Source organism: Ovis canadensis, chromosome 21 (assembly GCF_042477335.2).
Source record: "Ovis canadensis isolate MfBH-ARS-UI-01 breed Bighorn chromosome 21, ARS-UI_OviCan_v2, whole genome shotgun sequence".
Classification (NCBI taxonomy): Eukaryota; Metazoa; Chordata; class Mammalia; order Artiodactyla; family Bovidae; genus Ovis; species Ovis canadensis.
In genome coordinates, this window is record NC_091265.1 from 23274555 (window position 1) to 23418733 (window position 144179).

The 144179-nt window shown below is 42.2% G+C and overlaps 1 protein-coding gene across 1 annotated transcript; it reads left to right on the top strand.

The window, feature by feature from the left end:
* The first annotated feature begins 11830 nt into the window (after positions 1–11830).
* Positions 11831–77850, top strand: RAB38 (RAB38, member RAS oncogene family). Its single transcript, XM_069564785.1, has 3 exons — positions 11831–12349; positions 38037–38317; positions 76962–77850. Exons 1-3 carry the CDS (start codon positions 12148–12150, stop codon positions 77112–77114), a joined length of 636 nt encoding a protein of 211 aa, XP_069420886.1. The 5' UTR covers positions 11831–12147; the 3' UTR covers positions 77115–77850.
* The last annotated feature ends 66329 nt before the right edge of the window (positions 77851–144179 follow it).

The following is a 144179-nucleotide window of genomic DNA, read 5'->3' on the forward strand; positions in this document are numbered from 1 at the left end:
ACTAGGGAGAACTAGTTTTATCTCCGTTTTACAGGGAGTACACCCAAGCGCAGAGAGGTTACGTATCTGGCCCATGGTCACACAGCTAACAAATGACAGCAGCAGAATGGACCCAGGCAGTTTGGCTCCAGTGATTTCCCGTGATGATCAGGTAGAGAGTGATAGAGCCACAATTCAAACTCAGGTCTTCCTGATGCAAAAGCAGCATGGGTTTTAGACTTTCCGAGGGGCTGGGGAATCACTTTTAGTTGGCAGTGCTTAGTGATGCTTTCTTAGGGGAAGTTGAATTCTGCTTTTTAGATTTATATATGAGCTTTAGAGTTCTTTTAGCCCTACAGGATAAACCTCATAGCTAGTTCTACAGTGTTTAGTCTTATAGCAGAGCGCTTTTCCTCTTATAGTATGGGCAATAGGAAGAAGTAATAACTGACTTTTGTATAGTGATCTCTTCAATTTCCTAAACAGTTGTTTAGTCATTCATCGGATTTGAGTTTCACACCAGGGAGCATGATACTATTCATCACATTTTACTGCTAAAGAATCTGAGGCTCAGGGAGATCCAATGACGGTTCAAGGTCAAACTCCAAGTGAATTTTAGAGCTGAGACGTGACCCAGGAATTTATCCTTTTGGTGGAATTTGAAGAATCATGTATGCAAAATTAAGAGTTATTGTTGACCTCCATATTTAGTATGCCCCAAGGATCAGTCCATGGGGTTGCAAAGAGTCAGGCACGACTTAGTGGCTGAACAACAAGAGCAAGGATCTGTAATGTATGTTTCCTTTTCTCAGCCGAAAGGACCACTCCTTCCTTTGCTCCGACCTGTAATTATAACCCTTTTAATAATGCTTGTCAGCCCAGTGTTCCAAATCTTGTTTTTCCTCGTTCTGCTAACTTCTTGTATAATAAATACCAGGCAGCACTAGCTAATTAGCAAGCAGCAGACATTGCACACCGATACGTAACTCTTACTCTTCCACAGCCGCTATTTGCTGTGACTTGTGACCTCACCATGAACCCAGATGCAATAAAGCCACCACTGTGATTAGGCTTAGAATACATGTAATCTTCTTAGCCTTAGTTGAAACTGTGAAAATCCCTTTCATCTTCAATTTTATTTATTTGGCCCTTTTCTTCAGAGGTCAAGGGGCTGTCTAATCCCCCAGGCTGAGCCTCAGGAGTCTGTTTTAGCAGGAAAGAATGCCAGCTTTGCATACCAGGAGCTGGAAGACTGGGCGATGGAGCAGAGAGGCCATGACCCTGGTAGGGCTGGAGGTGGGGAAGCTTCAGGACCTTGCTTGTCTGATGGGTATTTTCCAAGGGAGCTGCTTGAAAAATGACCCGTGAAAAGTTCCTGGCTATGTAAAATTCTCCTATCTGGAAAAGAATTAACAAACTGTAAAACAACAACAATGATCCTTAAACTGAAGTGCTCACAGTGACTCAGGAGTCACTGGTTCAGAGGATTCAGCTGATTGAATTATTGCATTCCCAAAGGACCTCAAGTCCGCAAAGCCAAGGTGTGTGTGCCCACTGAAGATGCACAAACTTTATTTCAGAACAGCTGAGCATGTTGGAAGATGTGTTCATCAAGACCATATGCCCAGATTGAATCACCTTGGAGGAACTCGGCTTTAATGAGTCAATGGTAAAGGCTTGGCTGAAGAATTGTTTCATCAGATGGAGGAAGTAGCAGCAAGACAGCTGCCACCGCCGCAAACTTGTCTAACGGGGCCTGGAGCTTCAGCTTCACGTGATCCTGATCTTCCTGAGACTGCTGGAGGTCCTGGTACCATTTTGGGGGGAAATTGTTATGGGGTTACCAGCTTTAGGAAGTCTAATGGACAAGTCCGGGGGCATCCGACCCTCTCTGTACCATATGCCACGTTGCGCAATAGCATGCCTTCCCTGGGGAAGATGATCCCCGCTGTCAGGATAAGCATCTCTTCTCCAAGGTGCACTGACCGAAGGAGGCGGGCACCACTCAGCGTGGCTTCTGACTCAGGAACTCTGCTGCTGGCACAGATCTGGAACTGAAACCCTGATCGACAGAAAGGTATTCCAACACCTTTAGTGGGTAGACTTAGTCTATACAGACCAGAGCTGAGAGTTTGGTTCCCCCCTCCCCGCCCCTTTGGAAAGAACAATGATAAAAGCAAACTCCCCTCTCTGCTCATTGAGACGTTGTCTGTCTTTCCTTTTGGTTCTTCCTAAACCAACTTTCTGAAATAAAGATGGTCATTAGATGCAGAGAGGGTGGAGGGGCAGGTATTACTGGGGACAACAGAAACATGTCATTTTGTCCTGTCTCCCAGTTTGCCCCAAATTGAGTTCAGCTCAATGAAAGGGTCTTCAGTAATGCAGTTTAAGAATTCCTGTTTCCCACAGACCATCTATTATCTCTTTCACAAAACACCTAGGTTGTGGTTAAGGCTTGGGCGCGTTAGGACTTGAAAATCTATAGGCAACTTACAATTTCAGTGGTATTTAAGCACTTCCAGTGTGGTGCAGTAGGCGTTGAGAAGTGCTGGGTAGTAAATTTTCCAATAATTTTAAGGAAGCTGCTATGAGATTGTTATTAAAAAAATCAATTTGATTGATCAAGTTGTATAGTTATGTTTTAGGAAGCTATTACATTTCTTTAAAAAGTAAATAGATCTAAACATTTCTTGGAAATCAAGTAACTGCTAAGAAAATAATCAACTAATAAAACACTTTCAGTGGAAGACTTGGAAAAGTAAGCTGAGGAAATCTTCCAGAAAGTAGAATAATGAGACAAAAAGAATAAAACAGTAATTTTTTAAAGTCTTAATAATGCTGGTCTAGAGTTAGTTAGAAAAAGGTAGGAAAAAATTGTCTAAGAAATAATGCAACAATGCTTCTGGAAAATAAAGTGCATGAGTATCTGGGTGTCAAAAACTACTTAGTTACTTAAAAAAAGGTGTATTATGTAAAATCTCAAAATGGCAAAAGTAAATAAAAATAAATAGTAAATCCTGAGAGTTCCAAGATAATCACACATGAATTTTCAACACTTTTAAAGTCAATATATGTATATTATAGAGAATTTAGAAAAGTATGAAGATGAAAAATCACCAATAAGTCTATCATTCATGTTTTCTTCCAGCTATATGTATAACCACGCACATATGTTTGCAAAATAGGGTTGGGTATACATATGTATATATGTATATGTACACATTTATATTTCATATGTAATTTTATATCTTGCTTTTTCCAGAATAATATTGTATCCTAAACATTGCATGGCTCTAAATATTCTACATAATCATTATGTTTAATGGCTGTAAATATTAAATTTTATGGATATGACATTGTCTTTTTAACCAATTTTCTATTGATTGGTACTCAGACGGCTACTAAAAATAGTGCTGCATTAAATAGCTAGTGCATAAAGCCTGAAAGACTATCTGATTATTTCCTTAGGATGGATTCTTACAAGTGGAATAAATGTTTAAATGGCATTTACTCTCCGTTGGATGATTATGCCTGTGTTTAAGACTCTTAATGCACATGGCCAGATTATTGTTGAGAAAGTCTGGACAATTTGGTGAAGCCGTTCGAAGCGGGTTCCAGGTGTATGAGACGAAGTGGCCAGACTGTCTTGGGAGCTGGTAGCAGAGGCACAAATGGAACACAGTTCTTAAAACTTGCAGTGCAGCAGTCTTTGGACACCCTGCCCCTGCCCCCTTCGCATTGCTTTCTGCAGAAGCTGGTAGCAATGTTTAAGTTCCTTGTAGAAAAAAACAGGCAGTGCATAGCACCCAGGACTCTAAGTGATTCAGTTCAGTTCAGTTCAGTTCAGTTCAGTTCAGTTCGGTCGCTCAGTCATGTCCGGCTCTTTGTGGCCCCATGGACTGCAGCCCACCAGGCCTCCCTGTCCATCACCAACTCCCAGAGCTTGCTCAAACTCATGTCCATTGAGTTGGTGATGCCATCCAACCATCTCATCCTCTGTCGTCCCCTTCTCCTCCCACCTTCAATCTTTCCCAGCATCAGGGTCTTTTCTGGTGAGTCAGTTCTTCACATCAGGTGGCCAAAGTGGCCAAAGTGATTGGCAGTAATGTAAGACATGGTTTCATATCGCTCATGTTTTCCATCGTCATTAAAGCATTTACTATCTGTGCCAATCAGGGCATTTAATGTCCTGCCATAGCCCGAATGACAGAATGTCTTGAGCCCACAGTTGGAGCATGGCAGGGGCTATGCCAGGTGCTGGTAGGGTACAGAATTGGTAGGATATAGAGTGGGAAGAAATCTACAAAAAGAATGCCGATAGGACATGCTGAGACGGCATGTATATAAACTGCTGTTTTATAAGCGTGCTTGGGAGGGAGACGACCTTGTCCTGTCTTATTCAAGGAGACTTATCATTTGCAGTTTTCTTTGGCTGCATAGGACAGAAAACACAACTCAACAAAGGGTTAAATAGGATAGAATGTTTGCCTCTCACACATAAAATAAGTTCAGAGATTGTGAGTGGAAGAATCCCCTACTGAAGTCATTTATTTATTTACTTATATATATATATATTTTTTTTCTGGAGTATAATTGCCTTACGGTGTTGTTCTTTCTGCTCTCCAGCAAAGTGAATCAGCTCTGTGTATACACATATCCCCTCCCTCTTGGAGCTCCCTCCCATCCCCACCCATCCCACCCTTCCAGGTCATCACAGAGCACCAAGTTGAGCTTCCTGCGCTTTACAAAGAGGGTTGATCTGGGAATAGTGGCAGGTGCAAGCAGGGAAAATGGAGTCAGGGAGATAGCCTTAGAAAACCGCTACTTGGTGAGACGTCAAGAAGGGCTGAAGTGAAGAGGACGGGGTGAATGGGAGAGAGTCTGGAGGGGAGCATCAGAGAATCGGTGTCAGAGTGGAAAAGTGAAGTCGCTCAGTCGTGTCCAACTCTTTGCAACCCCATGGATTACACAGTCCATAGGATTCTCCAGGTCAGAATACTGGAGTGGGTAGCCACACCCAGGGGATCTTCCCAACCCAGGGATCGAATCCAGGTCTCCCGCACTGCAGGTGGATTCTTTACCAGCTGAGCCACCAGGGAAGCCCCAGAGTGGGAAAGTGGGGCACAAACAGGAAGGGGGCAGAATGACAACAAGGTTTGGGAGGCCGTTCCCCTGCGGGAAGACGTCAGTCTCCTTCCGGGCCTACACGGCTTGCAGGGAGGCTCCCGTCAGTGTCTGGCCTGCCAGCCCAGCTGCTGCAGCAGCAATCTCTCCAGGACAGCATGGGGACCTCGCTGCCCCGGAAACGGAGCTTTGGTTCTCTGGGAAAGGCACGCCTCTCAGCATTGATAAGATAAGTGGAATCAAGATGAGAAAAGGTTGGCTGCAAAATTACCGAAACTTAAACCGCTGATACTCTGTACTTCCTGGAGAGACCTAGAAAAAGTCATTGTGATGACTGCTGGGAATCCTCCTCTAAGATCCATTCAGTGTGCATTCATTTTTTTTTCTTAATTTTGTTTTCTTCTTTTGAAAACAATAATAATTCCTGTAAAAATAGAAACATAGAAAAGTAGAAAAATACATAATAAAGCAAAGCAGTAATTTTGTCATCTAGAAATATCTCTGATAACATGTCGGTATATGATTTTCTATATCTTTATGTGTGTTTGTCTTTATGTATAATGGAAATTATGTATTTTATGCCAAACTGGATTAGTTCAAATATAGTACAAATATAGAGATTATCAGCAGACACTTGATAGTTGAACAAACTGGGTATATATTTTGTAATTTTTTTCCAGTTTTAAAATACTGTGAAAAATATTGTGAATATCTTTCCAGATAATTCAATATTTTTCTTAAACATCATTTATAAAGGTTGTATGATATGTCATCACATATTTTAACATTGTAATATTTCACCTGATGCACATTTAGAAAATGCCAATTGTTTTCTATGATAAAAAACATTGTAATATGCATCCATGGAGTTAAATTTTTATAAACTTCTCCCTAATGATAGATGTTCATAAATTCCTACAAATAGAATTTCTAGGTAAAGAGGCCCATGCATTTTTAATGTTTTTGATACATATAACCCAATTTGTCTCCAACAGCTTTTTCTTAAATTATAATCCCACCGGGATCATGCTAACATCCATTCTTTGCATCCTCACTGGTATTAGATATTTTTAGTATTAAAACATATATGTCAGTTTCAAAAGTGAAAAATGGTTTCTTGTTATTGTTTTTCTATTCCTACTACTGTGAAAAATAATTTTTTACATTATTATTGACTTTTTGTGTGGTCAGTTGTCTTCATTTGTTTATTTGTATTCCTGTTCTTTATCTATTTGGATATATTAAAACAATTTACAAGAGCTCTTTATATATAAATTATAAAGTATTTTCCCTTTTTGCCTGCCTTAAGGCAGGCAAAAATCTTCCTTATTTTGCATTTGCAAAATGTTTTTCCTCTTATGATTTCTTCCTTTTGCATAATGCTTAAAAATCCTTTGACCACAATAACATTGACTAGGTCTTCACCTCTATGTTCCAACAGCACCTTTATGGACTAGAGGAAATGTACTGAGGGACCTGAGATAGAATCAGAGGACTCTGGCTGCTGGGATGTGTGGCAATAAAGAGGGAGGAGTTGAGTGTGGCTGTTTCCAGGCTTGGTAGGCTTTGGGGAGGGTGGAACCAGTGACTAAAACCAGGAATACAGGAAAAGGAACAAGTCTGTTGGGGTAGATAATGACTTCAGCTCTGCACATGTTGCATTTGAGATGTCTTCCAGAAAGCCTGGAAGAAATGCCCACAAGGCAGTTGGAACAAGGGTGCAGAAGGCAGGAATGGGGTTGGGGTTTTTAGCACAAATACAGAGATCATCTGCAGACACTTGATAGCTGAACAGCATTTTCAGCACATCTCCTGGGTCACACAATGAGCTGAGCATTTTACTGTATTATTTCCTTTAGGAGGTAGAAATTATTATCCTCGTTGTATTTAATTAATTTATTTCTTAAGTAAATGTTTATTTAATTTTTGACTGTGCAGGTCTTCAGTTGTAGCCCAAGGGCTATTCTCTCTGTGGCCCGTGGGCTTAATTGCCCCTTGGGTGTGTGGGATCTTAGTTCCCTCACCAGGGATTGAACCCATGTCCCCTGCTTTGGAAGGCAGATTATTAACCACTTAGTCTCCAGGGAAGTCCCTATCCTCATGTTATACATGGGGGGACAAGCCTGCAGAAGTTCGATGACCTTACTAAGGCACTCTGCCTGGTTAGCGGTAGACCTTGGCTGTAAAAGGGAAGAAGACAGTCTGATGGCTGAGTTTAATCTCTAGCCAGTTTTGCTCTTTTATCACGGGAGTGTCCTCAAGCAAGGAAAGTCCAGGTCCTGAGGGTGGAGAACTGCCCTCTGGAGTGGCGGGCAGCAGAGAAGGGGAGAAGCCAGCAAAGGGCTCTGAGAAGGAAGCAGAGGGCCGCGTGTGCGTGCCAACTGACACTCCAACCAGGATGCTCACAGTTTGATGACAGGGGCTTATGTTCTAAATATTCTCCTAGACACATGAGACCCAACTCTTCAACCTGACCCTCAAAAATTCTGTCACAGTGTTTTACACAAAAATATATCTTGATTTGACCCTGATGCTGTGTCAGCAACTTTATTGAGTTACCCTCTGAGTCAGACCCTCCCAGTCCCTGGGTCCCCACTTGTTATGAATGAGGGGCTCATTGCCTTTTTGCTTGAGTTGTTGAATGAGTATGAGTATGAGCATCCTTTTACCTTTGAAGCATACATTTTTTCCCTCTTTTATTAGATATTTCCCTGCATACTTAGGACTTTGTAAAATATGCAGTCAGCCCCTTTTCTTTGCAGTCTGAATGTCTAGTGCGTGCCTGCATAGTTGTATCTGACTCTATAACCCCATGGACCGTAGCCTGCAAGATTCCTCTGCCCATGGGTCTTTCCAGGAAGAAATACTGGAGTGGGCTGTCATTTCCTCCTCCACGGAATCTTCCCCATCCAGAGATCAAACCCATGTCTCTTGTGTCTCCTTTGCAGGTGGATTCTTTACCACTAGTGCCACCTGGGAAGCCCAAAGAGTGTGGCATATTTCTAGACAACTGCTGAACCCCTGAATCAATACTGGACATAACTCCCGTTGCAAGTTAACACAGGTTTTAGACCAGCCTAGTAGATTAAAAGCAAATTCTTTGAAGACAATAAAGAAATGAACTGCAGCATTAACTTGGCAAAACTATTTATTAAAATAGTGATTTAGGAGATTTTTTTTCGAATGCCACTCTTAGCTGTATATCTCTTTTGAGAACTCTAATCCTCTGCTTCAGGAATGAACTTTCTTTAGGACATCCCTGGCTTGTTCCTATGGTTTGGTATAATTATTAATAGTGACCCCTTTCACTCTCAAGAGTCCCAGTTTGGATGATAAAAATTTATGGTCTCCTCCAACAGGCCTTTTGGAATAAAGTCCATGTCTTTGAAGATTGTGTTAATCTAAGAAAAATCACTTTACCTGTCCTACAACAGAATATTTGGCACCCTACCTTACAGACATTTGCATATTTCTTCAGAGCAGCAATTAAACACCACATAAGCTAATGAATAACTCCTGTGGCTCTCTTATTGTTCAAAGCAAATAAAGTAACTTCATAGGGGCTCACCTAATATAGCAGGCCTGGGAGGGAATCGTGAGGGTTTCAAGTTTGTGTTTGCAAAGCCATCATTTAAATTAGTTTTTCCACTTAATATGTGCAATAATTTATTCCCACACTGGACAGCAAGGGAGCAGAGTTTTAGAGAAATCTGACTCTGTGCCGTGTACAGCACCATTCATCCTTGAATTCTGTGCTGTTTGTGGTTTCCTACACCTTTTACAGACTTGAGTCACCCGTTTTACTGTTTTTCAGGACAAGGTGTGCGGTGGTTTAGCAATCTGAGGGTAGTCAGATTGTCAAAACATCCCCAAAGATGCTCTGAGATTTACTGCAGAAAGCAGGTTTCATGGTGCCGGGCAGCTGCTGGGAGGAGGTGACTCACGGCATGGCAGCACACTCTCCTTTCTGGAGGGAGCACGGCTTGCCAGGATAAAGCTGGGCACCCTTGTGGACAGTCAGGCACATGGGGTCTCAGGAAGACTTGTGATCTGGGGGTAGTGGGAGGATGGGAGACAAGGATGGTCTGCCTGCTTGCTAAGACCCTTGCAATCTAAAGAAGCTCTAGCCTGACTCTAGTTTATATTCTATCCCCACTTACCCGGGTCCCTATTTGCAAACTACTTCTGAGCAAAGGAAATAAGTTCAAAGCAAAGCAAGGGAGCACAGATGCATTTGCCCTCCAAAAAAATGTGCTTGGAGAGTGCTTATCTTGGGGGAGAAATATAGAGCAGCTGAGCAGCTTACAGAGTCACAGCCAGGAAACTAGAAGAGAACCACGGCATAAGGTTCGGTTTGAAAATGCCTTTGCACAGCCTTTTTCCACCTCTCGGGTAATGGTGCCATGGCCGGGGGGCGGGGGGGAGGTGGGCGGTGGTTAGAAGGCTGGGCTGTCACTTGCCGGAATACATCCAGAAGACCCAGAAAACTATTTTAGAGTCAGCAGTGCTCTGCAGAGATCTCGCAACCCAACCTTGTCATTTTACACAAGGTCTTTCAGAATTCCAGCCTATGAAGTGCTAGACCGTGGTTCTCGTCAAGCCACTTTGAAAGTGAAAAGTGAAAGTCGCTCAGTTGTGTCCAACTCTTTGCGACCCCCATGGACTATACAGTCCAGGGAATTCTCCAGGCCAGAATACTGGAGTGGGTAGCCTTTCCCTTCTCCAGGGGATCTTCCCAACCCAGGAATCGAACCTAGGTCTCCTGCATTGCAGGTGGATTCTTTACCTACTGACCTATCAGGGAAGTCCTTCAAGCCACTTTAGTCTAAAAGATTTAAAAATTGTAAACTGAGAGTCATTTCTTCCCGCTGTGAAGAACTGTCATGAGACCTAACTGAGTGACTCTGGAAATAAGCTGCAGGACTTCCTGCCCAGCAGGGAGCTCGCTCACCGTGACCTGACCACTGTCTTTGCAGAGGCAGCGAAGCAAAGTCGAAACCTCAGGACCCAGTCCTCAATTTTGCATTCTCTGGTGTAAAGAGCCCTCTTCCCCTCAACTGTATAAACTCCAGGTCCTGAATCTTGGTCAGCCTGCTATACACAGTAAATGTCTGATGTTCCAACAGGCCCGGGTGAGAAAAGGAGATGAGGTGAGGATGATTCAGCCAGACCCAGCTGGGAGAACACGCTGGGGCCTGTGATGTTGGATCAGGCAGAGCGTTGACGGCTGGCTCACATGATGTCTCAGACAGCCACCCCCTCCTTGCTTCCACCACCATTAGCTTCTACTTCTTTTTTTAAATTTTAACTTGTGAAAACTTAATTGTTTTAAATTCATTTTTAAATGCAGACCCAATCTCTAATCCACATAGAGTGAATGATTTAGCTTTTCCATGTTTTAGGGGGGTCAATTTTGTTAATTGTGTTTTTCAAGGAGTTTGCCCATGTTGCTTAAATTTTTAAATTTATTCACATAGATCTGTTCACAATATATTTTCATTCATTTTTTTAAAAAATGTCTATAGGAACTCATACTGCCAATTTGTGTTTTCTCAAATTAGTACTGGAAGACTTAAGTTTGAATTTGGCTTTTTCATCACAAGCTGTTTGCCCCTACATACGTTACTTAAAATGTCTAGGCTCTTTACTGGATTAGAAATATATATTAGAGGCTAGGATACTATAATATGTTCCTTATTATTTAGTTAGCTTAAAGTGCCATGAGATATGAAAAAAGAGAGTAATCACTGTAGCCGATATTATTCTTGGAAGGTATCACAAGACACTGATACTTGACCTGAATATTTCAGGATATGTGAGCTAGCCTATAGGGCTGCGTGTGCACACCCAAAATGTCTAGGTCTTATTTTCCTCATTTCTTCAAAATGGGAAGAATAATCGTATGTATTTTTAGGACTGCTGGGATGATTAGATGACATGTTTATAAAACCTGGCACATACCAAGTGCTGGATCGATGCTTGCTCTTATTATCATGTAACATAATCTGACCAGTTGTCTAAATTGTCTTTTAATGCTGCTCGGACCTTTTAGTAGAGGAGAGGAGGAAACTAAGCCATGGATGCCCTCAGCACTTACAGCCCAACTATCTTCCTGGTCAGACCATTAATTGGGCTTCCCCTGTGGCTCAGCTGGTAAAGAATCCGCCTGCAACACAGGACACCTGGGTTCGATCCCTTGGTTGGGAAGATCCCCTGGAGAAGGGAAAGTCTACCCACTCCAGCATTCTGGCCTGGAGAATTCCATGGACTGTACCGTCCATGGGGTCGCATAGAGTCGGATACGACTAAGCGACTTTCACTTCATTTCAGACCATTAATAGTTGAATAGGTGTGAAGGCGCTCAGCGTTCACACTGTCAAGCTGATGCGTCAAAGGATTACCATTACCAGATCACGGAAGAAGAGGCTGGGGCAGTTCAGATGACTAGTGTGAGGTCACTCACCTCGAAAACCAGGCGTGCCGGACCCAAACCCAGCTGGTGGGCCTCCTGAAACTGTTTTACGCGTTGCCTCGCCTCCAAATTCTGTCTACCCCTCGAGGCGGAGGCGCAGCCCACGACCTCAAGAGTCCCGTGTTCGGCCAGACCGGTTACCTACCGTCTGTCTCCCCGCAGTTCACTTAACTTTTTAGACACTCTCACTTGCCAAACCTGAAAACTGAAACCCACGCCTCCAGCTTTGTGGCCAAGATTACAGGCGAGAAGAGCACTTCGGAAACTGTCAGGGGCTGTAACGAATAGCCTCTGCAAAAGGGCATCTGCGCGTGAGCCTCCCCAGTCCCTGGGGCCCAGGCATCGCTCGGGGCTCCCCCCGAGCCGCGCGGGCGGGGTGAGCAGGGGTGTCAGCCCGCGGGGCTCGGGGCTGGGCGTTTCTGCAGCGGCCGGGGAGGAGTTCCGCCCTCGCCCCCGTCCCGCCCCGCCGCCGCCTCGCGCCCGCACTCGCGCTCCCCGAGTCTGTCCGGCCCGGCCCCCGGCGGCGCTTCCCGGGTCCGCAGCAGGCACCGCGCGGCGGGCGGGCCGCCACCATGCAGGTCCCGCACAAGGAGCACCTGTACAAGCTACTGGTGATCGGCGACCTGGGCGTGGGCAAGACCAGCATCATCAAGCGCTACGTGCACCAGAACTTCTCCTCGCACTACCGGGCCACCATCGGCGTGGACTTCGCGCTCAAGGTGCTCCACTGGGACCCGGAGACCGTGGTGCGCCTGCAGCTCTGGGACATCGCGGGTGAGCCCCGGGGCCGGGGACTGGGGCGGGGGCACCTCGCAGACCGTCTCCTGTGCCAGGGCAGCGGCTCGCGGCCCCGCGGAGACCGGGTCTGCCTCCCGGGCGCTGCGCCGGTAGAGACTTTCCGGGGTGGACTGCAAACTTGGTTTCGAAGGAAACAAAAAAAGTTTCTCCCTAGCGCGCGGCAACTTCACGTGCGTCCCCTGGCGCTTTGCGGCGGCTGCTCTCTCTCCCTCCCACAGCCTCGCCTGGGATCTCTGGGCTCAGCGCGGGCCTCCCCGGGACCCAGAGGGAGACCCTCCGGCATTGCACTCGGTTCTTGATCCCAGCTCACTTTCCAGGCACCGGCAGTCCTTCGGGTGACGCCGCCCGGAGCGTCCCGCCCGCCCTTTCCAGCCGGGTGCCGGGACCCCCGAGGGGAAGCCCCTAGACCTGGTCACAGCGGGAACCCGGAGAGTTCCGGACTAGAGGCGTTGCCCAGTTCCTGTTCCTAACTGCTCCCTTTATTCCAACTTTCGACACCCCCTTTTCTACCATTCAGTCAAGAAAGCTGGAGGTTCTCTGCTTTGAGAAAGCCAAGGACCTTCCTGTGTCTGCTTTGGGGGTAAATCTCTCACTGTTTCTGTTTGTCCTTCTGTCTCTCTCGTCTATGAAAAGGAGATGGAGTATATATATTCCTGTTAGGGTCACTTTTGTTTAAGGGTCTATTCTTTGCGACCCCGTGGACTCTAGCCCACCGGGCTCTTCTGTACATGGAATTCTCCAGGCAAGAATACAGGGGCGGGTAATCATTCCCTTCTCCAGGGGATCTTCCCAACACAGTGATGGAAGCCAGGTCTCTTGCGTTGCAGGCGGATTTCTTACCGTGTGAGCCACCGGGGCAACCCCTTTCTATGACATTCGCCACAGATTTCTTGATTTGTTCCTAAAGTTTTCACTGAGAGGTCTGGAAAATGAGGAGCCTCTTACAATGTTTGAAATCAGAATTTTATTCCCAGGGTTTGTACCAGGAGTTGGGGCTTCAGGCTAAGGTGGAGGTGCAAAGAGTCCCTGGACCCAGATTCTCGGCGTGTCCAGCCCCTCCCTGCCGATCCCTGAGCTCACCATCCTGCTCCCCACAAACCCCTTCAGCTCAGCCGCTTCCCCATTAAGCTGGAAGTCAGTCAGACAATGACAACTTGGGGACCCTTCTGCTAAGAAATTTTCAGGTCCCCTGGGATTCCTTGTGAACCCCTTCAAACAATCAATCCACTTCACCTGGGTCTATTTCATAGTCTGTGGCTCTAGGAACCTTTACAAGTGTTGGACCCAAACCGGCCACTTCTCTTTCAGAAAATAGGTTCATTTTAGCAGGTGCATTTGACTGGAAACTTCATCATGGCTTGAAGTGAAAACATATGTGGGAAGTTTTCCAAAGGGCATTTCTCATTCTGGGGAGTCCAGTGCCTCTTTAATTGGGAGCTGCTAGGTCTTATGATAAAACTCGGCATGTGAACAGATTCATGCCTTTAGTGTCATTGTAACTGCTCTAGTAGCACAAGGATTAACAGAGACCAGAAGATGTCGTTGGCCACTGTCTGATTGGGCTCTATATCTAGAAAATCCTCTGTGAGTCTGGGCACTTTGCTGCTGCTGTTTTTAGTGTCTAACACCTCTGATGTTGCATCAACATCTCTAGGATCCAGGTGTAGAATTAGCTTACTCTTTGAACAGGGGTGTAGCTGTAATTTAGTTTTTTACGTGAAAATCAAATGAGGATGTGACCTCAGACATGTTACATAATGTCTGTGAGTCTCAGTGTCCTAAGTATACTAGGGTTTAGAGATGAAGAGCCTAAATCCCACTGGAAATGCTTCCATCAGAATCCCTGTTTCACCCCATATTTCTTGGGCAATTTTAAGTAAGTTTCCTAACTTCCTAGTCTCCGTTCCTTATCCGTAAATAGAATGCTTTCTCCCAACAAAGGAGAAAACGAGAGGAAAACTGACAAATGCTAACTGAACTCGTTAGTACTTACTCCCTAGGAGAACTGCAGGGATTGTTGCTAATACTAGCTTTGTTTGCTATTTGTTTTTTTGAATATGTGTAAATGCTAGGCAAGAAGGACATGATATAAGTGTGCTAATTAGATCTTATTAAACGATAATTCCTGATGAACGAATATAACCTGTTCTAAAACACCCAGCACCATTTTCCAGCTTTATCCATATTACAACATGCTGTCTTGAGCAATTTCATTTCCAAGCTTAGAAATACCTCCTTCAGTACTCAAGTTGCCGTGGAGGCTATAGCCACAGAAGTCTGTGTATATAAGAAATCCAAGGAGCCTTGGAAAAGTCAGCCCTATAGATATGGTGGTGTGCACCATCTCTGTAGGGAAGTTCATTTTTCCCAGAGCTTTGATGTTCAATGCTAACCTGTCATTTCAGCCTCCAGCCCAAAGAGCCCTGTGGGCTGGGTTTGAAGTTCTCGGTGGTGGTGGTGGTGTGGTCACTCAGTCGCGTCTGACTCTTTGCAACGCCATGGACTGTAGCCCATCAGGCGTATCTGTCCAGGGGATTTCCCAGGCAAGAATACTGGAGTAGGTAGCCATTTCCTTCTGCATGGGATCTTCCTGACCCAAGGATCAAACTGGGGCCCCCACACTGCAGGCAGACTCTTTAACCAACCGAGCTTCCCAGGAAGCCAGCTTAGAAGTTGGGCAGCAGGCAGAGCTGGTTGGGAAGGAGCTGGGCCGTTGTGGGGAAGGATGACTGGAGTGTACAGTGGACATATTTCAAGCTCCATAGCTAATTCTGTGAAGAGTAAGTGCATATGGAACCCAGCCTCAGCGGCCCAGTCAGACCCCCTCAGCTAAGTGTATCTTAGAGCGTCTTCAGATCTGCCTGTCGGTCCAGCCTTGGGGAATGCTTCCCGTCTCCTCGCTGCTCACTTCTGGCGTGTGTCTTATAGGCACGGGTAGTGACACTCGTTTTGAGCTTGCTAGGGGTGTTGATGAAGTAGAGGAAACTTGCCCTGTCCTGAGAGGATATCACATCCATCTGCTATCAAGGGAATCTTTTGCTCAATTAGAGTTTTAATATCCATTTGGTTCAGGGCCAAGTTGGGTCCTATTTGTTCAACTAATTCCCGTGATCTTTGTCTTGTGGTCACTTAGACTGGCCAGTCTGCTTCTGAAAAAGACTGCAGAAATTACCTTTTAGGAACTTGTGACGTAGACCTTGAAATCACTGAGATGAATCCCACAAACCCCATAGAAGACTCTGAATCCCCGTGATTCCACCATAGAAGAGCATCTGAGTTAGCTTTGGATTTGGAAACTCTTGATAGAGTCAGAGAAATTAAGTAATTTTGCCCAAGGCCACCCAACTAGTAAGTGGAAGAGCTGAATTTGACTCAGGTCTGTTTGATTTGGAATCAAGCCATGCTCTTTATAACCAGAGCCCTGTGAGGGCCTGGTGTACAGCTGACCCACTGGGGTTATACACAATTCCTCTTTAAGGGTGCTGCTTATTTGGTAGATAGATTATCTTTGCCTTCTTTCCCTTATTGATAATATGTTTTTGCATGGTACCACAGTGCAGAGAGTGGAAAGAAAAGGAACAGAAATATATTTCTGGGCTTCCCTGATGGGTCAATGGTAAAGAATCAGCCTGCAATCCTCCCGAGACATGGATTCGATCCCTGATCTGAGAAGATCCCACATGCTGTGGGGCTCAAGCCTGAGTGCTCAACTATTGAGCCTGTGCTTTGGAGCCCTCGTGCTCCAGATACTGAAGCCCACATGCCCTGGAGCCCAGGCTCTGCAACAAGAGAAGGCACCACAGTGAGAAGCCCTCACACCGCAACTAGAGAGGAGTCCCCGCTCACTAAAGCCAGCGAGAAGCCTGAGCCAAAACCAAGACAGAGCACAGTCATAAATACATAAATAAATACAAAATTTTTAAAAAAAGCACTCAAGAGTTTCCACCCAGTTACAAAAACACTAGTTTCAAAAAATAAAAGGAAAGAAAATCTTATTTCTGAAAATTTGATTCTTAGTTATAGGGTTTTTTCATTTTATAGAATAATCAAAAAAAAGAAAAAGTTCACACTTGAGACACTCTTTTACTACTCCTCTCCGAATCCTGATGCTTTGACTACTCCGTTAAGTAACTCGCACAAGTCACAAAGCTAGTAAGCAAAGTTGGAATAAGCTGCTCAGTACTAACGGCACAGAGGGACCACGTTAGAGCAGACGGAGGCTGCAAGAGGTACCATCGTATGAACACGTGACATCGCAGGGAAAGAAAACGATTGCCATTTGAAAGATGGGCAGCTGAAATCCAGCAAAGTTTCACGATTTGCCCAACGTCAAGTGTTACAGCTTTAGAATATCCATAATTCATAATCCATAATTAATATATTAGAATACATCTGAAGTATTCTATTGATTACTTTGATGACTCCATTAGCACTTTCAAAGAGAACAACCCAATTTTGTCTACAAATCTTGCTGTGCTTTGGGAACCAGGTACTGGAATTGGGACAGTGATAGTAATAATAGCTAACATCTTTAGACATTTATCCTTACAATTGTCTGTGCATACGTAATTTTTAATTTCCCAGTAAAATAGCTGGTTAAGTGGTAGTGCTGGAACTTAAAACTTGGTCATTGGATCTAGCACCCAGGTTCCCAATAGTTTTGCTCTACCTTCCGCAGTTCAAAAATAGAATACTTCAGATGTAGTCTAATAAATATAGACTATGGCTATTCGAAAACAGTAATGCTTGACATGGGGCAAGTCATGGAGCCTTGCTGGATCGAAGTCCCCATCTTTATTTTTATTTTTTTTTCCTTTTATTTTTATTTATTTATTTTTTTAATTTTAAAATCTTTAATTCTTACATGCGTTCCCAAACATGACCCCCTCTCCCACCTCCCTCCCCACAACATCTCTCTGGGTCATCCCCATGCACCAGCCCCAAGCATGCTGCACCCTACATCAGACATGGACTGGTGATTCAATTCTTACATGATAATATACATGTTAGAATTCCCATTCTCCCAAATCATCCCACCCTCTCCCTCTCCCTCTGAGTCCAAAGGTCCTTTATACACATCTGTGTCTTTTTCCCTGTCTTGCATACAGGGTCGTCATTGCCATCTTCCTAAATTCCATATATATGTGTTAGTATACTGTATTGGTGTTTTTCTTTCTGGCTTACTTCACTCTGTATAATTGGCTCCAGTTTTATCCATCTCATCAGAACTGATTCAAATGAATTCTTTTTAACGGCTGAGTAATACTCCATTGTGTATATGTACCACAGCTTTCTTATCCATTCATCTGCTGATGGACATCTAGGTTGTTTCCATGTCCTGGCTATTATAAACAGTGCTGCGATGTGCCCCATCTTTAAAATGACGATTGTTTTCCTGTGATGTCTCCTGCACGGTGTTCTCTCTTGCACTCGCTTTAGCTCTAATACGGTCTCACTGTGCCCAGTTGCTTCTCTGGTAGCTCAGCTGGTAAAGAATCCGCCTGCAATGCAGGAGACCCTGGTTCAATTCCTGAGTCAGGAAGATCCCCCGGAGCAGGGATAGGCTACCCACTCCAGTACTCATGGGCTTTCTTGGTGGCTCAGGTGGTAAGGAATCCACCTGCAATGAGAGAGACCTGGGTTCAATCCCTGGGTTTGATCCCTGGGTTGGGAAGTTTTCTTGGAGCAGGGCATGGCAACCCACTCCAGTATTAACATGCCCAGTTAGTATGTAACAGCTTATTCCAACTTTACTTACTAGCTTTGTGACTTGCGCAAGTTATTAATTTCTGTGCCTTTGTTTCCTGTCTAAAACCTGGGGATAATGGCAGACCCTGCATCTTAGAATTAAAAGAATGAGATGGGTTAATTCACGTAAAGCTGTGCCTGACTCATTCTGAATGTTAGCTATTACTCTTCTTTTTTTAACTGTTATCACAAACTTCTTTCACATACATTTTCCTGCTTGATCTTCTCAGAGTTGCTGAGGGTATAGACAGAGCAGGTGGTATCAAACCTATTTTATATTAGATCAAGAATCAGAGACCCAAGATCACAAGAGCTCTCATGTGGCAGAGGAGAGCAAGAAGAGGAGGTCTGTTTAACTCCATCTTTGATGCATATATTTGAGAAAAATGACCAGATCTGTGGGTCATCAGAAAACTCAATCCCAGATTTAACAAATACAGTAGAAAATACAGTTGGCAGGTGATGTAGAGAATCCTTCTCTCCCACATGAAAGTTTAGCGGCAAGACTCTCCTAAGTAGTACATTCCCCTAAATAGTTAAAATCCAACACGTAGGAAAAATATTTCCCCACAGGGCACATCTGTACTGACTTTCCCCACCTAAGCTGTGTGACGAAGCCCTGGAGGACATGAACTCTCCAACAGGCAGAGGGGCAGCGGGAGGCAGCCCGGGTCTAGAGTTACCCGCGTCTAGAGGCAGGAGCCCAGAGCACCAGTGGCCCCAAGAGTCATCTGGGAAACAGTGCTCCGTTGTTTTAGTGTCTGTGAAGTGCTTCCACATCGTAAAATTCAGCTGAGGTTTTGGACTTGACCTCTCTTCAATAGAGACTTCAACTGAAACTTCCCTGGTGGCTCAGACGGTAAAGCGTCTACCTACAATGCGGGAGACCTGGGTTCAGTCCCTGGGTCAGGACGATCTGCTAGAGAAGGAAATGGCAACCTGCTCTAGTATTCTTGCCTGGAAAATCCCATGGACGGAGGAGCCCGGTAGGCTATAGTCCACGGGGTTGCAAAGAGTCAGGAATGACTGGGTGACTTCACTTTCTCTTCAATATCTATTTCTTTGTTTAAAACTATTTATCGGCTTGCTGGGTCTTTGCTGCTGTGCGGCCTTTCGCTAGTTATGGTGAGCAGAGGCTGTGCTCTGCGTGCAGGGCATGGACCGCCGTGGGCCTCTCTCGTTGTGCAGCCAGGCTGCAGGGCGCAGGGTTTCCGTGCTTGTGGCTTCTGGGCCCTGGAGCACAGGCTCGATGGCTGTGGTCCCTGGGCCTAGTGGTCCTGTGGCACATGGGATCTTCCCGGATCAGGGATTGAACCCGTGTCTCCTACATTGGCAAGCGGATTCTTTACCACTGAGCCACCAGGGAAGCCCTTTTATATCTATTTCTAAAAGACAAATTCTCTGGGACGTTTTAGAAGCATCTGAAATATTAATGCAATGGATCTGAAAATGTAGAGAGTGCTAAATTTGGCAACCGCCGTGCCAGGCAAAAAAAATAAAAATGCATGGCAAGTCTGGGCCACGTTCAAGTGGGCAGTTATTGTCTAGTTTCTAGCCTGGCTAATTACAGAGTTTCTGAATACCATGTGGGTTAACGTGCCAGGTGCTTACAAGTAAATAATATGTATGCTGAAGGGAACAGTGAACTTTCGACACAAGGTAAGGGCTGGGTGGGGGACGCACCTCAGGGCTTCTTACAAGGAGGTCGTTAGACTCTCTGGGCATCACAGACACATGGGCATTAGGCCTGTGGGATAATCTAGGCTTTAGAGGACTGGTTCTGACAGGTGGGCACAGAGGAGCCTGACCAAGGGCTCTAAAATGCTTGAGAGGAGGGAATGTGGGGAGCAGCTCCTGTGTGTGTGTTTGATTTCTTCAGCAAACGCGTCTACTAAATGCCTGCTGCTTCCCTGGTGGCTCAGACAGTGAAGAATCTGCCTGCAATTGCTGGAGACCCGGGTTCCATCCCTGGGGTCAGGAAGATCCCCTGGAGAAGGGCATGGCAACCCGCTCCAGCTTTCTTGCCTGGAGAATTCCATGGACAGAGGAGCCTGGCGGGCTGCAGGCCATGGGGTCACACAGAGTCAGACACGACTGAGCGACTAACACACACAGACACACACACACACACACACACACGCATCTGTAAGGCACTATACGGTTGGGGAAACAAGAATGAAGACTTGAGCAAGACCTTAACAAGTTCATGGCTTAGTGGGCATGATAGCGTGAGAGCAAATACGCTGTAGTGGTGAGCAAATTGTGTTGCTGAACGTGACTCCAAAATTCTCTGGTGATACAGAAGGAGTCCTGTCCACACCACATCCTTCCATTCTCTGAGATTAAGCCTGATCAGACTAAACAAAGCCTCTGGCTAGGGTGATTTCCTGAGCTCTTTCCTAGCACCAGTGACTCCCTGGGAGGGACTTAAAGGCCACACACCTTGAGACAAAAGTTCATCCTCTGGCCCTTTTTAATTCTGTCTCCTTCTCCTGAGGAGCTCATGCATTCCTGTGGCTTTAAACTCTGTACTGGTGACTCCCAAACTGTGCTTATAACCTTGCCTTCTCATGAGGTTCAGACCTACAATTTCATCTTCTTACTGGACATTGCCTTTATGATATCTCAGATATATTGCAAGATCAATATGTCATAGCCAAGTTGCATGAAAAAGCAAGATTGCTTGTTTCCTCCAGCAATCAAGTAAAATATGCTCGATGTAGCAAATATGGAGCGTACAAACGAAAACAAAACCACGACACAATAGCAAAGAATACAGACGTGACTGCTAATGAAAGTAGTAAATGATGTCTTTGTAAATCTTAACCAGGTGTAGCTCTCCACATATTGATCTTCATAGTGTAGTGAGCTATACTGCTTTTTACCCAGTTGCTAAGACCTGGAACCTCTGCCATCTTTTCTCCTCCTCTTTTGATCTTCACGTGCTCTCTGTCTCCAGGTCAGATGGTGATTGCGCCTCTCCAGCGCCTGCCCTAAACCAGGCACAGCACTGTTATCCCCTGTCCTGCTATCATAACTGCCTGGCTAGTTCTAGTCTCCTCCTCCTCCGGTTCTTATGTGGACTAAGGTCATGTTTATCGTCCCAGAATATCGCTTTGGTGGTTCTTCATTGCCAACAGATTATAAACATCATGGCAAAAGGAATGAAAGTCCTTGGGATGAGATGATTGGAGAAACGATGGCTAGAAAGAGGACAGATTCTAAATTTTAGAGCCGTTGAGGGAGAAGTTCATGGGGTCCTAGATGGTCAGAAGTAAGCGGAGTCCTTGAGGCCTGAGCTGGTCCAAAGGAAATCTGGGATCTGTCTCATTGTGGGCTTGTCAGAACACAGTTAAAACCCTGTGTTTTGACCCTCTCATTGAGGGTCAAAATGATACTTAAGATTTTTTAAAAATGTGCTTAACTTAAAAAGTCACTTTACAATATGAGAATTTGAGAAGTGTAAGATCCTGCCTGGGAAAATTTGTTCATTCATTTGATAAGCACAAGGTTTTTAGGAGGGGATGAAGTAGGCATTGGTATGGAATCTGATATTCCACAGGGGACATAAAGTTATTTAAATATAATCATGGAAATGATTACTAACGGTTTTCATAAACCTCTGAAGATGTCAGATGCTAAAGAAAGTCAAATCGTGGCCTCTGCCATCGCCATGGTGTGGAGGAAAGGCCTGTGGGTAGGAGGAGGTGGAGAGAGGCAGCAGCCGACAAATTACAAAAGGGTGCATTTGCTCTGCCAGCGGTCAAGAGGGGTCATTGTGCACATTTATCAATTTATCAGACTAAATCTTTGCAGTTTAAACAGCACCATGATTCTGGCAAATAGGTCATTTTATTTCCAGATTATAAGTGAGGAGACTGGGCCAAGGGTAAGTAGAACGTGGTGTCTGGTACGCTGTAGTTGCTCCGTAAAAGTGGGTTTGGTGTTAAATGGCCAGTGGGGTTGATACTACAGTCATTGCTCAACTGAAACATTTTGAGGAGAGCTGTCTTATGGAATGTTTAGACTTGATTGCTCCCTCTTCTGAAAATTAACTTTGGAAAACCCTGCAAAGCTTTCAACCCACTGAGAATCTTTTTAACATTATATTATCTTTGCTTCTGGAATGGATCTTCCTGGATGGATATGGTGGCCCTGCTGCTCCTTGGGTGGAAATAGGTTTATTCTGTGAAGGGAAGAGCCTCAGCTTCTAGGTGGGTGTATTAGAGTAGTCTCTATCAACTTGACAAGGTCAAGTCTGAGACTCTAGCCTGGGATTCCAAATTATTGAGTTCCACTAACTTTTTCCAGTTGTTTGAGAGCTTGCTTGAGAAGTTATATGGTCTTAAAGTACTCTCTGAAAATATGTCAGGGTTTAAACTTCACCATTCCTCACTCCCTTTAGTTTTCTATTCTCAGGTATTAATCCTGTCCTATCTTTTCTATCTTAGAAAATAGCTCTCTCTTATCCCTCCTTTCAGTAGCCATGTCTTCCTCACAGCTCGTCTGAACTGCTGCAGCATTGCCCTAAAGCTCATCCCTTCCTCAAGCTTTCCCGCCCATCAGCTTGCAATCTGCAGAGGTGAAGCTTCGTAACGCAGTGTCTGTCTCCAGTTAGGTGTTCTCCAGTGTGGCAGCCTTCAGTGGATCCTCATCACTTTCAGAATGAGAGGCTAAGCATTTTAGCATGAAGTTCAAGGCCTTTCTTGATCTGGTCATTGTTACGCATCCTAGTCCCATCTCCTGTACCTGTGATTCTTGACCATTCTGGATATCTTAACTGTGGCTTCAGGTCAACTACCCTTCCCTTTATACTGTGGCTTGTACAGTTGTCCCTGGCTAACTGCACTTTCCCCTTTCTTTTCTTAAATAGCTCCTATAGGCCTTTTGTCACCACCCATCTCACTTCCTTCAGGAAGTCTCTTTTGAGTCCAGGTGACCGAGGAAGATACTGTTTATCTGCTCCCATAATATCCCATGCTTCCCCCAGATTAGAAGCCCTCTACCACTGCATTGAGATGCTTTTTCTTCCCAATTATAACCCTAGAACTTGGTTCTAGTCCATGTTTAGTGAGTTTTAGTCAGTAAAAAGCTTCAGTCAGCTATTTCATCATTGCTCTAAAAATTTCTTCAATAAACAAAAGAAACTTTTTGTTTACAAACAAAAGGTTATCATGCTTCAAAGACTTTGTAATTTTCTCAACACTAACAGAAAAATGCATGCCTTTTAAGATTGATAAATACAGCAATCATTTTTCTTAAGGTGGCATTCCATTTTATTTTTCACCATAAAAACTAGGGAGTGACCTTAAAGAGCATTCTTAAGAATGTGCTTCTTCATTTAACAAAATCTTCCTAATTCAAAGTGAAATGGCATTCATTTGGAGGTCAAATGACAAAGCTGTATTTTCCTTTTATGATTTTTGAATAGATGAAGTAATAAAGGTAATTTTCACAGAGTTGAAACCTGTAGGTCATCAAAACAAATCCTGCATTTTAAAGTTGAGGAAGCTGTGCTCCAAAAGGGGGTTCCTATTGATTTCTCAGGCTCAGAGAGCTAGTCAGAGATAGAACTGGAACAAGAATGCTGGCTTCTCTGGTTTATTAGGGATGAGATGTGAGGAATTAAAAAATTCTTTTTAAACACCAGGTGTTTTGGCATTGTCTTAGTCCTGGGACACACGAATAAATGAATTTAGTAGGTGCTCAGCTTTGAGAGTTCACAATAAAGCAATAAAGAAGAGAGAATGTTGGTATGGCATTGAGGTGAACCAAAGGCACCCACAGTTTGGATTCAAAAGACATGCCTGATTTAATTTCCCCAGTGCTCCATTACAGGCTCAATACGTGGCCCCTTGGACTTCCTCTCCCTTATTCACACTTCATATTTATCTCCTCCGCACCTCTGCTCCTGTGCTTCTTACTAATTCACGTGCCCTTCCCTTTATCTCCACATACCCAAACCCTATCTGATATTTAAGACCCGCCTGAAAGGGACCTCCTATGCAAAGACTTCCCTAATTCTCTCCTCCAGTGGTAACTCCTTCCTCCCTTGAATCAACACAGCTCCACTCCCTCCTGGCCTGTCTCCTTTTAGCAACTTATTAGACTTCTATTGTACTTCTCCAGATATCCTTTCCAGTTTTTAGCAGAGCTTGCTGCAATTGTTTGTCTCATGATTTAATGAAATGACTGTGGAGTTAGCCAAGATGTGGAGAAAGAGAGAGTACCATGGAGGAGAGTGAAGCAAAAGAGATTTTGGATGCAAAGGCAAGCGAGTTCAGGAAGAGGATCGTCAATCATTTCAAATGTCCGGGAGAAATCGGAATTATTACTTTTTGCTCTGAACCATTATGTTTTCTAGTCTGTGTTGTCCTGATTCATTATTTAATCTTTCTTCCTCATCAGCCTTGTGTAAATGTGCTCTATCGGGAAGGACAATGGACAACTTAGCTTCTTGTATACCACCTCAGCCTATTGGAGATCAAGAAAGTATCTATTGTGTGAGGGATTCAAACACATTTCAACCTAATTTGTAGGATGAAGTTCGACAGCAAATGATTTAAATTACTTTTTGACAGGCCTGTTTCCCCCTGTAATATAACGTGTTATTAATACCACCATTTATTGGGTGTCAGGCATGGTACTGTACATTGTTTACGCATCATTTTATTTACTGCTCACAAGGAGCTGATCTTATAGTTTCTGTTACTAACCTCATCATAGAGGTCTACGCTTACAAGGGCTAAAAAGCAGATAAACGCACAAAACGCTTCAAAAGGTGCCTAGAAGGTAAGAGGTAGCGCTGGGATATGAACTGAGATTTGCCTGGTTATAAAGTAGTAGCTATTTTCTAGCTGCTCCATCTACTATTGCCTGTGGGGGTAATATGACAGTGCGATAGTTTTCACATATCAAGGATTAAGTTGCATTTTGAAAATGCATAGTATTTATTTTAAAGGAATATTTATTATTATTTTTAACCCTTATGCTTTGGATAGAGCTAAGAATTGAATGAGCTGAATTCTTTGCATACATCATTGCTTAGATCATGTGGTTGGTTTGACTTAATAAGAAATATCTAACTATACTATATTTAGACAGGAAAACCACAGTACATAAGGGATATAGACTCTAGTTTGAAAATTAAAGATAAGAGTAGCTAAGATGTTTGATGGTATTGGAATAAAAATTAAAGTCTTGATGGTGGTTGAAGACGGGGTGTGTGTTTGTCTGTGCATTTTAAACTTAATAAAAGAATCCTCTAGACTAGACTCGAAAAGCTACAATAGAGTTTCTCAAACTCCTCAGTTCACAGAACCTTTAGTATCAAAGTACAAATAAGTTTTTCATGGTGTCTTTAGGCCAACAGAAGTAATTTAAAGCTCTGTTGTTTTTTAATTAAAATTTTTAAATATATATTCATCAATTTTTAATTTTTTATTATTTTTTGTAATATGTATTTTATTAAAGTATAGTTGACTTACAATGTTTCAGGTGCACAGCAAAGTGACTCAGTTATACATATACACATACATTATTTTTGAAATTATTTTCCATTAAACCTTATTTTAAGATATTGACTATAGTTTGTTAAGTAATTAGCACCAAACAATTTCATAAGTATTATAGCCTAATAATTTAATAGTCCTTTGGGAAAATGGGGAACATAAGTGAAAATGATTTTTATTTCATTTCTATGACTGTTTACTATAGGGACATGTATTGCTTTGGGCCATAGAACAGCATCTCAAAACAGTCCAAGTGGTCATCATCACCCTCATTTCCTGTTTCTTATTGATTTTCACATGATCTTGCTTTTTATCACACAAACTGCAAAAATGCCAGCTTCAAAAAGATATGAGCACATCAAAGGGAACGTCCACAATCTAATGTTAAAATTGTGAACTGCCTCTAGCTAGTAGCTCCTAAGGTGTCTGATTGATCTTGAGCAACACTGCTTGCCTTGAAATTTAAAATTATCCAGTTGCAATCCTGTGACTTCACTGAGGCACCCCAGAGCACCTTGGCACACATTTTGGGAATTGTACCTATGAAGGAATCTGTGAATTATTTAAAAGTGAAACCCTTAGATTCCAGGATCCCCGGACCCTGTGAGTTATTTATAAAAGTATCTTTAAAGAAACTGTGGTGAGGCGGTTCTGAACTGGGGACAGATTTTTTTCCAGAGTGGATTTTAAGAGTGAGCAGGAGTTTAGTAGTCATGGAAAGTCAATGAGTTGGATTAGAGATGTTGCTTTATTCAGTCCACTCCTCTCCCTGATGGGGCTCCCTCTCTCAATAAGAAATCATTATTCATTGTTATTTTATTGTGTGAAGAGTACTTACGTTACCAGCTCCATTCTGTTTCGCAAGTCCATTGTGAGCACAGACTAAGAGCTTCTCAAAGTACATGGGCGAGAGAGAGACTGTTGTCGTTAAGTCACTATGTCCAGCTCTTTGCAACCCCATGGACTGCAGCACGCCAGGCTTGCATGTCCTTCACTATCTCCCAGAGCTTGCTCAAACTCATGTCCATTGAGCCAGTGATGTCATCCAACCACCACATCCTCTGTCACCCCCTTTTCCTTCTGCCCTCAATCTTTCCCAGCTTCAGGGTCTTTTCCAGTGAGTTGGCTCTTCCCATCAGGTGGCCAAAGTATTGGAGTTTCAACTTCAGCCTCAGCCCTTCCAATGAATATTCAGGGTTGATTTCCTTTAAGATTGACTGGTTTGATCTCCTTGCTGGCCAAGGGACTCTCAGGAGTCTTCTTCAGCACCACAGTTCTAAAGCATCAATAGGGATCAGTATTAGAGGAATTCCGCAGCGGGCTTGAGGAGACCACAGTGTAACTGGGCACACGGTCTGCAGAGTTTGCGGCAGGTAGAAAGCGGTATGGGGCAGGGCCTGATTGGACGGGCGAGCCAGCGGCGCATTGTCAGCGCTGTCTGATATCCGGCAGGAACGAACTGAGCCTGGGGCCAGGTAGTCAGAAAAAGCTCCAAGGCAGTAGGATTTGGAGGTAGGATTTAGTTCGGCAGAGAGTCAGAGATGGTGTATGTTCCAGTGAGGATGGAACGGCCGTGGAATGGTGAATGAAAGCAAGAGGCAGAATTTAGTGAGCCCAGCAAGGTGCAGATTGCTGGATTGCACCCAGCAATCCACAGTCTGAGGATTAGCCTTTGACTTGTAGATCAAGCTGTGCAACCTTAAAAATACCACAGGAGCCCAAGGGGGGAAATAAATGAACTATTTTCTCTACCTGGCAATCACTTGTTCATCTTTCCCAAGGTCTTCTCTGAAAAAATCTGTTCTCACTTCTGGACCACTCACGCTTCTGCTCCCTGTTTCCCTAGGGATTGGGCGTGAAACTTCCCCTGAATCCTGGCTCCCATATTGTTTCTCTGCAAAATTTCATGTACAGCTGGATAGTTGTATAGAAATGAGGCTGAATGTATTGAAGAGTATTTTGAGGCAAAGAACCAACCATGGGATCCTACGTAAGCATGTATAAGAGACTTAAAAAAAAATGTGGATCAATAGCAATGATTTACTTTAAAATAAAATTATATAAATGTCATTGAATTCCAAATAGTTTGTTATAAGTATTTGAATAAAATGGATATAGATACATACATTTACATTTAAAGCAGTGTTATCTAACAATGAGAAAGGAATAGTATCTTAGCCACCTTTTTTTTTTTTTTTTTTGACTGTAAGTTTGAGTGCTTGTCTATGGAAGACAGTTTGGCAGTTGCTTACAAAACTAAGTATATGCGAACCATATAATCCAGCAATTGTGCCCCTTGGTATTTACGCAAAGGAGTTGAAAAATTATGTCCACACAAAAGCCACACACAGATGTTTATAGCAGCTGTATTCCTAACTGCAGAAAGTTGGCAGCCACAGAGATGTCCTTCAGTAGGTGAATGGTGGCGGCTCCCCTGGGGGCTGAGCTGTAAAGAATCTGCCTGCCAATGCAGGAGACTCGGGTTTGATCCCTGAATCAGGAAGATCCCCTGGAGAAGGAAATGGCAAGTCACTGCAGTATTCTTGCCTGATAAATCCCAGGGACAGAGGAGCCTGGTGGGCTGCAGTCCACAGGGTCACAGAAGAGTCAGATCACACACACGGGGGGATGGTTAAACGGATACATCCAGATAATGGAATATGATTCAGCACTAAAAAGAAGGGAGCTATGAAGCCATGAGAGGACATGGAGGGAACTGGAACGTATATTACTAAGGTGAAAGAACCCAACTTGAAGAGGCCATACAGTATGTGATTCCAACTCCATCCCATTCTGAGAAAGGCAACGCTGCGGAGACAGTGACAAGAACAGTGGTCGCCAGAGTTGGGGTGGGGAGAGGGGTGAAATAATGGAGCAAGAGGATATTCAGGGCGATGAAAGAACCCTGGGTGATACTGTAATGATGAATACATGTCCTTAAACGTTTGTCCGGTGCCATAGAATATACAACACTAAAAATTCACCCTAAGGTGCACCATGGGGTTTGAGGGGATTATAACATGTCAGTTTAGCTTCACCAATTATAACTGTTGGTGCATCACTCTGGTGGGCGATATTGCTAACAAGGGAAGCTATACATGTATCGGGGCAGAGAGTGTATGGGAAATCTCTATACCTTTCACTCAGTTTTGCTATGAACCTAAAACAGTTTTCAAAATTTTAAGTCTCAATAATGATAAAAAATAAACAGATGAAAAACACTGAGGGCTTGGTACTGATCAGCTCAAATGAACTTGACAGAGTAATTCATAAAATATTGACCCCAGATTTCTGCATATTCTGAATTTTCAAGACATTGCAATATTTGTATTTATCTTCTAATTTGCAGCTGTTGGGAAATTGTTCAAGTTGCTTTAAATCTTGTGTGGGTCACATAACATGTGAGCAGCCCAGTCTCCCATTTGGGCACTTGCTTTGGGCAGCAGTAGATTTAATTAAGCAAATTATAAAGTGACAACAGGGCTTAGGATGGTAAATCTGGCGGAGGTGTACAGAAATTAAAATGCCAGTAAATCTCCAGTCCTGACCACCTCAGCCCTGGAACTTCAGACCCACATGTCCAGCTGCCTACTCACCACGTCTGCATAACGGACATCTCAAAGTCCCAGTCAACTTCCATGAGATCTGTGCCTCCCCAAACCTGCTCCATTTCAGCTAATGGCAGCTCCACACTTTCAGTAATTCAGGTCAAAAGCTTGGTAGTCATGTCTGGTTCTCATAAGTTATAGTTCACCTATCTTCTCTGTCTCCAAATATACCTGGAAAGCAGCCAGCCTAGACCATCCTCAACAGCCTTTGGTCAGCATCAGTTTCTCTTGCCTGGACTGTTGTTTCCCCACTTCCAGCCTTGGCTCCTGCGTGTCATCCCTCAATGAAGCATCCACAGGGACCCATTTACTTCTATCCGTGCTTGTCTCTCATCTGGGCAGTCTTTCAGTACTTTCCTCTTTCATCCAGAATAGCAGGTAGCCTCAGGATGATGGGCTGAAACTGTCAACAGTCTGGGTCCTGTGATCCAGGATCATTGCACATTCTTCTCCTTGCTCAGCTCTCTCCAGCCAACAGTCTCCCCATGTCCTCCGCATGCCTGGCAGACACTTCTGAGCCTCAGTATCTTTGTACTTGCCACTCCTCCTGTCTGAAGCCCTTTTCTCCTAAACATCCTAATGGCTTGCTCCTTTATTTCTTTTTGGTCTTTACTCAAATGATACCTTCTCACTGAGCCTTCCTTATCCATCTTGCTTTTCTTTACCCTGGCCTCTTGTCGCTCAGCTGGTAAAGGATACGACTGCAATGCAGGAGACCTGGGTTAGATACCTGGGTTGGGAAGATCCCCTGGAGAAGGGAAAGGCTACGTACTCCAGTATTCTGGCCTGGAGAATTCCATGGACTCTATAGTCCACAGGGTTGCAAAGAGTCAGACACGACAGAGCAGCTTTCACTAGCATACTCATTTCTCCTCTGCTGCTTTATTTATTTAATAATATATATTTGGCTGCATTGGGTCTTAGTTGCAGAGTGCAGGCTAAGTAGTTGTAGTGCGTGGGCTTAGGTGACCTGTGGCGTGTGGGATCTTAGTTCCCTGACCAGGAATGGAACCCACATATGTCCTCTGCATTGCAAGGTGGATTCTTAACCACTGAACCACCAGGAAGTCCCTGCTTTTCTCCATAGCACTTTTCACCAGATAATGTAATATTATATGTATCTTACTGTTTTTGTTTACTGTGGATCTCCTTTTACTAGAATGTAAACTTCATCAGGGCTTCCCTGGTGGCTCAGTGGTAAAGAACCCACCTGCCAGAAAGGCAACAATTTTAATGGTTTGTTTGTTTTTTTTCCCCGCTTAGTTGCTGATTTTTTTTCATTGCATGTTTCTAGTGCCTGGAAGTTCATTAGCGTTGAGAATTTTTTGTTAAATGAATGAAAGAAGTAAAGTGGTAGGATATAATTTAAGTAAAGTGATTTCAGTGGGAGGGGAAAGAAAGTGATAATTGCCAGTGACATGACAGAGGATGATTCTTAAAGACTTGGTAAGCCTGAAAGTAATCGCTGGGAGGGAGGTTATTTATTCACTCAGCAAGGAGATCTTACTGACCACCTACTAGGTGCACAGTGTTTGTCATGGGGCTGCAGAAACTTGGCTCTGGGCAGGGAAAGAGGCTGGCAATTTTGTAGGGGATAATTACCCAAGGTTAATTCTAGTATAGAAGCCTAAGTGACTTGGAAAAATGGTGATTGATTGACACTGTTCTGTCACTGATTTGGTGGAGCAAAGAAGTGAGGAGAGATGATGAAAAAGTTCCAGAACCGCTGCCAGAGGGTCAGATGGGCTCTTGAAAAATGACGAGAACTGTGCTCTCCAGCAACAGCCTGACTGATCCTTGTCAGGGGGGTTCCCTGAGCCTTCAAAACCTGCTTATACCACAGGAGATTCAGTGGCCATTTAATCTTCGCAGCAACTGGCTAGTATTTTTTTTTTTTTCTCCAGATCCTTGCTCAAAGTTCATATTTACTTTTGGTTTTATCTACCTGCTTTTCATGCCATTTCTCTCTAGAAATAAAGAGCGTACCTTGGTGTGGTATACTTTTAATCCTACTGATTTTGCCATGACCCCCCAAATTTATATTTGGAATAAATTGATTCCAAGGGATTATTTCTTAAGATGAGAATTACTGTGAAAGCACAACATTCCAGTCTGAAATTCATTGCAAAGATATGCACGTAACCCTGTTGTAATAATGTTAATTTTCTCCATCAATGAACATTTATTGATTATTTACTGAAAACAAGAGTAGAATACAGAGTAAGTGTGTTAGTAGGTGGCGCTGGCTCATGAAAACAAGATAATGCTGTATTTTAGAGGAAGGATGAATTTTAATTTCAGTTTATTTCTGCCACAATACTTGGAACTCTTAACTATATCCAAACAGTAGAGGAATAAACTTCAGATATACAGTGTAAAATGTGACTAGCGTGCTCTCCAGGTTTTTGCAATGCCAAGTTGGAGACAGAAGCATGAAGACAGAGCATGGTAAGTGTGAATGGAACAGGATAAAGAAAATGCTGTGGGGTTGTGAAAAAGGGAGCCAGAGTTCCGGCTGGCGGGTTCTGTGAGGTTTCAGGGCACAGAAATAGGATCCACGGGATGTAATTGAAGGTGAGAGGAGAGATGTGGAAGGAATTCAGACTTTGGGAACAGAGCTGAAAAAAAAAAAAAAAAAAAGACCGGGAAAGCCAGAGAGTCATGAAGGATGTGTTCTGGTAAGGACAGGTCATCCGGTGTGGCTTGGTTGTGGGGCACTCGGAAGGACGGGACGGGAGAAGAGCTTGGAAGGCTGGTTGGAGACAGTCTCCAAATGTGTGGTCTTCATTCGAGTGTTTTTTTTTAAAGCATGGAAGAGTCACTGGAGGGCTACAATGGCAGAGAATAATGGTAATATTTGTATTTTGAAAGTGATTCTAATAGAAATAGAAGTTTTAAGACTTCAGCTAGGGAAGGCTTAAAAAAACAGTTTCCTAGGCCCCACACAAAAGCAGTACAGTAAGAATCTCTGAGGAGGATGTCCTGGGGACGGGTGTTCTGTAAATACTTTGGGTGATTTCTTTTGTCCCCCCAGCCCTACTGAGCTATGTGTTAGCCGCTCAGTTGTGTCTGACTCTGTGACCCTGTGGACTATAACCCGCCAGGCTCCTCTGTCCATGGAATTTTCCAGGCAAGAATACTGGAGTGAGTGGTTATTGCCTTTTCCAGGGGATCTTCCCTACCTAGGGATCGAATCAAGTCCCTTGCACTGCAGGCATTTTCTTTACTGTCTGAGCCACCAGGGAAGCCTCTGTTGAGATATAAGCTTACTCAGTTTATGTAAGTTTAAGGTGTACGACATGATGATTTCATATATGTGTATACTGTGAAATCATTACCACAGTGAGGTGAATAACATCTCCATCACCTGGGCCTCCCAGGTGGTTCAGTGGGTAAAGAATCTGCCTGCAATGCAGGAGATGCTGGAGTTCAATTCCTGGTTCGGGAATATCCCCTGGAGGAGAGCACGGCAACCCACTCTAGTATCCTTGCCTAGAGAATCCCATGGATGGAGGAGCCGGTCGGGCTACAGTCCATAGGTCGCAAAGAGTCGGACGTGACTGAAACGACAGAACACACACCTCGCCTAATGACCTTCTTGTGTTTGCTGAGAATATTAGAGACTTGCTCTTTTAGCAACTTTCCATTATGTGGTACAGTATTGTTGACTATAGTCACCGTGCTGTGCCTGAGATCTCCAGAATTTATTCATCTTATAACTGGAAATTCGGACCTTTAACCAACATCTCCCCAGTTCTCCCATCCCCTAGCCCCTGACAACCACCGTTTTGCTCTTTGTTTTTATGAATTTTGGGCTGTTATAGAGTTTTTAGTTTCTTCATATAAGTGAGATCAAATGGTATTTTTCTTCCTCTGTCTGACTTATTTCTCTAACATATTACTATTGTTATTGCAAAAGATAGGATTTCCTTCTTTTTTATGACTAATATTCTGTTGTACATGTATATAGTCGGTCCTCCGTATCTGCAAATTCCACATGCACAGATTATAAAGGACAGAGTGCATTTTATAAGGGACTTGAGCACCTGCGGATTTTCATATGTTTAGTGGGTCCTGGAACCAATGTTCTGCATATACTGAGGGAAGACCAACCACATTTTCTTTGTCCGTTGCTCTGTCAATGGACATGAGTGTGCCTGTTCAAGGTAGTGATTTCATTTCCTTTATATACACCCATCAGGTGATTTCTTGTGCTGCCAGAACAGCAACTGTCTGAAGACCTGTGTTAGTTATATTTATATTTATCTTAAGGGGAAATGGGGGTGATAAAAACTGAGATGCCAAGAACCTCAGGAGCTTTCAGAGGTCCAGATGAGGGCTTGAACTGGAGCAGAGAGACTGCTGATGGAGCAGAGGGGCAAAGTCAAGAGCCCCATTTGAACTAGAAGTGTTGGTGCGATGTGGGAGACCCTTTGTATGTGGCGATGAGGAAGGAGCTGGAAGATGACTTTAGGGACCACTCTGGTGGCGGTGTGGATGGTGTTTCTGGGAACCAGCACAGGGAACACAGGAAGAGGGGGAGGCGGATAACTGGGGAGTTATCATATGGGGGAGGCTGATCAAAAGGGGTTGGCCAGAGGCGATAATGAACTTAATGTAGGTGTGTAATTCAGTTCCTTGTTTTAACCAATGAGGTAACTGAGACTCTGAATGATGAAGTGACCCATTTGAGGTCACACAGCTAGTTGGTTATTAGAAAATCCTCTTGTTTTTATACCTGTCTAGAAGATTTACAGGCATAGGGAGCCTGGTGGGCTGCCATCACTGGGATCGCACAGAGTTGGACACAACTGAAGCAACTTAGCAGCAGCAGCAGAAGATTCACTGCTTGGTTATGTTGAGAGCATCTAGATAATACTATTAAATAATTACCAAGTGAAAAATATTATTAAATATACACTATAGCAGTGTTGCTGGTGTATGTTTTTAGCTGAATCCATGACAGCAAACAGGCCATTGTGGGCTGTTGGAAGAGAGAACCAGGTCTTGATTTCATGGTGTCATCATGGGGCTTTGTGCATGTGTGCTAAGCCTCTTCAGGCATATCTGACTCTGTGTTCCCAGGGACTGTAGCTGCCAGGCTCCTCTGTCCATGGGACTCTCCAGGCAAGAATACTGGAGTGGATTGCCATGCCTTCCTCCAGGGGATCTTCCTGACCCAGAGATCGAACCCGCATCTCTTACGTCTCCTGCATTGGCAGGGGGGTTCTTTACCACTAGCACTGCCTTGGAAGCCGACATAGAGCTGCTGCTGCTGCTGCTAAGTCACTTCAGTCATGTCTGACTCTGTGTGACCCCACAGACGGCAGCCCACCAGGCTCCCCTATCCCTGGGATTCTCCAGGCATGAAAATAGCAAGTGGACTTAGAGATTGGCCAGAACAAATTAATTTTACAGATGAGAAAACTGAGTCTCAGGGAGAGAAGTATAGTTGTATAAGGCTGCACAGGTAACAAGGGATTCAAATGAAGCCTCCCCGCCGCCCGTGCCCCACTCCCACCTGCCATCTTCTGACCCTTCGACTTAGTGATTTCTGTGGGAGGTTATCCAAACTATTGCCACAGCCATTGTACTAACCTCTGTGATTCAGCTGACTGCTTTATCATTTAACACCCCTTTAGACTGAAAACTGAATCATGAGCCACGTCTACATGGCTATGGAGTGTGTGTTTAGGTTCGACAAGTAATGGGGACCTACGTGGAGAACCAACTCATTTTCAATCTGGGCCTCTAGTATGACATTTCTTGGTTTAGAAGTTCCTTGAGGACAAAAATTCTGTATCTGCAGCACAAAGCACAGAACCTGGACCATACTGTCTATTCAATAAATGTGGGTCAAATGTGTGATTTGACCCCAGTGGCATTTTTTTGAATTATAGTCTTTGTTTAAAAAGTAAATCACCTGTGATGGATTCATCAGGTCTCTACTGGGCCCACATGTAGGCACTCGCTAAGCATCACATGGTTCTCATTCTTTTCTTAAGAAACAGCAGAGAGGGCTGTCAGCTGACAAAGGCGCGATAGAATGAGTGCTGGAAAGCCCTTGGTCTGAATGTGACCTCTTGCTGGAATGCCAAAAATACAAACTTGCCAAGTCTCCTGGCCCAGTGACCTCCATATACAAAGGTCTTTTCTTTCTAGAAACAAACCTTTTTCTTCTGGTTTCTGATCTGACACACATACCCTCACAAACTCACACACACACACACAATCCCTACAGAGGTGGAAGTCCACACGGTCTGTGTAGTATGTCTTTTTTTTTTTTTTTTTTTTGTCTGTATAGACACTTTGCCATATATTTGAAATGTAAAATCTTTCTTCTTAAAGGCTGCCTTATTGTACTATGAAAACCCCGGACAAGCAGATTATTGAATAACCCATGACTTTGCCCTTCATCTGATTATTTCTCTGAAAGGGATCATAAGACATCCTGAAAAAGCCCAGAGGCCTTCAGAGTTCCGAATGATCACAGAGGGCCTTTTTCCCCCGTCTTCCTGAAATGTCATGGCCACCCTGATCAGTATCAAAGGAAATCTCTGTATGCATAAGGATCTAAAACAACAAAAAACGGAAATAAAAGAAATTTAGAACTCATTTCGGAAAAATGAAAGTTCATCTGTGGGCTTTGGGTCATATGAGGAGTGTTATACCACTCTCTTTCATTGACTAGATGACTGTGGGGAATTTTTTTTAAATGCTGGTATAACCCAAGTAAGGGATATTTTAGGACGGTCATGTGGCTCTGACAAAGTGCTCTTCTTTCCAGGGATACGTGCTTGAGGACACAGGCTCACACACTAGGTGAGGAACCCTTGACCTTCATGTGTTTTCATTAAGTGCTTATGGATCAGTTCCTCTTACAATCCGCAGTACTAATGCCAGTGTGAACATGACCTACGAAAGAATTTGGTAACTTGAATTAAAACTCACTGTCACAAAACCTTGAATGCAAATGTTAAGTGTCCTTAGAGGTATATTGACCTACAGATACGTGCCAGTTTCAGCACTTTTTTTAAAAAGAGAAGTTGGCTTATTCAATACACACTTTGTTTTAATTTCTGAAACTTTATAAAACTCTGAACACAAAGAAGTTCCCAAGTCACAATAAAATAACTCTGCCTGGTCATACACTTCTGGAGTTTGGGGTTCAGAAAACATAAACCCAGTCTTCAGTATCTCCCATCTTCAGCAATTACTTGTGGACAGAGTTATAAGCAATAGGGTTTTTTCCATATTTGTTGATCAGCTCAAATTCCTGTAATGTTCTTTCATAAACTCTGGTCTAGAACTCTGATTTTACTATCTTTGTCATATTGTCTTTTATAATTTTTAACATGCTGGAGAAAGGGAGAGAAAGCTCAAGTACCAGCTAGTTGCAAGGGACTGCTGGGTGCTTTACATACATCAGTTCTTTTCATCCATGTAGCAGCCCTGTGAGGTACATATTATTACTTCTGTTTTGCAGATGAGGAAGGCTAAACTTACTGTGTTTAAGAAACTTGCTAATATTCATTTAGAAAATGAAGAATCAGAACAAAACTGATTCTAGCTGATTGGTCTAAATAAGACCAATCCATTTATTTATTTATGTATTTATGGGCTTCCCTTGTGGCTCAGCTGGTAAAGAATCTACCTGCAATGTGGGAGACCTGGGTTCATTGGGAAGATCCCCTGGAGAAGGGAAAGGCTACCCACTCCAGTATTCTGGCCTGGAAAATTCCACGGACTGTATAATCCATGGGATTGCAAAGAGTCGGACATGACTAAGCCACTTTCACAACAACAACAATGTATTTATATGTCGGAAGGCTTTCCTTATCCGATAGATTGCAGACTAGTTAAGGGTATAGGTCATCTAGTTCACTGTCGTATTCCTAGCATGTAGCTCAGAAACTGGCATCGATGGATAAACATGTGTTCTGTTCAGTTGAGTTGAATGGGACACTCCTGGTATGTAAACCCAGGGGAGAGATAGTACAAAGTCTATGGTTTAGTAACTGAGGGTATTCATTGTTGGTAAATGACTATGAGCTTTGGATTCAAAAAGCTCAACTTTGGATTGTAACTTCTTAAGCTTGCATCTATATAATTTGAAGAAGTTACTTAGCCTCTCTTGGTCTCACTTTAAAATGGGAATATTAGTTGTATCCTCATGATTATTTATGGAAATCATATTTCTGATGGTTAGTGAATGTCCTATTATCCTTAATAGGAGTTGACTGCGGATGCCTTTGTAACATGCTAATCTAATTAGTACTAATTGTCCCACTAAAATGTAAACTCCATGATGGGAGGTATTTTCTTGTTTTAATCATTGTATTCCAAATATTTAGGACAGTATTGTCCAATAGAGCATTCTATGATAATGAAAATGTTCTCTGTTGGTGTGTCTAATACTGTAGCCACAACCACATATGGTTATTGAACACTTGAAATGTGATTGAGGAACTGAATTTTAAATTTTATTTCATTTTAATTAAACCAAGGTAGGCATATGTGCTAGGGGTGTACTGAATTAGCACAGTCCTGGAGTGTTACATGGTCCAAGGATATTTCAATAATTACTTATTGCATGAATGAATCCCCTTGGGATTAAAAAAAAACCACCCTAAACAAGAGTATCCTGGTTGTGTATTTAGTGCATTTTTTAAATAGATAAGCAATGAAACACTTTACAGAGTGATCTGCTCATTCTGGAAGCCTTGTTAGGGTCCAATATATGATTCAGTTTACAACAGAAATGAATTTTTGATTTTTGTTTCTTTTTGGTGATAGGTCAAGAAAGATTTGGAAATATGACACGGGTCTATTACCGAGAAGCTATGGGTGCATTTATTGTCTTCGATGTCACCAGGCCAGCTACATTTGAAGCAGTGACAAAGTGGAAGAACGACTTGGACTCAAAGTTAAGTCTCCCTAACGGCAAACCAGTTTCAGTGGTTCTGTTGGCCAACAAATGTGACCAGGGGAAGGATGTGCTTCTGAACAATGGCCTCAAGATGGACCAGTTCTGCAAGGAGCATGGTTTCGTGGGATGGTTTGAAACATCGGCAAAGGTAATGTGACCTTAAAGGATAAACTTATTGTAGGCAGGATTCACAAAGAAAATGGCATATAATCATCATCATTATTACCATAATGATAGTATATGTTTGTTTAGCGATTTGTAGTTCTCAAACTGCTTTAAGCTCTTTCTCATTTCAAGGGGATGGGTGCAACTGTGACCCACAATTTAAGGTGTTTGTGGCTAACGCAGCAAAGCAACCTGTATGTGATCACACTGACAGTATTCAATAACTGTTCATGTATGGAGTGCTTATGATATGTCAGTGGGATGTTTGTGTGTTTTCTCATTTAGGCCTCACAATAGCCCTGGTAGGTAAGGATGATTTTAGTCAATGAAAGAAACAGGCTTCACCTTCAGTGTAAGTGCTTTACTCAAGTATTAGTTGACTCCATCAACACTTAATATGTTTCACTGGGTATCAGGAACTGTGTTTTGCCCTAGAAATGAAAAGATGGCCAAAGCACAGAACAAGCACATTGGGAATGTTGGAATAGTGGGCAAAGAGTGAGTGGATGGCAAATACGCCTGTAAGGAACATAGTGTGGCTTGGCACTGCTCACCCTCCTGGTGGCAGCGAGTAGCAGGAAGTGCGGGCAGAGTCAGGGCTGGAAGACACAGAATCCAGTGTGAGCTGGTGAGAGGCTGACACTCCCCTGTGCCCCATGCTGTTATCTAACGTATCAGGGGCACAGCTTTTACTCTGCTCCCTTTCTCTCTGTGTCAGTATCAGAGAGAAAAATAGCTTCATCATAGATTTTGAAAAAAATTTTAAAAATCATAAATTAAAAGTAAATGGTTTAATATGTTTTTCTGATATTCTCTATGTGCATACATATATGTTTTCTGCATAGTTGTAAATCACAATTTTTCTACTCATTTATTTGTGGAATACACATATTGTATACTTGAGCACAGGTACTGTGCTAATTGTTTGGGATTCATCTTTGAGTAAGATAGGCATTGTCTCTGCACTGAGGGAAGTTAACACCTAGGCCTTGCTGTGAACCTTTGAGCGCATGGTTTGGAACTACAGTTTGAATGGACATCATTTAAATAGGCTTAAAGAAAGAAAGTGAAGTCATTCAATTGTGTCCAACTCTTTGGGACCCCATGGATTGTAACCCACCAGGTTCCTCCGTCCATGGGGTTTTCCAGGCAAGAATACTGGAGTGGGTTGCCGCTTTTTTCTCCAGGGATCTTCCTGACCCAGGGATTGAACCCAGGTCTCCCGCAAGGCAGGCAGACACTTTACCGTCTGAGCCACTAGGAAACAGGCTGAGGAGGAGCTTCTGAAGGGTCTTGTACCAAAGGGTAGAGTGGTCAGATTTGTCCTTGGGGACTCTGGAAAGACAGATCGACATGGTAGTTACTGCATTCTTATGAGAAAACGACAAGGCCTTGAGCTAAAGTCATGGCTGTAGAGATTACAGAGAAAAACCTGATGTGAAACTATCACTACAGTGAAAACTTGAGCAGGAAGACTGAACTGCTCGGGGTGGGAGGCGCCGGAGCGGGAGGACGAGGCGGGGATGCCTCTTATCTGACCTCTTAGTTCAGGCTTTGGGGGCGGGTCTCAGTGCCCGCCCTCTCCCAGTGCTGCCTCTAAGCTGGCCTTATGTTTAGAAAGTTTTACTTCTTGAGGCCTCAGCATGCTTGTACGTGCTTCCCCCTTTTTCCTTTTAAAACCCTTTGTCTTCCTTATTATTTTTGAGGATTTTTCCCTTACATTTGGGACACTGTACCTGTTTTCTATTTCCTGGCTCCCATTGAACCTTGTCTGTTTGTTTGTTCCAAGAATTTACTGTTGTAAAGATACATAAGCCAAGTAGTGCTCGCGAATGTGATTAAGTGATGGACATTGAAGAAACACTACACCCCCCCCATCACCCCCCTCGCCACCCCCCCACCCCCCCGCCCACCATCCCCCACACCAAGTGGCGGTGGAATCTCGGTTCCCTGACCAGGGATCGAACCTGTGCCACATGCGCTGGAGACAGAGTCTTAACTGCTGCACCGCCAGGGAAGTCCCAGAAATAGGACATTTTTAATAGTCTGGTTATTGGGTGTTAGTCTGGCTTTTAAAAAAATTCCAAAATGTGGGTGAATGCATCCATTTACCCATTCCTTAGCCCCATACTCAACTTCATTCCACAGATCTTTGAATATTCATTCAAATTCCTTTCTTTTCCAAGAGTCTCCAGCCCAGAAGCCTCTAGGCACAGGGGTAAAAGACCAGAGTTTTGGAGAACTCCTTTTCTCAATTAATTACCTTACACCTGGAGGGCAGTCTATATTCAATGACTCATATAAGGATATATTTGGATCCATCATTCTCTCATTCAGCAAATGTTATGGAATGCCTGTTATATACCAGGCACTGGAAACAGAGAAATTTATGAAACAGGATCCTGACTTCATGTATAACAATAACAACAAAACCTAAGTAAAAATATATGGATATATCCAATATATATCGGACAGCCAATAAGTACCAACAGAAAAATTAGAGAAAAGGAAGGAAGAGGCCTGTGAATCTGTGGGGAGGGCTGAAATGCCTTGCGGGACAAGGGCTTTCTTTCCCTTCACGCTGACATTCCTTGCACAATGATTGCAGTGTCAAACTCTACTTAAGGGCACGATGTTAATTAACTTAAGGCCTGGCTGACCCACATGCACTTCAATGCTGGATTTCCAATCCTCCAAATCCCCGAAAGCGTAAACTTTGAAGAGAAGCTTTGTACAGAGAGAGGGCGGAGGGAGTTTCCCAAGGCTAAAGGGCATTGAACGGCTAATATGACCAGGAGGGTACAAGGCCTCACTGTGGAAGGCAGAGCCTACACCTCTCTTCCCTCCAAGCATACTGCTGTTGAAATTGTCCTTCCGGATGTCCAAAGAATGAAAATGGTTTCCCAGAGCCGGGCTGGTTTTCAAAGTGGACACCGAGGTGTGCAGAAACAATCCTGCAGCAGGAACAATGCTGCACCCTTGATTAGTCAAATTGTTCCCAAAGTCTTTTTATTTTTAAGATCTCTGATAAAGCTCTGCTTCCTTTCTGAGGACAGCATTTCAGCATTTACAAAACAGAGGCCCAGCTCAGACTGTCTGCCTGAAGCTAAGATGGCAGCATTTGGAGGCAGCCACCAATTCATTCTTTGATTACCTTTGGGACCGGGGAACATTTCCCATAAAGATCTTTGTCTTAGAAAAGTGTCTCTCCTAACAACTTGAGTCCTCTTGGGTCACATCATTATCAGTCTGGTGATAAACATCTGATTTTCTTTTTTTTAGTGTTTCCAAAACTTCTAATGAGCTAACGTCCACAGCCTCTGGCTTTGTTCTCCCGGCCGCCTCTTGCACAAATCCTGTGGGTATCATCAGCAGTTTGGCCATGCCCGAAGCTGAAACTAGCAGGATGTTAGAGGAGCTTGTTCTTTAGACAAGCCTCCTTTCTGCTGCTGACCCCACTGCCAAAGTAAATTTGACCTCTTGCTCTTTAATCTTCTCAAGAAACTTTCTGCAAGAATTTTCAGGCCGTGTGCTATTGCTGGAATAAGCATGGTACCCTCTGGCTGTGAATTAAGAGAGGGGAAAAAAAAAATTAAAAGTAAATGTTTGCTAGCATCTTTGGTTTTTCACATCATCTCTTCAAATACCAAAAGCAAAGGAAGGAAAAGAAAACCAGTCTCCAAAGTCAGGTTTTCTTTAGCTTTCAACCTTTACATTATCTTCTTTTCTTAGCCATGTTTAGTTGAATTCTGCCTGGGGATTCACTACAGCCAGGTAACATATAACTGAGGTGAGCATATGTCCCATTTTCTGGAACATTCCTGATTTATGCCTAGGATCCTAGCACAATTATTTTTAACAGCTCCGTTTCTGGTCTGTAATTTAATTTAATTGGTCAACCTGTAGGTCAGGAGCTCTGATGCATCGCACTGTCCGCATCATACCTTATCTCTAATAATGGCTCTTATGCATTTTTGTGTCCAAGCCTGGTATTTATAATATGCTTTGGTGAACGTGAACGTGAAGTCGCTCACGTGAAGTCGTGTCCGACTCTTTGCTATCCCATGGACTGTAGCCTACCAGGCTCCTCTGTCCGTGGGATTTTCCAGGCAATAGTACTGGAGTGGATTGCCATTTCCTTCTCCAAGGATTTGGTAGATTTGTCTATTTAGAATGAGGGCCCTGGCCTGCTCTTGCTAGAGCATTCCCAAGACTGAGAATCCTATCTTTTGGGCCCATATCAATGGCTGATGGAGCCCCCTGACCTTCTGCTCCATTTACCTGGCGCCTTCTTGATGCTTTCTGCCTGAATCTCCGAAGCGACTTCCTTTGGATTCACGCTATGGCCGGATCCAATTACCTTTCAGAGTTTCTATGAGATTAAGCGACCCAGGGGTCCCTGGATGTTTTATGTCTGATCTCACCGCACACACATCCCACCTTGTCTCAATCGCTTGTTCCCACAGCCCACCTGCCCATGTGGGTATCATCATCTGTAGCTGACTCTGATGCTCACAAAAGCGGCACTCAGAAGAAGGGTCTGTTTCTACATCTCAGTCCCTCCCAGGCTGTTCCATCTTACTTTTATGCTCTGGTGGTTCCCGTGAGGTTGTGTTCAGAAGCAGGACACCAGGAAAATGCCATGTAGATGGGAAATAATGGGGCGGGTGGGATCTACCCGAGTGGCCACAAGAACAATCTCAGAAAGAACGGCAGTGTCTTCTGTTCATGCAGCCTCCACGGCATGCTCTACTTCTGGCAGATTTCCTTGTCTGTTTCTATCCTATTTATGGTGACCTTTAGGCCCACCCTCGATCTCAGAATATTCTAAGATCAATGGGTACCCTAGAAGAAACTTTCTGACATTAAACTCTATTGAATTTTAGTCTCTTCCCTACAACTAAAAGGCAAGACGTTGATGTGTGGCCTGCTAAGGGAAGGAATATACCCAGCAGTATCCTCTATAAGACATTAGTAGCTTTTAGGGGGAGGAGAAGACTCCTGAGAGTCCCTTGGACTGAAGGGAGATCCAACCAGTCCATTCTAAAGGAGATCAGCCCTGGGTGTTCTTTGGAAGGACTGATGCTAAAGCTGAAACTCCAATACTTTGGCCACCTGATGCAAAGAGCCTACTTATTGGAAAAGACCCTGATATTGGGAAAGATTGAAGGTAGGAGGAGAAGGGGGCAACAGAGGATGAGCTGGTTGAATGGCATCACAAACCCAGTGGACATGAGTTTGAACAAACTCTGGGTAATGGTGAAGGACAGGGAAGCATGGCATTCTGCAGTTCATGGGGTCACAAAAAGTCGGACACAACTTAGGAACTGAACAACAAATAGGGGTTTCATGGTGCAGCGAAACACCTATTTTTCATGCATTTTGGGTTTCCAGTAACTGTTGAAAACACATTTGTTATCTTTAGGGAGCTTCTCGCCAGGGAAGGCTCACCTCCCCAGGGAGAGCCCATAAAACTTTCTTCTTTTCCTTTCTTTGCAGCTAGAAAACAGACATATGACCTAGATTCCACCTACAGACTGATTCATAAGTGAGCAAGTAGAGGATGGAGGTACAATGCAGAACCCGTTTTTTGCCCCCTCTGGGGAAGGTGGTGGCAGAACAGACTTCCATTCTTGGGAGAGAGTGTGGTTTGCTGAGTCCTATGCTGGATGCAGAATCAAGATCTGGTCCCAGGAACAACTGCATTCAAGCTGAGTTCCTCAGAGCTTTGCAGATTACCGGACCTAGTGTTCAGTGGTGGCTGGTAGCAGTGTTCTCATCACACTTGTTCTGTATGGCATCTGAGTTTCTGGAAGCTTAGGCTAAATCCGGTTTTTCTAGACTACTGTTTCTGTAGCCTACTAAGTAATTCTGCAAGCAATCTAACAAGCCTTGAATAAATGATTTCATGTTTAGCTAGCATTGGCTTCTGAGTCTTATGACTGAAAATTCAAATTAATATACGTGATCAAATGGATTTGAGAAAACCAACTTCACTGTCCCCTTTGCTGTTGGAATTTTCAGGCCTTTGATATCTAATGCACATGCTGAATCTCTAGTAATAACAATGTCTAGGTTCTTCCTGTTTGCTGAATGTTAACTTTGTGTAGAAATTTTTATGTGTATGAACTCATTCAATCCTGGCATGAGCCTATAGAGTAAGTATTAATGTTATTACAATTAAAAAAAAAACGTTGAGATGAGACCTAGGCAATTTCCCTAAAGCTATACAGTTATTACCTTACTTCTTTGATTCTAACAGACACTTTTTGTTCCTTCCTATATTAAGATCTCAAAATCAAGATATGTCTCTAGTTAGTGTGGATTTCTAAAACGATAGTGTGCCACACTGTAGTGGTATTTTTTTGTATTATCTCCTCCAAAAGGACACTCTCTCAGGCATCAGATAATTTGTAAATTATTTTTGGCCACATAGAACACTAACAAACTAATTGAACACTTTAAGGAAATGCTGTGAAAGGGAAAGACTGAAGGCAAAAGGAGAAGAGGGCAGCAGAGAATGAGGTGGTTGGATAGCATCACCGACTCAACGGACATGGATCTGAGCAAACTCCAGGAGATAGTGGGGGATGGCGGAGCCTAGCGTGCTGTGGTCCATGCGGTCGCAGAGTCAGACAAGGCTGAGCAACAACAGTAAGGAAATGCTGGCCTAGAATTCTCTTGTAAAGGGAGTGTTTTCTGTATTTCCTTGTATTTTTTAAAAACTTTTCTGAATTTGTTACAATATTGCTTCTGTTTCACCTTTTGGTTTTTTGACCTTGAGTCGTGTGGAATCTTAACTCCCTGACCAGGGATCAAAGCCTCACCTCCTGCACTGGAAGGCCAACTCATAACCACTGGACTGCCAGGGAAATCTCTGTATTTAATTGTTTAGTAAGCTTTTATTCATTATCATTATTATTTTTAAATTGCTCTGAAAGCTGAAATAAGCAGCAGTTAAGTGGCTCGTTTTCTAGAAACTGCTTGAAGGGTAGGATCACGCATCATTTATTTTCATAGGCTTTTAGAAAATATGTAATTAGAAATACAAGGCATTTATACAAACCGGAAATGCATTGCTGAGCTTGGGTATGGGTAGATGGTTATTCTAATTCATCTTTTAATGAATTGAGTATAGGACATTATTCTTAAAAAATCCTTTTATTTTTCAATCGAGTAGTAAGCCATCTCTGGCTTACTCCCAAATTTTAAATGTCAATCCATGAAAAAATTCTTAATAGTCACTGGTGCATTCATTGATTCAACACAATTTATATCAAATGACTGTTTAAGTCTGTGCTGTGAACAATGTGTATTAAACCTTTCCTGGGCTCAGAGCGTGCTTTTAGGTTCCTGTTCTTAAAATGTCAGAATTCCCTATGGGAAGTGGATATGCCGCATTTTAAGCTTCTGTCTCCAAAGACTTTATTTGGAGCTGTGGCTGTGGCTCCCCTGACTCGGTTGGGGTACAGCATGTTTACCCTGGCATTTTTAACCAATCTGCTTAAAGCTGGTTGTACTTAGGAACATAAAAGGGCAGGCCCAATCTGAAAATCCAAAACCAGAGCAAAGTTAGAAGGTATCATTTACAGGAAGCGGTGGCAATGGTTAAGAGTCATGATCAATTCATACAGTGACCACTAGTCTGTAGTACAACTATTTGAATCATTTCTGACAGATTCTTAATGCCCTGCATGATAAATGGAATCATTGCTTGAGACTGAGAGTAGCTTAAGTATGAGTCTCAAATTCAAGCAACTCATCTGTTTAGGAGTCAGTATAAATTAAGAATAACATTTTAATTTTTAACTTTAGCTAATTAATTCTCCAGAGGTTTTCTAGGTCTATGCTAATTATTTGCTAGGTAATATGGGAAGAAGCACAAGCTGGAATCAAGATTGCCGGGAGAAATATCAATATCTTCAGATACGCAGATAACACCACCCTTAAGGCAGAAAGTGAAGAGGAACTAAAAAGCCTCTTGAAAGTGAAAGAGGAGAGTGAAAAAGTTGGCTTAAAGCTCAACATTCAGAAAACGAAGATCATGGCATCTGGTCCTATCATTTCATGGCAAATAGATGGGGAAACAGTGGAAACAGTGGCTGACTTTATTTTTCTGGGCTCCAAAATCACTGCAGATGGTGATTGCAGCCATGAAATTAAAAGATGCTTACTCCTTGGAAGGAAACTTATGACCAACCTAGACAGCATATTCAAAAGCAGAGACATTACTTGGCCAACAAAGGTCCATCTAGTCAAGGCTATGGTTTTTCCAGTGGTCATGTATGGATGTGAGAGTTGGACTGTGAAGAAAGCTGAGCACCGAAGAATTGATGCTTTTGAACTCTGGTGTTGTAGAAGACTCTTGAGAGTCCCTTGGACTGCAAAGGAGATTAGTCCTGGTGTTCACTGGAAGGACTGATGCTGAAGCTGAAACTCTAATACTTTGGCCACCTGATGCAAAGAGTTGATTCATTGGAAAAGACCCTGATGCTGGGAGGGATTGGGGGCAGGAGGAGAAGGGGACGACAGAGGATGAGATGGTTGGATGGCATCACCGGCTCGATGAACATAAGTTTGGGTGAACTCCGGGAGTTGGTGATGGACAGGGAGGCCTGGCGTGCTGCAGTTCATGGGGTCGCAGAGTCGGACACGACTGAGCAACTGAACTGAACTGAACTGATGGCTCCGACTATGACTAAGCCATTGTAGGAAAATACAGACAGACCCTGGGAGGTTATTACCGCAGCTGGGTGAGCGGGAGGCGAGGAGCAGCGTTTGCCACCCTCTCCTGCAGGGTTCGCGTTTGTATCGCCCACAGTGGCAGCGTTTGCCACCCTCTCCTGCAGGGATCGCGTTCGTATCGCCCACAGTGGCAGCGTTTGCCACCCTCTCCTGCAGGGATCGCGTTTGTATCGCCCACAGTGCAGGTCCTTTCTGTCTCATGCCCGGACAGCTGTCACAGACTCCAGACCTGGCTTGAGGTAGGCTATACAGCAAGATGCGAAAAATTCAGCCTCTCCAAGGAATCACTCTGATGTTTTCATAGTCAAGTTCAAGAACCTTCTGTAGAGTGCTCTCCTTGATTCAAATTTAGACATCTGAAAGCAGAGGTCAGCGGCTATGACCTGCGGGCCAAATGTTGCTGCCCCTGTATAGTAAATGAAGGGTTAGCAGAGCGCAGCCATGCTCATTGGTGCACATGTTATCTGTGGCTGCTTTCCTACTACAACTGCAGAGCTGAGTAGTTGCAACTGCAGCCTTGTGGCTTTCAAAGCCTGAACTAGTTATCATCTGATCTGACCCTCTACTCATTATGTCTTACAGCAACTGCTTCTCTTTTGTGCTTCTGGCTTTACATGCAGTAGCTCATCCTTAAAAGATTCTTGTAAGTCCTTTCATTATTCTTGTTTAATGGATGAAGGGATTAAAGTTTAAATTGGAGAACATAAATGACTTGCTGAAGATCTCACAGTTGGTAGGTTGTAAAGTTGGGATTTCAAGCCAGATGTGCTAATTGTACACCCAGCCACCACCCTGCACTATCTTATAGCCTTTTCCAGTCTAGCCTTATTATATAGTAACTGTTTATGGAGCAACTGATACTTGGTTGGCTAGAGACTGGGACTGATCAATAAATATAGCATTGGCCAAGAAGTTCATTTGGGTTTCCCATCGTGTCTTACAGACATCCTAGAGTGCACACTACACACCCTCAAACACACTTCCCAAAAGAATGATTTGGCCCCAAATTTCAATAGTCCTGAGCCTGAGAAACCCCATAGATCATGCTTTATATTAGGGTTTTCTAAATCCTCTAAGGGAAAGGTACTAATTGAATACAAGTTCCTGTTGGTTGGCAGTTTTCTCTTAAGGAAAATCAAGTACGGTGGACTTTTGAGTTTTGTCTGTTTACCAGGTATGCAATTATATGAAAAAAGTTATAATTCTTGCCCAATGGTAACAGTTGTTAGATTGTGGGATCGTGGGTGATCTTGTTTTCATGTTTCTGGTTTTCATCTTTTAGTGTGATTATGTTGCTTTTACAATGACAAAGATAAATTTATAAATAAAGATATAATAAAATTTTAAAAAAGAAACTGCTGAGGCTTCTGTAGCCTTTTAAGGATTCTCTGCCTGAGGGGCTGATGCTAAGGGACGTAGTCTGACTCATGGCGGAGTTTTGCTTTCTCTGTTTGCCACCCGCCTACTACTTTAATATCTGAATTTTAGTATCCCCAGTATTCATCTCCATGCTTTTTCATGCAGCTGCTTCTACATCAGATATCCTTCTCCGGTCTTTGCCTTAGGTAGCTCCAGACTTCCCACATCATTGTTCTCTTCCTACCCACACCGTACAGCCTCTACAGATGTTTCCTTAAGGGACTCCGTCTCTGCCGCCTACGTGTCTGCCGCTGGGCGGTGGCCCTCTGCTGGGCCAGCTCACCCCGGGTGGCTCAGCCCTCCTTCCGGATGATGGGTGTTGCCTACAGGGCTGAGGCAGGCTACGAGTCTCTGAGAGACCATGTCTCTCTGAGCCCAGAAAATCCACCTTTTCCTCTGCTGGATCCAGGCTGTAGGATCACTGTGGATCTTTGAACCTGGGAAAAGACTCTGAGAAGCAGAGAGAGGCACTAAGGCAGAGTATGGTGAGTGTGGGCATGGAGGCCATGTAGATGGGAGTCAGGCTCTCGCCTTGGACCCAAAGTTATGTGGTTTTGGGCCAAACACTTAATCATGCTGAGCCTCTATTTCTCATATGAAAAATGGAGCTGTCATAAGAATCAATGATAGTAAGTACGAAATGCCTGGAAGATTAGTATGCAATAAATGGCTGGTCTCTCTCTTAAAAAAATACACATATGTACAAAAATTGCTCCCAGTTTCAGAGGCCTCCCAGGCAATCCTGTCCACTGAGTCACAGATGCTTGTTCTAGAAGCAGCCCATGGCACCTTCAATTGCTTAATTCCTTTCCAATTGTATCTTTAGAAAAATGTGTTAGGATTAGGGGACTCCTAGAGAAAAAGTTCTATTCAGCTGGGGCAAGAATTTTATGTTGGGGTAGAATATCAGATCCAGAAAGGGAACAGGGAGCCTTGTCAAACAAAACCCTCTCCTCGGATTTTTGCACAACCCCTCTGTCGATGGTTCGTTGCTGTCCACCCATCCCCTTTGAGGATCTCTGCGTGTACTGAGAGATGTTGCCCCTGGGAGTGTGTTGCCCTCCTTCGTGGTCTGGAAGCAGGACCTGGAAGCTGGCAGATGATGCGCTTAATTAGGAAGAGTGGAGGCTGAGGGAAGGACGTATCAGCTCTGTTCTAAAGGGCAGTAGAAGAGTTCAGAACAACTCGGTGGGTTTCCTGGTGCCAAGACAGGGCGCCAAAATCCGAGGCAGGGAAAATCTGAAATCTTTATAAGATTTCCATGTTTTCACTTTTAAAAATCGTATCCTATCTGTCCATCATAATGATTTCTGTAAAAATCTTTTAAAGGAAAAAGGCCCTTCTTTCAGGATTTCCAGGAGGAAGGATATTCCTGAGGTTCTATCCTGTCTGGAACTTAATCTGCAGCAGAGGTGAGGGGTATGGAAAAGTGTAGGTGAAGGAGGATGGGAAAAGCAAGTAGAATCCAGTGCCTTTGGGAATGAAAATGTTGCCTGGGTGCAGACCATGACAGATATGTCCTATTTGGTCTCTGATTTTCAGTAGTAAACCATGGCTGCCATTCCCAGACTCAAAGAATGATTAAATACCAGACTTAGCTTCTGGAATCAGCATTCTTCCTGCATCTCTACCTCCAGCATGGCTTCCTTCCAAACCTCAGACTTCCAGGTCCCTCTGGACTCTGCTTAGATCTCACCTCTACGACTCTTCAAATCCAACATGCTGGAAACGGAATTTATTAGCTCTTCTGCAAATTAGATCATCTTCATGGGAGACCTCACATCCACCCAAACATTTGATCCATACTCCCATAGAATAAGATCCATACTCCCATAAGTAACCAGGTTACTTATCCTTCAGAAAGCCCAAATTCCTGAGCAAAAAAAAAAAAACAACAACCAAAAAACAAACACCAAAACCCCATAGTGATGCTCTTCTCTGCCTCTCTGAGTCTATCCCTGGCTACTTCCTACCTGTTTATCCCCTAGTGATATTAAACTGCACCAAGTCACCTGTTCACATTTTGGAATTCCTGCTTCCTAGAACACGCTTCCTACAGTTAATTCACCTGTCCTCCACTCTCCCTTCAGGACTCAGCTCAAGCATCATCTGCCACTGACTCTCAGGTAGTCTGTCCTATCTCTTACCACATTATGTTACACTTCTTTCTCTATGGACATGTCTCCTGCATTGCACTTTGAAATCCTCCTGTTTACCCTTCCAAGTGAACACTGATCACTTGGTCAGTGATTATTTGGTCTGTTTATTGGCTGAAACAGAATTTTTTTGCTGCAGTGCTTTTCAAGCACTTATTCAGAAGATTCTTTTTTCTGTATTATTCTTTCTTCTGCCTGTTGTGGGGGTATTTCTGTCCTTAGAGAACTGTGAAGAAGAAGCAGAAAAATTAATTTACTGCTGTATTTCCCAGGAGCGTACCACATGATGTGACTCCTTTCATCCCGAAAGCTCCCTAGACACTGCACAGCAGGGAGGTTGCAGCGTCCCACAGCGTGAAGCGGGGGTAGAGACGAAAACTGGAGCCGAGGGAGACTGTCTCCCCTAGTGCCTTGGGCCCAAACTAGCAACTGCAGAGTGTTTAGCTTGGTGATTCCACTAACACTGGCCAAGAATCTACCATCAGCCTGTGGATGTCGTTAGCCAGCATATTCCTTCTTCATACCCCAGAACCAGCATCAAGAAGTTTCCTCCTCATTGAAGTTCTCATGTACCTCTCACTGGTTTCAGCTATTGTCATTTGAGCCACACACACTATGGTATTTGTCTTTTATTTTTTTAACTAAAACAGAGTTGCAGAGAGGTTTTTCAGCGATTTTCATTGAAGAAACGAAGCCTAGACAACAGATCTAGTCTAGAACTCTCTCCAGTGATGTGATTTCTCAATAGAGTCGTACATCAGGAATACCCGAGGAGCTTGCTGAGATACACGTCAGGTGCCTTGGCCCTAATCTCGGAAATATCCGGAGGGACAGAGGATGTATGTTTTTGGAAAACAGTCCTTTGGTGATTTTGATGTGCAAAAGCTGTTTTACACTTGCTCACTCACTGCTTCATTCATTTCTGATATATTCCTTGAAGACCTGTTGTATATCCAGGCACTTTTCTAGGCACTGAGGCCCTGGTGATGAAGGGTATAGTTTCTTCCCATTAAGACGTTCTCAGTCTCCTGGAAGAAAAATCATACAAATGAATAATTACAATATAGTAGGAAGTTCCATAAATACTAGTGGACTCTACAGGGCTGTGAGAGCACTTGGAGGAAAAGGTGTTACCTCTACCTGCGAATGAGGCAGCTTACTTGATATTTGTTCTGAGTTAGCAAGGCTAAGAGAGTCCCCAAAGGAAGATCCAAGGAGACTGCTGGGAGGAGCTTCTTTTTAACACGTCTGTGCAGAGGGGCATAAGGAAGCCACCTTTAGAAATCCCTGGGTGTTTCAAAAAGCAAGGAGAGTTTCTCATCTTTTAAAAAAATTTTGCTGTTGAAATATACTTGATTTACAACGTTGCACTATTTATAATAGCCAAGACGTGGAAGCAACCTAAAGTGTCCACTGACAGATGAATGGATAAAGATGTGGTGTTTATATACACAATGGAATATTAGTCATAAAAATAATGAAATCCCATTTGCAGCAACATAGATAGACCTAGCCATCATCATGCTAAGTGGAGTAAGTAAAGACAGAGAAAGACAAATATTATCTTTACCCTAAAATATCTAAGTAAGAATGTATCACTACTGCAGTTACCTAGCTTTATCAGCCATCAGAAAATTGTCAATAAGACCATGGAGACTTACTATTAAAAATAATAGTATGACATCCCCTATATGCAGAATCTAAAAAGAAATGATACCAATGAACTTATTTATAAAACGGACTCTTAGACTTAGAGAATGAACTTATGATGGCCAGGGAGAAGGGCAGGGAAGGGGTAGCTAGGGAGTTTGGGGTTGATATGTGCATACTGCTATATCCTCAATATATTGTCAAGTGAAAAAAAAAGCAGATTAAAAATTAGTCTGTTCCTGTGAATTCTTCTGTGTAAAAATAGAAATCTATATATACTTAGAAAATCTGGAAAGTTATACTGCACATTAAACTTTTAAAAATGGCAAGCTTTGGGAAGAATTTAAAATTTCCTATTTTAACTCTTCCGGATTAAAAATAAGCTTTTATAATCAAAAATGGATAACCAACAAGATCTTACTGTATAGCTCAAGGAACTCTTGATATTATGTAACAACCTAAGTGGGTAAAGAATTTAAGATGCACGTACGCGTGTATACCTGAATCACTTCGCTGCACACTTGGAACTATCGCCACATTGTTAATCAGCTTCACTCCGGTAGAAGGAAAAAGGTAAAGAACAACAGAGAAGTGTGGGAACTAAAGTCCAGCAGGATTTAAGACACTCACCCAGAAGAGTAGCAGAGCTAGGATTTAAGCTAGGGCTGGTTGATTCTGGGTCTACCTGGTGCTTTCTTTCCCTCCTTTCTACTCCTAAAAGCATGGGCAAAGGCCCTGGCTCCTCTCTCCACACCATTGTCAGACACTTCTGGAAGGGTTGCTTCCTTGTTTCATGAGGGGTTTATGGCGGAGACGTGTCTGCTTCCCTCCTCCGTGTGTCTGCCTGCTTTTCTTCAGTGTTGCTTTGGTCTCTCCCTGTTTTGTGGTCCTTTCCCCGTTGTGTGGTCCTTTCCCTCCTTCAGTGTGTCTTGTGTGCCATCCTTGGAGGACCCTTAGGTTTGTGAGCGGCAGCGTTGCCCTCCCACGGCCTTGTTTCATCTCTGCTTCGCTGACTAGTCAGGTATTGATTCCTTGGGAGAACCTGCTGGGACAGGGGATGGAGGCGGGGATCAATAGTCCATTAGGCAGAAGCGGGAAGCAACGGCAGCTGCTCCCCAGTCAGCCTGCTCACTGAGCCAACATGCAGGAGTGCTGTTCAAGGATGAGGTTAGCCAGCGGTGTCCACGGGTGATCTGAGGGATGAGATTGTTCCTGGAATAATGTAGCAAAGCCACGGACAGAAAGATTGAGAGCAGTAAATCCACGTCCTTGAACTAAATGAAGTGGAGCCATCTTTTGGGAATAAATTTGCCTGTCACAGGTTGCTTCAAGGGAAGGAAATTCTGTTGAGACCCTTTCTAATTCTTAGGTCACTTTGAATTCTCCAGTGTAAGCATGATCTTTGTGAATCGTGAGGCAAGTCATTTAGCTTTCATTTGGGGGCTCCCAAAATGAAAGAGAGGGGTGGCCGCAGTGGGTGCCTAGCAGTGCTTGTACAGTGTGTTTCTGAAACATTGCATGTAAATCCCGTTTTTACATGCTGCCTCAACGGGCTCATTGTGGCAGGTCTCCCAGGATGAGTCCCTTTGAAAAGGAAGAGTTTCTGGGAAAGAGAAGTATCATTGTCTGTTTCGTGTGGTTATAAATGTAGTTCCATGTTGCAGATTTTTGTAAAGAAGGACAGACATGGGCAGTAAATTTAAATTATCAAAGTCTCAAGAGGCCTTGTGTTACCACGGTAATAGAAACCCATACTCAGACCCCCATTCTCACCTCTTTGTGTCTTCTACCATTGCATGGAAACCCAGGAAAAACTAGATTTGGAGAGTACTTCAAAATCTTCTTGTCATCTAACTCCTTATTTTACGGTTTCCTTTCTTCATTCTTTAGAGAATCTGAGTACCTCTCCTCCACGTGACAGACACTGTGTTAGACTGTAGGATTGTGCCTGGGCGAAACAGATCAAGTCCTTGACTTCTGAGAGCCTGCATTGTAGTGTGGCTGCAGGTAATTAAAAGATAAATAAGTCTGTCCTGTAGAACAAAGTGCTAGGGGGTTCGTTTGTATAGGAAAGGAGCCTAGAGCTTGAGTACATGTATGCTTGGGGATTCAGAGAGGAAAGCAGTTTTAGACAGGTGACTAGGGAAGGTTTCACTCAGGTATTTTTTTTTTTTTAATTGAAGGTTTGGAAGAGGGCCAGCATTGAGTCGTTTAGATTCCCGGGAGGGGAATGATCATGGAAGAGGGTTTAGCATGGGCAGAGGTGCCTCTGGAACTGGTAGCTGGGCTTTGCTAGGATGACAGAGATGAAGAGGCGATGTGTCCAGTCTTTAAAGCATTATGACAACTTTGAGTTTTGCTCTCAGTGAGATGAGAAGACATCTGCTTTGATCAGTGCTATGATTTGATTTAGACAGTTGTTCTGGTGGTTATGTTGAGCTTGGATTATAGTAGGAAAGGTTGGAAGCAGGAAATCAGCTAGGACTCTGTTGTGTATCTAGGGAAGAAAAATTCTGAAAAATAATCAAACTCTATATGCTTTAAAAATTTTTATCTTTTAACTTTTCGGCCACACATGCAGGAACTTAGTTCCCTAACCAGGGATCAAACCCATGCCCCCTGCAGTGGAACTTTGAAGTCTTAACCACTGGATCGCCAAGGAAGTGCCGACATGTATTTTTGAACATACAGCAGACAGGATTAACTGACGATTTGGATGAAGGTTATGAGAGAAAGAGGATGTTTGGGGATGGCTCCACAGATTTTGTTCTGAGCAACTGGAGAAGTCGAGTTGCCACTGTCTGAGCTGGGGGTCCTGAGATGTGGATGGGCCTTAGGGAAAGCTATAAGGACTCAGTTCTGCGTATGTTAAAATCTAGGAGACATCTAAGAGGACCTGTCAAGTAGGTAGTTGTGTATGATTCTGGAGTTCAAGAGAAACATCTAGGCCGCGATAAGGGGACCAAGGACTGATCTCTGGGTACGCCCAACATTTTGACAAGAAAGTGAGGCCACCGAGAGAGGAAGGGGTAGAGGAACTGTGTATTTCACAGAAGAGCTAAGATTGGAAAACAGTGGACTCTTCTCAGTGCACAATAAGGTTACATTTAGGTGGCCTGGGTTTCCTGTGCTACTCCTCTCAGTAATACAGTGGGAAGATGTTCAACAAGAGAAAAACAAAAAGCAGAACCAGATTGCACAGCACTGGTGCTCTCTCTTTCTCTTTCTAAATCACCAACAATTAGATTTATTCACTGTGTCTCTGCTAGGTGGTGGGTCTGAAAATCAAAGCAGACAAGTAAGATGACTAAGTGATGGTCTCCCTCTATGCCAGCCTCCGTGCAGTTTCTTTTAAGTTGCCAGTAGTTCTAACACAGGTCAGAGGTGTCTAGGATATGATTGAAGCATGCCTTCTGCTAAGGTTTTGGCTGGCTGGAGATATTTAAATCTAACTTTAAGAGTAATTATGCAAATTTGTTTTAGATCTTGAAAGGGCCAAAATATTTAGAAACGTTGTAAATTACGTTCATCACGTAAATCGAAAGTCTGCTTTTGTTATTTGCCAAGAATATTCAAAATAATGATATTTAACATATGTATAGTCCTTTAAAATTTAGAATGCTCCCAGCATCTACTTATGTATTTGCTGCTGCTAAGTCACTTCAGTTGTGTCTGACTGTGCGACCCCATAGACAGCAGCCCACCAGGCTCCCCCGTCCCTGGGATTCTCCAGGCAAGAACACTGGAGTGGGTTGCCATTTCCTTCTCCGATGCATGAAAGTGAAAAGTGAAAGTGAAGTTGCTCAGTTGTGTGCAACCCTTAGCAACCTCATAGACTGCAGCCTACCAGGTTCCTCCATCCATGGGATTTTCCAGGCAAGAATACTGGAGTGGGTTGCCATTGCCTTCTCCAACTTATGTATTTGGCTGGCTACAAATCCTCGGCACAAAAATATTTTTTCATTCTTTTGTAAGACTTCTCTTTGTTAAAATCCTGCCTATAGACGATGTGAAATGGCTTTAAGAACCTTTACCATTCTGATTTCCCTACCTGGTTATTCTCTAATCTGTCCATATGCCTTTTTCCTTTTATTAATGTAGTGACCAGATCTGTTGTCAACATACCAGACGTAGAAGCATAGCATAATGAAAATTTAACTTACCTTGCCTAAGTCACATTTCTATTTTAGATAGTATTGTCCTGGGCTAAGACAGGGATGAAGACCATGGCAAAGAAATGGAAAAGAGCAAAATGGCTGTCTGGGGAGGCCTTACAAATAGCTGTGAAAAGAAGAGAAGCGAAAAGCAAAGGAGAAAAGGACAGATATAAGCATCTGAATGCAGAGTTCCAAAGAATAGCAAGAAGAGAGAAGAAAGCCTTCCTCAGCGATCAATGCAAAGAAATAGAGGAAAAGAACAGAATGGGAAAGACTAGAGATCCCTTCAAGAAAATTAGAGATACCAAGGGAAAATTTCATGCAAAGACGGGCTCGATAAAGGACAGAAATGGTCTGGACCTAACAGAAGCAGAAGATATTAAGAAGAGGTGGCAAGAATACACAGAAGAACTGTACAAAAAAGATCTTCATGACCTGGATAATCACGATGGTGTGATCACTCATCTAGAGCCAGACATCCTGGAATGTGAAGTCAAGTGGGCCTTAGAAAGCATCACTATGAACAAAGCTAGTGGAGGTGATGGAATTCCAGTGGAGCTATTTCAAATCCTGAAAGATGATGCTGTGAAAGTGCTGCACTCAATATGCCAGCAAATTTGGAAAACTCAGCAGTGGCCACAGGACTGGAAAAGGTCAGTTTTCCTTCCAATCCCAAAGAAAGGCAATCCCAAAGAATGCTCAAACTACTGAATAATTGCACTCATCTCACACGCTAGTAAAGTAATGCTCAAAATTCTCCAACCCAGGCTTCAGCAATATGTGAACCGTGAACTTCCTGATGTTCAAGCTGGTTTTAGAAAAGGCAGAGGAACCAGAGATCAAATTGCCAACATCCGCCGCATCATGGAAAAAGCAAGAGAGTTCCAGAAAAACATCTATTTCTGCTTTATTGACTATGCCAAAGCCTTTGACTGTGTGGATCACAATAAACTGTGGAAAATTCCAAAAGAGATGGGAATACCAGACCACCTGACCTGCCTCTTGAGGAATCTGTATGCAAGTCAGGAAGCAACAGTTAGAACTGGACATGGAACAACAGACTGGTTCCAAACAGGAAAAGGAGTACGTCAAGGCTGTATATTGTCACCCTGCTTATTTAACTTCTATGCAGAGTACATCATGAGAAACGCTAGACTGGAAGAAACACAAGCTGGAATGAAGATTGCCTGGAGAAATATCAATAACCTCAGATATGCAGATGACACCACCCTTATGGCAGAAAGTGAAAAGAAACTAAAAAGCCTCTTGATGAAAGTGAAAGTGGAGAGTGAAAAAGTCGGCTTAAAGCTCAACATTCAGAAAACTAAGATCATGGCCTCCGGTCCCATCACTTCATGGGAAATAGATGGGGAAACAGTGGAAACAGTGTCAGACGTTTTGTGGGGAGTGGCTCCAAAATCACTGCAGATGGTGACTGCAGCCATGAAATTAAAAGATGCTTACTCCTTGGAAGAAAAGTTATGACCAATGTAGACAGCATAGGAGATCCAACCAGTCCATTCTGAAGGAGATCAGCCCTGGGATTTCTTTGGAAGGAATGATGCTAAAGCTGAAACTCTAGTACTTTGGCCACCTCATGCCAAGAGTTGACTCATTGGAAAAGACTCTGATGCTGGGAGGGATTGAGGGCAGGAGGAGAAGGGGACGACCGAGGATGAGATGGCTGGATGGCATCACGGACTCGATGGACGTGAGTCTGAGTGAACTCCGGGAGATGATGTTGGACAGGGAGGCCTGGCGTGCTGTGATTCATGGGGTTGCAGAGTCGGACACGACTGAGTGACTGAACTGAACTGAGACAGCATATTCAAAAGCAGAGACATTACTTTGCCAACTAAGTTCCTTCTAGTCAAGGCTATGTATGGATGTGAGAGTTGGACTGTGAAGAAGGCTGAGTGCCAAAGAATTGATGCTTTTGAACTGTGGTGTTGGAGAGGACTCTTGAGAGTCCCTTGGACTGCAAGGAGATCCAACCAGTCCATTCTGAAGGAGATCAGCCCTGGAATTTCTTTGGAAGGAATGATGCTAAAACTGAAACTCCAGTACTTTTGTCACCTCATGCCAAGAGTTGACTCATTGGAAAAGACCCTGATGCTGGGAGGGATTGGGGGCAGGAGGAGAAGGGGACGACCGAGGATGAGATGGCTGGATGGCATCACTGACTCGATGGACATGAGTCTGAGTGAACTCCGGGAGTTGGTGATGGACAGCGAGGCCTGGCGTGCTGCGATTCATGGGATCGCAAAGAGTCGGACACGACTAAGCGACTGGACTGAGCTGAGCTGGATTTCTTGTAACAGCCGGATCAGACTGTCGACACATGCTGCACTCATGGTCATCTAAAAGTCCCCACCCTTTTTTTTTCTGCAAATAATAGACTATCAGATAAGGTCTTATGCTTTAAGCTATTGATAATTTGAACCAAAGTGTGGTATTTTAGCTATGGTGCTAAGTCGCTTCAGTCGTGTCCGACTCTGTGCAAACCCAGAGACAGCAGCCCAGCAGGCTCCCCCATCCCTGGGATTCTCCAGGTAAGAACACTGGAGTGGGTTGCCATTTCCTTCTCCATTTTAGCTATAGGATTTCCCTATAGGTCAGATGGTAAAGAATCTGCCTTCGATGCAGGAGAGCTAGGTTCAATCCTGGGTCAGGGAGATCCCCTGGAGAAGGAAATGGCAACCCAGTCCTGGAGAATCCAATGGACAGAGGAGTCTGGCCAGCTACAGTCCATGGGCTCACAAAGAGTCGGAGTGAGTAACACACACACCTGGTAGTATTTTATATTAATGTCTATTAAATCTTATTCTGAGGCTTCAATTTATGATTCCAGCTTCATTTTTAATCTACTACTTTGCTTATCAAAGAGATGTCAGTTTCCCTTAGGATCATGTCCATCTACCTTTGAAAGAGACTCTAAAATCAGTGACAGCTGACAGTTGGCCGTGGTTGCTCTTAGGTTCTAGAGGCTGACTTGGGTTCCCAGCCACAGCCTTCTCACAACACGGCGGAAGAAGAATTTCTTTCCAGTTGGCTATGACAGAGGCTTATATAAGGCAACATAACCAAAGGGGTGACTATTCCACCATGTTTACAGGTCCAGTCTACATTCAGTGGTCACGTGTCCCAGGAGGTAGAACTCTCATGGACAGCTCTGAGATTTCTGTGTGCCATAGTGGTTTCCAGGCAGAAACAAGTTTTCTGGAAAGTTGAAGAGCAAACGACATGTAGCAACTGAATGCCCTCTCCATCCTTTTTGACTGTCAAAAAACAAGTTTAACTGGAAGCCCCACCCAGTTGACTTCTGCTTATGTTTCATTACCCACAACTACCCTTAGCACAAGGAAACCAGGAAAATTAAGTTTTTGCTATCTACTTGTAATTAGGATTCTATTAGAAAGGAAGAGGAGATGTTGCATACTGCGTAAAGACAATAGCCAGTGCATGAATGGAAATGCCAAATGGAGAAAACAAATCTTGTCTAGTTTAGGACAAATGGAAGTTAATAATGAAAAAAATCACAAAAAAGCTCCCACACAGGATTAATCACTGTTAACATTGTCATATTTCTTAACTACATCGTATTATATGCAACTTAAATTATGAACATTTTTGTGATAAACTCTTTGCAAATATAGTTTAATAGCTGTATAATGTTCCATCATAAGGATACACCATAGTGAAAGTGAAGTTGCTCAGTCGTGTCCAACTCTTCGCGACCCCATGGACTATAGCCTACCAGGCTCCTCCCTCCATGATATTCTCCAGGCAAGAGTACTGGAGTGGGTTGCCATTTCCTTCTCCAAGGACACACCATAATATCTCATAATTAATTCTCATCAGTTCTTCAGTGCTCAGCTTTCTTACATCTGTACATTGGGTAGATTTCACTATTGTAAATAATGTCATGATGAGTACTTTTTATGTAAAATATTTTATATATTTAAGATTATTTTATTAGACTTTATTTTTAGTCTTGTTGTTCAGTTGCTCAGTCGTGTACAACTCTTCATGATCCCATGGACTGCAGCACGCCAGGCTTCCCTGTCAATCACCATCTTGTGGAGTTTGCTCAAACTCATGTCCATTGAATCAGTGATGTCATCCAACCATCTCATCCTCTGTCACCCCCTTCTTCTATTGCCCTCAATCTTTCCCAGCATCAGGATCTTTCCCAATGAGTCAGCTCTTTGTATCAGGTGGCCAAAGCATTGGAGCTCCAGCTTCAGCATCAGTCCTTCCAATGAATATTCAGGGTTGATTTCCTTTAGGATTTACTGGTTTGGTCTTGCAGTCCAAGGGACTCTCAAGAGTCTTCTCCAACACCACAGTTCGAAAGCATCAATTCTTTGGTGCTCAGCTTTCTTTATAGTACACCTCTCACATCTGTACATGACCACTGGAAAAACTGTAACTTTGACTATATGGACCTTTGTCAGTGAAGTAGAATTTAGTAGAATTACTGAATCAAAAAGAATGGACTTTTTATGGATCTTATTACCTAATTTCATACCTACTTTCCAAAATGATGAGCTAATTTATACTTGCCAACAATGGATAGATGTTTTTATATTTCTATGAAAACACTCTAAAATCCCAATTTTATCATGTCAGTCTGCTTTTTACCTTTGTATCTAAAAAAAATTGCTAAGTACGCCTTTTATGACTTCCTCAAAACTTCTAATAAAAAAAAGTGAGGTTAATTCTTTATAAGATCAGAGGTTTGAGCTTTGTGTCATCTACACGAAAAACTATTCTCGTTTAGTGTAATCAAATAATTGATAGTCCTCAAGCACCATTTGAGACAATCAAATTTACCAAGTTCACTTTGCCTCCAACCTACAGCCACCTAGTCCAGAGGACATTTTGGTGGGTGTTATACTAAACATAACGCAGAAAGCAGTCTTCTGAGCATTCAATCTGAAATCTTAATTACAGGAAAAAACAGAGTTAGTTTTTTTGTGTTAGCCTTCTCTGTGTCATCTATTTGTCCCATACCATATTCTTTAAGCATTAGCCTGCCCCTTTGTGATACTACTTTGCTCTGAATAAACTCTAATTCTGTGTTTTTCTGGCTTTAGCACTTTCTCCAGGCATGTTTTTAGACTCGGTCTGAGCTTCCTGACCCAATCTGGATGAGTTCAGAGCACCCGTGAATCTGTTCCTGAGTTCACTTCCCTTCTTCTATCTTTTGTATGTGTTATTTTTAAACCTGATCTTACCTGAGATATTCCTGTAACCAAACTGGTCTGTTTTAAAGACCTCTTTCCTCTTTCTTCTTCCCTGGGTTACTTGTGACAGTATAGTTAGAATCCCTGTTTCTGAGCGTCCTGATCTTATTTTTTCTTATGGATAGTTTTCCATCTGTGGGGAAAACCTACATAACTTTCCATTCATTCTCATCTATTTCTGTTTTAAAGTTCATGAAATATTTATAGATGTACCCTTTCCTTCCTGCTGTATGGGATTCAGGGGGGAAATAGAGATATTAGGACTTCCTACACTATTCATGGTTCAAAATTAATCACTCGTATTTTCTTTGTGCTACACTTTTGAATGTCAGTGTTCAAAAATATATACTCTGTATGAAGAACTTAGAAAACAGCCAGAATTATGAAACAGAAGATAAAAATGATTTGTAATCAAACTACCAGTAGATTTCAGTGTTAAGATTTGGTCTGTTTCCTTTCTAATCAGAAATTTGTATATATTAAAAAGAATTTCAACCTATCCCTTTTAAGCAGTATTTATCCATAAAGTGTCAACCCATAGAATTGGCTTGTTAGATGCAGACTTATAGTTACATATATATAATACCAGCAGGAGGAGGAAGGAAAAAAGAAGTAAAAGGTACCCAGGATTAGCAAAAAAGAAAAACAAATTAAATGGTCTTCTGAACAATATTTTACGATGCAAGAAAGCATGTAATACATCTTAAGTGGTTCTCAGGAATAAAGTCAGTGTTTTTAAAGTTTACTTTTGAAACAGAAGCATCTTTTATCTGGAAAAGTTATTGTCCTTTTGAACCTATTTAATTCAGTAGATTTCTATCAAAAAAAGAAACAGAAAATCAGAACTGGGGTTGTTTTAAGCTCCAAGTAGCCTCTTTTGTTCTCTCTCTTTTATTTTGTTCCAGAAGAAAATATTCAGTAACTACTTTTGCCTTTCTGAAGAGGTATTTCTTGTCAGGTCGTTTATGTTTCAACTTCATTTTTCTCTTTTTTTTGGTGCAATATGGGAGCCTCAATTTCCCACTTATTCTGCATGTGTTGAAGTTATCAGATGCCACTAGATATGTATCTGACAGCATACAACCTTGTGGAAAAATAGTTTTCTATTTCTTTTACAAATTATACATTGCTTGCATCTGTTTAAAAAGTTCATGCATGTATCTGCACTGCTATAGATGATTGCAAATGTCCATAAAACAATATAGTGTTAATAAATACCACTGAAGGTTTCCTGATATTTGCAGAGATTCTTTCGTGGGCAGTTTTGTGCTTTTACCCCAGGCGTTCCCTTTCGGCTCTCCCTACAGGTTGTCCATAGGTAAGTCTCCATCTCCTATGTATTCCATCTCTGAAATCACAGTCTTGAGCCCAACGTGTTCACATGACCTAAATTGGGCTCACTCCTAATACCACTTCTCTCCTGGACAGAGTCGCTTTAGTCTCACGTGTGAATGCGAGACCGAAGCCAAACTCATCAGCGTTCTCCCCCAAGATTCCTCCAGCTGAGTTTGAGGGAAGGAGGCTTTTTCTCTTCAGTGACAAAGCTGCAAGGATATAAGCCCAGAGGCTGCTGGCATCTGTCCCCCTCTTTTTGTGTGTGTGTGTAGCTATGCTGGGTCTTAGTTAAGGTATGCAGGCTCCTCTAGCTGAGAAGGGTTGAGGGGAGGTTCATTGCCCTAAGGCTTGTGGGCGGTGGTTCCTGACTAGGGATCACACCCATTCCCCTGCATCTGCATTGAAGGGGGCTTCTTAATCACAGGACCTCGAGGGAACTCCTGTCTATCTCCCTCTTTATATGGAAAAAACAGCTGGACAGAGAAAAACAAGCTGACCTGCTGGTGTTTGAGAGCCTAAGGGCATTTTATAAGCGTCTTGGTGTGGACTGAATCTTTTACCAGTTCTGTTTCCCCTGGGAGCTAGCCTCCAGAGGACCTAGGCAATTCAATGAGTTTCTGATGTTTGCAAACCAAAAACTTCTGGCTAATCATGTAGATGGAACACACTCGTGCTAGTAATGATTGGTTAAATGAACGTCTCATACTTAAACTTTCAATTTGAGAAATGTTTCCCATTAAGGAAGCATTATTCTTAGGACTCTTACGAATTTAACTACACTAGTCAAACACTGGAGAAGGTCTCAGGAATCATCTTCAGTCCTGTTTGGAAAAAGGCAGAGTATAAATACTCTCCTCCTGTGCCTGATGAAACTGACGTCAGAGAGGAGGCTTGATCCTTTTATAATGTCTGAGCTAATTTGTAGCAGCATCAAGGCTAGGACCAGGGGCCCTTAATTCTCTTTTCTAAAGCTATCCCGAGTTTAAGGGGAGCTTCACTATAATAAATTTCAACATAGAGCAGCTCACAGTATTTTTTGTGATTTTTAATTGGTATCAGTCCATTTTTCTTTCCCTTCCCCTGGCCAGTCCATTCATAAGATGCTTGTTGAGCACATACATGCCAATAGGCCCTATGTAAGGTGCCGGTAACACTCCCAAGTGCATAAAGGGCCACTTTCTCTCTGAAGAATTTTACTATCTGGTGAGAAGGTAAATTTCTAAGAGTCATTGCAATTGTGCATGACTAGAATTTCAACAGGAAACTGCTATGGATGCACCTAAGAGAACTACCCAGCCCTGCCTTGCTCAGGGCGGGGTGAGGCGCTGGTCGGAGAAGACTCACCAGAGGGAATAATCTCAGGATCTCATCATTCCAAACCAGGCCTGTGGTTTACAATTTGGTTACGAGTGTGATCTCACCCTCCTCTGTTAAAGTCATGTTAAAACAAAAAGTAAAAACAAACAAACCAAAGAAAACACGTCAGAATTTCCATAATGGTCTATTGGCTAAGACGCCACACTCCAATGCAAGGAGCCTGGGTTCGATTCCTGGCCAGGGAACTGGATCCCACATGCGGCAAGTAAGGGTTTGCGTGCCACAATGAAAGATGCTGGAGTGTGGCAACTAAGAACTGGCCCAGTCAAATAAAAACAAATAACAAACAAACAAAAGCATGTGCTTCTTTTCAGGTGAGGCTCAGAAAAATGGAAAAAGGCAAAAATGGAGGTAACACTCCCTAGGAAAGGGTTAAAAAAGCCACCAGTATAACACAAAGTCAGGTAATAAGTGTCTCTACCCACCCAGCCCTGCAGAGCCACCACAGCCACTCCCATTTACTCTACCACTGCTCTCAATCAAAAGTTGCCAAAGTGTGCAAAGAGGAACACCAGCCCTGGGAGACAGAGCCTGAGATCAGTGCTCTGTGATCAGATAAGTTCACAGACTCCTGCACACTCATTCTCTGCTTGGAGATAGGAGGGGGGAAGGGGAACAGCTTGCTTCTTTCTAAGCGTCCCCTCCCAACCTGAATCTGCCTGAGGAATCCTGTGATAAAGAAACATTATGAGTTATTTTTAACTTAACATGTCTAAAATTATTTAACCACAGATGCTTATTTCCCCCTGTACCACCTTACAAAACTGCAAAACTGCTTTAAGATAGTTTACTCTGACAAAGAAATATGTTTGTCCCTTCAAACGTTCTCATATAAAACTTCCTATGCAATGTTGGATTATCTCCGAAGTGGTGTATTTTCTTCTCAGGGGCTCTTGCACGCCTAAACTATTGCTGCATTCTTTCAAATATCTCTCTCATCGTATACACATTCACAACAACCTTGCAGAACTGTCATTATTTTAATCACAGATTATAGGGAAAGTAATTGAGGCACAGAACGAGGAGAGTGGGGTTATGGTGGCTTCTCTGAGGTTACCGCGCTAGCACTGATGGAGCTAGTGCTGTTCTAAGTCTTCCTACCACACTGCTCCTCTTCAATAAATACATGCACAAGTAATACACATTGAAAATAACTAAAAGACTCTAAAACTGGGTAACGTACTTGAATTTCTTCCAAAAATTCAAAGCAGAACGCAATGGAATCCTTGTGAATCAAGTAGACACCAGCAGCTCTATTCTTCCAAATGAATCGTGTTTGGCAGATACAGATGGAATAAGAATAACCCAAGCAAAACACATGGAGGGAATGGCCTATGGCTTAGCTCAACTGGAACTTAGCCAAGTGAGGAGAACCAGAGGAGAGGAGACAGCAGAGTCAAGTCGTGGCTGAGCTGGCTGGCCCTCAAGAGTCAAGGGTCAAGTGTCAAGGGTCAAGTATCAGGGTCTGCACTGATTCTGAGCAGGCAATGGGAGCCAACTCAGGGTTTTTGAGCTGGGAATGGGATTGAGGCATGACCGTCAGTACACTTTAATGAGAGTGGTCAGGAGACAATCTGGCAGGAACACGGAGGACGCTTGCCGTGGGGAAAAAACCGAAAGCCTATGATCAGAGAAGAGAGGCGATTACACAGGGCTGACTCAAGCTGAAATGTCAGAATCTGATTGTGAGAAAGGAGCGTATCACCATCCTCATCTCAAAGCAGGGGCAGAAGAGGCCTGGGCTAATGAGATAGTCGCAGCCTGGCTGACTCTGTCGTGTAAGAAAGCACAGACTGTAGACTTTGATGAATAGTGCCTGGTCCCTGGAGAGTGCTCAATGATTATTTGCTGAAAAATGAATTATTTCGTTTAGTTACATGATCTTTCAATATTACATGATAGGAACTTCAAATTGATGTATCACCTCCTTTTTTTTTTTTTCCTATGACAAGTGTGTAGAAGGGAGAAAAGGATAATGTTATTCCACATCAGGAAGAGAAAAAATTATATAGCACATGCAACGTACTGCCTCAGCGAGGTTGCCCAGGCTAAGAATGACTTGATATCTGACTGAGGAATTTAGGAGCTGGACATCAGGTGTTAGTGGCAAAGAGTAGACATCGATTCTAGGGTTGGGGCCACAGTGCTGGTAGCTAGCTAGCATCATGACCTTCCTAATATAAAAACGGGATGGAAAGATGGATTTGTTTAGTTTTATCCACACATTCACTATTACTCATAGTCCTTTCCTCTAAATGTTTTCACCCAAGAGAGTATTATTCTAAACAGAGGATATTTAAAAGCTCCTCTGTGCCCCCCTGGAGGAGAGCATGGCAGCCCACTCCAGTATTCTTCCCTTGAGAATCTCATGGAGTAAGGAGCCTGGAGGGCTACAGTCCATAGGGTCACAAAGAGTCGGACAGGACTGAAGCGACTTAGCATACACACACTTGTTTCTGTATGTTTTCACTTGTTTCTGTATGTTTTCACGTGTTTCTGTATGTTTTCACTTGTTTCTGTATGTTTTCACTTGTTTCTGTATGTTTTCTATAAAAGAACATTATTTTAAACAAAGGATGTTGCAGCCATCAAACCATCACATTGCAGCCACCTGCATAGTGGACCCTGAGGGATCTCAGAGTAGAAACAGGATGCCCTCCATTTAGCAGTCAGCTACTGCAGCCACCTTTGAGGAGACTCGGGATGAAAAAGCCCAGGATACTGGCCCCAGACAGCTGATGTGCATATCAAAGGAATAATTTCATTGAGCCCAGACCCTTGCATTTTCCCATACATAGAAAAACACTGAGTTCCTTTACTTGTGATATCTGGTTTTCCTTCAGTTCAGTTCAGTCGCTCAGTCGTGTCCGACTCTTTGCGACCCCATGAATCGCAGTACGCCAGGACTCCCTGTCCATCATCAGCTCCTGGAGTTCACTCAGATTCACGTCCATCGAGTCAGTGATGCCATCCAGCCATCTCATCCTCTGTCTTCCCCTTCTCCTCCTGCCCCGAATCCCTCCCAGTATCAGGGTCTTTTCCCATGAGTCAACTCTTGGCATGAGGTGGCCAAAGTACTGGAGTTTCAGCTTCAGCATCATTCCCTCCAAAGAAATCCCAGGGTTGATCTCCTTCAGAATGGACTGGTTAGATCTCCTTGCAGTCCAAGGGACTCTCAAGAGTCTTCTCCAACACCACAGTTCAAAAGTGTCAATTCTTCGGCACTCAGCCTTCTTCACAGTCCAACTCTCACATCCATACATGACTACTGGAAAAACCATAGCCTTGACTAGACGGACCTTTGTTGGCAAAGTAATGTCTCTGCTTTTGAATATGCTGTCTAGGTTGGTCATAACTTGTAATTTTTTGACGTTCTGACTACCTGATTATAGTTGCAAAACCTCCTATATATCCATGCTTCTCCTTTCCGTCTTCAGAACAGTCGCTCAGAGCTATCAAGAGGCTACTGGGTTTACGTCCTCAGTTTGGCCTGCAAACACAGCATCATTCTCAACTTTACAACATTTCAGTTTTCTCAGCTCTCAACTTTTCATTCCAACAATACTTTCTAAAAAAGTAAAGATTTCAAACTCTCTACTAAAAAGTGAGTTAAGGGTTGGATAAAAGGAGCATATGTAAAGAAAAGATAAACTAAATAAATTCTTCAGCCAGAATTGACCTTCCATTCAGTTTCATAAAAGTTCTTAAGGGGAGATGATGATATTAAAATAATTTTGCATAATATAGAGTCATTAAAATACATAATGTTACCCACCTTCTACTTTTTGCCCCAAATAAGATATTTCTAATCATGCTAATTCTGTCAAGTGGGTGTTATTCTCTCTAAATTGTAGGTAGGATCCAGAAAAATTAAGTATTTTTCTAAGTTCACCTACTTATTAAATAGCATAGGTCACCTGAAATAGTTTTTGAAGCAACAAGATATGAAGAGTTATTTTTAAAAGAGAAAAGTCAGTACTCTGACATAGGTCCACTTGACTGCAAAGCCTTTAGCAGTTCAGCTCAATTTTTATAAACTGGTTCAGTCAGTCTTCCTTCATTTTACCTAAAAAGAATTGTGTCAAATCATAGCTGGAACACAAGATAAGAACAGGCAGTTTGACTTGTGAAGTAAATTCTGTTGTGCATATGTTTTCCTTTTTACCCCCTGCAGAAATAACTCACATCTGAAATTATCTTCAGGTTGAAACCTGAACTTGTTGCTGTTCTGAGGGCCTCCTTGATTAGGTCATGCATGCATTCATTCATTCACTTACCCAGTATCTCCCAAGTGCCTACTACTTGCAGGCACTGTGCTAGACACTAGGCTACAGCAGTAAGCCCCCAGGAGCCTCCTGTGCTGTGAAAATACAGACAAACAAGCCATCGTATTGACTAGCGATAGGTGCACACATAGAGGGGCACTTGTCTCAGCCTGGGGGAGTTAGAGGCAACTTCTTATGAAAAGTGATCACTGAAGAATGACCTAAAGGGAGAAGGTGAAGAGAGGCAGATTCAAAAACGGAGCATGTATTCATCTGAGGGCATATATGTGATGTCTAGGTGCTTCATCTGTGTGTATCATTTAATCTAACAGGTACCTTATCAACTATAGTTGTCATTAGCCTCATTTTACAGACTAAGCGAAGGAGGCTCAGGCTTTGGACTTTCCCTTGGCCCCACAGTAAATGGCAACCAAGTTTCCAAGTTTGACTCCAAGCCTCATTCTCTTTCCATTACTTCCTGGGACAGCAATGTTCTAGTCTCAGTCCTCTACTTGGCACATAGAGATGTCAGAATGGAAGCCTTTAATCATGGTAGAAATGTCTGACTCTTTGTGAGCCCATGGACTGCAACCTGCCAGAGTCCTCTGTCCATGGGATTCTCCAGGCAAGAATACCGGAGTGGGTTGCCATTTCCTTCTCCAGGGCATCTTCCTGCCCTAGGGATTGAACTCGTGTTTCCTGCTTGGCAGGCAAATTCTTTACTACTGTGCAAGCTAACAGCTTGGTTGCTCAGTCCTGTCTGACTCTATGCAACCCCGTGATCTGTAGCCGGCCCACCAGGCTCCTCTGCCCATGGAGTTTTCCAGGTAAGAATACTGGAGTGGGGTGCCATTTCCAGGAAATCTTCCCAATCCAGGGAACAAACCCATGTCTCTTATGTCTCTTGCATTGGCAGGTGGATTTTTCACCAGTGGCGCTGCTTGGGGAACTAAGAGGTAGCCTGTGTGACGCCGGGCACGACGCTTCCCTCCTCTGTTGCCTTAACTTCCTAATGCATCAAAGTCAGGCTGAATTAGTGCATCACCTGATTTAGTGATGTCTAATTTCCCTCTCTCTTTAATCTGGGGTGGTTTGCTATAAACTTGGAGATGCTCCATGGCTGGAGTGGGGCTCTAGGTGCTGGGAGAGGGATGATAAGGAGAAAGGGCTGCAAGGTAGGAGGCCCTGGGACAGTAGGAAAGTGGGGAGAAAGAGGGTGTGAGATGGACTTTTACATCTAGTGCGTGAGGGACAGGGGCTGAACTTGGGTGACGGTGGGGATAGGGGAGTTATTGTCAGAGGGACACGGTCTTTGGAGCTGATCTTATCTGTGAATGTTCTCTTCCTTCATATGTCCATGCTGACAATAGGACTCTATCCTGTGTTGAAATCAGTGACAATATGATTCCACCCGTCCTTCCCAGGGCCCATCAGTTAGACCAAAGTCTGCTGACTTTCAGATCTGTCTTCCTTTCATTGAGAGCATGTGGCAAAATGCAAAACTATGGGCTCTGGACTGAGGTAGACCCTCGCTTGGGCCCTTACAAACTGTCGGCCAGGAACTGTAAGACATCAATGAGGAGGAGAAGAGAAGATATAGAACCTTTGAGGATTGGATTGGAAGCCAGATTTTGCCCCTTACTGTCTCTGAGACCTTGACTATGTCACTTTAGCTGCTCTGAACTTGACTTTCCTGTTCTATCAAAAAACGTCAATACTTCCCATCTCGGCTTTGTCGTGAAGATTACGTGAAATTCCAGCTTCTGAGAACAAGGTCTGAGATGTAGGGCTCAGTTTAGAGGAGTCTCAGAAGCTCATGACTGCCAGTGGGAGGAAGTAGTTGCCCAAAGGAAGGGAGGAGTGATCTGGGAGGTGAGGGAAGAAAACGCGCTGTACAGACAAAAATACGGGTGTCAATTGCACTTGCCCCACATTAGACTGGACCTACGGTCAATGGGAGCTCGCAGAAGATTTGGCACTTATGCACTCCATAAACAAGTGCTGGATCTTCTTAGAGAAAGTATTTTCAAGGCACTTGTTCTGCGTAAGACTTCTTGCACTCGCATTATTATCTGGTGGGCCATCTGCTCTAATTAAAATTTCACGGAGCTGAGGAATTTAGTACCCTAACCTCAGAGTGCCTGGTACACTTGGTGTGTTGGAGGGTGATGTATTTGGAAAGATTAGAGGAGGATGAATTCTCTGCCAGCTTCTAACGAGGCAGAAGTGAAGGTTTTCTGCTAGGGTGTTTTTGTTCTCTGGCACCGGGGGGGTCAGAGATTAAATAATTTGCCACCAGACAGATGTTCTAAAGAGCTAATTAAAAAAACTGACACGTACCCAAGACCTCAGATAGTTAGATTTATATGCCTTTCTCTCTGGGAAGATCAAAATCACTGCAGCTTAAAAATCGCTGCACTAAATGCTATTTCTAGAGAGTTCACGATTGAAATGAAAGGAGCATCTTTAAAGACATTCTTAATGATATGATATGTGTCTCTTAATGATATGAGTGTGTCTGAAATCTGAAGGCACATTTCAAAGAAGTGGAAAATCTTAAAAACAAAAAAATACCCATGCTGGGCCTCATCCCAGACCAATGTCTGGAAGGAGGGCCCTGGCAACAAATTTTCTTGAACTCGCTGAATGAGTATGCAGCCGGGATTGCGTACTGCTGATTTAGAAATAAAACTGCTTTAATATCTGTTCTAATCTTGGAGATAAGGTCATGTCATATATAGAAGCAGGGTAGAAAATGGAGTTAGGCCTATTTGGTTAGAATGACAGATTGGCCAAGCTCTTACTCTGTTCTAGTTAGGTTACTTAACCTTGGTAAAGGTTAGAGTTTCCTTACCTTTAAAATATGGCTGTTAGTTCTTTAATGGATTTTTGTAAGGATTGGATGTGAACAGTGTGCCCATAAGTAAAGCACCTGCTATATGCCCAGCACAGAGTGGACACAATGGTACTATGGTAGTTACCACCATTTTTTTTTTTACTAAAATGCTTTGTTGGGCATTTTAAGCCTACTTCTCAGGCATCTTAAGCCTACTTAAGCTTAAGCTTATTGATATAAATGAAAAGATGCTGAGCAGAAATGTGAAGATGAGCACACATCTACCTAGAGTAGTCAGCACAGTAGACCACCTTGTCATACTGCAAATATGTAAAGAAATCACAGCCAGATTCAGTCTAAGTGTATGTGTCTTGGAAGGATGGATAAATTACCTTTACTGCGAAAGATCCCCCTAAAAGTGTTGTTAAAACTCTCTAGAAGAAATGTCAATAAAAACTCCACGTAGTATTTTGCACTTAAACCAACAGCTGATTCTCAACAGTCACCTAGAAAATGTGGGCCTGGCTGTGTCTACTTGGCTGCCAAGAAGCACAGTCAGTAATATCACAATCTAATTGCCCCAAAGGTCCAAACCTATAGTTTTATCAGGCAGGGTTTGATTGTTCATGCTCCTGTTTCACAGAAAAGGGAGAGGGAAGTTAGCTCTGTATTGCTCTCCCTTCTGCTAGTCTAGACTTTGGCTGTGACTTTAAGAGTGAACAGAAAGACAGAAGGACCAGCAGTACCGAGCAGTCTTGCCTGAGGCCCCGACTCCAACTTCTTACCCTTTTAAGGCTGGAAACGCATGCCCTGTTTATATTGTGCTCCTTTATTTATTTGGGGAGAATACCTGGGGGGACTTGAGATAAGGCTGTGCCCTAAACACTATACAGCTTGCCTTTTTGCAGTTAGCATATTATAGAGATCATGGCAAACGTTAGTGTTTACTGCTCTCCTTAGACTCACATCTGGCTCTGGGCCAGCCACCTCCCCCTTCTCAATCTCAGTTTCCTCAGCTGCAAAGTAAAGGAATAGAATACACACATTATCATGTTCTCCTGATGATTAAATGAGAGTATGTAGATAAATAGCTGAGAAAAGAAGAGAAGCTAAACGCAAAGGAGAAAAGGAAAGATATACCCATGTGAATTCACCTGCAATGCAGGAGACCTGGGTCCGATCCCTTGGTTGGGAAGATCCCCTGGAGAAGGGAAAGGCTACCCACTTCAGTATTCTGGCCTGGAGAATTCCATGGACTGTATAGTTCACGGGGTCACAAAGAGTCCCATAGGACTGAGCAACTTCACTTTCACTTTCACCCATCTGAATGCAGAGTTCCAAAGAATAGCAAGGAGAGATAAGGAAGCCTTCCTCAGTGATCAGTGCAAAGAAATAGAAGGAAACAATACAATGGGAAAGACTAGAGATCTCTTCAAGAAAATTAGAGATACCAAGGGAACATTTCATGCAAAGATGAGCACAATAAAGGACAGAAATGGTATGGACCTAACAGAAGCAGAAGTTATTTCGAGGAGGTGGCAAAAATACACAGAACTATACAAAAAAGATCTTCATGACCCAGATAACTACGATGGTGTGATAACCTACCTAGAGCCAGACATCCTAGAATGAGAAGTCAAGTGGGCCTTAGGAAGCATCACTACAAATAAAGCCAGTGGAGGTGATGGAATTCCAGTTGAGTTATTTCAAATCCTGAAAGATGAGCTGTGAAAGTGCTGCACTCAATATGCCAGCAAATTTGGAAAACTCAGCAGTGGCCACAGGACTGGAAAAGTTTGGTTTTGATTCCAATCCCAAAGAAAGGCCATGCCCAAGAATGTTCAAACTACTGCACAATTGTACTCATCTCACATGTTTGCAAAGTAATGCTCAAAATTCTCCAAGCTAGGCTTCAACAGTACGTGAACCGTGAACTTCTAGATGTTCTAGCTTATTTTAGAAAAGGCAGAGGAACAAGAGATCAAACTGCCAACATTTGCTGGATCATCGAAAAAGCAAGAGAATTCCAGAAAAACATCTACTTCTCCTTTATCAATTATGCCAAAGCCTTTCACTGTTTAGATCACAACAAACTGTGGAAAATTCTGAAAGAGATGGGAATACCAGACCACCTGACCTGCCTCCTGAGAAATCTGTATGCAGGTCAAGAAGCAACAGTTAGAACTAGACATAGAACAACAGATTGGTTCCAAATTGGAAAAGGAGTACGTGAAGGCTGTATATGGTCACCCTGCTTATTTAACTTATATGCAGAGTACATCATAAGAAATGCTGGGCTGGATGAAGCACAAGCTGGAATCAAGATTGCCGGGAGAAATATCAATCACCTCAGATATGCAGATGACACCACCCTTATGGCAGAAAGTGAAGAAGAACTAAAGAGCTTCTTGATGAAAGTGAAAGAGCAGAGTGAAAGAGTTGGCTTGAAACTCAACATTCAGAAAACTAAGATCATGGCAGCTGGTCCCATCACTTCATGGCAAATAGATGGGGAAACAGTGGAAACAGTGACAGGCTTTATTTATTTATTTATTTTGGCTCCACAATCACTGCAGATGGTGACTGCAGCCATAAAATAAAAAGACACTTGCTCCTTGGAAGAAAAGTTATGACCAGCCTAGACAGCATATTGAAAAGCAGAGACATTACTTCACCAACAAAGGGCCATCTAGTCAAAGCTATGGTTTTTCAAATAGTCATGTATGGATGTGAGAGTTGGACTATAAAGAAAGCTGAGCACTGAAGAACTGATGCTTTTGAACTGTGGTGTTGGAGAAGACTCTTGAGAGTTCTTTGGACTGCATGGAGATAAACCACTCCATCCTAAAGGAAATCAGTCCTGAATGTTCATTGGAAGGACTGATTCCAAACTAAAGTCCACCACCGACTTGATGGACATGAGTTTGAGTACGCTCTGGGAGTTGGTGATGGACAGGGAAGCCTGGTGTGCTGCAGTCCATGGGGTCACAACGAGCGGGACACGACTGAGTGACTGAACTGCGATGTAGATAACGTTTATTAAATGTATGCCATGTCCTCTTCACTGTTCTAAGTGTCTTGCATGTTGTAAGTATTAACATGTATTAACTTACAATCATCTGTAAAGTAGATTCCCTTTACAGATGAGGAAACTAAGGTGGGGAGTGGTTGAAACAGTTTTCCCAAGGTCACACCACCAGAAAGGGAGCTGCAATGTTTGGCTTCAGGCTTGTGCTATGCGTACTATATCCTGGGCGGTTTTGTAGAATGCATGTGGTCAGTATATTGCTTGCTCCTCTTCCTTGCTTCCTCTGATCGGTTCCAATCTGAAATAGATGTGCCCTGGCAACCGTGGTACACATAATAAGCATTTCCCAAGTACTCACTGATAAATTAAGTAATTAAAAAGAGTACTAAGGGTCCAGGGCTTCCCTGATGGCTTACCAGTAAGAAATCCACCTGCCAACGCGGGAGACATGGGTTTGATCCCTCAGTCAGGAAGATCCCCTGGAGAAGGAAATGATAACCCACTTCAGTATTCTTGTCTGGAGAATTCCATGGATATAGAAGCCTGATGGGCTGCAGTTAAAAGGGCTGCAAGAGTTGGACATGACTTGGTGACTAAACCACAACCACCCAAGTGTCCATATCGTTTTGTCTAGTAATGGATTTGTATTGAATTGTGTTTTTTGACACTTCACTTGCAAAGAAATCTCATGGCTCTATCTAGCCAAGTTCTCATTCAAGGCTCATAGTAGTCAGGTTCCAGACGCCCCTTCAACCTTATCATACCTCTGCTGTTTACCTTGCTAGAAGAAGTTCTCACAAGGACAGACTTTAGTGTTGTCTTTGTATGCCTCGTACTTAGAAGGAATCTAAAGAATTTATATTGAATGACTGTGAGTCATCATGAATTGCTGCCCTGTTCCCATGTACAATCTAAAAGCAGGCACAGCCACTCCTTGGCTCTGATGGCTTCCTTTGTTGAGAGCCCCATCCTCCATAATCTCACATCCTAGTCCTGACACCACCAGCTACTGTGTTAAAAGTCACAATGTCACTGGCATCATCTTTTACTAAAATGAGCCTGCTAGGCTGCCACTAATTTGGCTTAAGTTTTAGTTGTTTTTCTCATGAGGATGATGGATTTTCATTCATTTGTCCACACTTCACTCTCTTCATCAGTAGATTTTGCCAATTTATGCTTTAAAATGAAAGAACCCTATTTTACTGGCAAGTTAATAGAGGAATGGAGGTTTAAAAATACTACTGTCAAGTCTAACTTATATTACTTTTCCAGGAGGGCCCTTTTTAATGCTTAAAACTTGCTTTATGAAAGAGAAAGGATCTAAGATTTATTTTGCACCCACTGGTCCTAACATGGTAGTAAGAACTTTTGTTATTGCTCTTGATTTTGGAAAGTTGAAAAGGGAATAAAACTTGGTAAGAGCCAGGCTTTGATGTCAGCAACATCTGGTTGTGAATTCTGGCCCTCATACCCTTCTGCTGTATGATCTTGGGGCTGGGAGGAGTCTCTTAATCTCTCTAAATTTAAGCTGTCTTACCTGTGAGCAGATAGGATATCCCACATTTTATATTTGAGGCTGAGCACGCAGCACGTGCATTATCATCAAGACTGTCACACAGATGAGGAAAGGGAAGCCCAGGGACATGAGTTCTGGCTCTCCAGCTTCCAGTCCAATGGCAGGACTGCACTGCTCCAGCCGCTCTGGAGTTGGGCATGAACACATGACTTTCATGGGACAATGAAATGGGAGGATAAACGCTGTGTCTGCCTTTCACTTTTCTCCAGAAGCAATGAGAGCCAGTGCTCAATTCACCGTGTTCTTGTCTCCCTGCTTCTGCAAGCGTGGCAAGCACAGAGATGGAACTTCTCTTGGCCTAGGTTGATGGCAGAAAAGCCAGGTATCCTCTGATGCATGCGGGATGAGTGACAGTTATGACTTTGTTGCTTTAAGCCACTGATTTGGGGGTGTGAATGAATTCTGGCATAAAAACCAGTAAGACCAACAACAACATCACAAACAAACCAGAAAAACAACCAGAACTTCACCTTGTTTTAGATTTAGAAACCCTCAGAGGAATTTTTATTAAGGCTCTGTTAAATGGGAGAGGTTTGTTGTTTGTGAAACTTGAAAAGTTACCATAAGCTTTCATAGTAAGTAAACTCAGGGTTGAGCTTGAATGACCAAAAACGTGTTAATGAATATTTACAAAACTAATCTGTATATTTACTTTTGTGAAAGACTGAAATGTAAAGTTCTTAGAAGGAATAAACAGAGCGAGGGGAATAGAAAGAGGATGCATGGGACAGGGTTTAGAAAGAGATACTTAAATACTGCCCTTTGTTTCATATAAATCTCTGCTCTAGTGTTATTCTAGAATACTGAATACTGAAAGCTGTTTTCTCCCCTTAGGAAAATATCAACATCGATGAGGCCTCCAGATGCTTGGTGAAACACATACTTGCCAATGAGTGTGACCTGATGGAGTCCATTCAGCCTGACATCGTCAAGCCGCATCTCACATCGCCCAGGGTTTTCAGCTGCTCCAGCTGTTCCAAATCCTAGTAGGCTGCGGTGCTGGAGTATGGTGGGAAGAATCCATCATCTCATGAATTGTGTCTCAAATCCTACCATCTTGGATAAATGTCAGGATGGGGATACACCTGGGGCAAGCCAAAGATCTATTCCTGTAACTTTCTTTCCTCCAAGAGAAATACAAATGTTCCTTTTTATGTCCCGCCCCCCCCCCCCGCCCCCAGCATCAGCACAGTGTTTACAAGCTTTTAAAATATTTAGTCTGTTACAAAATTCTGCCTTGTAGCTGACTGTAATTCTGCAGAGTTGGCCTTATTATTTGCCTCTTTGGGTCAGCCAGGGCCTCAGGTCTAAAAGAGAAAGGGGACAAGAAGAGACTAGCTGTCAAGTTAAGCGCTGGTTTTCACTCTGCCCCTGGTGTCTTTGTCCAGACCTCAGCACATCCTCTGCTGCTCTGACAGGCCTATTAAGTAGAAGCTGTCCTTTCTCCAGAGATGACCTCCATTCCCTGCAGACCTGGAGTTGTCTCTGATTTAGCTCTTCAGAGTCTTGGACACAGGTTTCCTGTGCTTTTGTTGCTTTTATTGTCAACTGCCGTGCCCTGAATGTTGGTTTCTCTGAAAACTTTATGAAAAGACCTCCCCTGGTACGTGCCTTTCTGTTAGCTTTCTCTAACCCGAGCTGTGGGACTCTTCTGTATGTGTAATATATATTATATATATTTTCACAAGTGAAAAATAAAACATGAAAAGATGCTGTTTCCTTATTTCTGCAAGTGCTTCAAGTTTCTCAGTATTCTGAACTTTTTTTTTTTCCTTTTGACTGTGTGTCCATTGTTCTCTCGACCCATTTCTAAAATTTAATTTCAAAAAAGGGATGTGAGGGACGCATTTAAAGGAAGGGAACTGTTACAACTGAGATGAGTAGCGCATCTCATCGGTATCTACAGTTCATATTGGCATATAGGCCAAGAGTGCAAGCAGTGTTTGGTTAAGCAGACGAATATATTTTCATATATTCTGGTCAGGAAAGCTGCCAAACCAATAAACATACAGAGAAACAATTGAAACACGCATGCTGATATCTTGCTTTACACGATGGTTGTGGTGCAGGTACGCTGCAGGTAGCTACTACTCTTGAAGGGCATTAGTTTTCATTGATGTTGATAATATACTCATAGGAACTTGGTAACAGATTTTTTTTGGGTGTCCTACCCATATTATCTTGGCATTCATTGTCTCTATAAATACCAACCACACTGCTTCCTATTATTTGTGCTTGTGATCCTTTCCCTAAGGGCATTCTCTGGCCCCTGGAACTCTTGATCCATGAGGCAGGCAGGCCAGTGAGTTAATATCTCCAGAGCATCCCTCAACAAATGACAGCAAGGATTGGGGGATAAATACCTTAGGTTCTTTTTCTTTCAGAAAGACCAGTTCTGAGCATGCTCTCTGCAGTCTCTTAGACGCCCACAGTGGGATTAATAGCCCTTGGCTCCCATAGGGGAGACCTTTCCACCTGCCTCATCCTTTATGGTATTTATTTCATCCTTATTAGCTTCATTTCCTTCTTTCCTCACTGCCTCACTCTTCCACAAGTGCTTCCTGGGTCACATTCTAGATAAGCTACTTTCACTCAAATCCTTGTTTCAGGGTCTTATGGTAGAAACCAAAACTTGCCCAAGTTAGCTGGGACAGAAGTGGTTTAGGAAGCTGAGGCTTGACACCAGCTTTTGAACCAGATGACTCACTACCTAGGTGGTAGCAAGGACCCCCTTACTGGTGGATAATATGGGGGAACCAGTCCCTGGCCAGTTATAGCATCATAATTACTAACAGTCTCATCAGGGGGACTGAGATAGAATATAGTCAAAAGTAAATCTTATATTGCTCTTGTGTTGGAAAGACATGCAATTGCAGAGTCCATTAACTTCCATAAAACTCTACAAGGGAAAAAAAAAAAATTACAGGCTTGTGTCAGTCAACACTCGACTCGAGATTTGATGTAAAAATTTAAAGACTTCCAACCAGCAATCAAAGTGACCCTCACTTCCTTCAGCTCCAGGATAGACCATGCTGAAAATCAGGCCTAAGATTTGATTTTAGGAAAAGAAAAATATAAAGGAGGCCAAGTTCACAGAGCTAGCAAGACTTCTCCAATAAAATCAGGGTCTTTGTAGGGAAAGAGTTGGACGCTGAAACATGCGAGGAAACATTTGGGTAGATGCTCTTAAGAGGCTTGAACCCAGAGAGTCTTCTGAAACTCTGCTCCAGAAAAAGAGGCCCTTGCCCTCTCCCGTGGAGAACAGCCAGTTACCATGTTAAAACCCCACCTCAGCAGGATGTTTTATAAGGTGATGTTTGCTTGGCGTGCTGCGATTCATGGGGTCGCAAAGAGTCGGACATGACTGAGCAACTGAACTGAACTGAACTTCCCTTCCCTTCTCAAGCTCTGCTCCCACCTCCCTTCATTGCTTCTAGACAGATAACTAGGATCAAATCTCAGTATGACTTGAGTGGAAAAGAATGATCCATGTTTCAAGATGAGATGGATTATTAATCAAATGAACTATTGAACCTGGCTAATGATTGCTTCTAGGAATCAGGAGGATATTCTGAGGAACTGGTCTGGAGACACTGGATCAGAGAGGACAGAACGTAAGATCAGGTAACAATCTATTTGTTTGAGAGCACTCTTATGTGAGTTAATTTTTAACATTCTGGCAAGTATACCTGGAGCTGATCCCAACATGCTACTGGAATAGCCCTTAAAAGCTTGGAAATGATGTTGGCCTAAAATAAATGATGTGGTTATGCCAGAACCACCTTGGCAAAGCACTGGAGAAGACTTCCAAGGTCTCGGAGAGGTGGGCATGTTATAATGTATTTATTTTGTAAGGTCAAAAAAAACTACCAACTGATTATGTTCCCTGGGAGAGCCCACATGACAGTTGCTTCTCTAGAAGAATAAGGTTGTTTAGTCACTAAAGTGAAAGTGAAGTCACTCAGTCGTGTCTGACTCTTTGCGACCCCGTGGACTGTAGCCTACCAGGCTCCTCCCTCCATGGGATTCTCCAAGCAAGAGTACTGGAGTGGGGTGCCATTTCCTCCAGGGGATCTTCCCGACCCAGGGATCGAACCCGGGTCTCCCGCATTCCAGACAGATGCTTTAACCTCTATGCCACCAGGGAAAGTCATGCCCAAATCTTTGGTGACCTCATGGACTGTAGCCCACCAGGCTCCTCTGTCCATAGGATTTCCTAGCAAGAAGACTGGAGTGGGTTGCTGCTTCCTTCTTCAGGGGATCTCCCCTACCCAGGGATCAAACTCACATCTCCTGCATTGCAGGTGGGTTCTTTACCACTGAGCCACCAGGGAAGTCCCCCAAGACCAATAAGGCATATCCCCAAAAGAGGGATGCCAACTTCAGTGAGGAGGTCAGTGGTGCCTGTTCCCCGTAATCCAGTCTTGAGACTGCATGGTTCAAAATGTGGTTGTACTCTTAAGTGATACTGTATACGTACGTAGTGCTGAGTCCTAGATAGCTAGCATCAAAAGGGAGAGCAAAGCCTTCTGCTATCACTTTCAATAATCCACTTAAGAAAGTGGGCTTCCTGTCCTACTGTGTAGCCCAGGGAACTATATTCAATGTCCTGTGATTAGCCATAATGGAAAAGAGTATAAAAAAGAATGTATATATTTATAACTGAATCACTGTGCTGTATGGCAGAAATTAACACAACATTGGAAATCAACTATGCTCCAATAAAATAAATTGGGGAAAAAAAAGTAAAAGAATGTGGTCTTTCCCTTTGTATTACTTCAGGTTTTGCTGGGTTAGAACTCTTGATAGTGCCACCAGGGGACACAGGAAATCTACGATTTCGGCTGCAGCCTGATCGCTTTTGGCTCTTATGCCCAGTGGCCAGCAGTCAGAGAAGGCAGTTACTGTAAGGACAAGGGTGATTCATCCTGATTGTGACGAGGCCATGGAGTTGTTGCTAAATACAGGAGAATGTCTGGAAATCATGGGACTTGCTGGCCTGCGTCTTGATGCGTCCCTGGTGAGAAATGAGACGGCAATTGCAGCTACAACATCTTGATGAGGACAGGCAACCAGGGGCTCGTCCTCTAAGGGCTCAAAAACTGACTCACTGCACCACACAACAAACCAGACAAGAAGCAGCTTGGTCTACAGAATGGAAGCAATAAAGGAGGGAAACGATGAATATCACTTATGGCTTCAGGATTAACTACAGCAGGAGACTACAGGCTTCCTGTTTTAAGTTCTCTCTTTCTTGGTCTCTCTTTTGGAACTATAACAAGTGATCTAAAAAAAAAAAGAAAATCAATGAAAAGACAGAATGAACTTGACCTACAACATGAGTGAAGCTGGGTAATGCACGAAGTGGGCTATGGTCGACCATAGCAGAGGAAAGACTGATGGCAGGAGGTGAAGGGGGCGACAGAGGATGAGATGGTTGAATGGCCTCATGGGTTCAAAGGACTTGAGTTTGAGCAAACTCCGGGAGATAATGAAGGACAGGGAAGCCTGTGTGCCGCAGTCCATGGGGTTGCAGAGAGTCACACACGACTGAGCGACTGAATAGCAACAAGAGAAGCAGGGGAGGTGAACAATCCATCGCAGTCCCCCGACATCCCCGCGATTCTACCTTAAAATGGTCGTTAGGTGCATGAAGCATATTTGTCTCGCACGCTGGACAGATGGGAGTGCTACAGAGTTAACGCCTTTAGGAGCAGCCTCATCTGAGACTAACGTAAACTGGGGAGGGAGGTGGGAGGGGGGTTCATGTTTGGGAACACATGTAAGAATTAAAGATTTTAAAATTAAAAAAAAAATTAAAAAAAAAAACGTAAACTGGTAGATAAATACTTCAGCTTCCTCACCCCTCAGGGAGGATACACCTGAGCCTCGCTGTATTCACTCAGAGACCCTCAGCACTGCTGAGTCAAGTTTCACTCAGCAGCAACCTGCACATTAACACACTCTTTTTTTCCCTTTCCTTCCCAGGGAAGCTCCTCCATCAATGCTCCCAAAGATCACCTCCCAGTTCAGAGATTTTTCATGTCTGATTGAGTTATAGTTGCAGTGGCTCTTGAAATGTCTGAGCATCGAGACAATAGCCCTTATTCCATGCAATCGCTAGCCCATTGCTTTTGTATCTAAACATGCACTGAAATGTGATGTCTAAGATATGCATGGTGAGATCAGAACTAAGTATAATAACCCTCATCCGTCACAGAAAATTGTTATGTATACTGTGTGCAAAATGAATATTCATGGATTCCTTCTCTCCCTTGACGAATAGTCATTGAACAATGACTGTATCCCCACACTTGGCTGGGCACTGTTGTGGACATGTGAATAACTAAGTCATAGTCTCAGATCTTAAAGTGCTACGATCAGCTAGGAGACACAGACATGTAAATAATTCACCATGAGTCAAGAGAGAAGTCAGATGTCCAAACTAAGACATCTCTTCTGAAAACATGATTTGTTTCTAAATGCAGAGGCTGCAGCTACAAACGTATTTAAGGAAACAGAATATAAGGGCCTACATACATTCTTCCTGGGACACTGGGATCTAGCCACTTTAGACTACTCTGTTCAGCTAGCTCTTCCTGCTGTCTGCAATATTCTTTTCCTTTCTTTGTGTGGAAATCCTACCCATTCCTTAAAGATGAGCACTATGGCACAGACTTTTAGTCTCGCCTATCTCTGTGAGTGCATGGTAAGTCGAGTCAGTCGTGTCCAACGCTTTGTGACCCAGTGGACCATAGCCCACCAGGCTCCTGGGTTCAAGGGATTCTCCGGGCATGAATACTGGAGTGGGCTGCCATGCCCTCCTGCCATTCCCTACCCAAGGCTTGAACCTGGGTCTCACGTCTCCTGCATTGGTGGGTGGGTTCTTTACCGCTAGCGCCACCTGGGAAGCCTGTTTGTCTCTGTAAATGATGCCAATTTTCTTGCAGTTTGCACAGCTCTTGATTGATTCTGTCATCAACACTCATATACCGCTTTATAGTGCTGTATCAACTTTTATTTATAGAACACATACTATAGGACAATCACTGATGTGCAACTTTATTATGTCATTCAATTCCCATGGCAACGCTACACAAAAGTATTCATCTCCTCATTTTATATTGAAGTACACAGATATTGAGCAATTTGCCAAAGCTCACACAGAAACCAACCGGCAAAGCAAGGACTCCAACCCAGCAGCTTAATTCCATCATGCTTTAAATGGGTGAAATGTGTAGTATGCAAACACATAGGAATAAAACTGTGGCAAGAAAAAGAGTAGGGCCATAGGGAAAGCAGTATATTATTGTTTCCCCCGCAGCAATACATTAGTGACATTATGGAGCATAGTCCTGGCGTTTTTCAGCAGGAAGAAATCCTAGGAATCCTTTATACCACTATTGTCATCGACATATTTTTTCATCACTTCTCCATTCATGACTCACACTGGGATGTTGGAACTAGCATTATACATGGGTTTCAATTTAGATGCATCTCAGTTTTTTTCTGTCTGAAAAATATTCTTGGCTTTCTGGGATCCCCAAGCACCACACAACTCCCCAGTACTCATGAGAAATCCCAATAAACAGGTCAGAAGTGCTGATGAACTAGTCAAAGTAACTCTCAAAGATGAGGGCAAATGCCTCTGAGGAGCAAATGAACAGTATTTCGCTGCACTGATGAGTGAATTTTCCATCTCAACAAACCCACTTATTTTGTTCAATCTGATAGTTTCTCAAACTAAAAGATGCTTACTACTTGGAAGAAAAGTTATGACCAACCTAGACAGCATATTAAAAAACAGAGTCACTATTTTGCCAACAAAGATCTGTCTAGTCAAGGGTATGGTTTTTCCTGTGGTCATGTATGGATGTGAGAGTTGGACTATAAAGAAAGCTGAGAGCTGAAGAAGTGATGCTTTTGAACTGTGGTGTTGGAGAAGACTCTTGAGAGTCCCTTGGACTGCAAGGAGTTCCAACCAGTCCATCCTAAAGGAAATCAGTCCTGAATATTCATTGGAAAGACTGATGCTGAAGCTGAAGCTCCAACACTTTGGCCACATGATTCGAAGAACTGACTCATTTGAAAAGATCCTGATGCTGGGAAAGAGTGAAGGCAGGAGGAGAGGGGATGACAGAGGATGAGATGGTTGGATGGCATCACTGACTCAACAGACATGAGTTTGAGTAAACTCCGGGCATTGGTGATGCACAGGGAAGCCTGGCATGCTGCAGTCCCTGGGGTCGCAAAGAGTCGGACACAACTGAGCGACTGAACTAACTGATAGCCTCTCAGAATGTTAATATTCAGGCACAGGCTTTAGTATATACCTATTTCCCCAGTGGCTCAGTGGGTAAAGAATTCACCTGCAATTCAGGAGACATAGGAAACGCTGGTTGGATCCCTGGGCTAAGAAGATCCCCTGGAGGAGGAAATGGCAACCCACTCTAGTATTATTGCCTGGAAAATTCCACGGACAGAGGAGGAGCAAAGAGTCAGACGTGAACAAGCACACGGCATGCAGGTGTGATATCCTCACTGAAACTGCCATGGTAGACATAAAATCCTGAAATTCAAAGCTCCAGTTGGCCTAGCTTATGCTTTCTATTAGGACAAAATTTTGTTTCGAAAGAGCTTAGAGAAACCTGATGAAAGTTTTGTTTTAATGTGAAATATCAAAGAGTTGCTATTCCTTCTAATACAATACAATGTGTATGTTCCGTTTCATCTTCAGCTGAACTTTTAAGAAGCTACCTTATGCCAGATGTGTAACATCGATCAGTTTGCATTCATCGAACAAACAGTTATCATATGACTGCTTGAGCAAGTTGCCGCGCGTTTAAGTAGATCACATGTTACGGTCTCTACTAAAATGCAGAGTGCTTAATATATGTTGGTTTCTTTCCTTTCTCTGTGATAGTTGTTGTCATGGAAACATGAGGAATAAAAGTCATGGGTCCCTGCTCTTTAAATTTGCTCTTTCCTTGGGGAGAGTAATGAGACAGGCAAAAGATACCATTACAGTTCAAGACGTGAAGATGGTTTCTGCTTCCGCTACATAAAGAGTCCTCGTTTTTATTTCACTATTATAATAATTATTAATAGTCATCATTTATTGCTCAGTTCTGTACTGTAACTTTCAAACGGAATGTCATTTCATCATCACTACCACCCTACTGGGGGGAAGAGTGATTTCACATTTTATGGATAAGAAAAGAGAATGATAAAAAATAATATCCACATATATTACGTGATTCTGGCAGGATTTCTAGTCAACACATCTTCCTTTATGTCCTCCAAATCAAAGGCTCTCATCCCTCCTGGCTAAAGTAACAGATCTAGAGAGGAGCCTGGGATCCAACCGACCTGCAGAATCCTCTCCTGCACCTCCTGCCACTTTCCACCAGTGCTTTAGGAAAGGGGGCCCCAGGAAATTGCCATCATTTTCTCACCCCATGTGACATGCAACCGATGACACATGAGCCATAGTGGCTCAGATGGTAGAGAATCCGCCTGCAGTGCAGGAGACCTGGGTTCAGTCCCTGGGTCTGGAAGGTGCCCTGGAGAACGGCATGGTTACCCACTCCATTATTCTAGTACTCCTGCCTGGAGAATCCCATCGACAGAGGAACCTGGCAGGCTACAGTCCATGGGGACGCAAAAGTCAGACACGACTGAGCAACTCACACTTTCTTTCATTCCCTTACACAGAGAGACGAGGAGGCCAGCCTGAGAGAGAGGAGGGCGGCGAGAAGTAATAGGACTTGGCCCAGCTGTGTATGACCCCTGATTTAAACTTTAACTTGCCAGTTCGCACGAAGCAGTAAAATCCTCTTTGGTTTCTTTGTTCATCTGTTTGAGGCATTTTGAATTGCTCTTTTGCCACTTGAAACAGACTTTACTGAAAATACAACCACACAATTAAAAGTGGCTATGTAGTCACATATCTGTGTACCGGCCCATGTTTTTTTATTTAAACTAATTTTATTGGTTTATGACATTATATAAGTTTTATGAATAGAATATTATAGTTTTACTTCTACACGATAGCTTGCTCATTACCAAAAGTTTGGATTCCATTTGTCATCATACAGTTGATCCCCTTACCCATGCCATCCAGCTATCCCCCTTCTCCTCTGATAATTGCTATTCTGTTCTCTGTATCTATGTGTTTGTTGTGTTCCTTTATTTTAATTATTTTAAATTTCACAACTGAGTGAACTCATACTGTAGAATATAGTTAAGTTGCAGGATATAAAATCAACACACAGAAATCCCTTGCATTCCTATACACTAATAATGAGACAGTAGAAAAAGAAATTAAGGAAACAATTCCATTCACCATTGCAACGAAAAGAATAAAATACTTAGGAATATATCTACCTAAAGAAAAAAAGATCTTATTTCTCCACCTGATTTATTGCGCTTAATGTAATAACCTCAAGGTCTATCCATGCTGTTGCAAACGGCAAGATTTCTTCTTTTTTATGGATGATTCATATTATATTTTATACATATATATATATATGCCCACACACATACCACATCTTTATTCATTCACCCACTGATGAGCACTTAGGTAGTTCCTATATCTTACTTGCAGTAGATAATGTACTAATAAGCATAGGGGAGAAGACAACTTTTTAAATTACTGTTCTCACATTCTCTGGATAAATACCCAGAATCACATAGTAGTTCTATTCTTAATTTTTTGAGGAATCTTCATACTGTTTTCCATACTAGCTGCACCAATTTACATTCCCACAAAAAGCAGATGAGGATTCCTTCAGGTGTCCAAAGTTTACTTAAAATAATAGCTCTCACATAAAAAGGAGATTTTTATAAGCATTGGAGGCTTTACTTCAAATATTCTACTAGTAGGGAAATAGGTAGAGTCATGACTGATGGAAGAACAATGTTGTATGTTAATAGTAACTAAACAGTCAGTATCCCCAAAGTAAATAGGTAAATAGTGACAAGGGGCCTATAGATTAGAAATAAAGCACACAACTGTTTTTGGGGAATAGATGACATTGTGAAATTACTGTAGATGAGTTCTAATAGGCATCATATACCACTTGTAGTATTTAAATTAATATTTTGAAATTAATATAAGAACACTTTAAAAAAATTCTAATTTGAATTGGAATTTGGGATTAACAGATAGATGCTACTAACAAGGACACTAACAAGGACCTGCTGTATAACACAGTGAACTATATTCAATATGTTGAAATAATCTAAAATGGAAAAGAATCTCAAAAAGAATGTATATATATTTTATATTTATCATACATGTATATACATAACTGAATCACTTTGTTGTACACCTGAATCATTGTAAATCAACTATGTACACTTCAACAAAAAATTAAATTTAAAAATGCTTTAACCAGATGGTGTTTGCAAATCAGGAATCAGGAGACAGTTATTACTGAAATTCCATAATGCAAGTTCTGGGAATCTTTATTTTACAGAGAGAGAGAGAAAGAGAACATTGAGAGGAGTCCAAAAAAACATGGAAAATAAAAATCTTTTGAAAGTGCAAAATAGTGTGGGATCATGGACCCTCCCCAAAGGAGCATGAGAAGGAATTTGATAAATGACTCAAATTCTGGTTAACTTTAATAAAAGTGATATCCAGGTATCCCCTTTAAGGAAAAAAATGAGAGGACAAAGATTAAGTCACAATCAGAAATGCTTTGTTTGGACATAGCACACAAAGAACCATGGGGAGTTTACGGAGGAACACAATCACGTGACTATGACAAATAAATTAATGCTAAATCACAGGAACTGAAAAGCTACCATCAGTTCAGATCAGTTGCTCAGTCGTGTCTGACTCTTTGCGACCCCATGGACTGCAGCACACCAGGCTTCCCTGTCCATCACTAACTCCCAAAGCCTACTCAAACTCATGTTAGTGATGCCATCCAACTATCTAATCCTCTGTCGTCCCCTTCTCCCGCCTTCAATCTTTTCCAGCATCAGGGTCTTTTCAAATGAGTCGATTGTTCACATCAGGTGGTCAAAGTATTGGAGTTTCAGCTTCAGCATCAGTCCTTCCAGTGAATATTCAAGACTGATTTCCTTTAGGATGGACTGGTTGGATCTCCTTGCAGTCCAAGGGACTTTCAAGAGTCTTCTCCAACATCACAGTTCAAAAGCATCAGTTCTTCGGCACTCAGCTTTCTTTAGAGTCCAACTCTCACATCCATACATGAGTACTGGAAAAACCATAGCTTTGACTAGACAGACCTTTGTTGGTAAAGTAATGTCTCTTGTTTTTTAATATGCTGTCCAGGTTGGTCATAGCTTTTCTTCCAAGGAGCAAGCATCTTTTAATTTCATGGCTGCAGTCACCATCTGCAGTGATTTTGGAGCACCCCAAAAATAAATAAATAAAAAAGCTACTATAGTAAATTATTATTTAAAATGCTACTTATTTAGTAACTACACTGTGCCCACTACTGTATATATGCTACTTTATCTTCATAACAATGCCACAAGATCATTATTAACCCAATTTTACAAATGAGAGTCAACCCAACTTTAGAGGTTAGAGATATTTAAAAACTCTCCCCAAGTCACACAGTTAGCAAGTGATAGAGCCAACAGTCAAGCTTAAGACTGGCTGATGTGACTATATTTTCATACCACCATAGTTTAGATGGCACCAATTTTTAAATTGAATATTTATTTTGTGAATTTATCAGTTAAGGTTCAGCAAAGAGATGAGAATTCCATGGACAGAGGCTCTAATCCACGAGGTTGAAAAGTCAGACACAACTGAGCGACTGATACTTACTTATACAGTAACTTATACAGTTACTTATACAGTAACTGAACAGAGAATATCTAATATAAGGAATTATTAGTGAAACAGATTAATTAAAAAGAAATTAGAAAGAACCCCCCAAAATACTGGAGTTGAAGGTGCAGGGTAAAGCTTCCACTTTTAGGAAGAGCATCCAAAGAAGAAAAACACTTGGCAGTTTCCCCACTCCCTACCTCTCAACTCCAGCTGTGATTTAGACCTTGATGGAGAAGGTATTGCTGAGGCCTATAGGATGGTGATGTTCACTGAGGTGCCTCATGCCAGAGCTGGTGAACAAGAATCTGGTCTCTGGGAAGTTGCCTGCTGGGGTACCACTGAAACTCACCAGAGGGCATCCACTACTTGCTCTCCATCACTGCCAATGCTTTCTGGAAAAACAAACAAAAAAAAAAAAAAAAACAAAAAAGCCACTCTCTCTGCTGGTAAGGAAGGTGCCCTCTGGCAGTGCACCATACAAGCAAGAAGAAAAGCACTGATTCCAGGCACAGAATCCCATTCTTCCTCCAGCATTCCTCTAGCACCCTCCACTGACAAAGTCATATACTGTGCTGTCTGCAAAAAGGGGAGATGTTTACAGCATCCAGATCTAGAATCAAAAAGCCTGGGAAAGAGGGTGTATTTGGAGGACCAAGGCAATACGTTGAGAATGGGCACAGTGTATTAATTAGGGTCAGTCATGATAATTGTGAGAACAAAGAACTCTAAGTCAGGTTCACAATAATAATGATCATGACATTGAAATCATGATCAAGAGACTCTCCAAGGTTACTCTTCTATAAGCAGAAATTCAACCACAGTTCTTCCCTTGCGGAGCTCCATCTCCTGGAATTCTTTTGCTTCTGCAAATGGGAAGAAAAAAAACAGGCGACTGAGGACCATGCTTTCAAGCCAATCCTGTACATCATTATATCACATTTGCCTGCAGCTTCGCTGGTGGTGCAGAGGTTAAAGCGTCTGCCTGCAATGTGGGAGAGCTGGGTTCGATCCCTGGATCGGGAAGATCCCCTGGAGAAGGAAATGGCAACCCACTCCAGTATTCTTGCCTGGAGAATCCCATGGATAGAGGAGCACGGTGAGCTACAGTCCACGGGTCGCAAAGAGTCAGACACGACTGAGCGACTTCACTTTCACTTTCACAGTGGACTGACCGTAACTTAGAAGATGCCATCTATTTGTAAGAGCAGCTGGGAATGAACCAGAGAAAAAAACAATGGAGAGTGAACATTGGCTTGTCTCTGCTACATAAGATAACAAATGCTTGCTCTGTCTTATTAGCAGTAACCTTGTATAAGTTGTTATGCCTCTCAGAGTCTTAATGAACTTATGTATCATATAAGATAATGATATTTATCTAATAAGAATGCCATGGGATTTAAAGAAATATTATATAAAGCACTAAACAACATGATCAATGCAACTGAGATCCTGCCATTTAGTATTCAGTACATACTTAGATATTCAGTAAATATTAGATTGCCTAAATCAGTCATCATCAAGGATAGAAGAGAGAATGGGTAAGGCATTAAAACCTCAAAAAAGATGGTGATAATGGGAAAAATACTTCATCTAATTGTTTTATATTTGGAAAAATAAAATATCTAATATTTTTATAATAGGCATCTCAGAAGATTTAAAAATCCTCACGGGTTTGTGATGGTAAGGACTGGAAGATGGGAGTGATACACAGAAGGTAGAGAGGGTACCGGGAGAAGGATGTATCAGAATCTGATGTGTGTTTGTGAGACTAAAAGAAGGAAAGAGAAGAGAGGGATAATGTAACACTGACTGAACAGTCATGTGCTCAGGGAGGGGGAGAAATAGTGCCCTTAATGCTCATTAGGTGCCTACGTAAGGAGCATCATCACACCCATTTGGCTTAACCGGTACACTTGAAGTTCAAGACATGCTTTCTTCCCAAAATGATATTTGTTGTTCGGTCACTCAGTCATGTTTGACCCTTGTGATCCAATGAACTGCAGCCCGCCAGGCTTCCCTGTCCTTCACTAACTCCCGGAGTTTGCTCAAACTCATGTCCATTGAGTTGGTGATGCCATCCAACCAACTCATCCTCTGTTATCCCATTCTCCTTCTTCCCCTTCTCCCCGAAATGATATTACCTACATTCATATTCCAGCCTTATGACTCAATACTCATTGCTCTTGAAGAATCTACTTAACATCTCTGTGGCAGAAATGGCTAGTTGCCATCTGCTATTGTCTGAATGTCTGTGTCCATCACCAACTCAATGGACATGAGTTTAAGTAAACTCTGGGAGTTGGTGATGGACAGGGAGGCCTGGCAGGCTGCAGTCCATGGGGTCACAGAGTCGGACACGACTGAGCGACTGAACTGAAGTAAACTGAATATATGTATATATATATGAAATGTGTTTTTTTTTTTTTAACTAAACCATTAATACTGGACATCTAAGTTACTGTCAGTAGCTATGCCTTGGCACAAGCTGGAATCAAGATTGCCAGGGGAAATATTAACAACCTCAGATATGCAGATGACAGCACCATTATGACAGAAAGTGAAGAGGAACTAAAGAGTCTCTTGATGAAAGTGAAAGAAGAGAGTGAAAAGGCTGGCTTAAAACTCAACATTCAAAGAACTAAGATCATGGCATCTGGTCCCATCACTTCATGGCAAATAGATGGAGAAACAATGGAAACAGTGACAGACTTTATTTTCTTGGGCCCCAAATCACTGCAGATGGTGATTGCAGCCATGAAATTAAAAGACGCTTGCTCCTTGAAAGAAAAGCTATGACCAATCTAGATAGCATATTAAAAAGCAGAGACATTACTTTGCCAACAAAGGTCTGTCTATTCAAAGCTATGGCTTTTCAAGTAGTCATGTATGGATGTGAGAGTTGGACTGTGAAGAAGGCTGAGCACCGAAGAATTGATGCTTTTGAACTGTGGTGTTGGAGAAGACTCTTGAGAGTCCCTTGGACTGCAAGGAGATCCCACAGTCAATTCTAAAAGAAATCAACCTTGAATATTCATGGAAAGAACTGATGTTGAAGCTGAAGCTCCAGTACTTTGGCCACCTGAAAGACTCTGATGATGGGAAAGATTGAAAGAAGGAGTAGAAGGGGACGACAGAGGATGAGATGGTTGGATGGCATCACCAACTCAATGGATGTGAGTTTGAGCAAGCTCCAGGAGTTGGTGATGGACAGGGAAGCCTGGCATGCTGCAGTCCATGGGGTCACAGAGTTGGACAGGGCTGAGTGACTGAACTGACTGATGCCTTTAAATAGTGCTACAAAGATAAATTTTCATGCATACCCATGATCAATTCTTTAGAATGAATTCCTAGTAGTGAAATTGCTGAATCAAAAGTCAAGCAAAATTTTAAAGCAATCTTATAATTGCTTTTGGAAAGTGTGTACCAGTTTCTACTCTCATCAGTGATATTTTGAAATATCCAAAGAACACAGTAAGATATGATTATAGCTCCTATTTATATTCACAAGCACAGCAGATCCCCTGGAAAAGGTCTTTCAATGTGTTTGGGGGAAGGGTAGTAAATATATAAATAGAAGAGAAGGCTTTGCTGACACTGAAAACATGATGTCAGATTACAGCAATGTCACTTTCTGTTGGAGATCAGATTAAATTCAAATGTAAGTCTTTTCTCTCCCCCTCTCCTGCAATACCCTTGAGAAAGATCAGTTTGTTCTCTAACAGTCAAAGTATTATGGCAGTAAATAAAAATAAATTTAAGAGAAAACAGGGTTTACTAAGAAGTATTTTGTCTACTTAATAGGTGAAATCTGCAGGCTCTTGCAAAACCTGCTTGCCCATAATATTGCTAAAATTAATAAGTTGTCATTGTGTTTTATAGTCAGTATCATGGTACATCTATGGTACCAAAAGCACCATTACAATTTGGACTGCTGAATTATTTTAGTTTGTTCTAAATCCATAGCAATAAAATATACTTCCCCAAACTACTGGCAGAAAGTAAAGAAGAACTAAAGAGCCTTTTGATGAAAGTGAAAGAGGAGAGTGAAAAAGTTGGCTTAAAACTCAACATTCAGGAAACTAAGATCATGGCATCCGGTCCCAACTTCATGGCAAATAGATGGGGAGACAGTGGAAACAGTGGCTGATTTAATTTTGGGGGGGCTCCAAAATCACTGCAGATGGTGATTGCAGCCATGAAATTAAGATACTTACTCCTTGGAAATAAGGTTATGACCAACCTAGACAGCATATTAAAAAGCAGAAACATTACTTTGCCAACAAAGGTCCATCTAGTCAAAGCTATGATTTTTCCAGTGATCATGTATGGATGTGAGAGTTGGACTGTGAAGAAAGCTGAGTGCAGAAGAATTAATGCTTTTGAACTGTGGTGTTGGAGAAGACTCTTGAGAGTCCCTTGGACTGCAAAGAGGTCTGATCAGTTCATCCTAAAGGAGATCAGTCCTGAGTGTTCATTGGAAGGAATGATGCTAAAGCTGAAACTCCAGTACTTTGGCCACCTCATGCAAAGAGCTGACTCATTGGAAACGACCCTGATGCTGGGAAAGATTGAAAACAAAAGAGAAGGGAGCATGAGATGGCTGGATGGCATCACCAAATCAATGAACATGAGTTGGGTGGACTCCAGGAGCTGGTGATAGACCGGGAGGCCTGGTGTGCTGCAATCCATGGGGTCTCAAAGAGTTGGACACAACTGAACGACTGAACTGAACTGAAGTGAAACTACTGAGGTTGTTCATACATTAACTTAGCACAAACTAGAATTCTAAAAACAAGATATATACAGGCATGACAATTTTCCCTCAGTATATTCAGTCTTCTGTTTTAATTAAAAAGGGAACCAGGTTCTTTGATAGATTAGTGGAGCATAAATTATGAAACATCAAGGGTTAGTGGGGTATGCATTATAATTTTAACATGCCATTTTAAAGTATTTTCTTATGCTATCTCTTGTTCACCCCCGCCCCAGCTTATGCATCATCTCACCATCCCCTTTCGTTTCTTTGTTCCCTCAGAAGAATGCTTGTTGTGTTGTATTTAGTTGCTAAGTCGTGTCCAACCTTTCTGCGACCCCTTGGAATGTAGCCCGCCAGTCTCCTCTGTCCATGGGATTTCCCAGGCAAGAATACAGGAGTGGCCATTTCCTTCTCCGGGGGATATTCCAGACCCAGGGACTGAACCTGAGTCTCCTGAATTGGCAGGCAGATTCTTTACTGAGCCACTGCAGAAGCCCCAGAAGAACGCTGCTGCTGCTGCTGCTAAGTCGCTTCAGTCGTGTCGCTAGCCTCCTAGAAAACAGTCATTCCGTAAATGCCTCTCAATTTCAGTTCAGTTCAGTTCAGTCGCTCAGTCGTGTCTGACTCTCTGTGACCCCATGAATCGCAGCACGCCAGGCCTCCCTGTTCATCACCAACTCCCGGAGTTCACTCAGACTCACGTCCATCGAGTCCATGATGCCATCCAGCCATCTCATCCTCTGTCGTCCCCTTCTCCTCCTGCCCCCAATCCCTCCCAGCATCAGAGTCTTTTCCAATGAGTCAACTCTTGGCATGAGGTGGCCAAAGTACTGGAGTTTAAGCTTTAGTATCATTCCTTTCAAAGAAATCCCAGGGCTGATCTCCTTCAGAATGGACTGGTTGGATCTCCTTGCAGTCCAAGGGACTCTCAAGAGTCTTTTCCAACACCACAGTTCAAAAGCATCAATTCCTCAGTGCTCAGCCTTCTTCACAGTCCAACTCTCACATCCATACATGACCACAGGAAAAACCATAGCCTTGACTAGACGGACCTTAGTCGGCAAAGTAATGTCTCTGCTTTACTTTGACCTTAATTCAGAGTTTACAACATCTATGAGACTAAGCTATCCTCATTCTTGGGGATTTGAGATAGAGGGTGGGGTGAGTTCTTTTATTTGTGTCTGTGTGGAGAGGAGGGGACGTGTGTGATTTATCGTTAAGGGACACCATCAGAAGTTGCCAGGATTAAATACTTTCTAATAAAACAGCAAGAGTAAAATTCCTAATCACAGAGTTTCTGACTGGGTTGAATGAGAGAATTTACTTGAAACAGGTGTTCCCTGGTGACTCAGATGGTAAAGAATCTTCCCGCAATGTGGGAGACCTGGTTTCCATCTCTGGGTTGAGAAGATCCCCTGGAGGAGGGCATGGGAACCCCATTCTAGTATTCTTGCTTGGAATATCCTCATGGACAAAGGAGCCTGGAAGGCTACAGTCCATAGGGTCTCCAAGAGTTGGACATTACTAAGCACTAAGCATACACACACTTGAAGCAGAGTGTCTGAGATCTTAAACTAAGGACATGTTAGCTATTATTATTCTGATACAAATTAAAATTCAAGTTGTCACAAGGCAAAAGTCATAACTGGATACTGTGTTTAAGGGTCTCTTCTGTGGCAACCATGTATTTAGATTTAGAGAGATTAGAGCCCAGCACTCCTGTTCTGAGAGGATGTCAAGTGTTGCAAGTGCTGGAGGAGGCTCATTTGGCATACCTTGACATATGCTCCCATTCGGTAACCTCCTAGCTGGGAGCTCCGAGTTTGTGACGGGTGTGTGTGTGTGTGTGTGTGTGTGTGTGTGTATACATGCCCACATGTCCCTGTACTGAGTTTTAATTTAGCTATGCTTACACTTTGGCTTCGTTTCCTCTCCTTAGGCAATTCTAACTGAAGGCAATGGAATGTTAATATGATTTAAACAGAATTTCCTGTGTCAATTTGAAGTTCTCTTTCTCCTTCTCTTCATGTGATTTCTGAAATGTCACACACACACACAACAACTTGAGAGACTCAAGAGGGAATGAATCCTGTGAAAACTGAAAAGCAAAATAACATAACAAGGAAAAGGGTTCCCTTGAACTCTAGAGCATAAAAGTCATTGAATATTTAATAACAAACAAGATTTTGTTTTAATCCCAGTCTATTTTTCATTTTATAGCAATTTAATATATTACACATAATCAGTTTCCATAAGAGAAAATTACATAGACAAATTTCTTATTCTATTGAGATTGCATTTGATTTTTTAGATCAGCTATAATTCTATTTGGCTTTTAATAATCATTAAAACAAATAAAAATGATTAAAGAGCTTTATTTGAAACAAACAAGTAGGGAAGCATTTTCATTTCTATTGTTCCATTCTATGCTCAGTTAAAAGCAAAAACAATGAAAAGATTCAGGATAGAACTAGCTTCTCTACAAAAAATATATTTTATTACTTTTTTTTTTTTGGTTTCATGCCTATTAAGAAGACACAAGTTGAAGATGGACTGTTTTTACACAATGTAGGGGTCTGTTCTCTCTAGGACATGGTGGGGATGTCAGGAATAAACATAATACATAGGATATCCTTAGTCATTGACTGTTAAATCAGACTTCTAATAGGATCAGCCCACCGAGGTCAGCTGAAATGCGCATTAATAGCACTGGCCCTGGGTTTGACTCTTCTGTGCGTCCCAGAGGCGCTTTTGTAAGACATTAGCAAAAGCACAAAGTATAATTTTCTTTCTATACCATCCCCCAAAGCTAAGTTGCTTTAAACCATAGAGTGGCGATGTCTTTAGGGTTTTACCCAAGCCATTCATTTTACAAATGAAATTGAAGTTCAGGGAGGTCAGTGTCATATGTGAGGTCATGCAACAAGGTAAGATAGAGAATAATGGCTAAAAACTATATCTCCACCATTCCTCTAGTAATATTTCCTGCCACTGAGTGTCTACTGGGTACAGGCCATTCCACTCACATTAGTTTACTTAATTGTCATCACACATTTGCAATGCAGATTTAAATTTATGTTTGACAAATACAGGAAACAAGGCCGAGAGAGGCTAATACATTGCGTGAGGCCACACAAAAGTAAAAATGGGTTCAAATCCAGTTCTGACTCAGCAGGGTTTCTTTCTGGTACACGGCCCTATCTCCTTCACAACAGCCTCTCTAGTCCATCTTGCTCTCTCTAGCTGTTGAAGTATCTTTCATTGTGCTTCTGTCTGGTTTGTACCAAATTTCCAATAAGAAGTCAGGCAGGCACTGCAAATATGAGTATATGTGATACCTACATATTAAAAATACATACATATAAAACATACATTGTAGAGTGATGTGTATTACCTGCCTCTCTAACATTACTGGTCTGTACTGGCTCAGAGGGGCTCTGGGCAAATGCCAAAGGTGCTTAGCCATTCTCCTTGATACATCAAATAGAAAGGCAAGTTAATGGCTGTGTAGAGGGGCTGACTTCACAAAAGAGAGTCCTGAGCAGTGGAGTATTGCTACAGTGACACTGTGTTCAATGTTTTTGGATCTTCACTATATTCAGTGTTCACAAGCAAATATTTCTTTTTTACATAAATAACTCATTATTCATTTATTTACATAAATAGCACCAGAACCAATTTCAGCATAATAGTATTCAAAATATCGACATCTTAACATCTTAAAGTTGACAATCTTACCTATTATCATTTAGAAGGCTTAATAATGCTGTAACATTTAAATATTTTGGCTTTTTTTTTGGCAGTCTTATTGAGAAATAATTGACATATATCATTGTATAAGTTTAAGGGGTACAGCATAATGGTTTGTTTTAATATGCTGTGGAATGATGACCACAAAAGTTTAATTAACATCCAGCATCTTATATAGATACAATAAAAGAGAAAAAAAAACTTTCCCTGTGATGAGAAAAGTTAGGATCTACTCTCTTAACGACTTTCCTTTATATCCCATTACAGTATTAACTATAGTCCTCTACACTGTACATTATATCTCTAGCACTTGTTTATCTTATATCTGGAAGTTTGTATTTTTTTTTTTGGAAGTTTGTATTTTTGACTACTTTCCTCCTATTTTTCCTCCCCACCCCCTTCTATCTGGTAGCCATAAATTTGATCTCTTTTTCTATGAATTTGGTGAGGTTTTTTTGTTTGTTTGTTCTTGTTTTTTAGATTTCATCTATAAATGAGATTGTATGGTATTTGTCTTTCCCTGTTTGATATATTTAATTTTGCCTCAAAGGCCCATTCATGTTGTTGCAAGTAGTAGGATTAGTGTTGCAAATGGTAGGATTCAAGATTCATTTGTGTTGTTTCAAATGGTAGGATTCCCTTGTCTTTTGAATAGTTGAAAAATATTCTCTTTATTATATATATATATTATATATACATTATTTTATAGATATTTATATATATATTTCTGAGGCCAGGGGCGGCGACTGGGAGGAGCAACCTGACGTCCAAGGAGCGGTGGCTGCATGGGCACAGGAAGGCCTAGAGGAGCTATCCCATGTTGACACCACCCTTATGGCACAAAGTGAAGAGGAACTAAAAAGCCTCTTGATGAAAGTGAAAGCGGAGAGTGAAAAAGCTGGCTTAAAGCTCAACATTCAGAAAACGAAGATCATGGCATCCAGTCCCATCACTTCATGGAAAATAGATGGGAAAACAGTGGAAACAGTGTTAGACTTTGCGGGGCGGGGGGGGGGGCTCCAAAATCACTGTAGATGGTGACTGCAGCCATGAAATTAAAAGACGCTTACTCCTTGGAAGAAAAGTTATGACCAACTTCGATAGCATATTCAAAAGCAGAGATGTTACTTTGCCGACTAAGGTCCGTCTAGTCAAGGCTATGGTTTTTCCTGTGGTCATGTATGGATGTGAGAGTTGGACTGTGAAGAAGGCTGAGCACCGAAGAATTGATGCTTTTGAACTGTGGTGTTGGAGAAGACTCTTGAGAGTCCCTTGGACTGCAAGGAGATCCAAGCAGTCCATTCTGAAGGAGATCAACCCTGGGATTTCTTTGGAAGGAATGATGCTAAAGCGGAAACTCCAGTACCTTGGCCACCTCATTCAAAGAGTTGACTCATTGGAAAAGACCCTGATGCTGGGAGGGATTGCGGGCAGGAGGAGAAGGGGACGGCAGAGGATGAGATGGCTGGATGGCATCACGGACTCGATGGACGTGAGTCTGAGTGAAGAGTTGGTGATGGACAGGGAGGCCTGGCGTGCTGCTATTCATGGGGTCACAAAGAGTCAGACACAACTGAGTGACTGAACTGAACTGAATATATATATTTACATTAAATATATATATATATGAGGACCACAAGAGTTTAATTGACATCCAGCATCTTATATAGATACAATAAAAAAGAAAAAAATTTCCCTGTGATGAGAAAAGTTAGGATCTACCCTCTTAAGAACTTTCCTTTATATCACATTATAGTATTAACTATAGTCATCTATATCATACATTATATCTCTAGTACTTGCTTATCTTATATCTGGAAGTTTGTACTTTTGACTTCTTTCCAATATCTGGAAGTTTGTACTTTTGATTTCCTTCCATCAGTAATAATTATTATTATATAGTAATAATATATACTATATATGTATACCACAACCTCTTTATTCATTGATCCATCAGCAGACACTTAGATTGTTTCCATGTCTTGGCTGTTATGAATAATGTTGCTATGAAATGAAAGTGCAGATATCTTTTGCAGTTAGAGTTTCATTTCCTTAGGCTATATTCTAGGAAGTGGAATTGCTGAATTGTATGACAACCACTTATTTTACTGATAAGAAAACTGAGGCTCTGATATTTGAACATAATTAAGATATCAGTTATTCAGAAACATAATCAGAACTTACCCTCCACCTTCAGAAAGCTCGTCGGTCCTTTTCTAATTATCCAGGCTTCTCTTAGTGTAGGAATTTTTTCGGGTTTGGACATGGAGGTTGGCTATGAGAATGTGGAGCCAATGTGGAGATGAAAACATGAAGGAACCCCGAAGCTGTGTGTAGGATTTAATAAATTTGGTCCTGGGGCGTTCATCACCTCCCCGCCACGCCTTCACGAGAGACAGCGCTGAGGCCACCGTGCGGCCCCCAGCACTGTGAGGTCGCAGCAGCCCTAGCGCATCCTGGCTGTGCCTGCCGAGGCTCCTTCCCCACCGCTGGCCACTCGTTTCCCCGTGGTCCTGCAGAACAAGGCACATGCGTTACTCACAGTAAAAGACTGCTTTTCTTTCCAAATTCAGACTTGGCGTCATTCCCCCAAGCTGATGAGCTCTCTGGGGCACAGATGGAGTGGTGTGTTTCTCCCGTTCCCAGCTCACAACCAGAGAGGTGCTGAAGGTGCGCTGACTGTCTGAGTCTGCCCAAGCTGTGCGTCTGGAGCTGGACTGGAAACTCTCTGACCCCTCCAGAATGACAGCCACTTCATGGCCATGGGAAAAGGGATGGAAAGAAAAGTCTCCTTTATGTGTAAAACCAAGTCCGTCTTGACTTAGATTGTCCTGTGTTTGAGGTTTCTGTGTAGACAATGAATTTCTAAAATATGGGGATCCCGATTTCCTTTTTCTTTCTTGCATTTTATTCTTAAGAATTTTTTCTGTTTAAAAATTTTCACAGGTATAAATTCTGCTTCTCCTTTCAGAAAGACAAAATAACAGACAAAAGAATAGATGCCCTCCCCAACAAGCAAAATTAAAAACCATTTTCACCACATTCATACTACTGAAAGATACACTCTGGTGATATTTTAAGATACATCTATTTCTAGACTATTTTCTAGGTATACATGTTTTCTTTCAATTTAAAAAATTTTAAAATGTGGCATCAAGTTATTTTCAGAATGTTACCCTAAAGAAGATAATTTCTTCTCTGTACAGAACCTCTTAAAAAAAAACAAAACAAAACAGGTTTTAAAAGAAAATCTTGCTTCCTTCCTTCATTTTATCCTCACTTTCTTTCTTTACTTCATTATTGTTATTGTGATAGAATTCTTTCTTCAAGCGCAATTTATTTATTCAACAAGTTGCCAGCAGTTTTGAGTTGCTATGGATCGTGTTTTTTTCTTTTGTTCTCCAGAGGTTGCACCCTAATGGTTAATAGTGATCAACGTGCCGATAAATATACAAGATGTTCAGTGTTAATGAATTTCACAGAGAAAAATAAGGACATGTAAGAGGGAGAGAGGATGTTTTGTTGGGGTCCTGTTTGCATAAAATAGTCAAAGAACTCTTCTATGATGCAGCAACCTTTGAGCAGAGACTTAAGCAGGGTTTCAAAGCAAAACTAAGCCATGAAAATGTCTGAGAGAAGAAAATTCCAGATGGAAAGAATAGCAAATGCAGAAGCACTGAGATTTGCAAGTATTTGGAGTGTCCAAAAAAAAAAAAACTCAAAAAGGCCAGTGTGACTTGAGGATATTGAGCCAAAGGAGAAGAACAGCATAGGAGATAAGAAAGAACTGGGAAGGGAGAAGATGATAGTGTTTTTTCCCTTGACTTTTAACTGGAATAAGATAGGGAGTAATTAGACAATATTGAGAAGAAGAGTGGCATGATCTAATTAGATCTTAAGAAGACCTCTCTGAAGTCTGAATGGAGAAGAGGTTATAGAATCAGAGGCAACAGCAGAAAGAGCAGGTAGGAGATCACTGTGATGATAATCCAAGGGAGTGATGATGCTGGCTTCAGTCAGGGAGGCAGTGAAGGAAGGTTTGAGTAGAAATGAAAAGGTGTGAAATAGTCAAAGAAGGGAGGAGGATGACTTGAGTAAAAAAATATAATAGCCTGCCAGCACAAAGAACTCATTTGAGGTTGATGGTTGTGAATTTTAAATGAGGTCATCCAGTATTGTTTCCCAGGTGTATATGCCACACAGGTTCAGTGAGAGTAGGAAGAGATTTAGATTCAACCTGCATTGTAACTTAATGCGAAAGTGCGACTTAGGAAAAGAGGGACAATGGAAATCAGAGTGCATGTGAGAGTTCAGACAGTAATTAGCGATGGAGTTTCAGTGGGTAAGGGGGAAAGTGAAGACATGAGGAGCTGAGGCACAGTAAGGAGCGTGTATTAAAGGTATGCCTGCCTGTGTACGCATTCAGTCCTGTCCAGCTTTTTGCAACCCTACGGATGGTAGCCCGCCAGGCTCCTCTGTCCATAGGATTTTCCAGGGAAGAATACTGGAGCAGGTTGACATTTCCTTCTCCAGGGGATCCTCCTGACCCAGTGACTGAACCTGCATCTCTGAGTCCCCTGGGAAGACCCTAAAGAAGATGAAGTCCATGCTATTAAAAAAGCTATCTGTGTGTCTATTTAAATCACGAAGAGTATTATCACACAGGTGGAATTAGAAAGTCATGGCGAGTCACAGGATAAAATCTTTAAATAAAAAGGAAGAGTAGTTTTGGAAGTTTGTGTCTCTCTAGGAATGGGGGAGTGTTGGATAAACACTCAAGCTGGATTCGCTCATTCACTCATGCACTCAGTCTTCACTGTGCCAGGGATGGAGATGCAAACACATGTGAGAGAAAGAGTCTGCTTACCCGGGCTTCTGACCAGTGGAAGGGACGGAAAACAGATCATTAAAACTGTGTTCCATGTGATCAACCAGCCATGGAGTCAATAGCGAAAGAGTGGAGGGTGTTGGAGGAACCTTCTCAGACAAGGTAGCTGGGAGTCCTTTGAAGGACAAACACGTCTTTCAAGACAGATAAAGAGGTTAGGGCATCTGGCAGAGACAGAAAGTGTACCAAAATGAAATGAATTGTGAGGGGAGAGTTAACTGGCAGGGCACGCACTTACTGTGTAAATAGTATATTAGTAGAAGCTATTGTTGGAGAAGGCAATGGCACCCCGCTCCAGTACTCTTGCCTGGAAAATCCCATGGATGGAGGAGCCTGCTGGGCTGCAGTCCATGGGGTAGCTAAGAGTCGGACACGACTGAGCGACTTCACTTTCACTTTCATGCACTGGAGAAGGAAATGGCAACCCACTCCAGTGTTCTTGCCTGGAGAATCCCAGCGACGGAGCCTGGTGGGCAGCCGTCTATGGGGTCGCACAGAGTCGGACACGACTGAAGCGACTTAGCAGCAGCAGCAGCAGCAGAAGCAGCAGCAGCAGCAGCAGCAGCAGCAGCAGCAGCAGAAGCTATTGAGTTGGGTCTGAAACACAAGCTGAAGCCATGGTAAGGATGCCTCATGTTGTAGACAGTTGGATTCACCATTGGTTTTAAACAAAGGAGTGACCACCAGGTCTAGATTTTATAAAACTTCTGGCAGTTGTATGGAAGATGGGTTGAAATCAGCCCTGGAGGTGGAAAACAAATTAGGATGTTGTTATAATAACCCAAGTAAGAATTGGCAAAGGTCTCAGTCAGCAAGAAGGATGGCTGTAAGCGTATAAGGTTGCAGCTGATATTTTTTAAACCGTATCTTTAAATGTTTTTCAGTATATCCACAAAATCTTTTTTTTTTTTTTACTTTATTTTACTTTACAATACTGTATTTGTTTTGCCATACATTGACATGAATCCACCACGGGCGTATACGAGCTCCCAATCCTGAATCTCCCTCCCACCTCCCACCCCATATCATCTCTCTGGATCATCCCCCTGCACCAGCCCCAAGCATCCTGTATCCTGCATCGAACATAGACTGGCACTTCGTTTCTTACATGATAGTACACATGTTTCAATGCCATTCTCCCAAATCATCCCACCCTCTCCCTCTCCCTCAGAGTCCAAAAGTCCGTTCTATACATCTGTGTCTCTTTTGCTGTCTTGCATACAGTCTTTTGACAAAGACTACAATCAGCTTTAGAACATTATCATTACCCTTGAGAGAAACCCCATTACCATGAGCAGTTACTCTCAATTGATAACCCCCTCCCCGTTCCCTGCTGCTGCTGCTGCTAAGTCGCTTCAGTCGTGTTCTACTCTGTGCGACCCCATAGACGGCAGCCCACCAAGCTCCCCCGTCCCTGGGATTCCTAGCAATCACTAATCTACTTTCTATCTCCATTGTTGTTGAGTTGCTCAGGTTATATCCGACTGTTTTGCAACCTTAGTGATTGTAGCCTACCAGGCTCCTGCTCCATGGGATTTCCCAGGCAAGAACACTGGAGTGGGTTGCCATTTCCTTTCTCCAGGGAATCTTTCCATCTGAGGGATTCAGGGAATAATTTACTACCGAGCCACTGGGAAAATCCTTCTATCTCTTGGATTTGGCTATTCTAGACATTTTTTAATAAACTGAATCATAGAATATGTGGTCTTTCATGACTGGCTTCTTCGCTTCATGTACAAGTTTTTCTGTGGACATAAGTTTCCAGTTCTCTTGGATATATACCCTAGGAATAGAATTTCTGGCTCATATAGTAACTTTATGTTTAACTTTTTGAGGTACTGCCAAATTCTCTTCCAACATGGTTGTATCACTTTACATTCCCACCAGGAATATATGAGACTTCCAATTTCTCAACATCCTTATCAACAATTATTATTGTCTCACTGTTTTTGATTATAGCTCCCCTAGTGGATGTGAAGTGGTAACTCATTGTGGTTTTGGTTTGGATTTAACTGATTTCTAATGATAAAAAGTATCTTTTCATATTTTTATTGGCTTGCATATCTTCCTTAAATAAATATCTATTCAGATGGTCTGCCCATGTTAAATTGGCCCCTTGTCTTTTCATTGAAAGTGTTAGTCACTCAGTCGTGTCTGATTCTTTTGGAGTCCTTGGACTTTAGCCTACCAGGCTCTTCTGTCCATGGAATTCTCCAGGCAAGAATACTGGAGTGGGTTGCCATTTCCTTTTCCAGGAGATCTTCCCCACTCAGGGATCAAACACAGGTCTCCCACTTTGCAGGCAGATTCTTTACCATCTGAGCCACTGTCCTTTTATTATTTAATTGTAAAAGATTTCTTTATATAATTCTATATAAAAATGTCATATCAGATTTATAAACATTTTCTCCTATGGGTTACCTGTTTACTTTCTTGATGGCATCCTTTGAAGTCTAAAAGGTTTTTATTCTGATGGCATCTGACTTGTTCATCGTTTCTTTTCTCTCCTGTGTGATTGATCTCATAGCTAAGAAGGCTTTGCCTAATGCAGGGTCCTGATGATGTATTCCTCTGTTTTTTCCACAGTGCTTATACTTTCAGCTCTTATGTCTGGATCCATCATATATTTTTAGTTAGTTTTTGAGCATGATATGAGGATGCCATCCAGCTTCATTCTCTTGCATGTGGATTCCAGTCATTCAAGCATCAGTTGTTGAAAAGACTATGCCAGCACCTGGATTTAGCCCGAGAGCCTAAGCCCCTACTGAGGACGACCCCTAGGGCTGGTACTCATTGCATAACCAAACTCCGTCCTGTCAGAGGCCACCTCCCTCTTGTGGCTTAAGGGGATGCTGTTGCAGGGAAATGTTGGAAGAAGAGAAAAAAGGAGTTAATGGATTAGAACAGGGAGCACTTCGTAAGTAACTCTCCATCTTTCCCACCTCTCTCTGGGTTAGGAGGTCACAGAGAGAACCAGTCCAGGAGATAGCTGAATATGGGAGAAAATGGACCCCAAGGTGCCCATATACCACTTGGAAGCATCAGTGGGATTAATGGAACAAGCTCAAGTTCCAGTGGTTGCCTGTTCCTTTCAAAATGGAGATGTTTTCTCTAAGCAGGAAAGTACAATGTTGGGCCAAGGGTGAAAGAGACCGCCTGGATTGGGTCCTTGCTGTAACTGTTTCATTTTACTTCTTCCTCTTGCCAGCCCTAACTTGGCCTGATATTTCATTGTATTCTGACTTTGGAGTCATAAGAATGCTTGAAATACTCTGAACATAAGTCCTTTATTACTTTTATGAATTGCAAATATTTTCACCTAATACAGAGCTTGCCTTTTCAGCTTGTTGTCAGTGTTTGGGGAAGAGCAAAAGTTTTCATTTTATTTGAAGACCAATTTCTAATTTTGTCTTTTATGTTTCATGTGTTTTGTAGCCTAAGTAATGTTTGCGTAACCCAAGTTCATAAAGATGCTTTTCGATGTTTACTTAGAGTTTTAGCTCTGACTTTTAGACCACGTTCTGTTTCAAGGTAATTTTTGCCAAGGCTGTGAGGCAAGAATGAAGAGGAAGCAAGGCGAGTTTGTGATTTAAAAAAAAAGTCTTTGCTACAATAGACAGTTAAAAGCAACCCATAAGATGTAGTGCTGTACATAGTGATAGAAACCCTGCTGATGCTGCCTGGGGAGGTGGAAGGGGTTTCATCAGGCAAGGTCACTGGTGTCTCTTGATGGGAGAGTGGAGTGGAATTCCTCTACCTGCACTCCTATATACTTTTGAATGTTCACAGCAACTGTATTTGCAATAGTCAAAATCTAGAATCAAGCCAGATGTCATTTAGGTGAGCATTTCACCAATCTGTGGGTAAGCCATACCATGGAATACTATTCAGCAATAAAAAAGAACAGACTATTGAAACACCCAACAGCTTGCATGAATCTTCAGGGAACATGCTAGGTGAAAAAGTCAATCACAAAAACTTACACACTATGTGATTCCAATCATATAACTTTTAGAAAGTTATTTTAGAAATGGAGGACAGATTAGGGATTGCCAAGTATAGGCATGGGAGAGGAGGAGATGGGAGAGGTAGGTGTGATTAGGAAAGGGCATCAGGAGTCATCCTTGCGGTGTTGGAGCTGTTGAGTACCTTAACATGAGTGACAGATACACAAACCTACACCAGTGATGTAACTGTATAGAATTTCACACAAATGCACACACATACACACTAAAACATGGGAAATCTGAAAAAGATGGGCAGATATATCAATGTCAATATGCTGATTATAATATGTGCTTTAGCTTTGCAAGCTGCTACTCTTATCTGAAACAGCAAATTTTACAAGGGATCACTCTACATTATTTCTTGCAACTCTATGTGAATCTATAAAGATCTTGGGACAAATTTCAATTAAAAATTAGAAAACTGAACTAAAGGATTTAAAAGATCATTCATCTCACCAAAGGTTACACATGGCATGTAAGGACATGAAAAGATAGTGATCATCAGTAGCTATTAAGAAAATGCTAACTAAAATCACATGAGCGTGTTGGAGAGGCTATGGAGCAACAGTAACTCTCTTTTGGTGTTGGTTGAGATGCAAAATGGTACAGCTACTTTGGAAAGCAGGTTAGTAGAGTTTTCATAAAGCAAAAATTACAGCTGTTATGTGAACCAGATATCTTACATCAGGGTATTTACCCCAATTCAAAACAACATGTCTAGGTAGAAAAATCACGCACTGCTGGCCATAGTCACTTCATGCACGATGACTCCACTGAGGATTGGGAACCCGGTCATCTGTCTACTGACAAACCAATCAACAAAGCACAGTTCAGTTCAGTTCAGGTCAGTCGCTCAGTCGCGTCCAACTCTTTGCCACCCCATGAACCGCAGCACGCCAGGCCTCCCTGTCCATCACCAACTCCCGGAGTCCACCCAAACCCATGTCCATCGAGTCGATGATGCCATCCAACCATCTCACCCTCTGTCGTCCCCTTCTCCTCCTGCCCTCAATCTTTAGAATGAAACACTACTCAGCAATGTACAAAATGAGTGGACTGTTGATAAAGGCATCAACATGAATACATTTGAAAATCATTATGTTGAAGGAAGGGATCCAGGCACAGAAGAGTACAACACTGTAATGATTCCATTTATATGATATTTAAGAAAATGTGAAACCACACTGACATGAATCAGATCAGTGGTTACCCAAGGCTGACATTGCCTACAAAGAGACATGGGGACTTCTGGGGTTGTTGGAGACGTTCTATATCTTGATTGCAGTAGCAGTTATATAACTATATGTATATTTGTCAAGAAGTATGAAACATTGCACTTAAAATGGGTGAAATGTGTTTTATATAAGTTATACCTCAAGAAACCTGATTTGATACCATCTTTAGGAAAACCATGAATAGATTCTCCTGTGCTTAATCTGGAGATTTCTGAATGTTGTCCGATTGGCTCAGTGTGCTTTAAATCTCAGAACAGGAAGGAATCTTAGACATGATATTTGGGTCACTCTCCTGTTTTACATGGAACAAAACTGAAGTCTAGAGAAAACAGTCTTTCCTAAGGCCTCACAGCTAGTGAATAAGAAGCTCAGACTAGAAGCCACTCTCCTGAATTTCTAATGTCCTTCATTATACAGTGGTCTCCTCTGAGGGTGCAGACCAGGCCTTAGCAATCTTTCCTCTTGAACTCTCAGCTGCTCTTTCCACCTGCGGTCACCCAGCTTGGGCCTCTGTATACGGCACAGACTGTCATATTTATTTTTGAATTAATAACCGAACCTGAGTGGCAGAGGCTGGGAGGAAGGACAGTGACAGGGGAAAAGGTCAATGCATCATCATTCACTCTACACCCAGCGTCAGGATCTCACTGCATACAAATGAGATGGAAGGGGTCTTCTTAGGTCTATGTTAAAATTTTCAGTTTAATCCAATCAGTTTGATTTCATTTTCAATTGATATTGTACTTTTGTACAATATCAAAATTGTATTGTACTTTAATATTGTACTTTTCAATTACAGAATTTTCATTTGAATATCTTCCATAAGATCAGTTTTTAGCTAAATTTTTAATCTCTCTGTCATTCATTTTCTCTTGCTTAGTCATGTTTATCGCTGTGAATTCTCATTACTGCACTCCAGCAGCTTCTGCTGACTTAATTATTCCATTGTTTTTAGTTATGCAGACTGTCCTTTGTTGGTCTTATTAATTTTTAAAGAATTTTGATTGCTTATTAAAAATACAGAGACTTCAGATGATGTTATCTTTCACCCTTTTCATTCTAGGCAGTTAGGGTGGGGGCCTTAACCCAATCATGGCCCGTTCTGAGGAAAGGCTGGGTTTTTGCAGCTGCTATAAGGTTGAACAATTTATCCCCGGTCCTCCCTACTCCCCTCGGGGTTTCAACTGGGAGCTGATATATTCCTTACTCCCCCTCCTTGTGAGTACAGAAATGTCATCTCTGTGTTTGAGACTAGAGAAATCCCCTGCTCAGCTCTTCAGAATCTTTCCATGAGGGGCTTGGCTCCAGCCCCATGTAGCTGGGGATTCAGCACAAGTCTCATGGGGGAAGCCGGAAATTGGTTTGAAGCCCCTCAAGTCTCCTCAAAATACTTTGCCAGTTTTTCTGCACCCTCCACAGACTGAAAGCCTGAATTGTGAGCTTCTTGTGTGTGCCCAGAACCAACAGTGTCCCCCAGAGTGAAAGAAGTGACAGAGGGTGAGTCCAGGTGATTGGGCCTTTTCCTTCCAGAAATTCAGTCCCTGCAGTTCTAGTCACATCAGAAGTTTTCTGCTACTTTCTAACAGCTATTTTCTATACTTTATTGTTTTTCTTTCTAGTTTCTTTTGTTGAGAGTACTGCCCCACTCTTAGCTAGATGACTGCACCTCAAAATGCAACTCCAGGACTTGCCTGGTGGACCAGTGGTAAAGAATCCATATGCCAATGCAGGGACATGGGTTCGATCCTGGTCCAGGAAGATTCCACAGTGCAGGGCAACCCAAGCCTGTGTGCCATCACTACTGAACTTGCGCTCTGGAGCCTTTGAGCCCCAAGCACTGAAGCCCACGCACTCTAGAGCCGGTGCTCCGCAGTGACAGTAGCCTCTGCTGAGCCCACACGTGCCAGTGAACGCCCAGCACAACCAAAAATAAAATAAATAAATCATTTTAAAAAATGCAAGTCTAAACAACTGAAGTAAAATTCAACAGGTAAAATGCCTATATTTAAAGCTCTCAGAATAAACTTGCAGAAAAACTGAATCCAGAGATTCAGGATTCGGACGATTACCATAATGACTTTTCAGTTGTTTTTACAAATCAACGTTTTGTTTTCATCTGTATTTGCAGGAATAGTTACCATTTTTGTTGACATTTATACACACCTGGAAGCATTCTAAGAATTTTCCATACATAACCTCTTAATGTCCTCAGCAATACCCCTTGATGTGGGTCAATTATTCCCATTTTACAAATTGAGACACTGAGAGTTCATACAACTATTGAAAGAGAAAGCAGATTCAAGACTGAATTTTTTCTCAACCACTAAGCCAAACTACCTTCCACGGGAACGAGTCTGACAATATGAACTGCCTGTTGTGTCATTCACAATTTCTTTCCTAATGATACAGTACATTTCCTAAGACTCGTTCATTTGTGGCTTGTCTTAGGTGCAGGAGGTTTTCTGCAGCTCCTGCACGGGTAGCCAAGATCTGCTCTCTATCTGTGCAGGATCCTCAGCCATAGAGAATTCCCTGCCCTTTCCCAAGGTTAGACGGTTTTCTCCTCTGCCACTGTCCCAGGAGCAGCAAGTCTTGGCAGATTCTGTGCAGGAGAGGATTTCCCATCCCTCTGCTATGGACAGGTGGATTTTGCTTCCATCCCTCTCCAGGGAATAATATCTGTCTGCCCGAGTCCAGGTGGGCTGTGTGTATATGTGCGTGTGTCTGGATGAAAAGTTCATTCTACCCACTCCCAATGATAACAGGTTTTTGCCTTCTATGGGGAGTGTGTCCTGGAGGACAGGAAAGGTCTCGCGCTTATCCTCCAGTGGCCCGGATCGATCGTGCCTTGCATGCCTACACCACCGAGCAGGGCCTTTTCCACTCAGTTCAGTCGCTCAGTCATGTCCGACTCTTTGCAACCCCATGGACTGCAGCACGCCAGGCCTCCCTGTCTGTCACCAACTGTTTCCACTCTCTTGCTCTAAGCTCCTTTTTTCTTTCGAGTATCTAGTCAAGGCCCATGAGAATCCTAAATGTGTCCTTGGGAACTCCTCCTGAGTCTTTTGGGCTCCCAGTTGTTTAAAACTTTTCATGCTAGTCCATATTTGGCCTTTAAAAAAATTCATTTAAAATTTAGTTGACATTTTCTTACCAGTTTTACAGCATCCACTTCTTCCTCCCGTGTTCTAGAAATACTGACACAGTTCATATATCCTGTCTCTCCTTGAAGGAGCTTATCACTCTTTGAAATTCAATCCAGGTCTTACTGTCTTGAAACCACAGCTATCTGATGGGCTCAAGAGAAGCTGTAATTTTGTATATTGCTTTTTATCCCCCCCCATTTGGTTTTGTGTGTGTGTGTGTGTGTGTGTGTGTGTGTGGAGCAGGGGTGGTGGTGGTGAGAGGAACATTCTTTTTCAGCTTTCTCCATTCAGAGTGAAAGTGGAATTTTTGTCCAATGTGCTTAGCGTATGCTTGCTAAGTTGCTTCAGTCATGTCTGACTCTTTGTGATTCCATGGACTGCAGCCCCCCAGGCCCCTCTGTCCCTGGGATTCTCCAGGCAAGAACACTGGAGTGGGTTGCCATGCCCTCCTCCAGGGGATCTTCCTGACCCAGGGATCAAACCTGCATCTCTTATGTCTCCTGCATTGGCAGGCGAGTTCTCTACCACTAGGGCCACCGGGCAAGCCCATTTTACTCATCTTGATATCCTGAAGTCCGGTAACGGGAGATGACTAGTATGTCATTCTTGATTATAGTCTTCAGTGTTTTTATTTTTGTTTTTTAAATTTTCTCCCTCTCTCTCTTTTTCTTAGGTGATATTACTTAAGAAAGTATTACCTGTCATCAGGAGGACAGTCATACTTTTAATTTCTGGGAAATCTTTTTTTAAATTGGTCGGGTCCATGTTGCCTCCTAGTGCCCTACTCAAGAGACTATTTCATCAAAAATAGAATGAATTGGTGCCAGAGTTCAAGATGCTCTGACTTCAACTGGTGTCCTCAATTTATTGATTTTATAATTCCTTGATACAGACAGCAATATTTTGTTTAGCACAGCCTGATTGAAAAGGTTGACTTGCCATTTTAGGGGAAACTTATACTAGTATAAGTCCTGGATCAGGAAGATCTGCTAGAGAAGGGATAGGCTACCCACTCCAGTATTCTTGGGCTTCCCTTGTGGCTCAGAGATAAAGAATCTGCCTGTAATGTGGGAGACCTGGGTTTGATCCCTGGGTTGGGAAGATCCCCTGGAGAAGGGAACAGCTACCCATTCCAGTATTCTGGCCTGGAGAATTCCATGGACTGTATAGCCCATGGCGTCCCAAAGAGTCAGACACCACTGAGCAACTTTCACTTTATAATAATATAAAGTACTGATTTAGGTCAATGTATTTCTATAATAGCTTTAGCAAAATTCTTGAATTTTAATATAAAAAGTGTCACTGTATTTGGTTTTGTTCAAATATTAGTTAAATGAAAAAGGAAGAGGGCTTCCTTGGTGGCTCAGTGAATCCATCTGCCGGAGGTGGCAGGACACACAGGATCAGTCTCTGGTCCTGGCAGATTCCCACCTGCCACAAACGGTGTGCCTGGCCCCACAGCGACCGAGCCTGTGCTCTAGAACCGGCTCGTGCAGACACAAGCCCACGCGCCCTAGAGCCCGTCCTCTGTGACCAGAGACGCCACGCAGTTAGAAGCCTGTGCGCCCCCACTAGGCAGTAGTCGTATCTGCAACTAGAGGAATGCTCTGGCAGCGACAAAGATCCAGCACAGTCAAAACTAAACAGTTGTTTTGAAAAATGAAAAGGAAAAAACAGAAGCTTAAATACAATGACAGTTCAGAGGATCTGGAAATCCCTAATTTTCTGTTTCAATCCTAGTTTACATGCTAGCTTTCAAATTTACTGTTTTTATATGAGGTTTCTGAAGGTTCTAACAGTTCTTCAGATATTGATTGTTTCTTTTCTAGTTCACAAGATCAGACAATGCCTCCACATGTAAAAGTTAACAGAATTTTTTAAAATAGTACAAAACACCCAAAGTGTAGATGATATGTTGTCCAAAGTGAGTATGACTCAGCAGCACCTAGGTACTTTATGCACACTCACCCAGGGCGTAAAATGTGTATACAGTGAGTAAGGGTTTATCTATCTTGATCTGACATCACAGCGTTTTTCCAACTTTAGGACTGTATCACATTCTTTAACCTTCCATTTAAAATACTGAGATTTAATTTGGCCCTTTTGTTGAGTGTTTTCGGAGATTTGGGACCTAATTTAAAAGAAAATCTTCTTTCTTTTGATAAACAGTGGAGAGAGACTGTCATTTGAAGCTAGATTAAAATTTGAACTCTGATTCCTCAAAAGTAAAGTGGGGAAGAGGGCAGAAATAAACTCTGTGGGGATTAGGTAAGATAATATGTGAAAAGTATGAAGGCTACTATGTTGCCATTTTAAATCTCAATGCTATTTTCCTTTTGCTTTACAAGTCTTTAATATGGCAACCAAGGTGTTCTAGGAGCTCTAGAGTTAGAGGAGGCTTGAATTCCAGCCTCTTAGCAGTGGAATGTGATGTGATTCCACCTTAGCTAAGGGGAACGCACTCCACTTAGTAGTGCGTTGAGATGCTAGGAAGCTACCTAACTTCCTTGGGTTTGTTTCTCCATGAAGGGGGCGGAAAGAAGTGCTGTCTATTGCGAAAATTAAAATGACAAACTCTTAGCATAGTATCTAGAAGACATTCAGTGAATGGTAAAGGATACCCTGTTTTTAGATATTCATTCCAAATTTTCTCCTTCTCTTTTCTTGATGTTTAGATACACTTCATCCCCTATCAATTTGGAACTTTCTCTTCTAGCATTTTCTATGCATGTCATCCTAACCATCACTTTGTATAGAAATATTAATAATAATAATTGGCTCAACTCTTTGAATGCTTATCAGATACCCCAAAATAGTTTAAGCACTTTATATATATTATTTCACATTTTGTCAATCCTTCTTCAATCCTAAAGGAAAAATTAATTTATAATAAAAAAATCAGTACAGTCATTGCTTTCTGTGTGAGATAGACAGGAATTAACTGAAAAGGAACCCAAAAGAACTTTCTGAGGTAATAAAAATGTGCTGTATGTATTTTTAAATTTTAATTTACTTTATTAAGTTTTTTTTAAATTGAAGAATAATTGCTTTATAGAATTTTGTTGTTTTCTGCCAAATATCAACATGAATCAGCCGTAGATATACATATTCCCTCCCTCCTGAACCTCCCTCCTGTCCTCCTCCCCACCCCACCCCTCTAGATTGATACAGAGTGCCTCTTTAAACTCCCTGAGTCAGGCAGCAAACTCTCATTGGTTATAAATTTTACATTGAAGAATCTAAGCTACTCCATTTTGTTAACAGAAAAACTCCATTTTGTATGGTTCTGGGAAAAGAGCCTTTGGAAATCCAAGAGCCTTTGGAAATCCCCTGACCTCACCCCACCACCCACGAGCCAATCGGACCCCAGACCAAAATCTCCTGACTTAACGCACAGGAACTTGTGGTCTACCTAGACAATAGGGACCAATCAGAACCCGTGGCCAGCCTGGGATATGAAAACCAATCAGAACCCAACACCTAACCCTTCCACAGAAGGTAACCAATTAGACGTCTCCCAACCCGGAAACTCCCATTTTTCAAATTTTTCGTGCGAGAATACCCTATATAAGCAATGTAACCCAGAGCTCGGGGCTCCTCCTAATAGCTGCTGCATCGATATCGGTGGGAGCCCCAGCTCGAGCTTGGTAATAAAAACTCTTGCTTTTGCATCAGATATCGGCTCCCTGGTGGTCATTGGGAGATTTCACGACTTGGGCATAACAACATATGGTAACGTAGTTTCCAGGTTACTCTCTCCGTACATCTCACCCTCTCCTTCCTTCCCCACCCCACATAGATCTGTTTTCTGTGTCTGCTGCTACTGCTAAGTCGCTTCAGTCGGGTCCAACCCTGTGCGACCCCACAGACGGCAGCCTACCAGCCTCTTCCATCCATGAGATTTTCTAGGCAAGAGTACTGGAGTGGGTTGCCATTACCTTCTCCATGTCTGATTCTCCAAATAATGTGCTATATCTTGATGAAAGTGTGTACACATTTGAAAAACTCATAAATTGTACACATTAAATATGGCTCTATCATAGAAGATAGTTTATACTGTAATGAACAATTGAGAGGAAAAATTAAGCTTCTTAAAAATAGAAATTTTTACGACTGCTTTCCAGATGAGAAAACTGAGAACCTGAATGTTCAGGTAATTTCTTCCTGTTCTGAACTGGTGACTGTACAGAGGTCAAATCCAGGTGTGTTTAAGTGCACAGCCTATACACTTAACCACCAGGCCCCACTTCCTGCAGGGAGACTGGCACATCCTGCCATGTTTTGCAATTCAAACTGGATTATTTTATCCTTAGTAACCATGTCACATTGACTAAGAGCAACATGCTTATGTTTTGTTTTTTTTTATTACATGCTTTTATATTACATACAAATATCCTGACTTCTTACTGGGGATATGAGTTACACACAACTGTAGAAAGAAAACATACCTGTTTCAAAATGTTTAGGTAGGAGGATGAGACCAAGGATTCATCCAGTGGAATCAGTTCCCTCCCTCATCAGCATGCATTCCCAACTCTTTTGAGAGTAATATTTTGGCTGCCATAATCTCAGGCAGCATATTCAAATGGTAACTCAGTAAGTACTCTGATATGAAAGATGTTGCCACGTCTGTGTGCAGAGAGCCAGCGAGGAGTTGGGAGTGTCTCTAAGATGGAGTTTTAGCAAACAGGTGAACCTATTATCTCACCATCGGTTAGAAACTGTTTGTTTAAATCTCCAAATCAGAAATGTCAGCAGAAGTCCCTGACTGCTTCGGTGATTATAGAACAAAGCAGTCTGCCATGACTGTGCAGGGCTGAGGTCACTTCAGGGTTATTTCTTCTGTAAATGAGGCAGCGGTTTCTAAATTTACAATCCCCTTACTTGATACTTCTCCAAACTTGTCATTAAAATGCCCAGAAAAAGATACAGAAAACGAAACCTGAAATATAAGTTTTCATGAGGACACGTGATGAAGTCAAAGGGATGTTTTTCTCTTTGTATCATGATGAACATAAACTGAGAAACGTCTTATTGTGCTATATAACCTTTGCGGTTCACTCTCTGAAACCAAGTATTAATGGAGGGCACTAATACATCCATTCAATCCTCATGGCAACCCTATGAGGCCCCACTATTTTTAAAAAATTTTATTTATTTTTAAAAATTGGTATATAGTTGCTTTACAATGTTGTACAACAAAGGGAATCAGCTACGTGTACACATATATCCCCTTCCTCTTGATCCTCCTTCCTGCCCCTCCTTACCCCACCCATTCACTATTAATATACCCACCCATGGATTAATAAAATATGTTAGCTGGCTGTGTTGATTTTCCCAAGGATGCACATCACAGTTTTGAGTGGAGAGTCAATACTCAGTCCTATTTATTCATTTGAAGTATAGTTGATTTACAATGTTACATCAGTTTCTGGTATACAGCAAAGTGATTCAGTTATACATATATATGTTATTTTCATATTCTTTTCCATTATTATTATTATTAAATGATATTAAATATAGTTCCCTGTGTTGAAACAGTAGGGCTGTGCTGTTCATCTCTTATATATAGAAGTTTGTGTCTGCTAGTCTCAAACTCCTAACTTATCCACCCCGGCCCCCCACATTCAGGCCTTTTTAGCTACCCATTTTCTCCCATTATCAAATATTCTATTCCTTCCCCACTAAAATTGGAAAAACTTGCTGATCTACTCTACTGTCTATACTTGTTTCTGTGGCTGCACTGATGCAGGTCAAGGTCAACTTGTTTGCACACTAAGAAGACTGAGAAAATAAATCTGCTCAGGTTCTCTAGGGGCATAAAGTATGGGACATTCAAGACTAATGAGATAAAAATACTAGATTGAAATATTCTTTGCAGCAAGTATATCTATATTCCAGTATAAAATTTTCAAAATTTTTCAAAAATATTCTTAGAAAATCATTTAGTATAACTTAATTTTTTTTCAATTTTGTATGATCTTTCTAAAGTTGCAATTTCCAAAGCATGTGCACAAGTCAACTTTGTTTTACTAAAGAGGATTTGTGAAAATATGGTTCTGTAGTTAAGTAAGATTGGAAGGCGGTGCACTCTATAGTTTTCCTGTGAAAACTAACATTGTGTGTCAGTAAATAAAAGCTCTGATAAGCACTGCAATAAAATAATCTGTTTAAGGTTTAACCACAGCTCCTTCAAGTTACTTGAATACAAATTTTTCTTTTTCAGGCAACACCTGTCAAAATCCCATAGTCATCTGCTCTAAATGCTTAAAATGCATGGTTTTTTGAACACATTGGATGATCACCAAATGGATTTATTTCAGTGAGTCCTCCTGGAAACTCTATATTTCAGAGCTTTTTTTCTCTTCATAGCAAAATGATTATACCTCCATTATTTACTTTTGTTCTCTATCTCTTCAATGTTTACAACATAGGTCAGAAACCACATCTTTCTTTTCTTAGCCATCATGTGTTAGTGTCTAGAACCATGCTAAATATACAGTGTTTGTGTTTGTGTGTGTGTGTATGTGCTCAGTCACTCAGTTGTGTCCCACTCTTTGTGATGCCATGAACTGTACTCCACCAGGCGCCTCTGTCCATGGCATTTTCCAAGCAAGAATACTGGAGCAGGTTGCCATTTCTTAATCCAGGGGATCTCCTCTAACCAGGGATCAAATTGAATCCATGTCTCCTGTGACTCTTTACCACTGCACCACCTGGGAAGCTGAAATATACAGTAGGTGTTTCGTAAATGCATGCTTGTTTTCTTGCTGAACTCAAATATCTGAAAGCAAAAAAATATTTGAGTCCACTTCATAAGAAACTTATCTGATACAAAGATCCTGCTGGAGAGTCAATATGGGCACTTTTCCACATTTCTCAGGAATAATGTACACGGAAGTAGTAATTCCTCCTTCTTGCTTTTGCACTGAAATCACCTTTCCTCTTACGATCCCATAATGAGGGAAGAAGGGAAATATTAAAACATGATAAAGGTCAAGGTTGTCACATTAAAAGCTATTTAATAGCACTATCACTATTACTGCTGCAACTGGCTGACATTTATTGAGCATGCTGTAGGTGATAGTCTTTAAGTCACATGGCAACCCTATGAGTTAGGCACTATTATTCTCGCCATAAAACTGCTGAGGAAATTGGGAGTTAAATAAGAGACACTACTTTGCTGACAAAAGTCCATCTAGTCAAAGCTATGGTTTTTCCAGTAGTCATGTATGGATGTGAGAGCGAGACCATAAAGAAAGCTGAGAACTGAAGAATTGATGCTTTTGAACTGTGGCATTGGAGAAGACTCTTGAGAGTCCCTTGGACTGCAAGGAGATCCAACCAATCAATACTAAAGGGAATCAGTCCTGAATATTCATTGGAAGGGCTGATGCTGAAGCTGAAACTCCAATAATTTGGCCACCTGATGTGAAGAACTGACTCATTTGAGAAGACCCTGATGCTGGGAAAGATCGAAGGTGGGAGGAGAAGGGGTTGACAGAGGATGAGATGGTTGGATGGCATCACCAACTCGATGGACAAGAGTTTGAGCAAGCTCCTAGATAGAGAAGCCTGGCATGCTGCCGTCCATGAGACCACAGAGAGTCGGACACGACTGAGCTGAACTGAAGTCTACAGTAGCAGAAGGACAATGAAGTCACAGAAGCTGGTCAAATCCTAGATGTTAGACTAGTTAAATCTCAGTTCAGCTCAGTCGTGTCCGACTCTTTGCGACCCCATGGACTGCAGCACACCAGGCTTCCCTTTCCTTCACTATCTTCCAGAGCTTGCTCAAACTCATGTCCATCCAACCATCTCATCCTCTGTCATCCCCTTCTCCTCCTGCCTTCAATATTTCCCAGCATCAGGGTCTTTTCTAGTGAGTCAGCTCTTCGCATCAGGTGGCCAAGTAGACTTAGGGGAAATCAGTTATGCATGGGGTTGTAAAATTTTAACTTTAATTTGTCTAACACTCATTTAAGAGGTGAGGCAAATGCAAGCCAGAGGATTTCAGGGACTTGCTGAAGATCACCAGCCTTTTTAGTTTAAAATCTGGCACTAGAAAACAGTCTCTGAATTCTTAGTCCAGTTCTTCTTCTATGTTGCATTTTTGTCTTACTCAAGTTAATTAACAGCAGTTATGTTAAAGAGCTACTTTTTAGGGAAAACGTGTGCTACCACCTTCCATAAGGAGCTTAGAGATGCTTCTGGAGAGATAAGATGTACAGAAGTAATTACAAAACAGATTTGACTGAAGTACTGCAAATTTAGTATTTGATTGCCAAATCTGTTTCATTAAATATTTGTTACTATACATTATTGATTGAACTTTTCTCCTCTTTAAAATGTTGATATATGAATATAAATTTCTCTGACAATTCAATTTCATTTGAAATGAAAAAAAAATTCTAGAATAGCAAGATTGACTCTGTTTTGTCATATATATGTGTATACATTATATATGTGTTTTGAAATATATGGATCATATATATATCATATATATAAAGATAATAAGTAGAAAACACATCTTCTTTTAATTTTTAAAATATATGATGGTGAACATGGTTTTCTTATATTTATTGGCCAGTGCATTTCTTCACATGAAATGTCTTCCTGTATACTTTTTTTGTGTTTCTATTGAGTTAATCATCTTCATCTTCTTGATTTATGAAAGCTCTTTGTATATTAAAAACCATAGGTCCTTTTCTGTCATACACATTATAAATATTTTCCAACTTTGTTACATTAAAAGCTATTTCATGTCATTTTTTTCTAGTACATTAAGCACTTTTTATGACATCTCTTGAAAGATTAAAAAAAATTTTTCCCTGTACTATAAAACTTCCCCCCATGAAGAAGACCATTTCAGAGTGGACCACATGGAGTAAACCTGCAGTCACTGAGATGAAGCCTTGCAGTCACAGGAAGTGAAAGCAGAGGAGGCCCGCTCACTTCCTGTCACCGTGACAGCTCCAGGCTGTGCCAGCTGGGCACCGGTAGAGAGGCTTGGCAGGTTTTCCTTATGCTGCCAGCCATCACAGGAGAAGAAGGCAGGCCTCACGCCTGTGCTGAACCATTCAGAGCAGTTCTCTGGAGACTGCAGAAGTGTCTCAGAGGCACAAAGGACAGAAACATCACCAGCGTGGCTTCAGTCTGTGAACAAGCTAGGATAAAAAATGTGATATCATTTGAGTTTCTTTTTTCAATTAAGTTTATGTAAAGAAAAAGTCTTTCCATCGCCCCAATGTTTCTAATTTGCCTTAGTTAAATATGTTAGCAGCTAAAAGCAGTCCTCTTTTTAAGGCAAACACATATTGCAATTTGATTCTTAAATGATTATTAAATAAAGCAATGTCTGCATTTACAATACACAAACAGGCTAATGTCGCTAGACATCTGGGATGCTTTATCCAAATACGTATGATTAATATTCTTATTTTACTCAGCACTACAACACGTGCTTAATTTGCTATTTTCACTTCCCTTCTGAAGCTTCTGCCAACTGCTTGCGCTTGGGTCTTTTGCAGCATCTGTGACTGTCCACCCTTGGTAATCCCATAAATGCTGGTCCGAACCAGACAGAAATGAATGTCTGTGCTGGCCTTTCCTCTGCACAGCTGCCTGATCTGAAGCAGGCCACTTCATTTCCCTCAGTTTCAGCTTCCTCATTTGCAGAATTAGCAAGTGTGTTGTTGTAACTGTGATTATTGCAATCCATGTTACCGTCACATCATCATAGGGTATTGATAATGTTGGACAGATCAATGAATAAACAACAATTCTTTAATAGCTCCCTCCCTTGATAAAACGACTTCCTATCCCCACAAGCAATCCCAACTTCCTTTCCCTGATTCTAGAGCCTTTTTCTTAAGCTCCTAAAAGGTAAATGCTTCATGTATCTTTGCAGTGGTACAGTCCCTATTATAGTGCCTTATGTAATTTCTTCTTTCAATGATTTTTCAGGAGGAAGGACCACTTAGGCTGGATAAATAATTTCTCTCTATCATAAGCAGCATTTTAATGCAGGGACATTTGGCCATGTCTAGAGAAAATTTTGGCTGCCACAAATGGAGATTGCTACAGGCAGCTGGTTGGTATCGGTCCAGGTTGCTGCTAAACATTCTAAAATATAGGATGTAGGACACACAGACAGCAAAGGATTATCTGGATGCCAAGTGTTGATAGTGTTAAGGTTGAGAAACCCTGATATAACAGAATATATGGCTTTGGAGTCAGAGCTAAGTTCCAGTCCCAACTCAGTGGTTCTCCTGCTTTGTGGTTTTGAACAAGATGCTTGACTTCTTTGTACTCCCTTGTTCTGTCTGATATAGTGTTACAAGAATCTAGATGCAGAAAGGTAGTTCCGTTCAGTTCAGTTGCTCAGTTGTGTCTGACTCCTTGTGATCCCATGGACTGCAGCATGTTAGGTTTCCTTGTCCATCACCAACTCCCAGAGCTTACTCAAAACCATGTCCATCGTGTCAATGATACCATCCAACCATTTTGTCCTCTGTCATCCCTTTCTCCTCCCACCTTCAATCTTTCCCAGCATCAGGGTCATTTGCAATGAGTTGGTTGTTCACATCAGGTGGCCAAAGTATTGGAGTTTCAGCTTCAGCATCAGTCCTTCCAATGGATATTCAGGACTGATTTCATTTAGGATGGACAGGTTAGATCTCCTTGCAGTCCAAGGGACTCTCAAGAGTCTTCTCCAACACCACAGTTCAAAAGTATCTTTGACACTCAGCTTTCTTTGTAGTCCAGCTCTCACATCCATACATGACTACTGGAAAAACCATAGCCTTGCCTAGACGGACCTTTGTTGGCAAAGTAATGTCTCTGCTTTTTAATATGCTGTCTAGGTTGGTCATAGCTTTTCTTCCAAAGAGCAAGCATCCTTTAATTTCATGGTGGTTGTCATCATCTGCAGTGATTTTGGAGCCCCCAATGTAAAGTCTATCACTGTTTGCCTTGTTTCTCCATCTACTTGCCATGAAGTGATGGGACTGGATGCCATGATCTTGATTGTCTGAATGTTGAGTTTTAAGCTTTAAGTTTTAAGTTTTTCACTCTCCTCTTTCACTTTCATCAAGAGGCTCTTTAGCTCTTCTTCACTTTCTGCCATAAGGGTGGTGTCATCTGCGTATCTGAGGTTATTGATATTTCTCCCAGCAATCTTGATTCCAGCTTGTGCTTCACCCAGGCCAGCATTTTGCATGGTGTACTCTGCATATAAGTTAAATAAGCAGGTTGATAATATATAGCCTTGACGTACTCCTTTCCCGATTTGGAACCAGTCTGTTGTTCCATGTCTGGTTCTGTTGCTTCTTGACCTGCATACAGATTTCTCAGGAGGCAGGTCAGGTGGAATGGTATTCCCAACTTTTGAAGAATTTTCCACAGTTTTTTGTGACTCACATAGTCAAAGGCTTTGGCATAGTCAATAAAGCATAAGTAGATATTTTTTGGTAACTCTCTTGTTTTTTTGATGATCTAGTGGATGTTGGCAATTTGATCTTTGGTTCCTCTGAATTTTCTAAATCCAGCTTGAACATCTGGAAGTTCACTGTTCATGTACTGTTGAAGCCTAGCTTGGAGAATTTTGAGCATTACTTTGCTAGTGTGTGAGATGAGTGTAATTGTGCAATAGTTTGAGCATTCTTTGGCATTGCCTTTCTTTGGAATTGGAATGAAAACTGACCTTTTCCAGTCCTGTGGCCACTGCTGAGTTTTCCAGATTTGCTGGCAGATTGAGTGCAGCACTTTCACAGCATCATCTTTCAGGATTTGAAATAGCTCTACTGGAATTCCATCACCTCCACTAGCTTTGTTCATAGTGATGCTTTCTAAGGCCCACTTGACTTCACATTCCAGGATGTCTGGCTCTAGGTGAGTGATCACACCTTCGTGATTATCTGGGTCATGAAGATCTTTTTTGTATAGCTCTTCTGTGTATTGTTACCACCTCTCCTTTGCTCTCCTCTGCTTCTGTTAGGTCCATACAATTTCTGTCCTTTATCGAGCCCATCTTTTCATGAAATGTTCCCTTGGTGTCTCTAATTTTCTTGAAGAGATCTTTAGTCTTTCCCATTCTATTGTTCTCCTCTATTTCTTTGCATTGATTGCTGAGGAAGGCTTTCTTATCTCTCCTTGCTATTCTTTGGAACTCAGCATTCAAATGGGTATATCTTTCTTTTTCTCCTTTGTGTTTAGCTTCTCTTCTTTTCTCAGCTATTTTTAAGGCCTCGTCAGGCAACCATTTCCCTTTTTGAAATTCTTTTTCTTAGGGATGGTCTTGATCACTGCTTCCTGTACAATGTCACTAACCTCTGTCTATAACGTAGATGGAAGTAGAAATCTGAATAATCTTAACAAGACCCAGAGATTTAAAAAAAAATTTTTAATTAGATTATAGTTGATTTACAATGTTACATTCATGTCAAGTGTATAGCAAAATGAATCAGTGGTACCTATACATATATCCATTAAAAAAAAAATTCTTTTCTGTAAGTACTCTTTCATTACAGCATACTAAGTACAGTTCCCTGTGTTATACAGTATGTCCTTATTCATTTTCTATTTTATATAGTGTTAAGTGTTAGTCACTCAGTCATGTCCAAGATTTTGAGACCCCGTGAACTATATAGCCTGCCAGGCTTCTCTGTCCATGGAATTCTCCAGGCAAGACTATTAGAACAGGTTGCCATCCCCTTCTCCAGGGGATCTTCCCAATACAGGGATTGAACCTGAGTCTCCAGCAATGCAGGCAGATTCTTTACTCTCTGAGCCACCAGTGAAGCCCCATACTGTGCATATGTATCAGTTCCAGTCTCCCAATTTATCCCTCCCTTCCCCCTCTTACCCCTTGGTAACCATGTTTGTTTTCTGCATCTGTTAACTCTATTTCCATTTTGTAGGTGAGTTCCACTTATGCCCTTTTTTCTTTTTAGATTCCACATACAAGTGACAGTATATTATACTAGTCTTCTATGTCATACCATATATAGAAGAACTATACAAAAAAGGTCTTAATGACCTGGGTAACCACGATGGTGTGGTCACTCACTGTGAGCCGGACATTCTGGATTGTGAAGTTAGTGAGCTTTAGGAAGCATTACTATGAACAAAGCTAGTGGAGGTGATGGAATTCCAGCAGAGCTTTTCAAAATCCTAAAAGATGATGCTGTTAAAGTGCTACACTCTATATTTCAGCGAATTTAGAAAACTCAGCAGTAGCCACAAGACTGGAAAATATGAGTTTTCATCTTAATCCCAAAGAAGGGCAATGCCAAAGAATGTTCAAACTACTGTACAACCATGCTCATTTCACACACTGGCAAGATTATGCTCAAAGTCCTTCAAGCTAAGCTTCAGCAGTACACATTTCCAAACAGGTTTAGAAAAGGCAGAGCAACAAGAGATCAATTGCCAACATTTGTTGGATCATAGAGAAAGCAAGAGAATTCCAGAGAAACATCTACTTCTGCTTCACTGACTATGCTAAAGCCTTTGATTGTGTGGATCACAACAAACTGTGGAAAATTCTTAACGATATGGAAATACCAGAACACCTTACCAGCTCTTGTATGCAGGTTAAGAAGCAGCAGTTAGAACTGGAGAAGGAAAAAATAACTGGTTGAAAATTGGGAAAGGAGTACATCAAGACTGTATATTGTCACCTGGCTTATTTAACTTCTATGCCGAGCACATATGTGAAATGCTGGGCTGGATGAATCACATGCTGGAATCAAGATTGTCAAGAGAAATATCAACAACCTCAGATATCACTTTTATGGTAGAAAATGAAGAGGAACTAAAGTAGATATCATATTAAAAACCAGAGACATCATTTTGCCAACAAAGGTCCATGTAGTCAAAGGTGTGGTTTTTCCAGTAGTCACGCATGGGTGTGAGAGCTGGACCAGAAAGAGGGCTGAGCACTGAAGAATTGATGCTTTTGAATTGTATTGCTGGAGAATATTCCTGAGAGTTCTTGGACTGCAAGGAGATCAAACCAGTCAATCATAAAGGAAATCAGTCCTGAAGAGTCATTGGAAAGACTGATGCTGAAGCTCCAATACTTTGGCCACCTTATAGGAAGAGCTGACTGATTGAAAAAACCCTGATGCTGGGAAAGATTCAAGGCACAAGGAAAAGGGGATGGCAGAGGATGAGACGATAGATAGCAGATCACTGACTCAATAGACATGAATTTGAGCAGACTCTGGGAGATAAAGAAGGACAGGGGAGCCTGGCATGCTGTAACACATGGGGTCACAGAAAGTTGGACAGGATTGAATGACTGAACAACAACAACAAATGTAATACCCAGAGATCTGTGGTTCTTAATAAGACTCAGGATCTATCTATTCTTTGGACACAGAAAGTAGGGTGGACCTGATCAAAAGCATGTTTGCATAAAGAGTAGGAAAATGGATACTGTGCCTTCTCCCTTTTGTGGCCACTCTGGATAAATTTTGCCTTTGCCTATCAAAGATAAGCCACTTTAAGAGAAGCTGGAGCATGCCAAGGAGCCAAAAGTTGTTGATTCCATTCATTTGCTGAGCTCAGTCAGTATCCACACAATTCAATGTTAACCTAATTGATTGCATAGAATCACAAAGGCTTTCTTTTACCAAGATTATTATAGTGTGGCTAGAGCCTCCAAGGAGACTGTGAGCGTCCAGAGTCAGGGTGCAGCCTTGGGGTGGGAGAAGGCAGCACGTGTGCACCACTGCAATTCTCTGGCTAGTCTTCAAGCTCAAGCTTCGGTGCTGGCTGGCTGTGAGCAGGCCAGGTTCTTGGAGAGACATCAACCACATGTCCAGTCTGTGTGTCCAGACTTGCTGACAAAATGATGCGACTCCAGGGATGCATTGACGCCTGTGGTACTTGGATCAGCCATGGGGTAGTTCTGTAGGTGGAATCGCAGAGGAGCCCTGCTGAGAGGTCTGGAGTGGAATGAGACCAACACAGGCAGATAGACAGACCACTAGACCGAATGCTTATCATCCATTTGGGGATTCAAGTAGGACAGAGGAGTTCTATGTTTAAGGGAAGATCAAAAAGCTCTTTTAAAATAAACTATGTTTTACAAAATGTTGAAGCACGTGGGGAGTAGGAGCTGAGGAGCCTGTCTAGGGGCCCTGTGAGCAAGGATGCATGCAATCTGTTCACTATAAAAGGCTCAGGAGCAAGCACAGTACCTGGCACATAGTAGGTGCTTAATAAACCTTACTGAATGGCCCCGTGGAAACCCTGAAACAGAACATTCCTGAGGCTAGTAAAGTTTGACTCTGAATCCCTAGAGGAACACTCTGGACAGAAACCAAGGGAGATTCCTCCCACAAGAGGGGTATGGCTTGTGTGGAGGCCTTTGAGCTCCATGATTCATGGTTAGTTTAGGAACATTCCTGAAAGATGATGCTTCTTTCCAGAAGTGAGGCTTATGTTTTCACATAAAAGGAATAACTGCCTAATCAAGTGGATTCCTTCCCTCACATTAGCAGAGGCACTGGAAAGAAATCAACCAATGAAAACATATTGTACAGCACGGGGAACTCGGCTCGATGCACTGTGTGGCCTGACTCGGGAGGAAGTCCAAAAGGAAGGGGTATGTGTATATGTATGGCTGACCAATTCATTTTGCTGCACAGGAGAAACTAATGCAACACTGTAAAGCAACTATACTCCAATGAAAACTAATTTTAAAAAGAAATGAAGAGAAATTAGAAGCCAGAATGAAATATAGCCAAACTCATCTAAAGGAAGTGATGTGTTAGGAGAGTTGATGCTTTCCCTTCATAGCATGTGTTAATAACTAACATTTATTAAATGCCTACCATGTCTCCCATATTGAGTTAAGTGCTTTCCACACATTTTATTTTTTGTTCATAACAACTCTATGATATAGATCCTATTGTTATCCCCATTCTTACTGACATGAAAACTGAGGCCCAGGGAGGGTAACTGACTTTCCCAAGGTCATAGAATTGACAGTGAGCAGTTGGGTAAGTATGAGTCTAGAACCTAGATTTTTAGCCACTATGTAATACTGCTGCTATACTACTCAGGGAGCTGATTCTCAAAATCACAGATTCTCTGTGCTTATCAAACTGGCTCTGAGAAAATGATGCTTATGCAGGACTGTCTGAGGGTTATACTGTCCATTTGCTCCTCTAGGTACTGTAAAGTCTATTTCTAGTTTGCAAATCACCAGTGGGAACGTCCCGAGATTTCATGGTTATGGTCTTTCTGTTGAGTGCTGTATTTACAACCAGGGTGTTCTTGTGGGCAATGTTATTTAAATTAAACAGTGTCCTCTGTGTGAGGCCCCAGAGAAGTGATTCTCTGGTTTTAATACCACTGATAAGTGTGTTTTTTCTCATGCTTTTGGTTTGCCTTCCTTTCTTACACACCGAATCATATAAACATTCATATTTCCTCCTTTGTCTTGGCTGCCAAAATGTGTGGTCATTCACCTGGAAATTTATAGGACCTTGCACTGCAGGTAAAAACCTCTGACTGAGGCAGAGATTTGCTGAGCAAGATTTTCTGTTCGAGAGGATGCTCCAAGGAATTCCCTGACCTCCTGTTATTTCCACCTCCTGTTTATGGGATGAGTCATAGCAGAGGATGGACTCTCCAGCATGACCCATCTGTCTTAGGTGTCCCTACACGGCATGGCTCATAGTTTCATTGAGTTAGACAAGGCTGTGGTCCATGTGATCAGATTGGTTAATTTTCTGTGATTGTGGCTTTCATTCTGTCCACCCTCTGAAGGATAAAGATAAGAGGCTTATGGAAGCTTCCTGATGGAAGAGATTGACTGAGGGGGAAACTGGGTCTTGTTCTGATGGGCCAGGCCATGCTCAGTATATCTTTAATCCAATTTTCTGGATTAAACACTGCTGTTATATTACTCAGGGGACTGGACCATGTTCCCTCCGTTTTGTCTGACCTGAGGCCAAACTATGGTAGAGGTAATGAAGATAATGACCTCCTCCTTCAAAAGGTCCCATACAGGCACTGCTGTACTCAGCGTCCCGGAACCTGCAGCAAGCCACCGCCAACCCATACCTCCACCGGAGGCTCTTGGACACTCATGGGCAAGTCTGGGTCAGTCTCTTGAAATAACTTCAGAAAGAATGAAGAGATGGAGCCAAAGCAAAAAACAACACCCAGATACGGATGGGACTGGTGATCGAAGTAAAGTCCGATGCTGTAAAGAACAATATTGCATAGGAACCTGGAATGGTAGGTGCATGAATCAAGGCAAATTAGAAGTGGTCAAACAGGAGATGGCAAGAGTGAACACTGAAATTTTAGGAATCAGTGAACTAAAGTGGACTGGAATGGGTGAATTTAACTCAGATGACCATTACATCTGCTACTGTGGGCATGAATCCCTTAGAAGAAATGGAGTAGCCCTCATAGTCAACAAAAGAGTCCAATATGCAGTACTTGGATGCAATCTCAAAAACACCAGAATGGTCTCTGTTCATTTCCAAGGCAAACCATTCAATATCACAGTAATCCAAGTCTATGACCCAAACAGTAATGCTGAAGAAGCTAAAGTTGAACAGTTCTAAGAAGACCTACAAGACCTTCTAGAACTAACACCCCCAAAAGATGACCTTTTCATTATAGGGATATGGAATGCAAAAGTAGGAAGGCAAGAGATACCTGGAGTAACAAGCAAATTTGACCTTGGAGTACAAAATGAAGCAAGGCAAAGGCTAATAGAGTTTTGCCAAGAAAATGAAGTGGTCATAGCAAACACCCTCTTACAACAACACAAGAGAAGACTCTACACATGGACATCACCAGATGGTCAATACCAAAATCAGATTGATTATATTCTTTGCAAGCAAAGATGGAGAAGCTCTATACAGTCAGCAAAAACAAGACTGAGAGCTCACTGTAGCTCGGATCATGAACTCCTTATTGCAAAATTCAGACTTAAACTGAAGAAAGTAGGGAAAACCACTAGACCATTCAGGTATGACCTAAATTAAATCCCTTACAATTATACAGCGGAAGTGACAAGCAGATTCAAGGAATTAGATCTGATACACAGAGTGCCTGAAGAACTACGGACTGAGGTTCATGACATTGTACAGGAGGCAGTGATCCAGACCATCCCCAAGAAAAAGAAATGCATAAAGGCAAAATGGTTGTCTGATGAGGCCTTACAAATAGCTGAGAAAAGAAGAGAAGCTAAATGCAAAGGAGAAAAGTAAAGATATACCCATTGGAATGCAGAGTTCCAAAGAATAGCAAGGAGAAATAAGAAAGCCTTCCTCAGCGATCAATGCAAAGAAATAGAGGAGAACAATAGAATGGGAAACACTAGAGATCTCTTCAAGAAAATTAGAGATTACCAAGGGAACGCTTCATGCAAAGATGAGCCCAGTAAAGGACAGATGTGGTATGGACCTAACAGAAGCAGAAGATATTAAGAAGAGGTGGCAAGAATACACAGAAGAACTATACAAAAAGATCTTCACTGCCCAGATAACCATGATGATGTGATCACTCACCTGGAGCCAGACATCCTGGAATGTGAAGTGGGCCTTAGGAAGCATCACTATGGACAAAGCTAGTGGAGGTGATGGAATTCCAGTTGAGCTATTTCAAATCCTAAGAGATGATGCTGTGAAAGTGCTGCACTCAATATGCCGGCAAATTTGGAAAACTCAGCAGTGGCCACAGGCCTGGAAAAGGTCAGTTTTCATTCCAATCCCAAAGAAAGGCAATGTCAAAGAATGTTCAAACTACTGCACAATTGCCCTCATCTCACACGCTAACAAGTAATGCTCAAAATTCTCCAAGCCAGGTTTCAATAGCCCGTGAACCGTAAACTTCCAGATGTTCAAGTTGGATTTAAAATAACACAACATTGTAAATTAACTATGTGTCAATAAAAAATAACCCTATCTTATTGTTCAGGCACCATGTTCTCTGTGAAACATACCTGTCCTCCTGAGCAGCTTTAGTGGCCTCTTATACATTCCTTCTGTGCCTTACATATCTTTCCATTACCAGCCTTATCGCACGAGGAAGTCCAGTGAGATTTCTGTCTGCCCAGCTATGCTTTGGGCAACTAGAGGGCAGAGAACGAATCATATCCAGTAGGTGCTCAGTGAACCCTATTTGAGTTGAACTATCAATCGGGCTTTTTGCCTTCAAACTGTGTTTGAGGCATTCTTAGATGATCTTTATTACCCTTTTGCTTTTTTTCCAAAATTCATACTGATATTCCAGATAACCTACTTGCTTCACTGAGTTGTTTCAAAGCCAGAAAGCTGCTGAACACTACCCAGCAGTATAGTCAACTCAAAGAGACCTGGTTTTATTCTAGCCTGATTCTTCAAGCCTTACAGAAAAGGATGAAGTTGGAAGGCCTTTCAAACGAATGTTAATTGTCATTCCACATGCAAGCAAAGTGCCTCCTCCTGAATACCCAAGCCCTCAGAGGTGAGGCCTGGTTTGTGCAAAGCCTTTCATGTGCATTAATTCTTCCAACAGTCATGAGAGGCCACATCATATCTTCATTCTCTACAGTTTATGAAAGTGAGGTCAGGTCAGAGGGACTGAGTTGGCTAGAAAGTTCATTCAGGTTTTTCTGGACCATCTTACCGAATGAACTTTTTGGCCACCCTAGCATGACGACCTGCTCATGTACAACTGGAGATGTGAGATTTATGACAAGTTCTGATTTTAAAATGATACTTTGTACTATGCTACCTGGTATAGGACACTTGCTCTATGAGCAACAATGGCATTAATAAGAATGCTTGTTTCATCTCAGTCATTCAGATTTTTTTCCTTGACCAGTGGCTTTGCTGTAGAATGAAAATGCTTAAGCATTCTAACAGTGTACCTGATTAAAAACTAAATTGGCTATTTGTCCTTGGCAAACCTCTGCGTAATTAAAGCTTTTGATAAAACTCATTTAAATTCTCAGGCTTGGTCTCATGGCCCCAATCTCCTGATTTCATTTGGCTTTAACATTACTATTGTGAGTGAAGCTCCAATTTTCCCCCTGGACACCGCTGTCTGGTGACTTTCATGTTTGTGTGATGGCTTTCTCAGAGGTAAAGGTAGGAGGTATATAATTTTCACATTAACCTTCCCCTTCACCCTCAGCTAAAGGCCCAGCAAGTAAAGAGACCCCACATACTGAAAGCATGCCATGCTGATTTTCAGAGGGGTGGCCTCAATTTCTTTTAGGCCACTGGATATTTTCATCTACTAAAGAAACTGGATTTGAGGGAAACTGCCTGGAACACAGTTGTTAATGCAGCAATGATAGATTGGTGTCAGGAACTCTTGAGAATGGAGGAAATTACGAGAGCCAAATAATACCTTCCCTTGACATTTTAAAAAGGAGAGTGTCTGTTTGGAAAGTTCAAGTGCAGACCTAGTAAAGCACATAAACAGGATCTGAGTATGTTTTTGAGTAAAAAAGACCTAGGATTGAAATCTGGTTTGCAGTAGTCATATGATTCAATAGAAGCATTAAAATTTATAGAACTGTTCAATATTAAATTTGAAGATTTAGCTAATATTATTTCAGCAACTATTTTTTCAGCACTAAATTTTTCTCATCACTTTCTGGGACTCTGTGTGTGTAATGTAGTGTGTGTGTGTGTGTGTGTGTGTGTGTGTGTGTGTGTGCGCATGCTCAGTCGTGTCTGACTCTTTGTGACCCTATGGACTGTAGCACACCAGGCTCCTCTGTCCATGGGATTTTCCCCGCAAGAATATTGGAGTGGGCTGCCATTTCCTACTCCATTCTGGGACTCTGATGACACAAATATTTGATGTTTTTTTACACTGTCCTACAGTTCTCTAAAACTGTAATTTTTTTTTGTTGTTGTTCAATATTTGTTGCTCAAACTGGGTTATTTCTATCTCTATTTTCAAATTTTCTGGTTCTTTTCACAATTTTTTTCAATTCAGTTCCATTTCACTGTTGCATCCAACTACTGAATTTGTATTATTTTTTTCAAGCTTTATTAAAATACAGTTGACACATAACATTGTGTAAATTTAAGGTATGGTGAATTCTTTATTTCTGCCATTGTATCTTTTAGCTGTAAGATGTCTACTTGTTTCCTCTTTATACCTTTTAATTCTTTGTTGAGACTTTCTACATTTTCATCTAAATAAATACATAAAGAGTATTTACAATTGTTTGTTGGGTCATTTTATAATCGATACTTGAGAGCTATTGAGAGTTGGATAATTCCAACATCTCTATCATTTTGGCCTTGGTATCCATTGCTTGTCTTTTCCAGTGTAATTAAGATTTTCCTCATGCTTCATATGCTGCCTAATTTTGGATTCTATCCTATTGAAATACTATGAAGCATGTTGATATTTTGCTTCAGGTAAGTTCAGACTGCAAGTCAACCCTGCCTTCTGTGGGACTGTCCATCTGCGGTTCCAATGTCAGCTGAGTTTTCAAAGCATTTGCTCGTGTCTGTCCTGTCCTACATCTAGGGGCCAGTCTGTGTCCTTGGGAGTGATGCATCATGGTTCAGTACTAAAGGTTTGCTGATTAGCATCAGAGTTATGCCTGGACAGCTTGGGGTTTAGCCCAGGAGTTCACATACATTAAAAAAAAAAAAAATTGATTGATTGATTGATATTTGTTTGGCTGCACCAGGTCTTAGTTGGGGCATGTAGGATCTAGTTCCCTGACCAGAGCTTCCCAGGTGGCGCTAGTGGTAAAGAACCTGCCTGCCAGTGCAGGAGACGTAAGAGATGCAGGTTTGACCCCTGGGTCTGGAAGATCCCCTCGAGGAAGGCATGGCAACCCACTCCAGTATTCTTGCCTGGAGAATTTCCATGGACAGATGAGGGCTAAAGTCCATGAGGTCGCAAATAGTTGGACACAACTGAAGTGACTCAGCAGCAGCAGCAGGATCTAGTACCCTGACCAGGGACTGAACTCAAGCCCTTCGCATTGCATGGAGTCTTAGCCACTGGACCACCAGGGAAGTCCTCATATACAGTTTTCAGGGAGTCACCTTCCTGAGCTCCTCTCTTTTTATCTCCTTGGCAGTTTCCAATTTCCTTGGGGCTCATTTTTCTGGTCCTCCAGCCAAAAAGCTGGGGTTTTAGTTACCCCACCTTCCTATAGGGCCAGCACAAGGGTGAAACAAGTGAGGCGCTTGCTGCAAGCGCAAAATTTAAGGGGCACAAAAGTCAATAAAGAAGAGAAACAAAGATTTAACGTATCACTTAAAAATCAAAACTAATGAAAAACTCACAGTGAACAAAATATTACAATTTTAAATAAAGACCAGATCCAGCTCTGCACTTTATAACTCTGCATCACTCATCTCACCGGAATTCCAGCCTTGCTTTTTTGTGTGTGTTTCCACACCTGTGCCTCCCTCTGGCATGAAGTGGGGGACAAAAAAAATGGTAAATACCACAGCTTGGTGGCACTTTGAATTCCAGTCTTCTTCCTTAGCCTATCTGCTATCATTGGTTTTCCAAAGTCCAAAAGCATCCACTCTATGCATTTTGTCCACATTTCATAGCTGTACTTAGTGACAGAGACAAGGCAGAGGGTGCCTACTTCACCTTAACTAGAACCAGAACCAGAGATGACTCTTCTTAAAGTGCTGTAACGATCGAGGCCAGAGGCAAGACAAGGACAAAGAAAGTAAATTCTAGGAAAACAAATAGGAAAAGTATTTTTTTTTTAAATTCTGTCACGTTATTCTTCCTAGTAAATCTCGGAATGATTAAAAATAAAATTAACATTCAGACTTTCCAGGAATGATTCAATGTGTTCCTTTCCTTTCTTTCATCCTCCAGGGGAAAGTACACGCATGTTCATGTGTACATAAGTGTATGCACATGAGCAGGCATGTAGGCATTCATGTTCCAGAGAGAGGGAGAGAGAAGCAGAAAGATGGGGTGGAGGAAGCAGATGAGGAAGCTATAGATTTAGATATATAAAGATTCCCCATGTTTTCCTCAAAATTCATGAAAGAGAAAAATATTAGAATTTTGAACTTTTGAGTCCCTACCTTGGCTTTCTCTTTCCTTTCTGTTTTGGGGGAATTATCAGGGGATAAACCTCTTTCATGAATACAGTATTTGCTAGCATTGAGCACACTGCAATCTGTCCTATTTATAAGAAAAAAGAACACTTAAAGGTAGATGGTTGGTTTGAAGCAGGTGGATCAAGTTCAGAGCTGTCTTTTGCTATTTGCACACCTACCTTGAAAAAAGTTTAAAAAATATTCAAGCGCCCTGTTTGAAGTCCTTTGTTTAGGATTTCTGCTTATTTGCTCCTGGGCCCAGGAGTTTTATTTATTGAATATGGGCAGCTGTAGGTGAAAGAAAGTTAAAAAGCATTGCAGACTGTATCCAAATGTTGTTTGATCATTGAATTTGATTGGAGCGTAAGAGCTATGTTCAAAAACTGCTGAATGCTTTTTAACTTCAAGGCCTCTGGACATCTTGCATCCCTTGCAATGAAAAAAATAATGGTTTTAACCTATATTTTGGCCCAAAGAGTGGATTTTTCTATTCTCTTGGAAAACCCTGAGACATCTCTCATCTATTTTCCCCCCTGTCTCCTTTCCTGCCTCCATCCTGCCAGGTTGTCTTCTCCCCATCTTTCCTTCCTTTTCGGAAACACTGGCTTAGCACCTCCTTTATGCCTGTCACTTTCCTAGACACCATAAAACTATATAAAAGTAAATGAGATAAGCACTGATCTGGCTAGGAACATCATCTATTTGAGGAAACAGGCAGGATTGCATGAAAGAATTGAAACAATCTTGAACAATAGTGTAGAAATGTCTCAGAGAAATGGTCCTTCTAGACAATATTTCTGATCTCTTTAGAGTCAGTCAGCATTTCTCAAATTTGTCACTTTTTCACAGGCTTCTAAGATCATGGCATCTGGTCCCATCACCTCATGGAAAACAGGGAAAAAAATGGAAACAGTGACAGACTTTATTTTTCTGGGCTACAAAATCACTGCAGATAGTGACTGCAGCCATGAAATTAAAGACTCTTGCTCCTTGGAAGAAAAACTATGACAAACCTAGACAGCTTATTAGAAAGCAGAGACATCAGCTGGTCAACAGATATCCATCTAGTCAAAGCTATGTTTTTTTCCCAGGAGTCATGTATGGATGTGACAGTTGGACCATAAAGAAGGCTGAGCATGGAAGAATTGATGCTTTCGAACTGTGGTGTTGGAGAAGATTCTTGAGAGTCGCTTGGACTGCAAGGAGATCCAACCAGTCCATCCTAAAGAAAATCAGTCCTGAATATTCATTGGAAGGACTGATGCTACAGCTGAAGCTCCAGTACTTTGGCCACCTCATGCAAAGAACTGACTCACTGGAAGAACCCTAACTCTGGGAAAGACTGAGGTCAGGAGGAGAAGGGGACCCCAGAGGATGAGATGGTTGGATGGCATCACCGACTCAATGGACATGAGTTTGAGCAAACTCAAAGAGATAGTGAAGGACAGGGAATCCTGGGGTGCTGTAGTCCATCGGGTTGTAAAAAGTCGGATACAGCTAAAGGAGTGAACAACAACAACAAGCTGTTTGTTGAGAACAACACTTCTTTTCCAAATAAAGAAAAATTCTCTTTTTGCTCACTGTGTGTGCATGTGTGTGTGTGATGGGAGAGCTTTTATTTTAAAATACATACTACTTGTGTTTCAAGTACTTGTTGCTGCTGCTGCTGCTGCTCCTGCTAAGTTGCTTCACTCGTGTCCGACTCTGTGCGGCCCCATATACGGCAACCCACCAGGCTCCACCGTCCCTGGGATTCTCCAGGCATGAGTACTGGAGTGGGTTACCATTGCCTTCTCTGGTGCTTGCTGCTATCCCAACCTTATTATATATAACGCTATGGCATTATTAAGTGGAATTTTATTCTATTGACTTTTGTAGGATCATTTCTGTTCAGTCTCTGAGCCAAGGTAGGTGATAATGACCCGTCATATAATGAGTCCTGGGTTAGGCATCCTGAGGGCCCCTAAAGAAGACCACCTGGGGGTCTTATTTCCCTGAGCTCGCGCTTCCTTCCATGCAAAGCTGCCTGTGAGGTCTTGGCTCTGTCCTCTGAGTTGCTGTCCAGCGATGATGCCACAGGCAGCCAGGGTGCCCTGAGGTCTGCCAGCCTAGATGGCTTCTGTCTGCTCCCACTAATCAGGGTGGGGAGCAGACAGGGGCTGGCCTGTCTCCGGGGCACACTCCCTGGTTGGCCCGGGCACTGTGCCTGGGCATTAACCTCTGGTTCCGTGATTCAGGAGGGAGGGTCGCCCATGGTGCCTTCCTCTGGCCGACCCAGGTGAGGTGCTCCCAGGAAGCCTGGAAGCTGCTGGTGTCAGAAAGGGGTAATGAGAGCAGGAGGGGAGCCCTCAGGAATCTCCTGCGGAGGCTGCTGGGCTTCTCAAACACCCTAAGGAAGCAGTTACCTCTGGTGGTGAGCAAGGCTGCGTGCAGAAAGTTTAGCAGGAAGCAGGTGAGGAGCTGTCTGACATGCAGAGAGAGCTATAGCTTGGAGACTTCGTTACCTGGGAAGCACTGACTTTTGCCTTCTCCTGGGAAGCTGATGACCTAGGATTGAATAGAAAAAATTTTTTTTTCTCTCTCCTTGAGGAGAGATAGATCTCGAATATGGATGTGATGAAAAGGGCTTTAAAATTTTAGAACCTGGACTAGCTTTTCAATTTGTTTGGAGTCTCTATTATATGTCTCCCTAAACCCCCACTCCCTTCCCTGAGTTACGAGGTGGATTTTGTTTCCAAGATAGGGTTCTCCATCTTAATAAGTTGGGAATGAAAGTCCCTGTCACCTGCTTGCTTGTAACAGCTCCCAGCAGAATTGGGTTGGGGAGAGGGGTCATTACTGAGCTGTCAGGTGTCCAGTGAAGGCTGTACTCAGGGTTCCTGGACCCTGTCACCCACACATGCCACAGCCACAGAAGGCAGTGGTATCATGAAAATCTCAGCAGAAGAAAAACAATTTTTGGAAAGTATGTTTGTCTTTTTTCTTTATCAAGGTCCTGCCTCTGTTGTTGGAATGGGGAATCAGAAACATATTATTTTAAGACTTATTTAAAAATGAAACATTTTCTCAGTTTTATGGAACAGGCATGGGTCACGAAGCAAAATGCACGTGTGTGTGTGCTAAGTCACTCAGTTGTGTCCGACTCTGTGCGGCCCCATGGACTGTAGCCCACCAGGCTCCTCTGTCCATGCAATTCTCCAGGCAAGAATACTGGAGTGGGGTGCCATGCTCTCCAGCGGATCTTCTGATCCAGGGATCGAACCCACATCCCTCTTGCATTGGAAGGCAGGTTCTTCACCACTAGTGCCACCTGGGAAGCCCCTCCAAGCGATTTTACAATCAAAATCATCAGCCACTAATCAATTCATTCATCATTCAGTTAACAAATATTAGTTGGGCTGACAATATTCCACATGCTAAGCTCTAAACATTAAATTATGAAAGCTTCACTCCTTGTATCCAAGGCATTCCGAATCCTCTGGGTAAATCATGTAAGACAACTTACAGTTTTAATCCAATGTAATGTGTATTGATTGTGGCAGAGGCATTATTCAATAATACAAGAGTATAAGAGGGACAGGAAACCAGACAGCAGGAGGTAAGGTCAATCTAGGCAAAGTCAAGAACACATTCAAGGGGAGAAAATATGAGTGCAAATGACTTGTTCAGCTCACCGGCATATAAGGGAGGGGCAGTGGGTGAACTCAAGGGTCGGTAAGGACAGTCTTTAAGGACTACATCGTGCTAGGAAGTATGGACTTTAGTCTGAAGGTGATATTTACATAAGAATATTAAACTTGCTTGTATCCTAAGCTGGTGAAGTATTCTAAGCTGTATTTTCACCAGCTTAGAATACAAGCAAGTTTACAATGTAAGGAATAAAAACAACCACAGACATGTTTTGGGGATAAATATTGATTATTTCTGTGGAGGGACAGAAGGGAAGAAGGACTCACGGGGACCCCCAATCACCTCTTCTCCATCTTTTTAACAAAGAGTTCTGAAGCAAGTTGGCATAGCTTTGGATATGATGAAATTGGTGATGGATATTGATTTAATAATAAAATACCTTTAAAAATGCTAAAAGTTACACCTTTCTAGCATTCCAATTCACTCAAGTCTCCATCTGCTCAACTTGGCAAACGCTATAGACTGAATTGTGTTCCCACAAAGTTTACACGTCGAAGCCCCAATCCCAAGCACCTCAGAATATTACTATGTTTGGAGCTCATGCCTTTAGACAGGTGATCAAGTCAAAGTAAGGTCCTATGCATGGTTCATAATCCAATATGTCTGGTGTCCTTAGAGGAAGAGGAAACTGGAACACAGACACACACAGAAGGAAGGCCACGTGAAGACTCAGGGAGAAAATGGCCACGCACAAGCCGCGGAGAGCGGCCTCCGCAGAGAGCAGCTCTGCTGACATTCCAATCTTGCACTTATCAGGCTTCAGAACGCCAAGAAAATGAGTTGTTCAAGCCATCTAGCCTGTGACGCTTTGTTACAACGCTCTAACAAACCAAAACAACAAGGATTTTACAGTATCTCTTTGAGGGCACTTTCAATACTCATTAATTGTCTAAGAACCCTCTGGGGAGCTTTTCAGCCCTGAGTGGCCAGTCCTGCTTCTAAGCTAATTTCCTCCTCCAGGGGAATCTTCCTGACCCAGGGATCCAGCCTACATCTCCTGCGTTGCAGGTGGACTCTTTATCTGATGAGCCATCAGGGAAGCCGGAAGGGCGTGGCCAAAATGGTGGCGGAGAAAGACTCTGAGGCAACTTCCTCCCATGGAGGCACCAGAATTACAGCTGCATACACAGCAACTGTCTATGAGAACAGCCTGAAGATGAGCAGGAGAGATTGTCCACAACGAAAGATATAAAGAAAGAACCACAGCAATACACACAGGAGGGCTGGAGATGTGATGGAGTTGAGATGTACCTCCATAGGTAGGTAAACCGGAACAGAATAATCACAGCTGCAGAGAGTCTCTCAAGGACAGAGGGGTCTGAGTCCCACATCAGGTTGCCCAGCCTGAGGGTCCTGCACCAGGAAGATGAGCCCCCAGGGCATTCAGCTTTGAAGGCTCTCAGGGCTTGCGTATGGGAGACCTGGAGGACAGTAGGAAACAGACTCTGCTCTTAAAGGGCACGCACCAGCTCTCACACTGTCTGGGTCCCACTGCAGAGGCAGTAATTCGAGAGGAGCCTGGGTCAGGCCCGCCTGCTGAACTTGGAAAACCTCCTGGAGAGGCAGAAGGAGATTGGGATTCTGCCTGGGGATGCAGATGCTGGAGACAGCCGATTTGGGGGACTTGTTTTTCTTGAGGTCACTGGCGCTAGCAAGCACCATTTTGGACTCATCCTTCTCGCTTACTAGGGCCAGGGGATTACCTGCCCGCTATCAGGCTGGCTCCAGCTCTTGGATCCCACCCATCAAGCTACCAGCTGTTATCTCCACACAGCCGTGCTCACCAGGGTCCAGCAGCCTCTGCCCTAGAACCTCGAAGCCAGCCGGGCAGAGATGGGGGAATCCCACATAGCAACAGTAGTCGGTCCTACCGCAGGAGGAGGACCCATGAAGGGCACATGGGGCACAGGTGCCCTGGAGCATATAGTTGGTTCCAACTAAAAAAGCAAAGCAGTACAGAAAAAATAAAATTCTTCTCTTCCTTTAAGGTTCAGCTCAAAAATTCACTCATATTTATATGCTTCCGAATAAATTGATTCATGTTTTTATTTTTTAATCATTTATTACTTTTTAAAATTTGTCTACCCTACTTGTAAAAGTAAAACCTGGGGCTCTTCCTTTTTCATCTTAACTATCAGAAAGCATAGCAGAGTGCCTGCATATAGTAAATAAATAAAAGAATGAAATAGATTTGTGGAAAGTACTGCTGGTTGCAACATAGAGGATGTCTTGGATGTGACTTTAATGTATCACCCAGTGAGATCTAGAAAACAGAGTGAAAATGATTAATCATGTGAGCAAAAAAATGATGTGTCTGGACTAAATACACAATCATGGGGATAGAGAAAAACAGATTTTAGAGGTAAACAGTTGGCAGGGCTTGATGTTTAACTAAGTAGAATGCATGATGTTCAATTGAGTAAAATGTAAAAAGGGGAAGGAAATGATTCTGAAGTTGCTGACATGGAAAACTGAGTAAAAATTGGTGATTTTTTTTTTTTTTTGGATAGAACACTAGACCAAGAACGAGTTTAGGGTGCTCAGAATTTTTTTTCAGTATTTATAAGTGTTGTGAAATATATTGTGCTATTAATGAATTCACAATCTTGCTGGAAGTTGAGACGTACATCTAAATAGAGAAAATTGAAATGGCTTAGCAAAGATATCGAATTTATGGGAAATGAGCATTATGGGGGAACGATACCATCTGCTTCTCAGAGAAGAATAAAAAGTCGATATTGCAATTGCTGTCTGATCTGGAACCAGCTACTTCAATACGCTGAGTTGAGTTCCCAAATGGCAATAAATATTTTTGTTGATTTAACACCTTGACACAAAGAAAGCTGTTGATAGATTGCCTAGAGCTCACCAGGCATTCCTGAGGATTCTCTCTGCTAGGCAGAAAGCCAGCTTACATTGACTTTACATGGAGGGAAATTTCTTGGGTTACATAATGGAAAAGAGCAGAGATAGCATTTCAGACAAGGCTCTTCAAAAAGCACCATTATTAAAATGAAAGAGCAAGTCATAACTGACAGAAAATATTTTATATTCTGTATACAAACACATACAATATTCATCTTACTGTTATAATTCAATTTGTATGTCATTTCACCATATATTTTATATATCAGTGATTTTTTAAGTATCTTTGTGAATATTCTTACAATTTTCTTTAATAAGAAGACAAGAAACACAATACGCAAAGGCAAAAGACTGGACCCCTTCAAAAACATATTAAGAAAATGTCACCATAGACAAATGATAATTACTCTGGGGAATCAAAGAATGACCCAGTATTTAGGAAATCTATTAATATAAAAGATTCTGTTGACAGTTTTAAGGCAAATAATTGTACATGTGTCTCTAGTGATATATTTTCAAAATCCAACACAAAAGAGAAACAAATGAGCTTATCTGTATATCAACTGATAACATATCCACTTGGAAAAAAATTAATGCAAGTAACTGGATTGCATTAATTTGAATGTACACTCTTTAATTTTTTTTAATTGAAGTATAGTTGATTTACAATGTTGTGTTAATGTCTATTAGACAGTGAAATGATCTAGTTATACACACACACTTATATAATCTTCCATTGTGGTTCATAACAAGATATTAAATATAGTTCCATGTGCTGTACAATAGGAGTTTGCTGTTACCCTTTCTGCGTGTAATAGTTTGCATCCGCTAACCCCAAACTCCCCATTTATCCCTTTCCCATCACCCCTTCCTTTGGCAGCTACACGTCTGTTCTCCATGTCTGTGAGTTTGTTTCTGTCTCATAAATAAGGTAATCTGTATAGTATTTTAGATTCTACGCGTAAGCGTGACACCGTATGGTGTTTGTCTTCGTCTTTCTGACTTACTCCTCTTAGGATGATAATCTCTAGTTTCATGCATAATGCTGCAAATGGCGTTGCTTCGTTGTTTCGTATGACTGAGCAGCATTCCTCTGTCGGAGAAGGCGATAGCACCCCACTCCAGTACTCTCGCCTGGAAAATCCCATGGATGGAGGAGCCTGGTGGGCTGCAGTCCATGGGGTCGCGAAGAGTTGGACACGACTGAGCGACTTCACTTGCACTTTTCACTTTCATGCATTGGAGAAAGAAATGGCAGCCCACTCCAATGTTCTTGCCTGGAGAATCCCAGGGACGGGGGAGCCTGGTGGGCTGCCGTCTATGGGGTCACACAGAGTTGGACACGACTGAAGCGACTTAGCAGCAGCAGCAGCAGCAGCATTCCTCTGTATACACGCACCACATCTTCTTTGTCCACTCATCTGCTGATGGACATTTCGGTTGTTTCCATGTCTTGCCTACTGTAAACAGTGTTGCTATGAACATAAGGGTGCATGTATCCTTTTGAATTAGTGTTTTGTCTGATACGTGCCTTTTGTCTGATACGTGCCCAGGAGTGGAATTGCTAGATCACATGGCAACTATGTTTTTTAGCTTTTTGAGGAACCTCCATACGGTTTTCCAACAGCATGCAACCTTCCTCAACTGGCCTGTTCCGCTCAGCATATTCCCCTTGAGGTTCAACAATAATCTATTTTTTTTCTTGCTGAGTTATAGTCCATCGTCACAATGTGCCACTGCTTGCTTAGATATTTGTCATTAAAGATTATTGGGTTGTTTCCAGTTTTTGGCTGGAAATTTTACAAAAATTTCTGTTATTTACATATAGGTTTTCATGTGAACATGTTTTCCTTTTCTGGGATAAATGCCCAAGGGCACAACTGCTAGCTTATGTTAATTGCACATTTAATTTTATAAGCAACAACTAACTTGTTTTCAAGAGTGGCCATATCATTTTTACATTTCTAAAAGTAATGTTTGTGTGATCCATTTTTCCTTCATCCTTTTAAGTATTTGGTGCTTTGAAAAAATTTAGCCATTAACATAGACATGTAGTGGTATCTTACAGTGGTTTCAATTTGCATTTCACCAATGGCTGATCTAAGGTGCCTCTAGTCAAGGCTATGGTTTTTCCTGTGGTCATGTATGGATGTGAGAGTTGGACTGTGCAGAAGGCTGAGTGCCAAAGAATTGATGCTTTTGAACTGTGGTGTTGGAGAAGACTCTTGAGAGTCTCTTGGACTGCAAGGAGATCCAACCAGTCCATTCTGAAGGAGATCAGCCCTGGGATTTCTTTGGAAGGACTGATGCTAAAGCTGAAATTCCAGTACTTTGGCCACCTCATGCGAAGAGTTGACTCATTGGAAAAGACTGTGATGCTGGGAGGGATTGAGGGCAGGAGGAGAAGGGGACGACAGAGGATGAGATGGCTGGATGGCATCACTGACTCGATGGACATGAGTCTGAGTGAACTCTGGGAGATGGTGATGGACAGGGAGGCCTGGCGTGCTGCTATTCATGGGGTCGCAAAGAGTCGGACACGACTGAGCGACTGAACTGAACTGAATGGCTGATGATGTACTTATTTTCATGTGCCAATTTGCTATCTGCATATCTTCTTTGATGGAATGTCTCTGTTCCTATCTTTTGCCCATTTTCTACTTAGATGATTTTTTTTTTCCACTGTTGAGTTTTGAGAATTTTTTACATATATTCTAGATATAAGTCCTTTCTTAATATATGTGTAGTTTGCAAATATTTTTTCCAAGTCTGTAGCTTTTCTTTTCATTCTCTTTACAAGGTCTCTCTCAAAGCAAAATCTCTCTCTCTATATATATATATGAATCTTATATGAATGAAAATGCATATATAAATACTTGAACTCTCTGTAAATAGAAAATTTTTTATTAATTTAAAAGATACAAGCAGATGATGACAGATTCATAATGAATGATAAAACAGCTTAGAATAAGGAGCCTTATCCTGAGATTATTGGTTGTGTGTGCCTTATTTAGAAGAAAAAGAGTCACAGAGTAATTGAGAGACTCCCTAGTTCAAAAACCTGTTTTTGCCACTTACTTGTTCTGTGATATCTATTGCTCTTCTAATCTTCACCTGTCAAATGGAGAACATATTAAAAGAACCTTGCTCATGGTAATGTAAGGGTTACCTAAGTTAGTACATATAAATCACTTAGACTAGCACACATCTGTCTCTTTGTGTTAGTTGCTCAGCGCAACTGACTCTGAGCAACCCCATGGATTGTAGCCTGCTAGGCTCCTCTGACCATGGGATTCTGTACACAAGAATACTGGAGTGGGTTGCCATGCCCTTCTCCAGGGAGAATAGCACATAGCATATGATAAATACTCAGTAGAAATCAATATTAATCATATTAGTAGAAATCAATCATTATTAATAGTATTATTAGAGACTCATATCAAGGTGTCTACTTTTATTGAAAATTATTGTTTTCTCCAACTTTAAAGGTTAATTTTCTGCCTAACAGATGATTTCATCTAAGTAAATTTTACTTACCCTATGAAAACTTCATATACTCTAGGTACAAATGGCCAAAGACAAATCAGCCGGTCCTTGTCAGTAGCTTTTGTTCGAGTCCCTTTTTGGATAAGACTTGTGTGAAGGTTGTCACAAAGACCGAAGACTTATTTACCTCTGCCCTCTCATATTTATTGCACTGTTGTTGTTCAGTTGCCCAGTCGTGTCCAACTCTTTGCAACCCCATGGACTGCAGCACGCCAGGCCTCCCTGTCTCTCACCATCTCCTGGAGTTTGCCCAATATCATGTTCATTGTATTGGTGATGC

Bases quoted from the DNA above. Each gene is read 5' to 3' on its own strand.
- RAB38 (XM_069564785.1), top strand. From the start codon at position 12,148: ATGCAGGTCCCGCACAAGGAGCACCTGTACAAGCTACTGGTGATCGGC. The intron at 12,350-38,036 runs GTGAGCCCCGGG...TTTTGGTGATAG, and splicing joins GCAGCTCTGGGACATCGCGG to GTCAAGAAAGATTTGGAAAT. The intron at 38,318-76,961 runs GTAATGTGACCT...TTCTCCCCTTAG, and splicing joins GGTTTGAAACATCGGCAAAG to GAAAATATCAACATCGATGA.